The following is a 144,179-nucleotide window of genomic DNA, read 5'->3' on the forward strand; positions in this document are numbered from 1 at the left end:
CCAATACTATCAAATCCAGAATCTTTTTTTTTTTTTTTTTTTTTCAGGCTTCCCAGCTTAGAGGTGAGATGCGGGGTCTTATTGACCCCACATCTCACTGTAAAGAGGACCTGTCATGCCATATTCCTATTACAAGGGATGTTTACATTCCTTGTAATAGGAATAAAAGTGATCAAAAAATTTATTTTTGGGGAAAAAAATGTCAAACTAAAATAAATAAAGTAAAATGAACAATAAAATTATATATTTTTTTTTAAAGCGCCCCTGTCCCCATGTGCTCGCATGCAGAAGCGAACGCATACGTAAGTCCCGCCCACATATGAAAACGGTGTTCAAACCACACATGTGAGGTATCGCTGCGTACGTTGGAGCGAGAGCAATAATTCTAGCCCTAGACCTCCTCTGTAACTCAAAACATATAACCAGTAAAAAAAAATTTAATCGTCGCCTATGGGGATTTTTAAGTAGCGACGTTTGGCGCCATTCCACGAGCCTGTGAAATTTTGAAGAGTGACATGTTAGGTATCGATTTACTCGGTGTAACTTCATCTTTCACATTATGCAAAAATTGGGCTAACTTTACTGTGGTTTTTTTTGTTTTTTTAAGCACAAAACAGTTTTTTTTCCAAAAAAAAAGCATTCGAAAAATTGCTGCGCAAATACCGTGCGAGATAAAAAGTTGCAACGACCACCATTGTATTCTCCAGGGTGTTTGCTAAAAAAACATATATAATGTTTTGGGATTCTATGTAATTTTCTAGCAAATAAATGATGATTTTTACATGTAGGAGAGAAATGTCAGAATTGTCCTGGGTGCTCCAGAACGCCTGATGGAGCTCCCTGCATGTTGGGCCTCTGTATGTGGCCACGCTGTGTAAAAGTCTCCCACATGTGGTATCGCCGTACACGGGAGTAATAGCAGAATGTGTTTTGGGGTGTAATTTGTGGTATGCATATGCTGTGTGAGAAATAAACTGATAATATGACAATTTTGTGAAAAAAAAAAAAAAAAGTAAAAAAAATCTTGATTTTGCAAAGAATTGTGGGAAAAAATGACAACTTCAAAAAACTCATCATGCCTCTTACTAAATACCTTGGAATGTCTTCTTTCCAAAAAGGGGTCATTTGGGGGGTATTTGTACTTTTCTGGCATGTTAGGGTCTCAAGAATTGAAATAGGCCGTCAGTACTTCAGGTGTGATCAATTTTCAGATATTGGCACCATAGCTTGTGGACTCTATAACTTTCACAAAGACCAAATAATATCCACCAATTTGTACTTATTTTTACCAAAGATATGTAGTGGTATAAATTTTGGCCAAAATTTATGAAGAAAAAATTACTAATCTGCTAAATTTTATAACAGAAATGAAGAAAAATTCTTTTTTTTACAGAATTTTCTGTATTTTTTCTTTTATAGCACAAAAAATAAAAAACCCAGCGGTGATTAAATACCACCAAAAGAAAGCTCCATTTGTGTGAAAAAAAGGACAAAAATTTCATATAGGTCCAGCGTTGCATGACTGAGTAATTGTCATTCAAAATGTGAGAGCACCGAAAGCTGAAAATTGGTCTGGTTATTAAGGGTGTTTAAGTGCCCAGTGGTCAAGTGGTTAATAAAGGACTTATCCCATTGGTGTGTGTGTGTGTTTTGTTAACAATTTTTTACACTTTCTTTGTGAAATGGAAGGAGTACTTTTGTATCACCCTTACCATTTCAAACAAAGCGGCCGGGATCTGGGGGTCCCCTTGTTAAAGGGGGCTTCCAGATTCTGATAAGCCCCCCGCCCGCAGACCCCCACAACCACCGGCCAGGGTTGTAGGGATGAGGTCCTTGTCCCCATCAACATGGGGACATGGTGCTTTGGGGGGACCCCAAAGCATCCTCCCAATGTTGAGGGCATGTGGCCTGGTACATTTCAGGAGGGGGGCGCTCTCTCGTCTCCCCCTCTTTGCCTGCGGCCTGCCAGGTTGCGTGCTCGGATAAAGGGTCTGGTATGGATTTTTGGGGGGAATTCCACGTCATTTAAAAAAAAAAAATTGGCGTGGAGTTCCCCTTAAAATCCATACCAGATTCAGGTCTGGTATGGATATTTGGGGGGGACCCCACATATTTTTTTTTTTTATTTGATGCGGGATACAGAGAGCAGTCATTGAAAGTCATTGATAAAAAATGTAAAAAAATGCGTGAGGTTCCCCCAAATTCAATTACCAGGCCCTTCAGGTCTAGTATGGATATTAAGGGGAACCCTACGCATTTTTTAAAATTTTTTATCAATGACTTTCAATGAATGCTCTCTGTATTACGGGGAGCCGACAAATCATTATAGCCACGAGTGATTTTAAATGACTTTTTTTCCTGCAGAAATGACACTTTGTGCAGGGACAGTTCTAAGCACCAGAAACATGCGCCCCTTCACAGGCATACTATAGACACCCCCCAGGTACGAAATTTAAAGGAATATTACACTTTTATTGTTTCACTTTAAGCATTATTAAAAATCAGTTCTACCGAAAAAACTGCAGTTTTTAAAACTTTTTTTTGCATTGACCCATGTCCCCTGGGGCAGGACCCGGGTTCCCAAACACTTTTTAGGACAATAACTTGCATATTAGCCTTTAAAATTAGCACTTTAGATTTCTCCCATAGACTTTTACAGGGTGTTCCGTGGCTTTTCAAATTTGCGGCAAACACCCAAAATTGTTCGCTGTTTGGTGAACGGGCAAACAGGCAATGTTTGAGTCGAACATGAGTTTGACTCCTACTAGAAGCTCATCCCTAGTGGTAGCTATGTGGTCCAAGCATAAATGAACCCTGGGCCCTGAGATCTAAGGGGTTACATTCTTATATCCCAGGAGTTCATGCTTGGACTTGTAGTCCTTCACTAGTTGGGGGGTGGCATGTCCTCAGGTCTGAGGGGTTCATTCTGGGACCTAGTTGTAGTCTTTACCTTTTATTGGGGGGCGGGGGGCCACATCCAAAACTGAAGCACTACAAGTCACAACATGAACCCCTGAGATCTAAGAATGTAACCTCTTAGCTCTCATTGGTTCATGCCTGGGACCTGTAGTCCTTCACTAATTAAGGGGGCAGGGGGTGTCACATCCTCAGCTTTGAGGGGCTCATGCTGGGACATGTAGTCCTTCACTTTTGGGGGGTGGGGGTTCACATCCTCCAAAAGTGAAGGACTACATGTCCCAGCATGAACTCCTCCTCTGTGTATGGGTCTCTGGCTCTGCAGACTGCACATAATGACGCTGATACACAATGTATAAAACTGGCCTGTGCCCTGCCTCACCTTACAGGGTGCACACAATTCCGTTCTTCCCTCAGAGTATACCACAGCAGAGGCCCGGAGGAGATCATAGAGGAGGTGGGTGGACCATAGAGAGGACTTTGCGTGGAGGAGGAAGTACAATCCTCCTATGCTTTGAATGCTGGAGCCACCTCAGGCTCTCTCTACAAGGCGGGGAGTCGCGGCCGTGACGTCACTGGTTGCTAGACGATAGGTGGCTCTAGCAACCAGAAACCAGTAAGAGCCTCAGCCAGCGGTGGAGGTGGGGGCAGAGATGGAGCAAGCATGCTCTCATTCTGTTATATCTGTGCCTCTACAGTGGCCTAGGGGATGGACTGATTGGCGGCCCAGTCCCATTGCTAGTGTTCCTTCTGCTAGCAGGCATGCACGTGCCACCACCCGCTGTAGAATGCCACCCACGGCAAACATGGCAGATACCTCCCATACATTAATCTGACACTGCTGCACCCGATAAGAGACTCGGGGCTATGGGCGGCATAGATTCTGGGCTATAGCCCCAGTAGCCACCCCCTAGCGATGCCACTGGTGGGCCCATTTATAAAATGTATGAAAGGTTTTGGCCTGTTGTGTAAATTGTTATTAATGTATGTTGTCAGATGTCCCCAAGTGTCAGTTTTGCTGTAATACGCTCATGCGAGCGCGTTCCCACATACAGACGTTGGTGGAAGACCATTGGCTGCGGAAACCTTTCCATGGACATGGAAGATCTGTTTTCTCTTTTAGGAATGATCGTTTATGCCTCACCAAGAGACTGGCCACCTCATGGCGACTGCATTAACACTCCAAACAGGCAGATCTGCCTACATGGGAACCATAGCATAACCATAAAAAAATGATGGCCCACTGAGCCATGATAGAGTACGGCTCATGTCATTGGTAGCAGTGGGAATGTGCACACTATCGTGTTCAGAGTCATGTAAGTAGCGTTCACTATTTGAGTCTCACAAGACGCTTGCCACATGGCTCTGCACACGACCATCTGCACACATCACTACTGGAATTCTAATTGAATTTATACATGTGTGTGATTGGTTCTTTTGAAAGAATACAAATGTCTGATTGGCTGATTCTGAAGCCACAACCTTCCTCTGTTATTCATGTTTACAGTATAAATAAAAGGTGCTGCTCATCCTATTGCAGGATCCTGCTAAGCTCAACGTGATACCAGCATCTGTGTCTGTGTTACTTGCAGATATACATCTTTACACACAAACACAACATTCCTCCGTCACACCGTAACATAGTCACTAAGGGTGAATAAAGACTCCAGTCCAACCAGTACAACCTGTGTGTGTATTTATGCCACCACCATATACCATATCCCTGTTGTCACAGAACACACGTCCATGGCGGATAGCTAACCGAGGCGTGGACCTTGACTAGGGTAGAGGGGAATGAGGGGGAGTCATTCTAATCTAATAAGACTGGCCATGATAGACTTTCACAGTCCACACTACCTCTGGCCACCATTAAAAGGAAGACTCCACTCCAATCAAACTGTCTGACCACACACAGGAAGATACGAATCTTACATACAATCTGGGGAGAAGTCTAACAATTATCACACACTTCTAGGGTTCCTCCAGCTATCCTATGAGCTAGAACCCCGGTGTCACCCACTCTTCCCATGTCCACACACCACCACACAAGTCACACCACCAACAGTATCCCACCATTACCCCACAGTTTGTCCACAGACTGGTCTGCTGGGCCACCACACACACACAGATCTCCATCTGGGAGACCTGTTATTTTACAATCTGCATGCAATCTTTTTTTTTTTTAGTTCAATACATTTTGTATTGAGTTTACATTTGTTAACAAATGAATAAAACAGTAGAGTAAGGTGAAATAAGATCGATCAATACACACATTACGTATTGTTATATATTCATCGTCAATATTCAAGGAGGTTGTGGATATCGATGAATATTCCTGTGTCGGCTTCATATCTTACTATATTTCTCCGTCCAAATTGACCAATTTTTATGGAATGTCTTGCAATGTGTAGAATTACTTGCAATGAGGTGTAGAAAGGTCTGGGTTACGTTGGAGAGATTTTATTACTTCAGGAATATTGATGAATGAATTGTCTTTCCATTAGTAAAGTATTAGGGTGGAGTTTGGGGCAGAATGTGGGTTTGGAGTGATGTGATTGGAGGAGGAAACGTTTCTCTTCCTATGTGGAGGATTGCCAGTGCTGGGTTAGTATTGGTTAGAATTCTTGTGATGGAGGAGATTGGTTTGAAGATTTGGTTCCATAGACTTTTTATAGTCGGACACTCCCGGAATGTATGTAGCAGACTCCCTGATTGGCCGCAGTTCCGCCAGCATAATGGAGACTTATCTGGATAGTTTTTAGCGAGTCTAAATGGGGTATAGCGCCCCCTATTTATTATTTTCATCGTCAATTTCCAGTGTTTGACACGGTGGGAAGATTTATGGGTTTCTCTGAAGGCATATTGCCATTGAGCGTCTGAGAAGGTGGCGCCCAATTCTGTTTCCCATTTTCCAATTGTGTTTTTTATAGAATTGTTTATGTTGGGGGAGGTTATAGAATATCGATATTCCTTTTATATGAGGCTTAGTATTTGTGTAGAAGGGCCATGCTGTGGCCGGTACTATTATAGCCGGTGTTGGGTTTTATGTAATATGCGTATACAAGTAAAGATCGCGTTGCTCTGTGTTTTATATTCTGTGATTATTTGTTGTGTAGATTTAGTTTGATGTCATTGGTGGAAATCTTGTCTATGTAGAATACCGCGCTTTGAGAGAGATATTACTGAGAGCGTGGGAATTGTATCTTCTAGGAGGTCGGGGGTAGTTTGTATTCTATCTCACATGTCTTAGTGTGTGTTTGGTTTAGGAGGCGTCTCCACGCCTGAATTGACCCCTCCAGGGGTGGGGGTGGGGAGGGGGTTCTTATTTCCCAAGGAGTACAAGTGTCGCCCACGAGGAATGCTGGAAGCTCATTGGTTGGGGTTCTTGATTTTTCTGTCTACACACAGCGGTTTGTTGTTTTCATAGAACCCGTATTTAAGGTGATCTAATCTAACTGGCCAAAGGTAGTCATCTAGATCCACTAGGCCCCTCCCCCAACCTTTTTATGTAGAATTACATTTACATATTAGATATTTCTGTGAACATCTGACTTTTTTCCCATTCCAACTAAATTTCCAGATGAGGTTTGGCAGTGTTATTATATAATGGGGAGGTATACGGATTGGGAAGGTGCAGAATATCTATAGTATTTGGGGTAAAATCATCATTTTGAAGGCCGCTGTTTTTCCTAGCCAAGATAGTTCCTTCTTGGAAATATTTTTCAGTTGGGTTTCTATTTTGGTCATTAGTGGTTTGATATTGGTGGCAACTAGTGATGTGGTTGAGTTAGTCGGTGTAATTCCTGGTGTGTAAGGCCTTTGGTGGTCCACAGTGGCAGCCCGTCCATAGGGGGTGCCCGGGTGCCGCCTCCCCCCCCTCTCCTGTAGTCTCAGAAAAAAAAAGTAAAAAAAAAAAACAGGCCCTTTAAGACATAAAAAAAAGAAAAGTGATTTAACATAGTGCACTGTGGCGCCGGGCGCAATGCAATATGGGAAGCGCCACGTCTATGCCATCACAAGATTGCAGACGAGGTGCTTCATTTGCCCAAAAAAGCGCTCTGTGGCGCAGCCGATCACGCCACAGCTTCCGGTGCGATGGACTGGCCAAGCGAGTGCATAGACTTTGAGTGACATGGGCGGTGCTTCCAACGTCACTCAAGGAAGAGACGTTGGCAGTCTGTTCTCACTGTCTTCCCACCTGAGAGGATCACAGGAAAGGCTGCCGCATGGCCATGCTTTCCAACTTTCCAACTTTATTCTTTATTCAGCGGTACCCCCTCCACAGCCACAATATTTCTTATTTTTGGCTACTAGAAGTTAGAACTAGATCAATATTTTCGGCAGAATTGGCGGTATATTCTCAGTGCCGGCAGCATACAATCACCCCCCCTCAACAAGCTAAAAAAATAAAGGGTTATTATCTGTGGTCGGCAGCATACCAATCAGCCCCCCCTCCCCCGCTCAACAAAATTAAAAAGATATATGCTTTTTTAGTTTACAACCCCCAACACCCCCCCAGAATGCAGATATGTGCGATTTACAGGTTGTAGATATGTGCGATTTACAGAATGCAGATATGTGCAATTCGCAGGTTGTAGATATGTGCGATTCACAAAACGCAGATATATGCAATTTACAGAATGCAATTTACAGGTTTTAGATATGTGCAATTTACAGAATGCGATTTACAGAATGCAGATATGTGCGATTTACAGGTTGTAGATATGTGCGATTTACAGAATGCGATTTACAGGTTGTAGATATGTGCAATTTGCAGGTTGTAGATATGTGCGATTTACAGAATGCGATTTACAGAATGCAGATATGTGCTATTTACAGGTTGTACATATGTGCGATTTGCTGATTGTAGATATGTGCGATTTACAGAATGCAGATATGTGCGATTTGCAGGTTATAGATATGTGCAATTTACAGAATGCGATTTACAGAATGCATATATTTGCGATTTACAGGTTGTAGATATGTGCAATTTACAGAATGCGATTTACAGGTTGTAGATATGTGCGATTTACAGAATGCGATTTACAGAATGCAGATATGTGCGATTTGCAGGTTGTAGATATGTTTGATTTACAGGTTGTAGATATGTTTGATTTACAGGTTGTAGATATGTGCGATTTGCAGGTTGTAGATATGTGCGATTTACAAAATGCAGATGTGCGATTTACATGTTGTACGTATATATGCGATTTACAAAACGCAAATATGTGCGATTTGCAGAATGTGATTTACAGGTTGTAGATATGTTTGATTTACAGGTTGCAGATATGTGCGATTTACAGAATGCAGATATGTGCGATTTGCAGGTTGTAGATATGTGCAATTTACAGGTTGTAGATATGTGCGATTTATAGGTTGAAGATATGTGCAATTTACAAAATGCGATTTACCGGTTGCAGATATATGCGATTTACAAAACGCAGATATGTGCGATTTACAGGTTGTAGATATGTGCGATTTACAGAATGCAGATATGTACGATTTACAGAATGCAGAGATGTACGATTTACAGGTTGCAGATACATGCGATTTACAAAACGCAGATATGTGCGATTTACTGGTTGTAGATATCTGCGATTTACAGAATGCGATTTACAGAATTGCAGATATGTGTGATTTACAGGTTGTAGATATGTGCAATTTACAGAATGCGATTTACAGGTTGTAGATATGTGTGATTTACAAAACGCAGATATGTGCGGTTTACAGAATGCGATTTACAGGTTGTATATATGTTTGATTTACAGGTTGTAGATATGTGCAATTTACAGAATGCAGATATGTGCGATTTGCAGGTTGTAGATATGTGCAATTTACAGGTTGTAGATATGTGCGATTTATAGGTTGAAGATATGTGCGATTTACAAAATGCGATTTACCAGTTGCAGATATATGCAATTTACAAAATGCAGATATGTGCGATTTACAGGTTGTAGATATGTGCGATTTACAGAATGCAGATATTTGCGATTTACAGGTTGCAGATATGTGCGATTTACAGAATGCGATTTACAAGTTGTAGATATGTGCAATTTACAGGTTGTAGATATGTGGGATTTACACAATGCAGATACAGTATATGGGGTTCCTCTAAACCATGAATACAAAAAATACACATTATTTCTCCCTGAATTAAACGGGGGTTTGGGGCGTCCTAACTTTGCGCAGTACTATAAGGCAGAGCATTTGGCTAGTCTCACCAAATATCAGAAAAAAGAAAAGATGGATTCCCCCCGGGGGGGTTTTCAGCAACAATGAGGAAGCAAGTGAATTCCTAAAAGTGGTTTTATTGTTGACACACTAATCATACAATGTACAGTGCGCACAGGAATGTAAAATATGAGCTCTGCTGTACAGCAAGCAGAAGGTTTTTTCTACAGATATATGAAGATGAGAGGTGTTAAGCGTTATCTTACATCAATATCCTGCGTTCTTCTACCTCTGACCAATAATACATATTTACCCTTTTTAACAGAGAAATCCTTTCCGCATAAAGCAGAGTTTTTACTCTCGGCAGTCTCAGACCTTCTTCCTGAGCATGAATCCAGAAGTCGCTATATTGACGCCCGCCCCACCCTCTCCCACCAAAGTGTGGGGGCAGGGGGACCAGTCAGACTGGGGGGCCCCACCGGCTGGCAAGAGGTGCCAGTGTTATGGTGCCCCTCCACAGCAGCAATCAAAGACGCCTGCTACTAGAGGAGCAAAAGTACCTGAAAGTGACAATCCACATATTAGAATTTGTATTATTAATGGACGCCACTAACATCTTCATTTATGGTGAATATAAGGACGGGGGATGGAGCAGGGCATTGATTATGGCAAATAATCTTAATAAACATATTGAACTTTTATTTATATTTAGTTGAATCAATCAATATAATGCTATTTAAAAACAAATAAAAAAATAAATGAAAAGTGCATGATGTGTGAGATTTTCTGGGTCTCTGTGATGGGGAGGTGATAATGAGTGCTTGTATTACCCTCATAATGAGGACATATCAGAATAACATGAAGGAGTGTTGAACGTGTGTGATAATGTATTGCGCATTATATCTCTTATATATTTTAAAAATGATATAGTATTTAAATGGTCTCTTAATTTATGAACATAAAAGTAATTAATGAGAATCCGGAGATTGGAGCGTACAAATTGTAGCTCTTATAAGTGGTGACATTTAGCGGATGTTATGGTGAACTGTGCAGACACCGGAGTCACCACGGGAATCCTGGCAGCCTGACAGGTCTCTTAGCTGAGAATGGGGCAACCCGTCATGTAACCCCGCCCCCTCTGACGCAAGGGGAAACTCAGGCTTCCCCAGTGACGTGCGGGTGACGCAGGTTTTTTTTTTTTAATAAAGCACTTTTCCCAATGGTGTCTGTGTGTTTTTTTTGTTTTGTTTTTTTACAGTTTCTTTGTGAAATGGAAAGGGTACAATGTACCCATTACCATTTCAAACAGGGGGGGGGGTGGGATCTGGTGTCCGCTTGTTAAAGGGGGCTTCCAGATTCTGATAAGCCCCCTGCCCTTAGACCCCCACAACCATCGGGCAAGGGTTGTGGGGATGAGGCCCTTGTCCCCATCTACATGGGGACATGGTGCTTAGAGGGGTCACAGACCCCCAAAGCATCCTCCTAATGTTGAGGGCATGTGGCCTGGTACGGTTAAGGAGCGGGGGCACTCTGTCATCCCCCCTCTTTTCCTGCGGCCTGCCAGGTTGCGTGCTCAGATAAAGGGTCTGGTATGGATTTTTAGGGGGAACTCCACGCCATTTTTTTTTAATTTGGCATGGAGTTCCCCTTAAAATTCATACCAGACCTGAAGGGCCTGGTATGGATATTTGAGGGAACCCCACATAATTTTTTTTTAATTTGACACAGGGTTCCCCTTAATATCCATATCAGATCTGAAGGGCCTGGTAATTGAATTTGGGGGACCCCCACGCATTTTTTTTTTTATCAATGACCGTTCTCTTTATTACGGGGAGCCGACAATTCATTATAGCCGCGAGTGATTTTAAATGACTTTTTTTCCTTCAGAAATGACACTTTGTGCAGGGACAGTTCTAAGCATGGGAAACAATGTGCCCCTTTACAGGCATACTATACACACACCCCCAGACTTGTACAGGGTGTTCTGCGGCATTTCAATTTTGCCACAAACACCCCAAACTGTTCGCTGTTAGGTGAACGGGCGAACAAGCAATGTTCGAGTTGAACTCAAAGCTCATCCCTACTTATTAGCTTGTCCCACTTCCAGACTCCTAAATCCCTCATTGTAGAAGAAGGAGACCAACTGTCTCTATGTTCCCCAACAAGACCTTCCAAGGATCCCGAGAACAACAATTTCCTCTAATAACATCTTTCTTTATAGTCCTTCTAGACAGAGAACCTGTTATTATATAAAGAACCGAACATTAGCATATAAGCACTTAGTCATGTCATCTCATCATTAGCAAAGCATATCATTATTTTATCCAATGAAAATGTCCATACAGGAAATGTAACAATTGTGCTGCCCCATAAGGATTATAGAGGTCCCGGGACTGAAGGGACAATAGTGATTGTAGTGTAGCGCCCCTCAGTGGCCTACTAGTGTTAGGTAAATGTAGTTTTTGGCCTCCCTGTAATCAGGGGGAGCGGTGATCGTTTGCTAGTGCCTGTTCTAGGTTCTGCTGACATAAATTTGAGGTTAAATATCTATTATTTCCCAAGGAGTACAAGTGTCGCCCACGAGGAATGCTGGAAGCTCATTGGTTGGTGTTCTTGATTTTTCTATGTCTACACACAGCGGTTTGTTGTTTTCATAGAACCCGTATTTAAGGTGATCAAATCTAACTGGCCAAAGGTAGTCATCTAGATCCACTAGGCCCCTCCCCCAACCTTTTTATGTAGAATTACTTTTACATATTAGATATTCCTGTGAACATCTGACTTTTTTCCATTCCAACTAAATTTCCAGATGAGGTTTGGCCGTGTTATTATATAATGGGGAGGTATACGGATTGGGAAGGTGCGGAATATCTATACTATTTGGGGTAAAATCATCATTTTGAAGGCCGCTGTTTTTCCTAGCCAGGATAATTCCTTCTTGGAAATATTTTTCAGTTGGGTTTCTATTTTGGTCATTAGTGGTTTGATATTGGCGGCAACTAGTGATGTGGTTGAGTTAGTCGGTGTAATTCCTGGTGTGTAAGGCCTTTGGTGGTCCACAGTGGCAGCCCGTCCATAGGGGGTGCCCGTGTGCCGCCCCCCCCCCCTTCTGTTGTCTCAGAAAAAAAAGTAAAAAAAAAAAAAAACAGGCCATTTAAGACATAAAAAAAAAGAAAAGTGATTTAACATAGTGCACTGTGGCGCCGGGTGCAATGCAATATGGGAAGCGCCACGTCTATGCAATCACAAGATTGCAGACGAGGCACTTCATTTGCCCAAAAAAGCGCTCTGTGGTGCAGCCGATCACGCCACAGCTTCCGGTGCGATGGACTGGCCAAGCGAGTGCATAGACTTTGAGTGACATGGGCGGTGCTTCCAAAGTCACTCAAGGAAGAGACGTTGGCAGTCTGTTCTCACTGTCGTCCCGCCTGAGAGGATCACAGGAAAGGCTGCCGCATGGCCATGCTTTCCAACTTTCCAACTTTAATCTTTATTCAGCGGTACCCCCTCCACATCCACAATATTTCTTATTTTTGGCTACTAGAAGTTAGAACTAGATCAATATTTTCGGTGGAATTGGCGGTATATTCTCAGTGCCAGCAGCATACAATCACCCCCCTTAACAAGCTAAAAAAAATAAAGGGTTATTATCGGTGGTTGGCAGCATACCAATCAGCCCCCCCTCCCCCACTCAACAAAATTAAAAAGATATATCCTTTTTTTAGTTTACAACCCCCAACACACCCCCCAGAATGCAGATATGTGCAATTTACAGGTTGTAGATATGTGCGATTTACAGAATGCAGATATGTGCGATTTACAGGTTGTAGATATATGCGATTTACAGAATGCAGATATGTGCGATTCACAGGTTGTAGATATGTGCGATTTACAAAACGCAGATATATGCAATTTACAGAATGCAATTTACAGGTTGTAGATATGTGCGATTTACAGAATGCGATTTACAGAATGCAGATATTTGCGATTTTCAGGTTGTAGATATGTGCGATTTACAAGTTGCAGATATGTGCGATTTACAGGTTGTAGATATATGCAATTTACAAAACGCAGATATGTGCGATTTACAGGTTTTAGATATGTGCAATTTACAGAATGCGATTTACAGGTTGTAGATATGTGCGATTTGCAGGTTGTAGATATGTGCGATTTACAGAATGCATTTTACAGAATGCAGATATGTGAGATTTACAGAATGCAGATATGTGCTATTTGCAGGTTGTAGATATGTGCGATTTACAGGTTGTAGATATGTGCAATTTACAGGTTGTACATATGTGTGATTCCCTGGTTGTAGATATGTGCGATTTACAAAACGCAGATATGTGCGCTTTACAAAATGCGATTTACCGGTTGTAGATATATGCGTTTTTCAAAACGCAGATATATGCAATTTACAGAATGCAATTTACAGGTTGTAGATATGTGCGATTTACTGAATGCAGATATTTGCGATTTGCAGGTTGTAGATATGTGCGATTTACAGGTTGCAGATATGTGCGATTTACAGGTTGTAGATATATGCGATTTGAAAAATGCAGATATGTGCGATTTACAGGTTTTAGATATGTGCAATTTACAGAATGCGATTTACAGAATGCAGATATGTGCGATTTACAGGTTGTAGATATGTGCGATTTACAGAATGCGATTTACAGGTTGTAGATATGTGCGATTTGCAGGTTGTAGATATGTGCAATTTACAGAATGCGATTTACAGAATGCAGATATGTGAGATTTACAGAATGCAGATATGTGAAATTTGCAGGTTGTAGATATGTGCAATTTACAGGTTGTAGATATGTGCAATTTACAGGTTGTACATATGTGCGATTTGCTGGTTGTAGATATGTGCGATTTACAAAATGCAGATATGTGCGCTTTACAAAATGCGATTTACAGATTGTAGATATATGCGATTTTCAAAACGCAGATATATGCAATTTACAGAATGTGATTTGCAGGTTGTATATATGTGCGATTTACAGAATGCAGATATGTGCGATTTGCAGGTTGTAGATATGTGCAATTTACAGAATGCGATTTACAGAATGCATATATGTGCGATTTACAGAAAGCGATTTACAGAATGCAGATATGTGCGATTTGCAGGTTGTAGATGTTTGATTTACAGGTTGTAGATATGTGCGATTTGCAGGTTGTAGATATGTGCGATTTAAAAATGCAGATATGTGCAATTTACAGAATGCGATTTACATGTTGTACGTATATATGCGCTTTACAAAATGCAGATATGTGCGATTTGCAGAATGTAATTTACAGGTTGTAGACATGTTTAATTTACAGGTTGTAGATATGTGCGATTTACAGAATGCAGATATGTGCGATTTACAGGTTGTAGATATGTGCAATTTACAGGTTGTAGATATGTGCAATTTACAGGTTGTAGATATGTGCGATTTATAGGTTGAAGAAATGTGCGATTTACAAAATGCGATTTACCGGTTGCAGATTTACAAAAAAGGAGATATATGCGATTTACAGGTTGTAGATATGTGCGATTTACAGAATGCAGATATTTGCAATTTACAGGTTGCAGATATGTGCGATTTACAGAATGCGATTAACAGGTTGTAGATATGTGCGATTTACAGGTTGTAGATACATGCGATTCACAAAACGCAGATATGTACGATTTACAGGTTGTAGATATGTGCGATTTACAGAATGCAGATATGTGCGATTTGCAGGTTGTAGATATGTGCAATTTACAGGTTGTAGATATGTGCGATTTATAGGTTGAAGATATGTGCGATTTACAAAATGCGATTTACCGGTTGCAGATATATGCGATTTACAAAACGCAGATATGTGCGATTTACAGGTTGTACATATGTGCGATTTACAGAATGCAGATATTTGCGATTTACAGGTTGCAGATATGTGCGATTTACAGAATGCGATTTACAGGTTGTAGATATGTGCGATTTACAGGTTGTAGATATGTGCGATTTACAGGTTGTAGATACATGCGATTTACAAAACTCAGATATGTGTGATTTACAGGTTGTAGATATGTGCGATTTACAGAATGCGATTTACAGAATACAGATATGTGCGATTTACAGGTTGCAGATACATGCGATTTACAAAACACAGATATGTGCGATTTACAGGTTGTAGATATGTGCGATTTACAGAATGCAGATATGTGTGATTTACAGGTTGTAGATATGTGCGATTTACAGTGCGATTTACAGGTTGTAGATATGTGTGATTTACAAAACGCAGATATGTGCGGTTTACAGAATGCGATTTACAGGTTGTAGATATGTTTGATTTACAGGTTGTAGATATGTGCAATTTACAGAATGCAGATATGTGCGATTTGCAGGTTGTAGATATGTACAACTTACAGGTTGTAGATATGTGCGATTTATATGTTGAAGATATGTGCAAATTACAAAATGCGATTTACCAGTTGCAGATATATGCAATTTACAAAATGCAGATATGTGCGATTTACAGGTTGTAGATATGTGCGATTTACAGAATGCAGATATTTGCGATTTACAGGTTGCAGATATGTGAGATTTACAGAATGCGATTTGCAGGTTGTAGATATGTGCGATTTACAGGTTGTAGATATGTGCGATTTACAGAATGCAGATATGTGCGATTTACAGGTTGTAGATATGTGCGATTTACAGAATGCAGAGATGTGCGATTTACAGGTTGTAGATATGTGCGATTTACAGGTTGTAGATATGTGCGATTTACAAAATGCAGATATGTGCGATTTACAGGTTGTAGATATGTGCGATTTACAAAATGCAGATATGTGCGATTTACAGGTTGTAGATATGTGCGATTTACAGAATGCAGAGATGTGCGATTTACAGGTTGCAGATACATGCGATTTACAAAACGCAGATATGTGCAATTTACAGGTTGTAGATATGTGCGATTTACAGAATGCAGATATGTGTTATTTACAGGTTGTAGATATGTGTGATTTACAGAATGCGATTTACAGGTTGTAGATATGTGTGATTTACAAAACGCAGATATGTGCGGTTTACAGAATGCGATTTACAGGTTGTAGATATGTGCAATTTACAGAATGTAGATATGTGCAATTCGCTGGTTGTAGATATGTGCGATTTACAAAACGCAGATATATGTGATTTACAGAATGCGATTTACAGGTTGTAGATATGTGGGATTTACAGAATGCAGATACAGTATATGGGGTTCCTCTAAACCATGAATACAAAAACACACGTTATTTCTCCCCTGAATTAAATGGGGGTTTGGGGCGTCCTAACTTTACGCAGTACTATAAGGCAGCACATTGGGCGAGTCTCACTAAATATCGAAAAAAATAAAAGATGGATTCCCCCCGTGGGGGTTTTTCAGCAGCAATGAGGAAGCAAGTGAATTCCTAAAAGTGTTTTTATTGGTGACACACTAATCATACAATGTACAGTGCGCACAGGAATGTAACATATGAGCTCTGCTGTACAGCAAGCAGAAGGTTTTTTTCTACAGATATATGAAGATGAGAGGTGTTCAGCGTTATCTTAAATCAATATCCTGCGTTCTTCTACCTCTGACCAATAATACATATTTACCCTTTTTAACAGAGAAATCCTTTCCGCATAAAGCAGAGTTTTTACTCTCGGCAGTCTCAGACCTTCTTCCTGAGCATGAATCCAGAAGTCGCTATATTGACGCCCGCCCCACCCTCTCCCACCAAAGTGTGGGGGCAGGGGGACCAGTCAGACTGGGGGGCCCCACCGGCTGGCAAGAGGTGCCAGTGTTATGGTGCCCACCACAGCAGCAATCAAAGACGCCTGCTACTAGAGGAGCAAAAGCACCTGAAAGTGACAATCCACATATTAGAATTTGTATTATTAATGGACGCCACTAACATCTTCATTTATGGTGAATATAAGGACGGGGGAGGGAGCAAGGCATTGATTATGGCAAATAATCTTAATAAACATATTGAACTTTTATTTATATTTAGTTGAATCAATCAATATAATGCTATTTAAAAACAAATAAAAAAATAAATGAAAAGTGCATCATGTGTGACATTTTTCTGGGTCTCTGTGATGGGAGGTGATAATGAGTGCTTGTATTACCCTCATAATGAGGACATATCAGAATAACATGAAGGAGTGTTGAACGTGTGTGATAATGTATTGCACATTATATCTCTTATACTTTTTAAAAATGATATAGTATTTAAATGGTCTCTTAATTTATCAGCATAAAAGTAATTAATGAGAATACGGAGATTGGAGCGTACAAATTGTAGCTCTTATAAGTGGTGACATTTAGCGGATGTTATGGTGAACTGTGCAGACACCGGAGTCACCACGTGAATCCTGGCAGCCTGACAGGTCTCTTAGCTGAGAATGGGGCAACCCGTCATGTAACCCCGCCCCCTCTGACGCAAGGGGAAACTCAGGCTTCCCCAGTGACGTGCGGGTGACGCAGGTTTTTTTTTTTTAATAAAGCACTTTTCCCAATGGTGTCTGTGTGTTTTTTTTGTTTTGTTTTTTTACAGTTTCTTTGTGAAATGGAAAGGGTACAATGTACCCATTACCATTTCAAACAGGGGGGGGGGGGGGGTGGGATCTGGTGTCCGCTTGTTAAAGGGGGCTTCCAGATTCTGATAAGCCCCCTGCCCTTAGACCCCCACAACCATCGGGCAAGGGTTGTGGGGATGAGGCCCTTGTCCCCATCTACATGGGGACATGGTGCTTAGAGGGGTCACAGACCCCCAAAGCATCCTCCTAATGTTGAGGGCATGTGGCCTGGTATGGTTAAGGAGCGGGGGCACTCTGTCATCCCCCCTCTTTTCCTGCGGCCTGCCAGGTTGCGTGCTCAGATAAAGGGTCTGGTATGGATTTTTAGGGGGAACTCCACGCCATTTTTTTTTAAATTTATCATGGAGTTCCCCTTAAAATTCATACCAGACCTGAAGGGCCTGGTATGGATATTTGGGGGAACCCCACATAATTTTTTTTTAATTTGACACAGGGTTCCCCTTAATATCCATATCAGATCTGAAGGGCCTGGTAATTGAATTTGGGGGACCCCCACGCATTTTTTTTTTATCAATGACCTTCTCTGTATTACGGGGAGCCGGCAATTCATTATAGCCGCAAGTGATTTTAAATGACTTTTTTTCCTTCAGAAATGACAAATGTGCAGGGACAGTTCTAAGCAGGGGAAACATGCGCCCCTTCACAGGCATACTATACACACACCCCCAGACTTGTACAGGGTGTTCTGCGGCATTTCAATTTTGCCACAAACACCCCAAACTGTTCGCTGTTAGGTGAACGGGCGAACAAGCAATGTTCGAGTCGAACTCAAAGCTCATCCCTACTTATCAGCTTGTCCCACCTCCAGACTCCCAAATCCCTCATTGTAGAAGAAGGAGACCAACTGTCTCTATGTTCCCCAACAAGACCTTCCAAGGATCCCGAGAACAACAATTTCCTCTAATAACATCTTTCTGTAAAGTCCTTCTAGACAGAGAACCTGTTATTATATAAAGAACCTAACATTAGCATATAAGCACTTAGTCATGTCATCTCATCATTAGCAAAGCATATCATTATTTTATCCAATGAATATGTCCATACAGGAAATGTAACAATTGTGCTGCCCATAAGGATTATAGAGGTCTCGGGACTGAAGGGACAATAGTGATTGTGGTGTAGCGCCCCTCAGTGGCCTACTAGTGTTAGGTAAATGTAGTTTTTGGCCTCCCTGTAATCAGGGGGAGTGGTGATCGTTTGTTAGTGCCTGTTCTAGGTTCTGCTGACATAAATTTGAGGTTAAATATCTGCTACAGAAAAGAGGTTTCCCCCATTCAATGGGACTTTAAAGACTCAGAGAGGAAACATAGATTTATAAACTGAAGTTTTATTATAAAGAATTACATAGAAAAGGTAGTAAATATATCAGAAAAAGTACACAGTAATAAGAAGGGGGACACAATGGCACAATGCAAAATCACACAGTATCAGTATTGGTATCTACATGCAGAGGTTGGATAGGCATATTCAACGCGTTTCAGAGTCACTTGGCTCCTCCCTCAGGGATAGCTCTGCAGATAGTGTGGATATAGTAAAGTGACCCCAAACTGTCACTCCAGTAAAAACATCAAAGTTGTTCAACTGCCATCACATCCATAACCCCCCCATATTCCCACCTGGATGTGGAGCAGGGGGGGAGGGTGGGAGCCTCAACCAAGCGGGGGTCAGTTCAGCGTACACTGAGACCACCTAATGTGGATGTGCCTGTAGTATCCAGATAGGGAGCTGTTCAAGACAGGTGAGAAATACATAGGTGACCACCAATAAACAGAGGTATATAAGACACCAGGGGGCATCTGACACAGCTCTAATTATTGGACTCCTCCACCATGTCACACCGTACATCTAATGGTCAGCTGGTGCAGATCAACTACTTTCCCCGCATCCCACTGAATTCTGGGATATAGGGGGTAAAGGAACTTAGACCCTGGCTGGAATATTCATGCCTCTTCAGCCAATCCCTGGTCAGGAGAGTGAGTGACCAGCAGGAGGCTGAGAGGGGTATAAATAGGCTGAGGCTTGGAACAGCTCTCTCTTGTTCCTGGAGGAGTAAGACCCATCCTGAGGGCTGTGGTACCCCTGGGAGAATACCTGTGGGGTCCTGGCTACTGCTTGGGCTGGAGGGCCTCTGGCCTAGCCTCCCGAAGGAACTCGGAAATCTCATCTGAGGATCCAAGACACAGACACCATGTACAGAAGATGACTGATACTGCAGATGGCAACACAACATAGAGGACACCGTGAGGACCTCCCATGTGGATTCTAGATAGACATGTGCAGAACAAAATCATTTATTTAGTTTCCATTTGTTATTTACATAAATTTGTTTAGTTAAATTTGTTTAATTTGTTATTTTGTTTTTGGGATTTGTTTTGTTTATTCATTTTCAAATCGATTCAAAAAGTTTTTGAATTCAAACAGTTTTCTAATTTCCAAAAATAATAAATATATAATAGAAAATAAAGGAATACAATAGAAAACATATTTTTTTACTCTATTCTATTCCTTTATTTTCTATTCTATTTTATTCTCTTTGGAAATTTGGAAAACTATTCAAATTCAAAACTATTCGAAAACTTTTTGAATTTGAATTTCGTCCAAATTCTAATTTCGTTATTTCGGATTCATTTAAATTCGGTGCTATTCTAAAATTTGGAAATTTGGATACATCCAAAATTTCCGATTTTTTTTAATTTCTGAAATTTCTGAATGTTCTAATTTCCGATTTTTTGCATTTCCGAAAATTAAAAATATGGAATTTCAGAAATTCGGAAATCTGAAATTTTGGAAATTCAGAGATTTTTGGAAATTTCTAAATTTCAGGAATTCAAAATTCGGAAATTTTAAAATATCGGAAATTGGAAATTCTATGTTTCGGAAATTCGGAAATTCGAAAATTTGAAATTAGGAAATTCTAAAATTCAGAAATTTGGAAATCTAAAAATAAGAATGAAAACCCGAAAATCTGAAATAATAACCAACTAATAATAACTATCAAATTATAGGTATTGGAATTTCCTTTCATATTTGGCTGTTAGTGAACATAACACGTACCAATTTTTCCGAAGTTATGAATTATGTGAAATAACGAATGCCGCATCTAAAAGAATGGAACATAACGATCTAATAATAATAAACAACAATAAAAATAATAAAACCTTTTTATTATTATTAATTTGTTCCATTCTATTTGTTTAGATGCAGCAATCATTATTTTGGATAATTCGTAACTTCAGATAAATTTGTATTCGTTACGTTCACTAACAGACAAATTTGAAAGGAAATTCCAATAATTATAATTTAATAGTTGTTTTTAGTAATTATTTCAAATTTTACTGATTTTCTTTCTTTTTTTCAGATTTTTGAATTTTCAAATTCTGTAAATTTTTAAATTTTCGAAAATTCAAAAATTCAAAAAGTCGGGAATTTGATGGATGAAGATGACGGCCCCGGAACCTGCAGCTCTATAAATAAATTCCTCATGTTTCCTGTCCTCTGCTTCCTCCTAATGGATGAGTATTCCACCAATCACCAATCAGATCATCCACCTTGTGATGTCTCTGGGCAGATCTCTCACTTCTGATCCCCCCCACATATCTTTATACGACCTCCCCCTACCCCTCCCCCTACATATACCCCAGCATGGAGGGGCTCAGTGAAGTTGGTGGTGAAGGTGTGGAGATGTCGGATCGGGTCACACAGAGCCGCCCAGCCTCATAGTCCAGATTCTTGGTACAAGAATCTCTAATCATACCTCAATTTACTTATAGATTGGATGACTTCATCCTGTGGGTATTGCACCAGAGAGAGTGACTGTGTCTATGACCCATCCCAGCTGGGTCCTTCCCTACAGTCCCCCCTTCTTTGGAGCCCCCTCCCAAGGTAATATACTTGTCTCCTGACGTGGATCTTGCTTGCTCCATGAGGTGTGTACACCTGCCATACTTTTATCTCACTCTCTCTCCACTCCTTTCGCACAATTACTTTGTTTTTAGGTATTTCTTCACCTTTTTACACTGATTCCTACTGGGTCACCCCCCTTGTACTTATTATGCATTTTGCAGCATCTCACATTTCACCACCTCACTTTCATCTTCCCACTTGTACATATTTTCCGTGTCACGCACCTTTTTTCATTAACACTTCACACATTTTGCAGCAATTCTCCTCTCTTTCCTTTTTTTTTCCCTCACCTTTTCTCAAAATCACGGTGAGTGATCCCACCCTCGAGCACTTGGGACTAAGAGCGACCTTCCCCTAATATCTACAATAAATAGGTAGATGTGTAAACTTACACACACAGATAGACAGGCATGACAATGATAGGTTCATGCCTTGTAGATATTCACTTATTGAATTTTTAAGTGCATAACATTAACCTTATATTTATATGGAATTTTGCTGCAGGTGTGACCTGCCCCACCTTCTGGCCGCCAACGTCTGCACCCTCTCCCTACTTTATAGGGGTGAGGGGTTAGTGTGACCTCTTGCAAGCCACATCTCTGGACCCTAACCTCCTCCCTCGGTATTCGGCGATATTGTGGGCCTCGGGACTCCTTATATGTGGGGGAAATTGAGGCAGTATTTTTAAAAGGGAACTCCACTGGGATTACTTTTTCCATCTTTTTGGATGTGCATCATTGGGTAATCATATTAAATTATTAGGTACCCTTATTATAGATAAGTATTATTTGATGTATATATTTATAGTACCTTTGTTTTATAGCAGACCACTCCTCTGAAGAAGACCCCTGTACTCCTCTGAAGAAGACCCCTGTAGTGGGTTGAAACGCGTCAGCCCTATATACCTTCACTGTTGTCGTATTTGTACAGTGTCTGTAATAGTCGTGTCTGCTATTGCACATTCATTATTGTTTTCTATATTCTTTGTATTATTCTGAATTGAATTTTTTTCTAATTATGCAGTGCAGCTCATGTTTTAACCTATGTGCTATATTTCTCTACATTAAGAAAAATTGGAATTTTTTTTACATCACACCGCTATACATTTATTGTTTTTCTGCCTAAAAACCCCATTGTGGGGGAATTTGTTCTATTTTTTATGTCTGTTCAGGGTGAGCAGCAGTCTCCAAGCCCTTTGGGCAATGTGTTCTTTTCTATTGTCACATATCGTTATACAACCTCCCCATGACCCCCATACACATACCCCAGCATGGAGGGGCTCAGTGAAGGTGGCGGTGAAGGTGTGGAGATGTCGGATCGGGTCACACAGATCATAAAAGGAGATCCGCCTGGCCTCATAATCCAGATCTATCCTGACTCTCCTACTGGAGACACCGCGGTGTAATGGGGTCTTATTACCGTCATGTATCACTGAGAGATGATTACCATACAACCTCCCCCCCTCCAAACCCCAGGACTTATTATTATATCCAATCCATGACTGACCTCCTCTCCTCTCTATACTGGGGTAACACATCCCGACTATCCAGTACACTGACCCCCCGACATCCACTTCCCAGTAATGTCTCCCTGAGGAGAACCTCTGACTGCTCATCACCTGACGAGCCTCAAACCTCTCTGGCGTTTCTGGGCGATTCTGATATGATGTTGTGTAGGATGCAGTTTTCCTGTCATCTGATATATGTAGCTTATTAGCAGCTGTCCTCACATCCAGTAATATGTCTGTAACCCCTGACACCCCCGATGTTTCCTGTACAGCCCCAATATTTGATCCTCTAGCCTGGAGGTGTGAGTGTTGTATGGTGGGGGAGGGTTGGGGAGGTCCCCTGGATGGTTGTATGGTGGGGGAGGGTTGGGGAGGTCCCCTGGATGGTTGTATGGTGGGGGAGGGTTGGGGAGGTCCCCTGGATGGTTGTATGGTGGGGGAGGGTTGGGGGGATCCCTGGGATGGTTGTATGGTGGGGGAGGGTTGAGGAGGTCCCCTGGATGGTTGTATGGTGGGGGAGGGTTGGGGAGGTCCCCTGGATGGTTGTATGGTGGGGGAGGGTTGGGGAGGTCCCCTGGATGGTTGTATGGTGGGGGAGGGTTGGGGAGGTCCCCTGGATGGTTGTATGGTGGGGGAGGGTTGGGGAGGTCTCCTGGATGGTTCAGCATTGATGTGACCTTCACCCTTTGTAGTAGAATGTGGATAGACATGTGTGCCTGGACATTTCTCTACATTTACCCCAGACATGATATCAGATAGACCTGTGTGTAATGTGTGTGAGATCCCCCCCACATCCATATCCCCCCCATCATGGAGGAGTTTATCATGTCTCTCTCTGTCCTCATCATCTCCATCCTCAGTATCACACAAGTCACCTGTGTCTGATTCCTGTAGGACAGTCAGTGGATCCGTCACGTTACACAGCCCCTCAATGTGACGCAACTTCCTGGACAGCTCCTCCTTCTTTATCTCCAGATCCTGGACCAGATCATTGATTATCCCGGAGATCCGCTCTGCCTGCCCGGAGATTTCCCTCAGGACTCTCTTCTCCAGGTCTTCCAGACGTCTCCTGAGGTCTCTGAACAGGACAGTGACTCTCTCTGTCTCATCATCTGCTTCTCCTTGTACTTTCCTCCCATGTTCCTGCAGACTCTGGACTCTTTTCTCCATCTCCTCTCTCTCTGTCATCAGTTTCTGCAGAACATTCCTCAGTTTCTTCTTCTTCATCTCAGAGGCCTCATCCAGAGTCTCCACCTGGTGTCCCCGATGTTCTCCATCCAGCCTGCAGGACATACAGATACAGGTCTCATCCTCAGTGCAGTAATAATCCAGGATCTCCTTATGGACGGAGCATTTCCTGTTCTCCAGGGAAGTGGTGGGGTCACATAAGACGTGTTCTGGTGACTTGCTGTGGACTCTCAGGTGATTGTCACACAGAGAAGCTTCACAATGCAGACAGGATATGACAGCAGGTACAGGAGTGTGAATACAGTAAGTACAGAAGACCCCGGACTCCTCCTGATCCGGATGGGTGGACAGGAAATTCTCCACTATGTTCCGTAGTGTTATGTTCCTGTGCAGTGCAGGCCGATCCTGGAACTCTTCTCTGCATTCAGGACAGGAATAACCTCCAGACCCCTCCTGTGTATCCCACACACTACCAATACAGTCCCGGCAGAAGTTATGTCCACATTTCAGGGTTAAAGGATCTGTATAAATGTTCATACAGACGGAACATTCCAGCTCCTTCCTCAGATCTGCAGACGCCATCGCTGAGAGCAGAAGAGAGAAATGACACTGAACGTATCTGACACTCATTACCAGTTTTGTACATTCCTACACAGGGAGGGGCTGACACCGAGACACGTAGTCATAGGATTCCTTATACAGAGGAACACAGATAATACAGGATCTCACAAAAGTAAGTACACCCCTCACATTTATGTAAATCTTTTCTCTTCTCTTTTCATGTGACAACACTGAAGAAATGACACTTGTCTACAATGTAAAGTAGTGAGTGTACAGCTTGTATAACAGTGTAAATTTGTTGTCCCCTCAAAATAACTCAACACACAGTCATTAATGTCTAAACTGCTGGCAGCAAAAGTGAGTACACCCGTAAGTGAAAATGTCCAAATTGGGCCCAATTAGCCATTTTACCTCCCGGTATCATGTGACTCATTAGTATTACTATGTCTCAGGTGTGAATAGGGAGAAGGTGTGTTGGGGGGTGGTAATTAAGGTACCGACACCATGTTGGAGGGGGATTATTTTCTGTCTGTTTGGTTCTGGTGGTCCTCCTGACCCAGCCCTATGGCCCTCCTGGCTGTCGGTGTGGAACCATGCATCTTGTGTCTCGGGGTTGGCTAGCCCCCAGCAATGCAACTGAAGGGACAGGCCTGACTGAAGTTCGGAGCCTATTGATCCAAGGAAGGTCCGGTGCTGTCTCAACTGAAGGAGAGGCCCAGCAACTGAAGTACCCCAGGGGAGGACTCCATCAGGAGAAGGCGCAAGGCTGGCTTCTCTGATGGAGCCTGAAGACTTCGTTGAAGGAAGCAACCTGGATCAGCACTCATACGGTATCACCGGATCGGCTGAAAGAAACTGGTACCGTATGTTAGTTCTCTAAAAATTCATCCAATCCCTCAGTGACACTAAAGTGTAACTTGCAAGTCTGTGGCAGAGACTTTACTGAGCATTCTACCGGCTGCTAGGCCTAGCGAGAGAGGTCTATCCGAGGGGTAATTGAATCCAGTTTGTGGAGCATTGATATCCTCTGGATTCTTCTAGTATCTTCATGCTGCAATCTTAAGTACATGAACTCACCCCTAACCCTCTACCCTTTTTATTACGAGACTTCGTCTTCTTTTCTGAATAAATAACCCAAAAGAAGATTCAGTGTCAGTCTCAACATTACTTTGGGCCACTTTCCACGGGATCCCCAAGGCGGAGAAGCAAGTAAGTGAGGCAACGGTAAGCCCAAATAAAACCAGCAGCTCCTTTGGGGGTCAGTGCTACAGACGTATGAGTGCTGCCAGCATTGCTGCAGAGTTTGAAGGGGTAGGGGGTCAGCCTGTCAGTGCTCAGACCATACGCCGCACACTGCATCAAATTGGTCTGCATGGCTGTCGTCCCAGAAGGAAGCCTCTTCTAAAGATGATGCACAAGAAAGCCCACAAGCAGTTTGCTGAAGACAAGTAAACTAATGACATGGATTACTTCTAACCCATGGCCTGCAGTCTGATGAGACCAAGATAAACTTATTTGGTGTCAGATGGTGTCAAGCAAGTGTGGCGGAAACCAGGTGAGAATTACAAAGACAAGCTTGTCTTGCCTACAGTCAAGCATGGTGGTGGGAGTGTCATGGTCTTGGGCTGCATGAGTGCTGCCAGCACTGGGGAGCTACAGATCAGTGAGGGAAGCATGAATGCCAACATGTACTGTGACATACTGAAGCAGAGCATGATCCCCTCCCTTCAGAGACTGGGCCGCAGATCTCCAAGACGACTACTACCTTGCTAAAGAAGGGGGTAAAGGTGATGGACTGGCCAAGCATGTCTCCAGACCTACACCCTATTGATCATCTGTGGGACACCCTCAAACGGAAGGTGGAGGAGCTCAAGGTCTCCAACATCCACCAGCTCCGTGAGGTCGTCATGGAAGAGGGGAAGAGGACTCCAGTGGTGACCTGTGAAGCTCTGGTGAACTCCATGCCCATGAGGGTTAAGGCAGTGCTGGAAAATAATGATGGCCGCACAAAATATTGACACTTTGGGCTCAATTTGGACATTTTCACTTCGGGGTGACTTTTGTTGCCAGTGGTTTAGACATTAATGGCTGTGTGTGGAGTTATTTTGAGTGGAAAGTAAATTTACACTGTTATACAAGCTGTACACTCACTACTTTACATTGTAGACAAGTGTCATTTCTTCAGGTTTGTCACATGAAAAGATAGAAGAAAAGATTTACATAAATGTGTGGGTGTACTTACTTTTGTGAGATACTGTATATATGGACACATTGTTTAACCACTTGACCACTGGGCACTTAAACACCCTTAATAACCAGACCAATTTTCAGCTTTCAGTGCTCTCACAATTTGAATGACAATTACTCGGTCATGCAAAACTGTACCCATCTGAAATTTTCGTCCTTTTTTTCACACAAATAGAGCTTTCTTTTGGTGGTATTTGATCACCTCTGCGTTTCTTCTTTTTTGTGCTATTAATGAAAAAATACCGAAAATTTTGTTTCTATTAACATTTTTTGCAAATAAGTAATTTTTCTTCATAAATTTGGCCAAAAATGTATACTGCTAAATGTCTTTAGTAAAAATAACCCAAATTAGTGGATATTATTTATTCTGCGTGAAAGTTATAGGGTCTACAAGCTATGGTGCCAATCACTGAAAATGTATCAATTTGATCACAGCTGATGTACTGACAGTCTATCTCATTTCTGGAGACCCTAACAAGCCAGTAAAGTACAAAAAAAAAACAAATGACCCCTTTTTGGAAAGTAGACATTCCAAGGTATTTAGTACGTGGCACGGTTAGTTTTTTGAAGTTGTAATTTTTTCCCACAATTCTTTGCAAAATAAAGATTTTTTTTTATTTTCATTTTTTTTCACACCAAATTGTCATTTTACCAGGCTATTTCTCTCACACGGCGTATACATTCCACAAATGAAACCCCAAAATATATTCTGCTACTCCTCCTGAGTATGGCGATACCACATGTGTGAGACTTTTACACAGCCTGGCCACATACAGAGCACCAACATTGAAGTAGCAACTTCAGGCGTTCTAGGAGCATAAATTGTGCAGCCAATTTCCTTACAATCTATCACATTTTTGAAGGCCCTTCATATTTCTAACATAGCACGTACATACCAATAATTACACCCTAAAATACATTCTTCTAAGTAAGGGGTAAACAAAAAAGTAGTCCAATTGTCCACAGGAGGAGAGCCCTGATCCAGGCAGCAGGCAGGGACATGGTCAGCGACAGTGAATGGAATTGTCCAGGTAGCAGGCAGGAATATTGTCCATCCTGGGAGTAAGCAGGGACATGGTCTGAGTAGCAGGCTATGAAATAATGGGGACAGGGGTAGAGGCTTCTCCCGCCCAAATCTCTTTGAAGCCTCCGAGTCTCCAGACCCTAATCCGGGAATGAGAAAACTAAAAAAATTTTCATCCAGAAAACAATTCTGGAGCCCCTCACATATGTGAGACCCCTTTGTTCCCGCTAGCCTAGCAGGGTAAAAGACCAATCCAAGAGGCAGGCAAAAAACATGGTCAAACAGTCCATGGTCGGTTCCGGAGAAGGCAGAGGTAGGTACAGTTTAGCGTTAGGCAGAAGCGTGGTCGTATAACAGGCCAGGGTCGGTTCCGGAGAAGGCAGAGGTACGTTTAGCATTAGGCAGAAGCTTGGTCATATAATAGGCCAGGGTCGGTTCCGGAGAAGGCAGAGGTACGTTTAGCGTTAGGCAGGAGCTTGGTCGTATAACAGGCCAGGGTCGGTTCCGGAGAAGGCAGAGGTATGTACAGTTCAGTGCAGTGGCATAAGAGGTGTGGAGGAAAATGACAGGAAATTAGGTTTACCATACTTCCCTAATAATGTAGAGAAGTATGGTAACGGCGGAAGCATTCACCTATACAGAGGCCTGGTTGGGAAGGACAATCGGGACAATAAAACGTCTCTTCTAATTCCTCCTGTGGAGCATACCCGGCATTTCTTCTGACGCCTGTAGCCTGTTTCGGGGAGGGGGATTTTGTCAGGAAAGTGGCGCTCGTGGAGTCTGCTCACACAATCAGAGCGAATAGTTTCTGGTGGGCCTTCAGGGTACAAAAGGGCAGAAATAACTTCTTCTTGGTAGTACAGATAGGATACGGGGTTCTCTGTAGATTTTTGGTAAAGGACATAAGTGTTATACATAGCCAAACTGAAAAGATAAATGGACACTTTTTTATACCAGTGGTGGGATTTTCTTGTGGGAAGGTATGGTTCAATCATCTGATCGTTAAAGTCCACTCCTCCCATAAACAAATTGTAATCATAGATGCAGGCTGGTTTCTGGATTAGGCCGTTTCTTCTGGAGACTTCTATGTAGGTGTCATTATGGATTGTCGTCAGCATGTGGACGTTTCGTTTGTCCCTCCACTTGACAGCCAATAGCTCCTGGTTCCGCAAAGATGCCGTCTCCCCTCGTTGTAGCTTTTCATTGACGAGTTTTTGTGGGAAGCCCTTTCTATTGGCTCTTACTGTACCACATGCTGGGGTGTCTCTCCGGTGAAGATTGCGGAAGAGGGCCAAGCTAGTATAAAAATTATCCACATAAAGATGGTATCCCTTTCCAAAGAGTGGATAGACAAGCTGCCAGACCACTCTTCCGCTGGCTCCAATGTACTCTAGGCATTCAGGGGGGTGCAGTTGGGAGTCCTTTCCTTCGTACACCAGGAAGGAGTAGATGTACCCCGTGGCTCGTTCGCAAAGTTTGTACATTTTAACCCCATATCGGGCCCTTTTGCTGGGGATAAACTGTTTGATGCCAAGTCTGCCTGAGAATTTTACAAGGGACTCATCCACGGAAATGTTCTGTTCGGGGGTATATAATTGGGGAAATTTTTCAGAGAAATAATTTAGAAGTGGCCGAATTTTAAATAATTTGTCAAAAGATGGGTCATTTCGGGGAAGGCACTGGGTGTTGTCATTGTAGTGGAGGAACCGCATAATCATTAGGTAACATGATCTGGGCATAAAGGATGAGAAGAGTGGCATGTGGTGGACAGGTTTGGTAGACCAATAGGAGTACAATTGTTTTTTTTTTTGAAAGTCCCATTGAAAAAGTTAGGCCTAAGAAAATTTTGAATTCCTCTACGGTTAGTTCTCTCCACTGAAAGGGACGGGCATAACTAGAGCCAGGGTTGCTTACTATGTGCTGCTGTGCGTAGAGGTTGCACTGGACCACAATGGATGATAGTAAGTCTTCGGTGAAAGCCAAATGAAAAAAATCTAGCATTGAAAAATCATCGGTGTTCACCTGGACACCTGGCTGGGCGGTGAAGGGGGGGATATTTGCTTCTCCGGAATTAGAGGGCAGCCACAGGGGGTGTTGAAGGGCATAGGGAAGGCTGGCATGGCCCCTATTCAAGGTGGATGGCACTGCTCTCGGGGTGGACGGCACTGCTCTCGGGGTGGACGGCACTGCTCTCGAGGTTGACGGCACTGCTCTCGAGGTGGATGGCACTGCTCTCGAGGTGGACGGCACTGCTCTCGAGGTGGACGGCACTGCTCTCGGGGTGGACGGCACTGCTCTCGAGGTGGACGGCACTGCTCTCGAGGTGGACGGCACTGCTCTCGGGGTGGACGGCACTGCTCTCGGGGTGGACGGCTCTGCTCTCAAAGTGGACGGCTCTGCTCTCGAGGTGGACGGCTCTGCTCTCAAGGTGGACGGCTCTGCTCTGCTGGTAGTAGGCTGCGGCTCCACACCAGAACGCCTTCTTTTCACGGGCACACATTCCTCTTCTGATTCTGTATCAGACCCGCTGCTTGTAATGGGTTCATAGGCCGAATCCGTATCGGACTGAGACTCAGAGAGCTCCCCGCTGCTCTCGCTGGTCATACTTAGAAGCTTGTAGGCCTCCTCACTAGTAAAATATTTTTTTCCCATACTGGTGGCTGGTGAGGCTGCACTGCAGAGCACTGTGGTGACACAGGCGGCACAGGTGGGCACTGATGGACACAGGCGGCACAGGCAGCACAGGTGGGCACTGATGGACACAGGCGGCACTGATGGACACAGGCGGCACTGATGGGGCACTGCAGTGGCGCAGGTGGCACTGATGGGCACAGGTGGCACTGATGGGCACTATAGTGACTTTGGTGGTACTGGTGTGGGATAGGGGGCACTGATTAGCACACAGATGGCACTGGTGGGCACACAGGCGGCACTGGTGGGCACAGGCGGCACTGATGTGGCACTGCAGTGGCGCAGATGAGCACTGATGGGCACAGGTGGCACTGATGGGCACAGGTGGCACTGATGGGCACAGGTGTGGCACTGGTATGGCACTGGTATGCACTGTAGTGGCACTGGTGTGGCTCTGGTGGCACAGAGGTGGCACAGGTGATAGATGGCACTGTTGTGGCACTATTGTGGCACTGCTGGGCACTGCTGGGCACTGCTGGGCACTCACAGTTTCTCAGATTTTCACTCGATTGTTCTCCTCTCCTCTCACGCTGCATCGGTGTGAGGAGAGGAGACCGATGACCATTTGTGATCGCTCCGTCATTGGACGGAGCGATCACATGGTAAAGGACCGCTGCCAGTGGTCCTTTACCGCGATCCTTGTTGCGCCGGGTCCCGTGAACTCGGCGAGCACGAATGTTTCCCGGCATGCGCGCCCCAGGGGGCACGCAGGAACGATTCTCCGCGAGGCCGTTAATTAACGGCCTCTCAGAGATAGCAAACCGACCTGTAGCCGTTAATCAGCTATAGGCCGGTTATTAAGTGGTTAAATACTAGTTTTACCATTAGTATTAATTGATTCTCTCCACTAGATGGCAGCGTCTACAAGGCGCATAAAAGGCTGTTCCCAGCTTGACAGTTGCGTGCTCGGATAGAGGGTCTGGTATGGATTTTTAGGGTGAACTCTACGCCATTTATTTTTTTAATTTGGCATGGAGTTCCCCTTAAAATCCACACCAGACCTGAACGGCCTGGTAATTGAATTTGGGGAAACCCCACGCTTTTTTTTTATTTATTTTTTATCAATGACTTTCAATGAGTGTTCTCTGTATTACGGGAGCTGACAATTCATTATAGCCACGAGTGATTTTAAATGACTTTTTTTCCTGCAGAAATTACACTTTGTGCAGGGACAGTTCTAAGCACGAGAAACATGCGCCCCTTACAGGCATACTATAGACACCCCCAGGTACGAAATTTAAAGGAATATTACACTTTTATTGTTTCACTTTAATCATTATTAAAATCACTGCTCCCGAAAAAACTGCCATTTTTAAAACTTTTTTTGCATTGATCCATGTCCCCTGGGGCAGGACCTGGGTCCCCAAACACTTTTTAGGACAAAAGCTTGCATACTAGCAGTTTAGATTTTGAACGTTGGAGTCCCATAGACTTTAATAGGGTTCTAAAGTTAACACGAAGTTTAGGTCTGTTTGCAGGTTCTGGTGAGAACCAAACCGGGGGTGGGGGGGGGGGGGCGATGTTCATCTCATCCTTAGTGAGGAGTTTTTGGTGGATAAGAAAAACCTGGAGTTTCCCAGAGGTCGCAAAAAATGGATCGTTCAGAATGTTTTTGAAAAAATGGATACTGAACATACATTCCTAATGCTGGCAAACATGATTTCTATTATTGATGGGACAATAACAAGTTCATGGACATCCAAAAATGTTCATATGCCCAAAAACATTGCACCAGTGGAAAGGCCAGAAACAATTGCGGCAGTGAGAGAACATATGACGCGCTTTCCAACTGGTGAAAAATTAAGCTAGAAAAACTGAAAATTGTTTCATACTTACCATAATTTTCCTTTCCTGGTGCCTATCCATGGCAGCATACCTGTTATAAGCTCCGCCCCGGAGTCCTCCCCTCAGGATAGTTAATAGCTTATAAAAATGAACACCATATCCCCCCTAGCATTCTCCAATTATATCGAATACCAAGGGAGGGCATGTATGCAGCCATGGATAGGCACCAGGAAAGGAAAATTGTGGTAAGTATGAAACAATTTTCCATTTTCCTGGTGCCTCTATGGCAGCATATCTGTGATACAATAAATAGCTAAGACAAGGGTGGGTAATGCGTTAAAGGAAAACTTTTATTTAAGGAAATGTGAGAACTGACTGAATTGCCCTTCTTCCAAACTCCACCGAAGTGAGTGCTCCTGGGTCAATCCTATAATGACGCATGAATGTATTTGGAGACGTCCATGTGGCTGCTTTACAAATAGTTTCCAAGGATACACATGCCCTTGCCGCCCATGAAGATGAGACTGCTCTCGTAGGATGGGCTCTAACCGCTGGTGGATCCAACCCTCTTGCCTTATACACCTTTTGAATTAATTTACAGATCCCAGAAGCGATAGTCCTAGATGTGGCTTCCTTCCCTTTATTTTTACCCCACGGTATTATGAATAGTCTATTTGAAGCTCTGAAGGGGTTAGTGACCTGTAAGTAGCGTGTTAAAACCTTGGAAATGTCCAACTCTTGTAGTGTCCCAGAATGAGGATCTGTAAAATGTAGGCAGTGCCCAGGCATCAGAGAGAATGACACGAGAAGAAACTTTAGGGACAAATCCTTGTACTGTTCGTAACTCTACCCTGTCCAGGAAAAAGGCTAATGTGTTCCTTTTCCGCTCCCAAGGCTTGCAGTTCTGAGGCTCTCCTTCCTGAATTTATAGCCACTAGGAAAACCGTTTTAAGAGTCAGGTTTGAAAGTGAAGCTGCTTCTAAGGGGATAAACGGCTGAGCCATTAGACATTCCAGAACCAGAGGCAGATCCCAGGCCGAAAAGGAGCGCTTTAGTGGAGGGCGAATTTTTTTTGACTGCCTTAAAAAAAAAATTGTACAATGAGTGCCTCCTCTGCCCATCTTTTCTGGGTGCTCGCAGAAATAGCTGCCACCTGGACCTTTAAACGAGCTTAGACTGAGCCCCAGGTCTAATCCGGACTGTAAAAACTCTAAGATTACTGCGGTGGATGGCATAGTTGGATCTGACCATCTGTTGCCAGCAAACTGTTGAAATGTATTCCATATCTTAGAGTAGATGTAATTTGTAGAGGGGTTTCTAGCCTTTAATAGAGTTGAAATTACATCCGCCGAACAACCTAGGGTTTGGAACTTTTCCCGTTCAAGATTCAAACATGTAGGTTCAGCTTGTGTGGGGCTGGATGGACAAACTTTCCTTGTGCAGTTGTGGTAATATCGGTATCTTGAACGGAGGACATATTCTGAGGTTCATTGCCCAGGGGAACCATGGCCTCTTAGGCCAATAGGGAAGAATCGCCACCATCCTGACTGGCTCCCTTGTCAATCGGAGCAGAAACTTCGTAATCAAGGGTCTGGGAGGAAACGCATACGCCGTCTTGCAATGCCAAGGGCTTGATAGGGCATCTACCGCTTCTGCCCTGGAAGGAGGAAGGTGGGATAGGAATCTTGGTAACTTTGCGTTTGCTGGGGAGGCGAACAGGTCCATCTCTGGAGGCCTCTGCAATTTCATGATCCACCTAAACACTGCTGGGTGTAGAGACCACTCGTTGTTGTCTGTTGATGATCCGCCTGTTGATTTAGATGGCCCGGGAAGTAGACCGCCTTCAAATCCATCAGATTCCTCTATGCCCACAACATGATAGGCTCTACTTCTCTCAACAGCGAAATGCTGTGGGTTCCTCCCTGCCGCTGTATATATGCTACTGCTGCTCTGTTGTCCACCCAGCCTAGGACTTGTTTCTGAAGACGTTCTCTCAGATTCACCAGTGCCAAATAAATTGCTCGAAGTTCCAAGACATTGGAGACTATTCCCTCCGTGGGGACATCCCATCTTCCTTGTAGCTCCAGGTGATCGCAGTGTGCTCCCCACCCCTTTGAGCTGGCATCTGTGGTAAGAATGGTCCAGGAGGGACACCGCAGAAGACGAGGTTTCGAGATAATGTCTTCTCTTGTCCACCAAAGCAGACCCCTCCTCATGGCTTTCGAAATCACTATTCTTTAATATAGTGACTTCCTCTTCTATTGTGTCAAAAAGCCCCATTGAAAAGTCCTCAAATGCCAATGGGCCCAGGGTACCATCGGTATTCAAGCTGACATGGTCCCTATCAGACTTAAGCAATCTGACACTGACAGGTGAGAGAGCGTTCTTACATGGCGCATCTTCTGGGTGATTGCCATCACCTTCTGGGGGGAGGCGCACTATCCCTTCCTTGGTGTCAAAGAGGTAAACCATTACTTGAGTCGGAATCAGGAAACTCTTTTCTGTGTTTATTTGTTTATTAACCATCCAAATTCCTTCAGGGTGGACAGAAGAATCTGGCCGTGAACCATCAATTGGTCCCGACTGTACGCTAGCAGTAGGATGTCGTTTAAAAAAATGGAAAACACAAAGTCCTTTTCCCTGAGGGGTGCCAGAACTGCACTTAACACCTTCGAGAATATCCTTGGCGATGTGCACACGCCGAAAAGGAAGGCATTGAAATTGGATGTGTGTTGAGCCTACTGCTAATCTCAAAAACTTTCGGAAGGCTGGTAGCACGGGCACATGAAAGTAAGCATCTTGAAAATCCACCAAGATCATCCAGTCTCCTAGTTGAATCGTCTGGATGATCATCTGCAAGGACTCTATCTTGAAAGAATCCAGCTGAATAAATTGGTTTAGTCTCTTCAGATCCACTACCGGTCTCCACTCTTCACTCTTTTTGGGGGTAAGAAAGAGGAAAGTAGAATCCTGTGAATCTTTCGGCGGGAGGAACATGAATCACCGCCTGCTGTACTAGTAGGAGTTGAAGGTATCTTTGTAGAGCTTCCGCTTTTTGGGGCGAAGTAGGAATTTTTGTTGGACTAAATGAGTCTTGAGGTGGTCGTTCTTGAAACGTCCAAAAATGCCCAAATCTGACCATAGACACTACCCAGGGGTCCTTGCACTTGTGCAACCAGATCTCTGCAAACTTCCCCAACCTGGCCCCTACTGGTGGGGTGGGCCGTTTGTCAAAAGGACTTTGTCCCTTCCTGGGTGCTGGGAAGACTTCTCTGCTTGTTCACCTTCAAAAATGTGGCCTGAGTGCTTCTCCAATTCTTTATGGAGTCCCTATTTTGCCGGAAGTTTTTGAAATTTTTATTTCTGGACCACTGGAATTTGGAAGACACAACTCGAGAGCGCCTCACTCTGCTATCCTGGGGAAGCAACCCCAATTTACCCCCAGTAACTCTCGATATCACCTTTTCCAGCCTTTCACCGAAGAAAGCCTTCCCGTCAAATGGAATTTTACACCAATTTTGTTTGGATGCCATGTCGGCCGCCCACGGCTTCAGCCACAATGCTCGCTTGTCCATGACTGTATGCAACATCGCTCTGGCCAAATATCGCATGGAATCAATCTCGGCCTCTCCAATGAAATCCACCAATAATTTGAATTCATCTAAAGCTTTTATGATGTCCTCTTTCTGTACATCCTCCCAAATAGATGTCTCAATATTTTCCGTCCACACTTTGACTGCGTTAGAGACTGAAGCTAAGGCCACAGCCGGCCTGCAGGCTCTCCCGGCTAACTTTAGGTCAGCATCTATGCTTCTATCCAGTGGGTCTTTAAAGGATGCTGAATCCTCCATAGGGTAACGTTTTTTGCTAGCTGCACAACCGCAGCCTCAACTACCGGAGGGGTGTCCAGGAGGGCTGCGTCCGAATCCGCCAGAGGATATAATTTCTGGAGCCTATTCAAGGAGAAACGTTTGTCCGTCCTTCTCCATTCCCCTTCCATAAGTTCTTTCAATTCTTCCAGAAAGGGAAAAACAATTTGCTTCTTCTATAAAAACGGGAAGAGAGTTTTTGCTTTTTTGGGGGGGGCTCTTCAGCTTCCTCCCAACCAGTCGCTTGCTTGACAGCCGAGACAAATGGTTGCCCTAGTGCAAAATTGAAGCCAGAGGGTTCTGATTCATCAATGGAATCCTCTGAGTCGCCCCTGTCTCCTGGGAGGGGGGGTGGGCTTGGTGCGGAGCTTTCAAGGCCTGCAGAAGATGGGCCAGGGGTGGCTAACTCCGAGGTCTGCAACTGCCCGCCAGAAGTATCATGCAGAGCGGGGTTTGTATGCATTTTCTCAGCTAAAGAGTCCTTGACAACTCTCTTGATTAGATCTGTGACTTGCTCAACCTCGGCTCTCTCCTGGTTCACATACCCCTGTAAGCAGTCTTTGCAGATCCGTTTATCTGGAAGAGGCGTAGCACCACACCCTCTGCACTCTTTGATTTCTTGTCTGGATGGACTGATCGACCAATGTCTTTGGGAAGACAACTTCCCTTTGGAATAATGCTGGGAGCTAGTCAATCGACTGTGTCTTGGGCTAGGTTGGGAGCGTCCACTGTGACGGGCAGAAGTCTGATTAGACGTATTCTGGTGTATAGGGCTGAAACGAGAGTAACAGCGCAGGGCACTCTTAGCCCTTTTTCTTTTATAAAACACACATATACAGTCAGGTCCATAAATATTGGGACAGTGACAAAATATTAATCTTTTTGGCTCTATACACCACCACAATGGTTTTGAAATGAAACAAACAAGATGTACTTTAACTGCAGACTTTGAGCTTTAATTTGAGGGTATTTACATCCAAAGCAGGTGAATGGTGTAGGAATTACAACAGTTTGTATATGTGCCTCCTACTTTTTAAGGGACCAAAAGTAATGGGACAATTGGCTACTCAGCTGTTCCATGGCCAGGTGTGTGTTATTCCCTCATTATCCCATTTACAAGGAGCAGATACAAGGACGAGCATTCATTTCATGTGTGCTATTTGCATTTGGAATCTGTTGCTGTCAACTCTCAATATGAGATCCAAAGAGCTGTCACTATCAGTAAAGAGAGCCATCATTAGGCTGAAAAAACAAAACAAACCCATCAGAGAGATAGCAAAAACATTAGGTGTGGCCAAATCAACTGTTTGCAACATCCTTAAAAAGAAAGAACTCAACGGTGAGCTCAGCAACACCAAAAGATCCGGAAGACCATGGAAAATAACTGTGGTGGGCTGACCAAAGAATTCTTTCCCTGGTGAAGAAAATACCCTTCGCAACAGTTGGCCAGATCAAGAACACTCTCCAGGAGGTAGGTGTATGTGTGTCAAAGTCCACAATTAAGAGAAGACTTCACCAGAGTGAATACAGAGGGTTCACCACAAGATGTAAACCATTGGTGAGCCTCAAAAACAGGAAGGCCAGATTAGTGTTTGCCAAACAACATCTAAAAAAGCCTTCACAGTTCTGGAACAACATCCTCTGGACAGAGGAGACCGAGATCAACGTGTACCAGAGTGATGGGAAGAGAAGAGTATAGAGAAGGAAAGGAGCTGCTCATGATCCAAAGCACACCACCTCATCAGTGAAGCATGGTGGTGGTAGTGTCATGGTGTGGGCGTGTATGGCTGCCAATGAAACTGGTTCTCTTGTATTTTTTTATGATGCGACTGTTGACAAAAGCAGCCGGATGAATTCTGAAGTGTTTCGGGCAATATTATCTGCTCATATTCAGGAAAATGCTTTAGAACTCATTGGATGGCAATTCACAGTGCAGATGGACAATGACCCGAAGCATACTGCGAAAGCAATCAAAGAGTTTTTTAAGAGAAAGAAGTGGAATGCTAGGCAATGGCCAAGTCAATCACCTGATCTGAATCCGATTGAGCTGGAATTTCACTTGCTGAAGACAAACCAGAAGGGAAAATGCCCCAAGAACAAGCAGCAACTGAAGACAGTTGCAGTAGAGGCCTGGCAGAGCATCACCGGGGATGAAGCCCAGCGTCTGGTGATGTCTATGCATTCCAGACTTTATGCTGTAATTGACTGCAAAGGATTTGCAACCAAGTATTAAAAAGTGAAAGTTTGATGGATGATTGTTAATCTGTCCCATTACTTTTGGTCCCTTAAAAAGTGGAAGGCACATATACAAACCGTTGTAATTCCTACACTGTTCATCTGATTTGAATGTAAATACCCTCAAATTAAAGCTGAAAGTCTGCAGTTAAAGTACATCTTGTTCGTTTCATTTACAAATCCATTGTGTTGGTGTATAGAGCCAAAAAGTTTAGAATTGTGTCGATGTCCCAATATTTATGGACCTGACTGTACATATATATATATATATATATACACACACACACACACATATATACGTATGTACAGTACGTGCCCTTACCTAAGAAAGCGAGGGTCTTGGTCAAACAGCGGTTGACTCATAATAATTGTAAAGGCAAGCAGGGACTGAAGGCGCCTGGACCGAAGCTAAAAAGGAATGTATAGGAGGAAGATGGATAAGGCTTTCACCCCCAAAAAAAAAAAAAAAAAAAAAAGTTAATATATATATATATATACATACATATATACATATACACACACACATACATACACACACATTTTCCCCTTTTTATTTTTTGGGGAAAAAAGTCAGAATCAAAAAAAAAAAATCCCAAAAATACAAACAGTCGACTATAATAATATCGCTATCCAAGCACAATGTCCTACAGGTTAAAAGAAATGTATTTTTTTTTACCATCCTCCAGAAAACTCCATAAATAAATACATAAAATAGGCTTCCAGAATTGACACATAGTGTTACTACACTTACCAGAAGCAGACAGCAGAGCAGCGCAGGAACACCCACTAGGCAGGACTTATACTGAGACAGCCTGCCGCTAAATGATCTATTCCCCGTTTAAATGAAAAAGGGGGAGGAGACTCCTGACTCCTCTCTTCCCCCAAGGCCATCAATCGCCGCCGAAGGGCAAAAACGGCAATCTTTGCCATTAACAAAAATGGCGCCGACCTCTACACACGTCCGCGCATGCGTCGTACGGACACGCTGCCCCACCGCCAATCTGCAGCTTTCAGAAGCAATAAGTCACACAGAGGCACGGCGCTCCACACTCAGGCGCTCATCGGATACACAGGAGCCCGGGAAATAAGAAAGGTATGCTACACACGCAGTAAAAAGAAAAATAGGATTTTTATAACAGCTTACCTGTAAAATCCTTTTCTTTTGAGGTACATCATGGGACACGGTGACTCCGTAATTACTGGTGGGTTATAGGGTATCACTAGGTGATTGGACACTGGCACACCCTAGACAGGAAGTTCAATCCCCCCATATAACCCCTCCCCCTACTGGAGGTACCTCAGTTTTGTAGCAAAGCAATATAAGTGTATTAGAAGAGGGGAGGGACCTCTGTGTCCCGTGATGTACCTCAAAAGAAAAGGATTTTACAGGTAAGCTGTTATAAAGTTCCTATTTTCTTTCTCGTACATCACGGGACACAGAGACTCAGTAATTACTGGTGGGATGTCCCAGAGCAATGCTATCTGAGGGGAGGGGAACCACACAACATAGGGTGTACCCAGACCTGAGGACCCTGTACCACTGTCTGCAGCACACTACTCCCAAAGGCGATGTCCTCATGCCTTCTCACATCCACCTGATAAAATTTGGTGAATGTATGGATTGATGACCAGGTCGTGGCCTTGCAGTTTTGAGCCATGGAGACCTGTTGATGCACCGCCCATGAAGCACTAATAGCCCTCATGGAGTGCGCCTCGATCTGAAAAGGCGGAATCTTTTGCTTCAAACCATAAGCTTGAACAATTACTTGTCGAATCCATTTAGCAATGGTAGATTTTGATGCTGCCTGTCCTCTCTTAGGACCCTCTGGCAATACGAACAAAACATCCGTTTAGCGAACCTGAGCGGTCGCTTCCAGATTGGATGCAGTGAGAGCAGTCAAAGCCTAAGAGTGTAGTGACTTCTCTTCCGTAGAACAGGAATTTGGAAAAAAGGAAGGCAGAACATTATCTTGGTTCAGATGAAACCTGAGACCACCTTCGGTAGAAAACTAGGATGAGGGCATAACACCACTCTATCCTTGTGCATAATCAGATACGGTTATTTACAAGAGAGAGACGCTAATTCTGATACCCTTCTGGCAGAAGAAATGGCCCCCAGAAAAAATAATTTCCTTGTCAACAGAACTAAGGGAATTTGATGTATCGGTTCAAAAGGCTGCTTTTGTAAAGCTGACAGAACCAAATTCAAATCCTAGGGGTTCAGAGGCACCCTAACTAGAGGATTAAGGCACGTTACCCCTTGTATAAAGCTTCGGACCAAAGAGTTTGAAGTAAGTGGACGTTGAAACAGAACCGATAAGGCCAAGACTTGGCCCTTGATGGTACTCAAGGCCAGTTTCATCTCTAACTTATTTTGCAGAAATTTAAGGATTCTGCCTATGACATATTTTCTGGGGTGCCAACCCCTGGATTCACACCAGCAGACATATGATTTCCAGACTCTATGATAAATCATTCTTGAAGCTGGCTTTCTTGCATTAATCAAGGTAGATATCACAGGGCCCGAAAGCCCATGATTCTTCAGAATGTGGGTTTCAATAGCCAAACCGTTAAATTTAACGTTTGTAAGGTAGGATGGAATACCGGTCCCTGGGATAGCAGGTCTGGACGGGACGGTAGGGTCCAAGGAGAGCCTACCGCTGTCTTCACTATTTCTGCATACCAAGCTCTTCTGGGCCATGCTGGGGCCACCAGACGCACCGACTTCTTTTCCTGCCTGATCCTGCAAAGCAGTCTTGGCAGTAGCAGAATAGGAGGGAATGCATAAATCAGAAAGAAATGATGCCATGGAGTAACCAACGCATCTGTCCCACATGCAAGAGGATCCCTCATTCTTGACACAAAGTTGTCGACCTTGTTGTTGAACCTGGACGCAAAGAGATCTACATCCGGAACCCCCCCATCTCTGGCATATGGCCAAAAAGACATCGGGGTGGAGAGACCATTCCCCTGGGACTAACTGCTGGCGGCTCAAGTAGTCCACCTGCCAGTTCTCTACCCCCGGAATGAAGACTGCCGATATGCATGGCACATGTCTTTCTGCCCAGATCAAGATCTGGTTTACTTCTTCCTGAGCTGCACGACTCTTGGTGCCCCCTTGGTGATTGATATAAGCCACTGCTGTGGCATCGATGGACTGGATCCTGACAGGGCAAACCTGCAACCTGAGTGTCCAGGCTTTTAGGGCTAGATACGCCGCACGGATCTCCAGAATGTTGATGGGTAAGGCCCTTTCGGTCCTGGACCATCTCCCTTGGACAGTCGACTGTTCCAGGACTGCCCCCCAACCCAAAAGACTGGCATCTGTTGTTACCACTGTCCAGGTAACTGGTAAAAAGGATTTTCCTTTCCGCAGTTTTTCGGGTATCAACCACCAGCTTCGACGCGTTATAGGGGACAGATGCATCGGAAAATTTAATGCCTGAACCTTCTTGTTCCAGGCCAATAGGATACTGTTTTGCAGTAGCTTTGAATGAAACTGAGCGTAGGGAACTGCTTCGAATGAAGCCACCATCTTCCCTAACCTCAAGAAATCGGTTTAGATCTTTGAGATCTAGAATGGGTCTGACATCTCCGTTTGGCTTCGGTTTCCGAGAAAAGGTTTGAATAAAACCCCATTCCCTGCTCTTTCATGGGAACTACCATGATAACTTTTTGCGACAATAGTCGCTCCAACGCTAGAAGGAGAGACTTCTTTTTTTTTTTTTCATATGATTTTTGTTTAATCGGCACAGTTTTCATCTGAAAATACAATACATCACTTCCGCATTTTTATTATGTCGTACAAAAATTTTCATAATTTTAGAAACCTCTTTATTTTCAATATGGAGACCAGCATGCAAAAAAAAACAGACGATCATTTGTCCGATAATTTCATAGTGTGTACCAGGCTTTAAAGATAAAGCCCCATACACACCACCAGACCCCCTGCCGATTCCCGTCCCTAGACCCACCAAAACCATGTAGTGAATGGCCCACCTGATTGCACACAAACCAAAACCCCCAAGGTCCGACCTTATACTACATGGTTTCGGTAAATCTGAAGACAAAAACCCGCAGATAACCTTTTGCGACAATAGTCGCTCCAACGCTAGAAGGAGAGACTTCTTTTTCTCTGGGTCTCTGGGTACATTTGATCAGAGGAAACAAGAAGGGAATATTCAGAATTCTAGGTTGTAACCTAGAGTTATTTTGGAGACCACCCATTTGTCCCGAAATTCCTCCTGCCAGAGCCCTGAGAATTTTAATAGTCTTCCCCCCACTCGAGTGAGCGGGGGCGCCCCTTCATAAAGGAGGTTTTAGCGTTTTGTGTTGACGACCTTCTCCCCCAGGACTTCTTTTGTCCCTGGGGTTGACTGAGTTTTAACCTTAGAGCCTGACGGAGAAGGCCGTCATGACTGCCTGGAGGCTGATGGCCTTGAAACTGGAGAAAGTGCCTGTTTAAAGGAGGAACGTTTACTCCTTTTCTTGAGCGGTAAAAGGGTGCTTTTCCCACTAAAGATCCTTTGGATATAATTGTCCAAGTCCTCTCCAAACCGTTTTTCACCACAAAAGGGAAATCCCGCCAGGAGTTTCTTACATGGCGATTCGGCTGACCAATTTTTAAGCCACAAGATTCTACGCATGTGTATCAATCCAAGCGTAAGGCGAGAGACCTGAAGGATGGAATCACTGATAGCATCAACAGCAAAACACAGAGCCGCTGGAAGGTTAACTAACCCCCGGGGCTTGCTGTTCAGGTAAAACTTTAAGCACCTGTTTAACATGGTCTCTCAAATATTGACAGACTCCAATTGCTGCCACTGCAGGTTGTGCTACTGAACCTGCCAAGGAGAAACCATTTTTAAATAGGAATTCCATTTTCTTATCAGTTGGATCCCTAAGCATCTGAGCGTTGTCAACAGGACAAGTCAGGCTTTTGTTTACAGAGGAAAAGGCGGCTTCAACTGCCGGTATACCCCACATCTTAGTCAATTTTTCCTCCATAGGATAAAGTGTAGAAAACTTTTTAGGAGGAAAAAAAAATGTTTATCTGGGTGATCCCACTCAGAATAGATAAGCCTTTCCAGCAAACCATGAACAGGAAAAGCATGTGCAGTTTGAGGAGGTTTCAGTGAACCCAGAGAAGAAGTGGGTTCTTTAACTGACTCAGGTACGGGTAACTTAAACGTGGAACGGACCAATCCAGCAAGAATTTGCACCAACATTTTCTCATCCTGAGAAGCTGAAGAGCTTATCCAGCTGCAGGGTCTGAAAAACAGACCCAATCTTCACCTTTCACGGTCGGCTCCGTTAGGAAAAAAACCTTCAGAGACTGGGGCCCCCTTGAATATGGCTGAAAAAAACAAATACTGGATCCCAGGGTCCAGCTCTCTAAAAAGAGAAGCGTTACAGGTAAAACCTTGTTTCTTCGGACACGAGGCCCGGGTACCATCCAATTTGGCCTGGAAAAGACACCTTGAATGGATCCGGTTGCATAGCTGGCCCCAGTAAGGATATTCCAGCGGAGCTCAGCACAGCACATCTTTACTTGTGACCAACACCTAAGACACTGGCGAAAAAAACTGAGGTACCTCCAGTAAGAGGAGGGGTTATATGGGGGATTGAACTTCCTGTCTAGTGTGTGCCAGTGTCCAATCACCTAGTGATACCCTATAACCCACCAGTAATTACTGAGTCTCTGTGTCCCGTGATGTAGGAGAAAGAAATTTATATATATTATTATATAAAACACCAAGAAGGGGGAAAGGAGTAAAAAAAAATAAATAAAAAAAAAAGGAAGTCGACTCGAGAGCGAGCCCCTACCTGCCCCTACAGAGGCCTACATCGCCTGCCTGCAGACTGTTGGCCCTATTTAGGAAGCTGCTGCTGCCCCTAAAGGCCCTCAGAAGGGGCTCCCCTCTTACCAGCGCTAATTAGCAACCCAAGACAGGGGACTGCATCTGGGAGAGGCCAGAACCCAGACAGAAGCTGCAGTAGGCAGAGGCAAGACCACGTACTGACACTATCCATCAGGTATGGGGGAAAAAAGGAGAATGCTGGGGGGGATATGGTGTTCATTTTTATAAGCTATTAACTATCCTGAGGGGAGGACTCCGGGGCAGAGCTTATCACAGGTATGCTGCCATGGAGGCACCAGGAAAGTCATTTGTTTTATTATGTAAATAAAACTTTAATCTTATTGTAAAGTATATAATTAAGGATGAGCCGAACACCCCCCTGTTCAGTTTGCACCAGAACCTGCGAACAGACCTAAACTTTGTGTGAACTTTAGAACCCCATTAAATTCTATGGGACTCGAACGTTCAAAATCTAAAGTGCTCATTTTATAGGCTAATATGCAAGTTATTGTCCTAAAAAGTGTTTGGGGACCCGGGTCCTGCCCCAGGGGACATGGATCAATGCAAAAAAAGGTTTAAAAACTGCGTTTTTTTCGGGAGCAGTGACTTTAATGATTAAAGTGAAATAAAAGTATTATATTCCTTTAAATTTCGTACCTGGGGGGTGTCTATAGTATGCCTGTGAAGGGACGCATGTTTCCCATGCTTAGAACTGTCCCTGCACAAAGTGTCATTTCTGCAAGAAAAAAGGTCATTTAAAATCACTCACGGCTATAATGAATTGTCGGCTCCCATAATACAGAGAACATTCATTGAAAGTCATTGATGACAAAAAAGCGTGGGGTTCCCCCAAATTCAATTACCAGGCCATTCAGGTCTGGTATGGATATTAAGGGGAACCCCGCATCAAATGTAAAAAAAAAATGACGTGGGGGTCCCCCTAAAAATCCATACCAGACCCTTTATCCGAGCATGCAACCTGGCAGGCCGCAGGAAAAGAGGGGGGATGAGAGAGCGCCCTGCTCCTGAACCGTACCAGGCCACATGCCTTCAACATTGAGAGGATGCTTTGGGGTCCCCCCCAAAGCCCCATGTTGATGAGGACAAGGGCCTCATCCCCAAAACCCTGGCCGGTGGTTGTGGGGGTCTGCGGGCGGGGAGCTTATCAGAATCTGGAAGCCCCCTTTAACAAGGGGACCCCCAGATCCTGGCCCCCCCATTTGAAATGGTAAGGGGGTACAAAAGTACGCCTACCATTTCACAAAGAAAGTGTAAAATAGTTAAATAAGACAAACACTTTTGACACTTGGTAAAAATAAAAAGATTCCAGCGGTGGTGCTGGACTGAGAGATCACCCGTCGCTGGATCAGATCAACCATCGCTGGACCCCGGAGAGATGATCATCTGTCGCTGGATAGCAAGAGTGGATTACCACCGATGGAATCTTTTTTTATTTATTAAATTTTTTAATAAAGGACTTTTTCAAAAGTGCGTTTGTCTTATTTAACTATTTTTTACACTTTCTTTGTGAAATGGTAGGGGTACTTTTGTACCCCCTTACCATTTTAAACAGGGGGGGCAGGATCTGGGGGTCCCCTTGTTAAAGGGGGCTTCCAGATTCTGATAAGCCCCCTGCCCACAGACCCGCACAACCACCGGCCAGGGTTGTGGGGATGAGGCCCTTGTCCCCATCAAAATGGAGACATGGTGCTTTGGGGGGACCCCAAAGCATATTCCCAATGTTAAGGGCATGTGGCCTGGTACGGTTCAGGAGGGGGGGGCGCTCTCTCACCCCCCCCCCCCCTCTTTTCCTGAAGCCTGCCAGGTTGCGTGCTCGGATAAGGGGTCTGGTATGGATTTTTAGGGGGACCCCATGTCAATTTTTTATTTATTTTCCCCTTAATATCCATACCAGACCGGTAATTGAATTTGGGGGAAACCCAACGCTTTTTTTTTTAAATCAATTACTTAATGAGTGTTCTCTGTAATACGGGGAGCCGACAATTCATTATATCCGCGAGTGATTTTAAATGACTTTTTCCTGCAGAAATTACACTTTGTGCAGGGACAGTTCTAAGCACTGGAAACATGCGCCCCTTCACAGGCATACTATAGACTCCCCCCAGGTATGAAATTTAAAGGAATATTACACTTTTATTGTTTTACTTTAATCATTATTAAAATCACTGCTCCTGAAAAAACTTCAATTTTTAAAACTTTTTTTTGCATTGATACATGTCCCCTGGGGCAGGACCCGGGTCCCCAAACACTTTTTAGGACAGTAACTTGCATATAAGCCTTTAAAATTAGCACTTTAGATTTTGAACGTTCGAATCCCATAGACTTTAATGGGGGTTCTAAAGTTCACACAAAGTTTAGGTCTGTTCGCAGGTTCTGGTGCGAACCGAACAGGGGGGGGTGTTCAGCTCATCCTTAGTGAGGAGTTTTTGGCGGAAAAGAAAAACCTGGAGTTTCCCAGAGGTCGCAAAAATGGATCGTTCAGAATGTTTTTGAAAAAATTCATACTAATGCTGGCAAACATTTCTATTATTGAGGGGACAATAACAAGTTCATGGACATTCAAAAATGTTCATATGCCCAAAAACATTGCACCAGTGGAAAGGCCAGAAACAATTGCGGCAGTGAGAGAACATATGACGCGCTTTCCAACTGGTGAAAAATGAAGCTAGAAAAGTCATATATTTGTTTTATTATGTAAATAAAATAAAAAACTTTAATCTTATTGTAAAGTATATAAAAAATATTATATATTAGTTGTATATATGTTGATTTAGTTGTTTATATAATGTTGTATACTTTTTTTGTGAAATTTCTTCTCAATAAATTTATCTTCTAAAAAAATGAATTTTATATATTTGAGATTTAATGTTACCGTATATACTCGAGTATAAGCCGAGATTTTCAGCCCCTTTTTTTAGGCTGAAAGTGCCCCCCTCGGCTTATACTCGAGTCACCGCCGTCTGCCTACCTGATCAGCGTGTCGTGCAGACAGATGGCGGCCATTCCACTGTTCAAAAGCCGCGCCTCCCTGTCTGTGATAGGCAGAACACTCAATTTCCTAGCAGTCAGTGGTCCGCCTATCACGGACATCCTCTCATCCTCATACTACGGACGAGGATGAGAGGATGTCCGTGATAGGCGGAACACTGACTGCTGGGAAATTGAGTGTTCCGCCTATCACAGACGGAGGCGCGGCTTTTGAACAGTGGAATGGCCGCTGTCTGTTACAAACGAGGAGAAGAGGTGCGGCGATCCTGGCATGGCCGCCGTATGTTTTTACATGCAGATCGCTGCAGAAGGACAAAGAGGCACAGGACACAGGTAGGCTGGACACAGGGATGGATAGACATGTCTCACCCTCGGCTTATACACGAGTCAATAAGTTTTCCCATTTTTTTTGTGGTAAATTAGGGGCCTCGGCTTATATTCGGATCGACATATACTCGAGTATATACGGTATATGCTTATGTTCTTTATTCGTATCACAATCATTAGGAACATTTAGCATCTGCAAAAAAATTCAAAGATTATTTAGTTTAAATTTTACTTTATTAATTGATAAGAGAAAAAAATTTTAATACAAAAAAAAGTAAACAAATATCAGTAAACATTAAAAAAAAAGTTATGTAAACAAAAAATAACTTTAATGAAAAGCCATTTCTGAGGCATCATAGTCATCTGAGTACAGCAATCCTACGTATGTCCTATTTGGATCAGGAAAAATCTGACGCACAATTTTAACAGCACATGATGGGATGACCCTTCGCTTCTTCTTCCCTAAAAATCCGTAGATCCAAGCGATAAAAGTACGATAGGCAGTTTTACGTAATCTCCTTAAAAAAATAATAATAATAATAATAAAATTAATATAAAGCAATGAGTCTAAAAAAAAAAAAAAAGAAGGTTTAAAATCAGAGTACTTTTTATTATGAATAATTATATAAATGAATAATTTTTATAGTTAGTTACTTACCTGTTGTTGTCGGGGTCCACAAAAGGTCGGCCCTCTAAATACAATACGGTAAACATGAGTCGGACGTGTTCCTCTGTAGCTATCTGAGAACAGAACAGATCTGCTTCTGTTATACATTTCCTTCCTTCTGGTATGCATCCTTCTACCTCGTCTATTTCCCTACAACAGACCGATTCCCCTCGGGTAGGCATTGGTAGACAGCCCTGACACAGACACCAGTGGATGTTGCCTATTCGCTCATCCGCAGCGTCTTGTGATTCTGAGGTAGAAGAAGCTAGACTGGAAGAAGGAACCGTTGGGTTGTTTGGGAAGGCAGGATCACTGTCTCGTGCCGGGTACCGGGCTAATAACTGTTTTATTAACATATTGCGCTAAAATAAATGAAAAAATAAAAATAAAAGTGTAAAATATTAAAAAAAATATAGTTTACTTTAATATTTTTTTAATACAGTCTTATTTTTTTGATTGAAAATAAAACTTTGAACTTAGAAAATGGTATATAAAATATTAGACAGACTCAGACAAGTATAGGTCATTATTCTTTACATTAAAAAAAAAAAATCTCATATATATATATACACACATATATACATGCACATTAATAATTCTAAAAGATTAACAATAGTTAATTAACAATATGAATAGTGATATAACTTACTCTTTCCTCTTGACTCAAAGAACTATAGTCTTGAACGAAGTCTCCTGTGGTTACTGGATTATCAGCCTACAAATAAATAAGAAAAAATTAATGTAATTGAAATGTAACCCAAATACATAATTACAGGTTATTACTCAAATGTCACTTACCATTTCTATATATATATATAGTATAAATAGTTCACTGGTCAGCAGTTGGCATATTGCAGTGTGACCTGCCGTGCGTGTCGAGTGCGATGTGGGAACCCGCAGTTGATTCGCAGGTTTCTCGCATCGCACTAGTGTGAACCGGCACTCACTGTGTCTATCACATAGTGAACTTCTGATTGGCTAATTCTGAAGTCTAAATGTTCATTGGTTCTCGTTGGCTCCCACTCTGATTGGCTCATACTGAAGTCTTCTAAAATGCCCAGGCTTCAAGTCTAAACTACCGGGTGCCATTCAGTCTATGAATTAATGAACCACCTCCTTTGATCCCTCAGTCCAAACAGCTCCGACATTAGTATGTTAATGACCCCGGGGGAGAGAGAGAGAGAATATATATATATATATATATATATATATATATATATATATATATATATATATATATATATATATATATATATCGGCCCTATTGGCTTTGAGTAGATAAGGAGAGGAGAGCTTGGGACGGGTGCAGTGTGTTGATTCTTTTGCCTCAAAGATGTACATTAAGGTTGAACACCACAGAGGTTATTCTTTTGACTCCTTAATCACTTCCCGACCGGCGCACGCCGATGTACGTCGGCAGAATGGCACGGGCAGGCAAATAAGCGTACCTGTACGTCCCTTTAAATTTGCCGCCCTGCCATCGTCAGTGCGCCGCCGGAGTGCTCGCGTGCCAGTCGGGACCCCTGTGAGTCCGGTCGTGGATGCCGTGGACTCGATCGCGGTGGGCATACCTGCGATTGTCTCATAAAACCATCCCCTATTTTGTAAACGCTATAACTTTTGCGCAAACCAATAATCGCTTATTGCGATCCTTGTTTACCAAAAATATGTAGAATACGTATCGGCCTAAACTTAGGGGAAAAAAATGTTTTTTATATGTTTTTGAGGGATATTTATTATAACAAAAAGTAAAAAGTAATGCGTTTTTTTTTTCAAAATTGTCGCTCTATTTTTGTTTATAGCGCAAAAAATAAAAAACGCAGAGGTGATCAAATACCACCAAAAGAAAGTTCTATTTGTGGGAAAAAAAAGATGTAAATTTTGTTTGGGAGCCACGTCGCACGACCGCGCAATTGCCAGTTAAAGCGACGCAGTGCCGAATCCCAAAAAGTGGTCTGGTCTTAAGCCAGCAAAATTGTCCGGGGCTGAAGTGGTTAAACACCACAAGCACCATATGTACGATTCTCACCACATGTACGATTCTCACCACATGTACGATTCTCACCACATGTACGATTCTCACCACATGTACGATTCTCACCACATGTACGATTCTCACCACATGTACGATTCTCACCACATGTACGATTCCCACCACATGTACGATTCTTCTCACCGCATGTACGATTCCCACCACATGTACGATTCCCACCACATGTACGATTCCCACCACATGTACGATTCCCACCACATGTACGATTCTTCTCACCGCATGTACGATTCTTCTCACCGCATGTACGATTCCCACCACATGTACGATTCCCACCACATGTACGATTCCCACCACATGTACGATTCCCACCACATGTACGATTCCCACCACATGTACGATTCTCACCACATGTACGATTCTTCTCACCGCATGTACGATTCCCACCACATGTACGATTCCCACCGTATGTACGATTCCCACCACATGTACGATTCTCACCACATGTACGATTCCCACCACATGTACGATTCTCACCACATGTACGATTCCCACCGCATGTACGATTCCCACCACATGTACGATTCCCACCACATGTACGATTCCCACCACATGTACGATTCCCACCACATGTACGATTCTTCTCACCGCATGTACGATTCCCACCACATGTACGATTCCCACCACATGTACGATTCTCACCACATGTACGATTCTCACCACATGTACGATTCTCACCACATGTACGATTCTCACCACATGTACGATTCTCACCACATGTACGATTCTCACCACATGTACGATTCTCACCACATGTACGATTCCCACCACATGTACGATTCTTCTCACCGCATGTACGATTCCCACCACATGTACGATTCCCACCACATGTACGATTCCCACCACATGTACGATTCCCACCACATGTACGATTCTTCTCACCGCATGTACGATTCTTCTCACCGCATGTACGATTCCCACCACATGTACGATTCCCACCACATGTACGATTCCCACCACATGTACGATTCCCACCACATGTACGATTCCCACCACATGTACGATTCCCACCACATGTACGATTCTCACCACATGTACGATTCTTCTCACCGCATGTACGATTCCCACCACATGTACGATTCCCACCGTATGTACGATTCCCACCACATGTACGATTCTCACCACATGTACGATTCCCACCACATGTACGATTCTCACCACATGTACGATTCCCACCGCATGTACGATTCCCACCGCATGTACGATTCCCACCACATGTACGATTCTCACCACATGTACGATTCTTCTCACCGCATGTACGATTCCCACCACATGTACGATTCCCACCACATGTACGATTCCCACCACATGTACGATTCCCACCACATGTACGATTCCCACCACATGTACGATTCCCACCACATGTACGATTCTCACCACATGTACGATTCCCACCACATGTACGATTCTCACCACATGTACGATTCTTCTCACCGCATGTACGATTCTCACCACATGTACGATTCTCACCACATGTACGATTCTTCTCACCGCATGTACGATTCCCACCACATGTACGATTCCCACCACATGTACGATTCCCACCACATGTACGATTCTCACCACATGTACGATTCTTCTCACCGCATGTACGATTCCCACCACATGTACGATTCCCACCACATGTACGATTCCCACCACATGTACGATTCCCACCACATGTACGATTCTTCTCACCGCATGTACGATTCTTCTCACCGCATGTACGATTCCCACCACATGTACGATTCCCACCACATGTACGATTCCCACCACATGTACGATTCCCACCACATGTACGATTCCCACCACATGTACGATTCCCACCACATGTACGATTCTCACCACATGTACGATTCTTCTCACCGCATGTACGATTCCCACCACATGTACGATTCCCACCGTATGTACAATTCCCACCACATGTACGATTCTCACCACATGTACGATTCCCACCACATGTACGATTCTCACCACATGTACGATTCCCACCGCATGTACGATTCCCACCGCATGTACGATTCCCACCACATGTACGATTCTCACCACATGTACGATTCTTCTCACCGCATGTACGATTCCCACCACATGTACGATTCCCACCACATGTACGATTCCCACCACATGTACGATTCCCACCACATGTACGATTCCCACCACATGTACGATTCCCACCACATGTACGATTCTCACCACATGTACGATTCTCACCACATGTACGATTCCCACCACATGTACGATTCTCACCACATGTACGATTCTTCTCACCGCATGTACGATTCTCACCACATGTACGATTCTCACCACATGTACGATTCTTCTCACCGCATGTACGATTCCCACCACATGTACGATTCCCACCACATGTACGATTCCCACCACATGTACGATTCTCACCACATGTACGATTCTTCTCACCGCATGTACGATTCCCACCACATGTACGATTCCCACCACATGTACGATTCTCACCACATGTACGATTCCCACCACATGTACGATTCCCACCACATGTACGATTCTCACCACATGTACGATTCCCACCACATGTACGATTCTCACCACATGTACGATTCCCACCACATGTACGATTCCCACCACATGTACGATTCCCACCACATGTACGATTCCCACCACATGTACGATTCTCACCACATGTACGATTCCCACCACATGTACGATTCCCAGCACATGTACGATTCCCACCACATGTACGATTCCCACCACATGTACGATTCTCACCACATGTACGATTCCCACCACATGTACGATTCTCACCACATGTACGATTCTCACCACATGTACGATTCTTCTCACCGCATGTACGATTCCCACCACATGTACGATTCCCACCACATGTACGATTCTCACCACATGTACGATTCTCACCACATGTACGATTCTCACCACATGTACGATTCTCACCACATGTACGATTCTCACCACATGTACGATTCTCACCACATGTACGATTCCCACCACATGTACGATTCTCACCACATGTACGATTCCCACCACATGTACGATTCCCACCACATGTACGATTCTTCTCACCGCATGTACGATTCCCACCACATGTACGATTCCCACCACATGTACGATTCTCACCACATGTACGATTCTCACCACATGTACGATTCTCACCATATGTACGATTCTTCTCACCGCATGTACGATTCCCACCACATGTACGATTCCCACCACATGTACGATTCTCACCACATGTACGATTCCCACCACATGTACGATTCTCACCACATGTACGATTCTCACCACATGTACGATTCTCACCACATGTACCATGAAAAGTGTAGAATGACATACAATACATTCATTTACAGAGATCACCAAAAGGAGTTACAAAGTTCTGTTCCATCATCTATACAAATATATATAAATGATGATATAAGAAATCATCTCTATATATTCAAACATGTGGATTGTCTCCATCATCTCTTCTACTAACAGCCTGGACTCCATTTCTACCTAAAACCAGATATAATGACCCCGACAATCCATCCTTTACTACACACCATGGCAAAGGGGGCTGAACATTCAACTTTACAAAACTTCCAAAGACTCTCCTTCCCATGAGGTGCTGCTGCTTGTCTGGATGGTGACTAATGAGAAATCCCCTTCCAAACTAGAGGAAGCAGGAAGTGTCCGGTGATTAAATCATTCCCCAGGGGAACAAAAGTCAGGCAATAAAGGTTCCACCTGTATTCAGTGCTGAGCAGAGATTTAAAGTGACAAGCGGCCAGTTACTATATATATATATATATATATATATATATATATATATATATATATATATAAATACATACACACATACACACATATATAATCTATCTACCACACACATCCAATGGGGCCTGACAATCTAAGTCCCTGTATTGGTTCCCTTGGAACTTCTTGATATAAATATGGATTTCAAAATCCCCCCCACATTGGGCAAATACACGGCAAATGAGGTTTAATGTGGAAAAATGTAAAGTAATGCACTGAGGGGGGCAAAAAACAAATGCAAACGACTCCCTAGGGGGGGAATGTAGGCTGGAGACAGATCTGGGGGTCCTAGTAGAAGACAGATTGAACAATAACATGCAATGTTAAGCTACAGCTACCAAAGCCGGCAGAATATTCGCATGCATGATCAGAAATAAACTAAAAAGCTATACTCCAGGGATAAAACTATAATCCCGCCACTTAATAAAACTCTGGTTGGGCCACATGTGGAGAATTCTGTCCAGTTCTGGTCACCAGTCCTCAGGAAGGATGTGCTGGAACTGGAGAGAGTCCAGAGAAGGACAACAAAACTAATAAGGGGCCCGGAGGACCTCGATTAGGAGGAACAACTGCAAACCCCAAATCTTTCCTCACTGGAGAAACAACGCTTGAGAAGAGATATGATAGCGATTTACAAAGACCTGAATGGTGATCCCAGCATAGGGAAAACAATTCAGTGTCAGGGAGTGCCGGAGGACACACAATGAGATTGGAGGAGAAGCGCTTTAACCTTAATCACTTAAGGACCGCCGCATGGCAATGTACATCGGTGCAATGGCATGTACAGGCACAAGCACGTACATGTACGTGCTTGCCTTCCAGCGGGTGGGGGGTCCAATCGGACCCCCTCCCGCTGGATGCGGTGGTCCGTTTCGCTGCAGGAGTGATAAGGGATGAGGGGATGGCCGTTGGTTTCTGGCTATCCCCTCTCGATCGCTCCTGGCCAATGAGAAGCTTCCCCCGCTGTGTATAGTAAACACAGGCAGGGAGGAAGTGATGTCATTCTCCTCAGGGCCGTCTTTTTGACCGAACTACGAGAAGAGTGAAAGTAAGTGTGCACCAACACTACACTGACATGTAGGCACACAAACCCCCCCCCCCCCATCACCCCCCCGATCACCCCCCGATCCCCCCCCCCAGTCACAGTGTCACTGATTGCAGTGATCATTTATTTTCTGATCACTGCATTTAGTGTCAGTTGTGACTAGTGATGGACGAACTTCCGACGGGACGTTTCGCGAACGCGAACCGTGAACGCGGCCGATAGTTCGCGAACCGGAACGCTCGCGGCGGGCCCTATTGACTTCAATGGGAGGCAAACTTCGCAAACCTATAGGTCAAATTTGCAGCCACAAAATAATTAATAGCTGTGCAAAATTAGTCCCACCACATGGCCAATGACATAACACATGTATGAGGTGAATTTGGGATCGACAACTACAAGCATTCTTTTTTTATATGGGAAATTGTTGTGACAATTCAGGACTGTGGAGCGCATGAAGGCAATGGAGGAGAGGGAAGGTCAGGGACCAGGGTAGGCAAAGAAGAGGGTGCAGGAGATGATCACCAGCAGCGTCACATACAGCAATGACACCTGCACCGTGATAGAGTCATCTGACAACAGCACCGTGATAGAGAGCACTGACATCAGCAGCGTGACATACAGCACTGACATCAGCACCGTGATATACAGCACTGACAGCAGCACCGTGGTATACAGCACTGACAGCAGCACCGTGATAGAGAGCACTGACATCAGCAGCGTGACATTAAGCACTCACACCAGCACCGTGATATACAGCATTGACAGCAGCACCGTGATAGAGAGCACTGACATCAGCAGCGTGACATTAAGCACTCACACCAGCACCGTGATATACAGCACTGACAGCAGCACCGTGATAGAGAGCACTGACATCAGAAGCGTGACATAAAGCACTCACACCAGCAGCGTGATATACAGCATTGAAAGCAGCACCGTGATAGAGAGCACTGACATCAGCAGCGTGACATAAAGCACTCACACCAGCAGCGTGATATACAGCATTGAAAGCAGCACCGTGATAGAGAGTACTGACATCAGCAGCGTGACATAAAGCACTCACACCAGCACCGTGATATACAGCATTGACAGCAGCACCGTGATAGAGAGCACTGACATCAGCACCGTGATATACAGCACTAACATCAGCACCGTGATATACAGCACTGAAACCTGCACCGTAAGCAGCCCCAGGAGGAAGTCAGCATAGCACAGGGATGGTGGGAGCCCCTGATAATGAGCATAGCACAGGGATGGTGGGAGCGCCTCAAAATATGCACAGCAGAGGTACAGCCCCAGGAGGAAGTCAGAACAGCACAGAGATGGTGGGAGCCCCTCATAATATGCACAGCAGAGGTACAGCCCCAGGAGGAAGTCAGCACAGCACAGGGATTGTGGGAGCCCCTCATAATAAGCAGCCCCAGTAGAAATATGACACCACTCAACCTCATCAAAGAGGAGGGTACGGGCATATAGTACGGTATGCTTTTTTTGGACAAGGAAGTGAGCCAAATGAAAAAAGAAGGTCTGTGTGCTCGATTAAAAAAATAGTTTATAGACATATACATGGTCTACTGGTCACATGTGTTGAATTCCTCCGAGATCCATGCCTCATTCATTTTTAGAAATGTGAGGTAGTTAACACTGTCGTGAGCTAGGCGAGTACGCTTATCGGTCACGATCCCCCCTGCTGCGCTGAACGTCCTTTCGGACAGGACACTGGATGAGGGGCAAGCCAACAGTTCGATTGCAAATTGGACAAGCTCTGGCCAGAGGTCAAGCCTGCCCACCCAGTAGTCCAGGGGCTCATCACTCCTCAGATCGTCCACATCGGCCGTTAACCCGATGTAGTCGGACACCTGACGGTCTAGGCGTTCCCTGATGCTGGATCCGGATGACACCTGTCGATGGGTCGGCTGAAAGAATGACCTCATATCCGAAGTCACCAACACATCTTCAAACCGGCCTCTTCTTGCAGGCGCTGTTGGATTGGTACCCGCAACTCCTTCTCTGGGAGTGGGAATTGCTCCTCTGCCAGCACACGCAAAAGCAGAATGCAGCATTTCTCGAAGCAAGGCCTGGAAGTGCTGCATTCTGACAGCCCTCTGCGACGGCGGTAACATTTCCGCCATTTTGTGTTTGTACCGGGGGTCTAAGTATGTTGCCACCCAGTACTGGTCCTTGACCCTTATGCTTTTTATACGGGGGTCCCTATTAAAACACTGGAGCATGAAGGTCCCCATTTGCACTAAACTGGAAGTGGTGTGGTGGCCTGGCTCCTGCTCATCATCCAGGATAATGTTGTCCTCTTCATTCTCCTCTCCCCATCCACGCACAACAGGGATCCCAGAAAGGTTTAAAGCATGCTCTTCTTGCTCCTCCTCATCCGCCCCGGCACCATCCTCCTCTGACTCCTCTTCAGACTCCTGTTGTTCACTTGTCTCAGATAGAGTAGCCCCCCCTGGGAATTCATCCAGCATTGCGACTTCCTCATCTTCCTGCTCCTGCTCCTCCACAGCTTGATCAATGACACGACGCAATGCACGCTCCATAAAGAAGGCATAAGGTACCATGTCACTGATGGCGCCATGGCTGCCACTGACCAGTTTGGTGATCTCCTCAAATGGGCGCAGAAGTCTGCATGCGTCGCGCATGAGCAGCTACTGGCGTGGTGAAAAAAAACCCAGCTCCCCAGAACCGGTTCTGCCGCAGAGTTCATACAGGTAGACGTTAACTGCACGTTTCTGCTGGAGCAGCCTATCAAGCATATAGAAGGTTGAGTTCCATTGCGTCGGGCAATCGCAAATAAGACATCTGACCGGCAGATTGTGTCGCCGCTGAATGTCAGCAAGGCGAGCCATGGCCGTGTAAGATCTTCTGAAATGGGCCGAGATTTTCCTTGCCTGCCGCAAGATGTCCTGGACCCCAGGGTATTTGACAACGAATCGCTGCACGACCAAGTTTAAGACGTGTGCCATGCATGGCACGTGCGTGATTTTGCCCTGTTTCAATGCGCTAAGCAGATTGGCACCGTTGTCACACACCACTTTACCAACTGTCAAATTGAGCGGTGTTAGCCACTGATCTGCCTGTGAATGCAAAGCTGAAAGGAGTGCAGGGCCAGTGTGGCTCTTGGCTTCCAGGCACAACAGACGCAGCACGACATGGCAACGTCTCACCTGGCATGTTGAATAGGTTCTGGGGAGCTTGGGCGGCGCAGCAGAAGAGACGCTAGCAGCGGAAAAGGAGGAGTCAGCCGAGGAGGAGAGGGAGGAGGATGGAGTAGGAGGAGGAGGAGAAGAAGAGCCAGGCCTGCATGCAATCCGTGCCATAAAACTAAATCTACACGGATGACACAGGTTACATGCTTGACAGCTGTCAGAAGGTTCACCCAGTGGGCAGTAAAAGTAATATATCTTCCCTTCCCGTGTTTGCTAGACCACGTGTCTGTGGTCAGATGTATCTTGGCACCGACACTGTGTGCCAGAGATACATTCACTTGCCGCTGAACATGGCCATATAGCTCTGGGATGCCCTTCTGTGAGAAATACTTCCTTCCTGGGACCTTCCATTGTGGTGTTCCAATGGCCACAAATTTTCGAAAGGCCTCCGAGTCCACCAGTTTATATGGCAGTAGTTGGCGGGCTATGAGTTCTGACAAGCCAGCCGTCAACCGTTGGGCAAGAGGGTTATCCGGCGTCATCATTTTTTTACGCTCGAACATTAGGCCCACGGAAGCCTGCCTTTTTCCAGAAAAACGTGAGCTTGGCGTGATGGAAGGTGGAGTGGAGGACAATTGTGAGGAGAGAGGAGAAGGAGAAGTAGAAGACGAGGCTGGCGGTGAGAGCCTGGAGTGTGGCTTTGTGGGTTCCGTTGCTTCCACTAGGCTCTGTGATGGCAGCTCATGTGCCTTCTTAAGGCGGTCGTCCCTAGGTGAGTGTTGGGCTTACCGCGACTAATTCGTTGACTGCAAAGGTTGCAGATGGCAACACTATTGTCAGCAGCGGACACGTTAAAAAAAGCCTACACTGCGGAGCCATGTGCCGGTGTCCTGGGAGCGCCAGATGTGACCGTACATGGTCGATGACTCGCTCCTGATATATTAGCAGTCTGCTTTGTCCCTCCTGTGCAATCTAAGTTCCGCCTGCTTCTCCTCCCTATCTGCTGGTCCATATTTCCCTCTGAACTCCCCTCCTCTTCCTCTCTTGTGGGCACCCACGTGACATCACTAGACACGTCATCATCAATGTCACCTTCCCCACCGCTATAAGTAGAGATCTCGGAGTAGGCAGCAACACCGGGGACCAACCTCCTCCTTGGGCGGATCTGGGTACTGTCGTCAGACTGCTGAGTGGCAGTTGTTGCTACCTCCTCTTCCTGATCCAATACCAAGAGTGGCTGCGCATCAGAAATGTCTTGTGATGGATCGGAAATAATTCCTGTGACTCAAGCGGAAGGTATGTGGTGGTGGTAGTGGTGTTGGTGGTAGTGTCTTTGGGGGTGCACACAGCAGAGAGTGAAGAAGAGGGTGCAGATCGAGAGGATGAGGAGGGTGCAGAAGAGTAAGGCTGAGTGAGCCACTCAACCAAGTCTGGTGCATCCTTTGACGTAATCGCACGCACCTTCTGCAATTTGCCACTTTGGCTCAAGCCTGTGGCTTCTGCCCTACCCCTACCACCCCTGCGGAAGGGCCTGCCTCTTCCTATGCCTGTCATTTTTTAAATGACCCTGTGACAAAAGTCTCTAGAGAAGTGCAGTATATGTGGAAGAAGGTATATGACACCCCGCTTCAATCTGTTGTTTTGGGGGCCACTGGTCTATCACACCAGTTATAATACTTTTTTCTAGTTGCGTTTGTCACTCTTTGTAGTATCGCTGCAAAACCACTCAGCAGTCACAATGCTGCACAGTGAAAATGCACTATACTATGCTTTCTATATGTGAAAGTATTTTATATGTGTATTACACCCATATATACTGCACACCAAATAGTACACCTATACCAGTCCTTAAAAGGACCTTTGTGGACCTAATAGTAGCTAGCTAGTAGCTAGTGAATTGCAGACTGTCCCTGCTCCAAAAACCAAACTGTCCCTCCCTACACTGAGAAACGACAGCTGCAGAATCGGTCAGCAGCAATGCATGCAGTGCAGTATAATATGCTTTCTATATTTAAAAGAAAGTATATTATACGTGTATTACAACCCTATATACTGTACACCTATACCAGTCCTTAAAAGGACTTTTGTGGACCTAGTAGCTAGTGATTTGCAGACTGTCCCTCCTCCAATCACCAAACTGTCCCTCAGTCCCTACACTGATAAAAAGACAGCTTCAGAATCGGTCAGCACTCAGCAGCACAGCAGTACACCATAATATACTTTCTATATTTGAAAGAAAGTATATTATAAGTGTATTACAACCCTATATACTGTACACCTATACCAGTCCTTAAAATGATTTTTGTGGACCTAGTAGCTAGTGATTTGTGTCACTAGTGTCTGCCCCTGCTCCACACAGCGTCCTGTCCCTACACTGACAAAAGACAGAATGTAAAATGGCCGCCAGATCAAGTCTATTTATATGGTGGGGGTACGTCCAATTGTCCATGTGCTGAAATGTCTCAATTGGCTGTCCTGTACCCCATGATGGATGTGTCATGGGTCAAAGTTCTTCACAATGTAAACAAATATGGCCGCCGTGAACAGCGCCAGAAGTCCGCCGGTTTGGCCAATCGCGAACAAGCAAAATTTGCTGCGATCCGACCGCCGGGCGCACCGCAAGGCCATCTCTACTCTCTAATGGTCAGACTGGAGGAAGCGGTATTACTGAAGGAACCGCTCAAGCAGAGTGTGGGATAGGATCCGTCACAATTGGTGGCAAGCTGTGGGATGTTTGCTCTTGCCTAGGCACACCCAAACCACCACCGGGACCCCCTTCTCCTAACAGCGGATGGAACATCTCTATGCCAGACTCAAGCGCAGCACCTTGAAGGATCTCTTGGATGCCCATGGAAAAGTCTCCAGCAACAAATCCAAAGCAACTCTCATCACCGAACTATTGGAGATCGACCAGGCCAGCAACCCACCAGCACATACTTCAGAGGCGACAGAGTTCCAGCGTGATGTCCCGTGGCGACTGGCCTTGTATGGTACTCACCCCCCGCAGGAGGTTATCAGTCAAGTGTTACGACAGGTGTCCCCAGCTATTCCTACCCTGACTTGGGCTTCTCCCCAAGACTTTGCTCAGGCAACTCTTAGTGACTCTTCCCTAGCTAGCTATAGGGAAAGAGCAGGATTGGACCCAGGGGGTTGGAGGGGGAGGGGGTAGAGTGGGTCCAGGGACTACTTTATCAGGTTACTGAGGGAAAGACGGCCTCCCATCCACCCAAGCTGCAGCTGGTTGTGCCGCAGAAATATCGGCATGACCTGCTGCGCATGGGGCATGACATACCCTTAGCTGGACACCTGGGGATGTCCCATCCCCTCCGCCATCTGACTCAGTCGTTTTTTTTTGGCCAGGGATTACAGAGGATGTCTGACAGTATTGCCGGACCTGTGACACATGTCAGCGGGTGGGTAAGCATGGGGCACACTGAAAACTTCCCTACACCCTTTACCAGTCATTGATAAACCCTTTAGCCACATTGCTGTAGACCTGGTTGGACCATTGCCCCGACCTGGTCCTTCTGGGAAGAAATATATCCTTACTGTGGTGGATTATGCCACCCAGTACCCGGAGGCCATTCCCCTGGCAAATATCCACGCAAACCGTGGCTGATACCTTGCTCCAGATGTTTGCAAGGGTGGGTGTCAGAAACCATGAATCAGACTGAGACAGAAGTACAATTAAATCGCACTTGTTTATTAATAAAAATAAAAAGGTAAATAGAAAAAGCGTAGTCAAGCATAGCCAGAGTCCAGTAACCAGATCGGGTAGTCAGCCAGGCCAGAAGTCAGGGGTCCAAGTAGAGCAACAGCAAGCAGGATAAGGAGCCAGAAGGGATGCCAGCAAGCCAGTCTTTAGACTAACCGCAGGAGTTGGTTTCTAGTGATGTGACCATGTTTGATAAAGCCCCTACAGAGCTCTCCTTATCACCCCCAGATCAACGGATTGTGTGAGAGGTTCGATGGAACACTGAAACAGCTGCTTAGGACATTTGCAATTTCTCACAGGGATTGGGAGAGATATCTTCCGCACCTTCTCTTTGCTTACTGGGAGGTGCCGCAGGAATCTACCGGATTCTCCCCATTTGAGTTACTGTATGGGAGGCGGGTGAGGGGGCCCCTAGATCTGGTCAGAGCCCACTGGGAAGGGGAATTGATCCCCAAGAGTCCTCTATCGTAGCCTACGTTCTTGAGTTTAGGGACAGACTGAAGGAGCTCAGAGTGAAGGAGCCCAAGAGAACCTTCGGACTGCCCAAAAGCAGCAGAAATGATGGTACAATCGTACTTCTCGGAACCGCACTCTGGAGGTTGGGCAGAAGCTTCTTGCCCTCAGGCCAACCAAGCAGGACAAGTTACAGGCCACTTGGCAGGGACCTTACTGTGTTGTGGCAAAGCTCTGTGACACAACCTACCTAGTGGCTAAATGTTCGGATGAAAGAGTCCGACGGACCTTTCATGTGAACACGTTGAAAGCATACTGGGAAAGATCAGGAGAGGTAGCCGCTATATGTGCTCCAGCTGTGGAAGATTCTGAGAATCTTCCCCTGCTGGAGCTCCCGGAGCTAAATAGGATTACTGCAGGGATAGAGATGATAAAGCTTGACGACCAGCTAGGGCCAATGCAGAGAGAACAACCTAGACAGGTCCTTAGTCAGGGAAGAGAAATGTTCTCCACAGTCCCTGGGTACACTACTATGGCATTGCACCGTGTGGAGACCCCGGGACAACTGCCACTAAGACAGGCAGTTTACCGGATACCTGACGCAGTGACAGAGGAGATGCATCATGAGAATAAGGAGATGTTTGAGAATTAGAGTCATTGAGCCATCCAGCAGCCCCTGGGCTTCCCCGGTGGTCTTTGTACCAAAGCAGGATGGCACGACTCGCTTCTGCGTAGACTACTGCAGTATAAATGAGTGCACCACCACTGACGCTTACCCTATGCCCCGGGTGGATAATCTAATCGCATCACTCTGGGAAAATTCCTGACAACCCTCAACCTATGCAAAGAGTAATGGCAAATTCCTCTGGATGCGGAATCTATTCCAAAATCGGCGTTCATTACCCCATTTGCCCTATACCAGTCTAAAGTAATGCCATTTGGGATGAAGAATGCACCAGCGACTTTCCAGAGGATGGTAGACCAACTCCTCGATGGCCTCCAGGACTATGCTTGTGCAATCTACAGTGACACCTGGGAGGACCATCTGGTTCACCTGGGTGTCGTGTTAGACCGCATAATGGCTGCAGGACTAACCCTTAAGCCAGAGAAATGCAGCTTGGGATGTCCGAGGTACAGTACCTTGGACATCGAGTAGGCAGTGGACAACAATGACCCGTGCCTGCTAAGATTGAGGCAGTTGCTAAGTGGCCGACCCCTGTACTAAAACCCAGGTCTTGGCATTCCTCGGCACAGCTGGGTACTATAGGAAGTTTGTCCCGCAATATAGTTCCATCGCTAAGCCCCTGACAGACCTGACTAAGAAGCACCTTCCCTGACAGGTACTGTGGTCCCCCGAGTGTGAAGCTGCCTTCCAATGATTAAAGAATGAACTAACTTCAGCTCCTGTTCTAGCTGCTCCTGACCCAACCAAACATTTTTGTGTCCACACAGATGCCTCTACATTCGGGCTGGGGGCCGTACTAAGCCAAGTAGAACCTGATGGCAGTGAGCACCCAGTGGCCTACATCAGTTGGAAGCTGCTACCCAGGGAAGTCAGTTTTGCAGCCGTGGAGAAGGAGTGTTTGGCGCTGGTTTGGGCTCTACATGGTGCTCACTGACCACAATCCATTAATCTGATTTAATCGGGGTCTCCGGGGACAATGGACGTTTGTTACGATGGAGCTTGGCCCTGCAGCCTTACAATTTTACCATCCATTATCAGCCAGGAAAGCAGAATGGGAACGCTGATGGACTTTCCCGGCAAACTGAACTATAAAGACTCTCCTGGACAGCCCCAAGCTGACCCGTGGTGGATCTAGTTGGGTCTGCCGGACTATGGGACGGGGGAGGGGGGGCACTGTTGCGGACATTGGCTGCAAGGACCTTTTTCTGTCCACATTCACCATTTTTTTTTTTTTTGGTATTGCTATATCAATCTTTTTTTGTTACATTTTTGAGAGACTGTTTTCTTGGTTGTTAATTCTGAACAATACACAATCCTTGAAAGAGCTGATCACATGACCTGCGGAGACGGAATTTCTGGTCACCTAGGCTGCCTTAAGTGCTGGGGTAATTAACATGTTAATTATGTAATTGTCTTTTAAGTTGTTGCTATAGGGGAGAGGGGAGTATCCATGAGCAGCCCTACCTCATTATCTACCCCCTTGTGTAAAATGTGTATAAAAAGGCTGGATTCTGTCCAATAAATCATTCGAGATTCTACAAGCTTTTTTCAGCTAGACTTGTATTCAATGCAGCTATGATAATATATGTAGCGGCCATAACCGGTTGCAGGGCGGCCTTGACTTATTGGGCTTACCGGCTACCTTCTCTTGGCCCGCTCCTCCTCGTCTAGGGGTTCTCAGGGTTGATACCGAACGTCTTGAACACTGACACAGATGAAGTCCTCTTAAAAAGGGTTTATTTTGCAGCAACAACTTTCAATAACACAGCCTCTGAGGGGAACAGAGGGCACGGGGTGAAGAACTCAGGCACCTTGAACTGCAGGTCTAGCAAAGTCTCTATTTCCACCCAGAGAGTAGCCACTCGCAGCTGGGCACTTCAAGGCTGAACAGACCTCTAGCCAGAGATCATGGCGGTCAGCACGTTGACTCAGAACTTGAACAATCAACTGAGGGGTGAACAGAAACCTTTTTTCTCCGTACCTGGAACGTTCTCTGTCTCCTCAGTGGTACTGGAAAAGTGTGAATATATCAATGTCCTTCCCAACTCAGTAACCAGGCACTTCCCAGGATGCCACTTGTCGGCCCTTCTCCGAAGAGTCCTCCCCCGGTCACTTCCACGAGCTGTGGTGTCCCTCCAAGCCGAGAGCACACCCGGACACCCGGACACCTTGAATCCTCCCTCAGTTACTGCGCCTGGGACCAGCCGGTTCGGAGACTCAGGAGCAGACGGATCCCTACCCCAGACCAGGCAGGTCTATCAGGGGCCACTGACAGAAAGATGTTGCGGGATGTCGAACACCCCGTGACCGGAACCCCTCACGGGGCTACCCATCCTGGAACCAGAACAGACCACACGGGTCTCGCATACTCCTCTCCTCTAATATGTGACCCCCACCCCTTAAGTACCCCTTCCAAGATGCCTAATAACACACTTGAGAGGTACCGCAGTGTCGTATTTGGATGCAGATGGTTTATGATGGACCTGAAAAGACCAACGCTAGGAGGGACTGATGGTTTGTTCATAACAGATGTTCCTTCGTGTTTATGTTAATTGAAATATATATTTATATATATTGGTTTAATAAATTAAGGCTGCTACAGCCTATTCTACTCCAGAAGTTGTATGGCTTTTATTAACCACTTGCTTACTGGGCACTTAAACACCCTTCCTGACCAGACCAATTTTCAGCTTTTGGTGCTCTCACACTTTGAATGACAATTACTCAGTCATGCAACACTGTACCCAAATGAATTTTGTGTCCTTTTTTTCCCACAAATAGAGCTTTCTTTTGGTGGTATTTGATCACCTCTGGGGTTTTTATTTTTTTCGCTATAAATGAAAAAAGACCGAAAATTTTGAAAAAAAACGCATATTTCTTTGTTTCGTTGATAAAATTTAGCAAATTATAATTTTTTTTTTTTCATAAATTTTGGCCACAATTTATACTGCTACATATCTTTGGTAAAAATAACCCAAATTAGTGGATATTATTTGGTCTTTGTGAAAGTTAGAGAGTCTACAAGCTGTGGTGCGAATCGCACAAAATTGGTCACACCTGATGTACTGGTGGCCTATCTCATTTCTTGCGACCCAAACAAGTCAGGAAAGTACAAATACCCCCCAAATGACCCCTTTTTTGAAAGTAGACATTCCAAGGTATTTACTAAGATGCATGGTGAGGTTTTTGATGTCATCTTTTTCCCACAATTTTTTGCAAAATGAAGATTTTTTTTTTTCTCACAAAATTTTCAATGTAATAGGTTATTTCTCTCACATGGCATGTGTATACCACAAATGACACCCCAAAATACGTTCTGCTACTCCTTCTGAGTATTACGATACCAAATGTGGGAGACTTTTACACAGCCTGGCCACATACAGAGGCCCAATATTGAAATAGCACCATCAGGCGTTCTAGGAGCATAAATTACACATCTTATTTCTCAATCACCTACTACAGTTTTGAAGGCCCTGGAGCACCAGGACAATGGAAATGCCCACAAAGTGACCCCACGTGGCACTGACGACATGTGGCACTGACAGATGGCACTGGAGCCAGATGGCACTGGAGGCAGATGGGCCTGACAGATGGGGCTGGCAGATGGGGCTGACAGATGAGGCTGGCAGATGGGGCTGGCAGATGGTGCTGGCTATTTGCTCTGGCTAATTGCTCTGGCAAATAGGGCTGGCAGATGGCGCTGGCAGGTGGCACTGGCAGCACTGGGGCTGACGGCACTGGGGCTGACGGATGGCACTGGCGCTGGCAGGTGGCACTGGCAGGTGGCACTGGTGCTGGCAGGTGGCACTGGGGCTGACGGCACTGGGGCTGACGGCTGGCGCTGGCAGGTGGCACTGGCGCTGGCAGGTGGCACTGGCAGGTGGCACTAGCAAGTGGCACTGGTGGCACTGGCACTGGCAGCAATGGTGGTGGCAGGTGGCACTGGCGGCACTGGCACTGACAGATGGTACTGGCGCTGGCAGGTGGCACTGATGCTGGCAGGTGGCACTGGCAGGTGGCACTGGTGGCACTGACGGCACTGGGGCTGACGGCACTGGGGCTGACGGATGGCACTGGCAGGTGGCACTGGGGCTGACGGATGGCACTGGCAGGTGGCACTGGTGCTGGCAGGTGGCACTGGCAGGTGGCACTGGGGCTGACGGCACTGGCGGCACTGGGGCTGACGGACGGCACTGGGGCTGACGGGCATCACTGGGCTGACGGGTGGCACTGGCAGGTGGCACTGGCAGGTGGCGCTGGCGGCACTGGGGCTGACAGCACTGGGGCTGATGGCAGGCACTGGCAGGTGGCACTGGCGGCACTGGCACTACTGGCAGATGGCACTGGGCTGACAGATGGCACTGGCACTGGGGCTGACTCTGGCACTGGGGCTGACTCTGGCACTGGCACAGAGATCATCTCCCATTGGCAGCTGCGATCGCGCTGTGAACGGCCGCTTTGATTGGCCGTTCACGGCGATCTATATTTGCCTGTCTCCGGGAGACACGGCGAATACAATACTTCCGCGATGCGCGGCCCCGGCGGCGCGCATTGCGGAAGTAAACACCAGGGACGGCCAGGCGAAGGAACCCGCCCGCTCTAAGGCCGTTATTCGGCTATAGGGCGGGCGGGAGGAGGTTAATAGTGTTGGGAAAGGTTGGAGTATAATGTTTGTTAGCATGAAAAACACATCAGTTATACAATAGTCATGTAAACATCCCTTGTAATAGGAATAGGACATGACAGGTCCTCTGTGGGGTCTATAAGTCCCCACATCTCTCCTCGAGGCTGCAAAGACGGAGATAAAAAAATGTAAATAAAAAAGATCTCTGGCTTTCCAGCCAAATACAAGGCAGTGTTTACACCTGCTGGGACTGGACATGACGTCATAACGTCACGCCCGACCTCCGAAGGTAATAGAGACTGCTGGACACCATCTGGTCCTCGGTCACCTCTATGGTAAACTTCCCCCGCCGGATTCTCTGGCTCGCCGATTGCACGGGTGATCCGGTAGAAGTACCGAAAGGGGGTGACAGGGGGGACGTCCCCTCCCGCCGCCTGTTAAAAAAAATCAAGCGGCTGAACAGACACTATGACTGTATTTGGGGGTGCAGGGAATGGCTGGCAGAAAAGAATGATATCTGAATGATGGCTGTAGCTGCTCCCATCATTCATGTATCTCCACTGAAAGCCCAGGACGTCATATGAAGGACCGCCATTTCCTAAATGTTTTATAGGACAACTTCATGTCCCGATTGGTGAATTCCCCGACTAGAAAGAATGCATTGCCAGATCTATTGATTAGAAACCATTCAGATCTGATCACAGATGAGGAAATAGAGGACAACTTGGGATCTAGCGATCACATTCAGCATAATCATAGGAAAAGGAGGAACAAGGGCACTACAAGAACACTAAACTTCAAATGAGAGCAAACTGCCTCATATTGTGGGTTCAAGGGCCTCTTCCCGATAACCCTGGGCAGTGGTTGTGGGGGTCTGCGGGGCAAGGGGGCTTATCGGAGTCTGGAAGTTATACTGCAGCAGGTTGGCTCAGCTGTGCAAATTGCCATAGGTGTACGTCGGGTTCATACACGGCAATCTGTGGGAGCTGATTGGCCAGCGGAGGAGGCAATCAGGGGTCTGGTGGATTAGATGTCCTCCGCAGGCCCGCGGTCATTCCCCGCAGAGACAGAACGGGGATCTGCCAAATTAATCCAGGCAGATCTCGGTTCTGTCAGGATCTGTGCCCTTCCACTATGAAGGAACACGGATCTGTGTGTTGTCCCAGTCAGCCCATCCCCCATACAGGGAGAAACAGCTCCCAGGGAACACATTTAACCCTTTTGATCGCCCCCTGGTGTTAGCTCCTTCTCTGGCAGTGCCATTAGTACAGTGACAGTGCATATTTTTAGCACTGATCACTGTAATAATGTCACTGGTTCCCAAAATGTGTCAAAAGTGTCAGCTAGGTGTTTGATCTGTCCACCGCAATATCACAATCCCGATAAAAATGGCTGATCACCACCTTTACTAGTTAAAAAAAAAAAAATGCCATAAATAGATCCCCTATTTTGTAGATGCTATATATAACTTTTACGCAAACCAATCAATATACGCTTATTGTTTTTCTTTTTTTACCAAAAATGTGTAGCAGAATACATATTGGAATAAATCGATGAAGAAATTAGATTTTTTATTTTTTTATTGGATGTATTATAACAGAAAATAAAAAATATTGTTTTTTTTTTTTCAAAATTGTCGCTCTTCTATTGTTTACGGCACAAAACATAAAAACCGCAGCAGTGATCAAATACCACCAACAGAAATCTCTATTTGTGGGGGGAAAACGGACCGCGCAATTGTCAGTTAAAGTAACGCATCGCCGTATCGCAAAAAATGGTCTGGTCGGGGGGGTAAATATTCTGGGGCTGAAGTGGTTAACAAGGGGCTCCCCAGATCATGCCCCCCCCATGTGATTGAGTATGGGGTACATTGTACCCCTACTCATTCACCAAAAAAAAGTATCAAAAACAAATAAAGACAAAAGGCGATGTTTGACAATTCCTCTATTAAAAAAAAACAAAACAGTGTCCCCTGATGTGGAGTCACAGTCGATCACGATGCCCGCCGTACCCCCCGCCGTACCCCCCGCCGTACCCCCGATCCAAAAAGAAACGCTCCACCTGCAAGGAAGGCTGACCACTGAATGCCGTTTGACAGTTCTTGAATTCTTTTATTAAAGAATTTGTCAAAAACTGGCTCCTGTTTTTTTTTTTGGGTGAATGGGTGTGGGTACTATGCACCCCGTACTCATTCACATGGGGGAGCAGGATCTGGGGGTCCCCTTGTTAAAGATTCCATATTCCGATAAGCCCCCTGCTCACGATCCCCAACAACCACCACCCAGGGTTGTGAGGAACAGGCCCTTGTCACCACCAACATGAGGATAAGGTGCTTTGGGGTGGGGGGGCAGAGCCCCCATCCCAAAGCACCCCACCATGTTCAGGGCATGTGGCCTGGTATGGTTCAGGGGGCGCTCGCTTGCCCCCCATTTCCTGGCCTGCCAGGCTGCATGCTCAGCATAAGGTTCTAGTATTAATTTTGGTGGGGGCCCACGCCATTTTTTTTTTATTTTGACTGGGGTTCCCCCTAAAATTCATACCAGACACCATTGATATGTCCCCCCAGGGCAGCACCCGGCCCCCTATATCCTTTTTTATGGCCAATAACTTGCATATAAGCCTTCAAAATGGGGACTTTTGATTTTTCATGTTGGGGTCCCATAAACTTTAATAGAGTTCATGGCTTGGGTCCGAATTTTTACCCCTGTTTGGGAGTTCTGGTGCAAACTTAACCGGAGGGTGTTTGGCCCATCACTAGTAACATTGTAGGACAATCCTGACCATAGGAAGCCTTGTGTGTCCCAATAAAATGATGGATGTGTTCCATCGGGATTACAAAGTTCTTGTGGAATGTGATGAGGAAATAACGACCTCTGATCCCGGGGAAGGTTCTGGAAGTTTATTTAGAAGAGAAGAGTTACAAAGTAAAAGTAAAAGATTAGAAAGTAGAGAGATGAAGGTGTGCGGAGATCCTTAGACATGGCAGGTGGACCAAGGATCTGACCTCTTCATCATACGGGAGGCTTTTACCCTCCAATCCTGGACAGTTGTCATGGAGGACCGTCCCAAACATCACCATTTTACAGATGGAATCATTCACTGAAGAATTTGTACAAGCAGCACATCATTCATTACAAGAGACATTCATTTCTGTTATCTCTGAACACATTATCAGCTTGTCCCACCTCCAGACCCCCAAATCCCTCATTGTAGAAGAAGGAGACCAACTGTCTCTATGTTCCCCAACAAGACCTTCCAAGGATCCCGAGAACAACAATTTCCTCTAATAACATCTTTCTGTAAAGTCCTTCTAGACAGAGAACCTGTTATTATATAAAGAACCTAACATTAGCATATAAGCACTTAGTCATGTCATCTCATCATTAGTAAATCATATGAGAATTAGGGATGGTCCTGATGTTCAAAGCAAATGTAAGTTTGACTCAAACATCGGGTGTTCGTTTGTTCACAACCATAACATATGGGGCATTGGCGGCAAATTCGAGAACAGCAAAGCACCCCATAATGATCTGCCTTGCAGTGTATTGGTGGCTGCTGATTGGCCAAAGCATTCACCTGACCTACATGCTTTGGTCCAGTTCAATCTGCTGTGACAGCCATGATTGGCCAAAGGCAGGGTGCGTTTGGCCAATCATGGCACTAAGTCCACGCCCCACATTATATAGGGCTGCTTACATGGTGGCCATATGTAGTGTGGTACATGGAGATTGAGAACTTGAGCTAGATTGGCCAGGTTGGTTAGTGGCGTGCAGGCAGTTTAATATATATATTCAGTGCTGTGTTGTTCCCACAACAACAGGGCATGGAGTCCCCCCAAAATCCATACCAGGTCCTTATTCTAGCAAACATCCTGGCAGGTCAGGAAAGGGGGTTATGAACAATTGCCCCCTCCTCCTCTTGAACCATACCAGGCCACTTGCCCTCAACATGGGGAGGGTGTTTTGGTGTCCCGCCGAAGCACCTTGTCCCCATGATGGGGACAAGGGCCTCTTCCCGACAACCCTGGCCATTGGTTGTTGGAGTCTGCAGGTGTGGGGCTTATCAGAATCTGGAAGCCCCCCAGATCCCGCCCCCCATGTGAATGTGTAGGGGTACAGTGTTACCCCTACCCATTAACCAAAAAAGTGTCAAAAAGTAAAAATCACAATAGATAGTTTTTGACCATTCCTTTATTTAAAAAGTGTCCTACGATGTCCATCTATCTTCAGCCACACCAAACGATGGACCCAAAAAATATAAAGAATAAAAGCTCTGCCTCCATGGGAGGCCCCCTGGTGACTGCTGTCTCTTGGCTGTGACAGCTGTTATACAGGCCACCCGAGGCTACCCGGTGAGGTAACCGAGTGATTCCGCTCCCTTCTGACATCATGTGGTGCCATGTTACGTCAGATGGGGCGGGGTCATCCGGTTACGTCAGCGGGTGGCCCCGCCCTTGCCTATATAGCAACTTTTAAAGCCAAAGGACAGCGGTCAGTGGGAGGCCTCCCATGGAGGTGGAGGTTTTTCATTCTTTTTTTCTATTTGTCGTGATTGAATGGATGGATTGAAGATGGATGGACATCGCGGGGCACTTTTTTTCCAATTTTTTAAATAAAGGAATTGTCAAAAATGGTCTCTTGTGGTTTTTACTATTTGACACTTTTTTTGGTGAATGGGTAGGGGTACAATGCGCCCGATACCCATTCACATATGGGGGGGTCGTGATCTAGGGGTGTTGTCTAGGGCCACGTTAAAGGGGGCTTCCAGACTCCAATAAGCCCCCCACCCGCAGACCCCGACAACCAATGGCCAGGAATGTCGGGAAGAGGCCCCTTTCCCCATCAAACTGGGGACAATGTGCTTTGGGGGGACCCCAAAACACCCTCTCCGTGTTGAGGGCATGTGGCCTGGTATGTTTCAGGAGGGGGGAGCTCACTCTTCTCCCCCTATCCTGGCCTGTCAGGTTGCATGCTCGGATGGGGTCTGGTATGGATTTTGGGGGGGAATGATTTTTTAATTTTGACGTGGAGTTCCCCTTAAAATTCATACCAGACCTGAGGGGCTTTGTATGGACTGGGGGGGGGCACGCTGATTTTTTTGTCTATATTGCTGGGAGCCAGCAATACATTACAGCCGCGAGCAAGTTTTAATGACATTTTTTCCTTTAGAAATCTAATTTTGCTGTAGTATTGTTCTACACATCGTATAGATGCACCACTCTACAGGCAGACTAAGGGGACCCCCAGGCACCATATTTAAAGAGCCTTTAATTTTTATTGTTTCACTTTAATCATTATTAAAATCACTGCTCCCAAAAAAAATGGCCGTTATTAAACGTTTTTTGCATTGATCCATGTCCCCTGGGGCAGGACCCGGGTCCCCAAACACTTTTTATGACAATAACTTGTATATAAGCCTTTAAAATTAGCACTTTAGATTTTTCATGTCAGTGTCCCATAGACTTTAAAAGGGTTCACACAAACGGTTTGTCTGTTCGCATGTTGTGGTACGAACCGAACCTGGGGGGGGGGGAGGGGTGTTCTGCTCATCCCTAATGATAATTATTTCTCTTTATCAGATGAATAGGACCATAGAGGAAATGGAAGAATTGCTCGGCTCCATAAGGATCATAGAGGTGCCGGGACTGAAGGGGTTAATGGTGATTGTAGTCATCGTCCAATCCCTCCCATCATTCTATCTATATCCAATCATTGATCAATATTCCCATATACAGAGCCGAGGATTTCCACTTCCTGAGACTGTATACCCCTCCCCCGTCACCTGTCCACAATCCCTGCCCCCCCCCACATCATTGCTCTAGTTTTGGATGGAGTGGGGGAGGATTAGAACCCCTGTCAGGTTTTTACTGCCATCCAGGACAGCATTAGAGAGATTTATCCCTCACTTCCTGTCCTGGTGACAAAGTTTTTTTCAGACAGGAAATAAAGGAAAATCTACAACAGGGACACAGACAGAAATAAAAACCTGACAGGCATTCTAATCCTTCCCCTACTCTACTAAAGAAAAGGATTTTTATTTCTGTCTGTGTTGCTGTTGGAGAGTTCCCCTCACTTCCTGTCTGGGGAAATGTTGTCACAGGAACAGGAAGTGAGGTGAAATCTCTCTAATGGAGCCGCAGATAGCAGAAAAAAAATCTGACAGAGGTTCTAATCCTCCCCCACTCCATCCAAAGCTGAAATTACCCATTTCTTCTATAGATACAGAGTGATGGTGGAGACCCCAGGGCCGTCATCCTGATCCTGGCTACACTATGTAGTGTGTCACTGACCCAGAACAAGCATGCAGCCAGTGAAGGCTGAACAATCTGACCCCCTGCATGCTTGTTCCTGGTCAGTGACACACTAGGTAGTGAAGTGAGGTTTAGGATGAAGATGACGGCCCCGGAACCTGCAGCTTTATAAATAAATCACTCATGTTTCCTGTCCTCTGCTTCCTCCTATTGGATGAGTATTCCACCAATCACCAATCAGATCATCCACCTTGTGATGTCTCTGGGCAGATCTCTCACTTCTGATCCCCCACATATCTTTATACAACATCCCCATCCCCCTACCCATACCCCAGCATGGAGGGGCTCAGTGAAGGTGGTGGTGAAGGTGTGGAGATGTCGGATCGGGTCACACAGATCATAAAAAGAGATCCGCCCGGCCTCATAATCCAGATCTATCCCGACTCTCCCCCTGGGGACATCGCCGGGTAATCGGATCTTATTACTGTCATGTCTCACTGAGAGATGATCACCAAACACCCTCCTCCTCCCCTCCAAACTCCAGGACTTCTTATTATATCCAATCAGTGACTGACCTCCTCTCCTCTCTATACTGGGGTAACACATCCCGACTCTCCAGTGCCATGACTCCCCGACATCCACTTCCCAGTAATGTCTCCCTGAGGAGAACCTCTGACTGCTCATCACCTGACGATACTCAAACCTCTCTGGTGTTTCTGGGCGATTCTGAGGTGATGATGACCAGGATGCAGTTTTCCTATCATCTGATATATGTAGATAATTAGCAGCTGTCCTCACATCCAGTAATATGTCTGTAACCCCCGACACCCCCGATGTTTGCTGTACAGCCCCAATATTTGGTCCTCCAGCCTGGAGGTGTGAGTGTTGTATGGTGGGGGAGGGTTGGGGAGGTCCCCTGGATGGTTGTATGGTGGGGGAGGGTTGGGGAGGTCCCCTGAAAGGTTGTATGGTGGGGGAGGGTTGGGGAGGTCCCCTGGATGGTTGTATGGTGGGGGAGGGTTGGGGAGGTCCCCTGGATGGTTGTATGGTGGGGGAGTTTTGGGGAGGTCCCCTGGATGGTTGTATAGTGGGGGAGGGTTGGGGAGGTCCCCTGAATGGTTGTATGGTGGGGGAGGGTTGGGGAGGTCTCCTGGATGGTTGTATGGTGGGGGAGGTCCCCTGGATGGTTGTATGGTGGGGGAGGGTTGGGGAGGTCCCCTGGATGGTTGTATGGTGGGGGAGGGTTGGGGAGGTCTCCTGGATGGTTCAGCATTGATGTGACCTTCGCCCTTTGTAGTAGAATGTGGATAGACATGTGTGCCTGGATATTTCTCTACATTTACCCCAGACATGATATCAGATAAACCTGTGTGTAATGTGTGTGAGATCCCCCCCACATCCAGATCCCCCCCATCATGGAGGAGTTTATCATGTCTCTCTCTGTCCTCATCATCTCCATCCTCAGTATCACACAAGTCACCTGTGTCTGATTCCTGTAGGACAGTCAGTGGATCCGTCACGTTACACAGCTCCTCAATGTGACGCAACTTCCTGGACAGCTCCTCCTTCTTTATCTCCAGATCCTGGACCAGATCATTGATTATCCCGGAGATCCGCTCTGCCTGCCCGGAGATTTCCCTCAGGACTCTCTTCTCCAGGTCTTCCAGACGTCTCCTGAGGTCTCTGAACAGGACAGTGACTCTCTCTGTCTCATCATCTGCTTCTCCTTGTACTTTCCTCCCGTGTTCCTGCAGACTCTGGACTCTTTTCTCCATCTCCTCTCTCTCTGTCATCAGTTTCTGCAGAACATTCCTCAGTTTCTTCTTCTTCATCTCAGAGGCCTCATCCAGAGTCTCCACCTGGTGCCCCCGATGTTCTCCATCCAGCCTGCAGGACATACAGATACAGGTCTCATCCTCAGTGCAGTAATACTCCAGGATCTTCTTATGGACGGAGCATTTCCTGTTCTCCAGGGAAGTGGTGGGGTCACATAAGACGTGTTCTGATGACTTGCTGTGGACTCTCAGGTGATTGTCACACAGAGAAGATTCACACAGCAGACAGGATATGACAGCAGGTACAGGAGTGTGAATACAGTAAGTACAGAAGACCCCGGACTACTCCTGATCCGGATGGGTGGACAGGAAATTCTCCACTATGTTCCGTAGTGTTATGTTCCTGTGCAGTGCAGGCCGATCCTGGAACTCTTCTCTGCATTCAGGACAGGAATAACCTCCAGACCCCTCCTGTGTATCCCACACATGACCAATACAGTCCCGGCAGAAGTTATGTCCACATTTCAGGGTTACAGGATCTGTATAAATGTTCAGACAGACGGAACATTCCAGCTCCTTCCTCAGGTCAGCAGACGCCATCGCTGAGAGCAGAAGAGAGAAATGACAGTGAAAACCTCTGACACACATTACCAGTTCTGTACATTCCTACACAGGGAGGGGCTGACACCGAGACACGTAGTCATAGGATTCCTTATACAGAGGAACACAGATAATACATGGGAGGACTCCTGACAATAATCTCCCTATCTGGGGAAATAAAGGACATGTAATAAGATGAGGGAACGTTGTGTCAGGAATTCTCCTTCATATCATTAGAACATTTCACAGACAAAGGAACACAAAGTTGATGTATTTGGCTGCAATAACACAAGTCATACGGATAGAGCCGGATTACCCACAAGGTGCCCCAGGCAGGTGCCCGAGGGAGTGGCAGCTTTCCAGGGGCCGTCTATATCTTCCTCATTTCCCCTTCACTATCACTCTCAGATAATACGAGTGTAAAACATTCCACACCTCAATCAGGGATTGCAGCAGATGACTTTCATTTCATCAACAGATCTGCAGTTTTGACTCCAAGATCATTGGCTAACAACCCCCCCGGTTCAGTTCACTGCCAGAACAGCCGTACAGGGGAAAATTTCGGACCTGAACAGAAAAAATCGGAAGTCTCCATGTTGAATCCTTATATGCCAGTTATTGGGCATAAAAAAGGCATGGAGGCCGGCGTACTGCCCTGGGGGACATGTATTGATGATTTTTTTTTTAAAACTGTCGTTTTTAAAGAAGCAGTGATTTTAATTTGCAAGGAGGCACATTTGCTGGTGGGGCTTTTCTCAAAGTGAGAGTAATTCTATAAGGGGAGCATTTCCAACTCTGCACTCATCATCTAAAAATGTCTCATCTGTAAATGTTTTCTCTGTCCCTCCGAGGGTATGTTCTTACTGCTGCAACTCCACCCATAACTGCGATACTGAAAACTGCCCTCCTAATGTTTGTGTGCAGACTGTCCACATTGCAATACTTTACTTTCTCTCTATGTCTTTCCTTAAGTTATGGTCTGTTCTTATCTTTAGTGCCCTCTTGCAAGTCTGTTTCTATAGTGATAATATTGCTCTGTTTAGCCAGCCATCCTTTATTAACTCCTAATTAGTTCATTGGAAACCACCCACCGCCGCCCCCAACAGTATAAAACGAAGCATCTTTTGGTGAAGGCACATTTGCTGCTGGGGTTCTTTCTCAAAGTGGGGGTACTTCTATAAGTATCTTTAGTGCCCTCTTGCAAGTTTGTTTCTATAGTGATAATATTGCTCTGTTTAGCCAGCCATCCTTTATTAACTCCTAATTAGTTCATTGGAAACCACCCACCGCCGTCCCCAACAGTATAAAACTAAGCATCTTTTGGTGAAGGCACAGTTGCTGCTGGGGTTCTTTCTCAAAGTGGGGGTACTTCTATAAGTATCTTTAGTGCCCTCTTGCAAGTCTGTTTCTATAGTGATAATATTGCTCTGTTTAGCCAGCCATCCTTTATTAACTCCTAATTAGTTCATTGGAAACCACCCACCGCCGCCCCCAACAGTATAAAACTATGCATCTTTTGGTGAAGGCACAGTTGCTGCTGGGGTTCTTTCTCAAAGTGGGGGTACTTCTATAAGTATCTTTAGTGCCCTCTTGCAAGTCTGTTTCTATAGTGATAATATTGCTCTGTTTAGCCAGCCATCCTTTATTAACTCCTAATTAGTTCATTGGAAACCACCCACCGCCGCCCCCAACAGTATAAAACTAAGCATCTTTTGGTGAAGGCACATTCGCTGCTGGGGTTCTTTCTCAAAGTGGGGGGTACTTCTATAAGTGGGAGCACATCTGACTCTGCACTTTAGCGAATGCCGGCAGGGAATGTACACAGGAAATTACTTTGAAAAACGCCAGACAGACATCAGGTGACCTTGTTTACCCCTTCAACTCTTTCTCCCTTGTACCATGCACTCTCTGCCACTCCTTCTGACAGCTCTGTCCTCTATCTTTAAACTAACTCTCCTTCACCCCTCTTCTCCACCCCACAGCTTATACAAGTCCTTCTCAAAAAATTAGCATATTGTGATAAAGTTCATTATTTTCTGTAATGTACTGATAAACATTAGACTTTCATATATTTTAGATTCATTACACACAACTGAAGTAGTTCAAGCCTTTTCTTGTTTTAATATTGATGATTTTGGCATACAGCTCATGAAAACCCAAAATTCCTATCTCAAAAAATTAGCATATCATGAAAAGGTTCTCTAAACAAGCTATTAACCTAATCATCTGAATCAACTAATTAACTCTAAACACCTGCAAAAGATTCCTGAGGCTTTTAAAAACTCCCAGCCTGGTTCATTACTCAAAACCGCAATCGTGGGTAAGACTGCCGACCTGACTGCTGTCCAGAAGGCCATCATTGACACCCTCAAGCAAGAGGGTAAGACACAGAAAGAAATTTCTGAACGAATAGGCTGTTCCCAGAGTGCTGTATCAAGGCACCTCAGTGGGAAGTCTGTGGGAAGGAAAAAATGTGTCAGAAAACGCTGCACAACGAGAAGAGGTGACCGGACCCTGAAGAAGATTCTGGAGAAGGACCGATTCCAGACCTTGGAGGACCTGCGGAAGCAGTGGACTGAGTCTGGAGTAGAAACATCCAGAGCCACCGTGAACAGGCGTGTGCAGGAAATGGGCTACAGGTGCCGCATTCCCCAGGTGAAGCCACTTTTGAACCAGAAACAGCGGCAGAAGCGCCTGACCTGGGCTACAGAGAAGCAGCACTGGACTGTTGCTCAGTGGTCCAAAGTACTTTTTTCTGATGAAAGCAAATTTTGCATGTCATTCGGAAATCAAGGTGCCAGAGTCTGGAGGAAGACTGGGGAGAGGGAAATGCCAAAATGCCTGAGGTCCAGTGTCAAGTACCCACAGTCAGTGATGGTCTGGGGGTGCCATGTCAGCTGCTGGTGTTGGTCCTCTGTGTTTTATCAAGGGCAGGGTCAATGCAGCTAGCTATCAGGAGATTTTGGAGCACTTCATGCTTCCATCTGCTGAAAAGCTTTATGGAGATGAAGATTTCATTTTTCAGCATGACCTGGCACCTGCTCACAGTGCCAAAACCACTGGTAAATGGTTTACTGACCATGGTATTACTGTGCTCAATTGGCCTGCCAACTCTCCTGACCTGAACCCCATAGAGAATCTGTGGGATATTGGGAAGAGAAAGTTGAGAGACGCAAGACCCAACACTCTGGATGAGCTTAAGGCCGCTATCGAAGCATCCTGGGCCTCCATAACACCTCAGCAGTGCCACAGGCTGGTTGCCCTCCATGCCACGCCTCATTGAAGCAGTCATTTCTGCAAAAGGATTCCCGACCAAGTATTGAGTGCATAACTGAACATAATTATTTGAAGGTTGACTTTTTTTGTATTAAAAACACTTTTCTTTTATTGGTCGGATGAAATATGCTAATTTTTTGAGATAGGATTTTTGGGTTTTCAGGAGCTGTATGCCAAAATCATCAATATTAAAACAAGAAAAGGCTTGAACTACTTCAGTTGTGTGTAATGAATCTAAAATATATGAAAGTCTAATGTTTATCAGTACATTACAGAAAATAACGAACTTTATCACAATATGCTAATTTTTTGAGAAGGACCTGTATACCCCACCCTCCCTTCTGTCCTCTCCCTATTACTGCACTCACCAACTCCTGTTAATTCTAAATCCACGCGCTAATAAAGTTTCCAGGACACTGGGGCATGTCCCTTCATATAAATCCCACTCCCATATTCCCTCCCTCACCTTTCTGCTTCTCCTAACCTCTGGAGATATATCCCCAAACCCCGGGCCTCCATCACTTAACTGTACTCAACGCACCCATTACCCTACATACTCTGGCAGCAGCCGCAATGCACACAATTTAGTTCTCATTTCCTTTCTTCCCAAAATCCCCTGCTTTTGCACCCTTTGAAATGCCCGCTTTGTCCGCAACAACCTCACCTTTCTCTGGGGCCTCTTTATGGCTAACTCATTTAATCTACTCGCCATTACCGAAACCAGGCTTCATGAATCCGACACTGCTTCCTCTGCTGACTCGCTCCCCTAGAGCCAGTGGATGGAAGGGAGGGGGAGTGGGCACCCTTCTTGCCCCACATAGCACCTTTTCAGGTACGTCACCCACCTCCCTCTGCCACTCTCCTCTTTTGAGGCACATTACATTCATCAGTTTCTCTAAGGATAGCCGTGATCTACCAGCACCCTGAACCAGTATCAGCCTTTCTTGATGACTTCTCCGCCTGGCTACCCTACTTTCTCTCTTCTGAAACCCCCACAATCACTCTTGGTGACTTCAACATCCCTGGTAATACTAACACTCCTGCTACTTCCAAACTTCTCAGTATAACCTCCTCCTTTGACCTGAAGCAATAGATACATGCTTCTACTCACTCTGAACGCATTACCCTTGACCTTGTTTTCTCCCACCTCTGCCCTTCATTCAACCTCTCCAACAATCCTTTCCCACTCTCTGACCACCACCTTATTAGTTTCACTCTCTCCCTCTCCTCCACCTCCTCTCCTTTCTACCACCTAACAGTTACCCATAGAATCCTTTGTGATCTCAACCCTTCTCTTCTCCACTCTGCTACTGATCACCTCTATGACAAAATCTCACCCCTGTCCTGCCCCAACATAGCCACTTTTGTCTACAACGCTTCACTTATATCCTCCCCGGACACACTGACCCCCCTCACTACACACAGAATCAGGTCCAGAACCCTTCAACCTTGGCAAACAGATGATACTAGAAGTCTGAAAAAAACGTAGCTGTGATTTTGAGTGCCTTTGGCAGGTCTTCTTTTCAGCAGGAACGTGGGGGAACGCAGTTCCAGCACCTCCAGAACTGAATGGTTCCGTCCCCGTCAATTCTTCTCTACCTTCAACTCTCTACTTCGTCCTCCACCAACTCCACCCGCTAACGGGTCGCCAATCACTTCAAACAGAAGATTGATATAATTCACGAGGAGATCTCTTCTGTACAGATACCCTCCACGCTTTACACCTCATGCCCACAGGGTCAATCATTACTTCCCTCATTCAACCTCACCACTATAGACGAGGTTGCTAAACTACTTGCTAACGTCCAGCTAACCATCTGCCCTCTGGATTTTTTTTCTCTCGCAAATGCTACCATCACCCTCTGGCTCTATTCTACACTCTCCAACCCACGTCTTCAATCTCTGCCTCTCTTCTGGCATCTTCCCCAACTCTCTTAAACATGCATTAGTCAGACCCATACTTAACCACTTCAATACAGGGCACTTATACACCTTCCTGCCCAGACCAATTTTAAGCTTTCAGCACTGTCGCACTTTGAATGACAATTGCGCTGTCATGCTACACTATAGCCAAACAAAATTTTTATCATTTTGTTCCCATAAATAGAGCTTTCTTTTGGTGGTATTTGATCGCCTCTGGGATTTTTATTTTCTGCTAAATAAACAAAAAAAAATCGAAAATGTTGAAAAAATATGTTTTTTTTGTTTCAGTTGCAAAGCTTTGTAAATAACTATGTTTTCTCCTTCACTGATGGGCACTGATGGGGCTGCAGTGACGGGCATTGATAAGGCAGCACTGATGGGTACCGATGATGTGGCACCAATGAAGTGGCACTGATAGGTGTCACTGATAGGCGGCACTGATAAGCACTGATAGGTGTCACTGATATGCGACACAGATAGGCAATGATAGGTGGCACGGATTGGCATGGATAGGCGGCACGGATGGGTGACATGGATGAGTATGGAAGGGTGGCATAGATGAGCATGGATGGGCACTGATAGGAGGCATGGATGGGCACTGATAGGAGGCATGGATGGGCACTGATAGGTGGCACGGATGGGTACTGATGGGTTAGGTGGCGTTGTAGTGTAAAATATTGTATGGATGGATGTCAATCAGTGCCAAACAATAAGGCATGGCAATCAGTGATGCCCATTGTGGGCACTGATTGGCATCCATTATGGGCACAGATTGGCATCCATTGTGGGCACTGACTGGCATCCCTGGTGGTCTAGGGTGGCATACCTGGTGCTGGTCATCCCTGGTGGTCTGGTGGCATCCCTGGTGGTCCAATGTGGGCATTTTTTGGGGGGGGGGCTGCGCTGATAATCGATCAGCACAGACCCCCCCATCAGGGGAGCAGCTGTTACCGGCCTCAAAATGTGAATTAAGAGAGCCGATGATTGTAGACGCGATGAGATAAGGTGATCAGCTTGGTGTGGACTGCAAAGAATCACACAAACAGCATGAGATATGACCACTGACTTTATGGCTGGAAGTAGTTTAATTTTTACATAACAATACATCTTTTACATTTTTATAGTCACATGTTTATAACCATTAACAATATATATAATACCGATTTTAACTAAAGTATTTTAAAACGTAGTTACAACAATGAACGTTACTAAATTTAATAACATATATATCCCTTTTATTCAGTGTTATAGATAATTATCTTTATCTCTCTGGTACACTTTAAGTGTGCAATAATCATACTAGCAATGCATTGCTTTAATACAAATATTTTCATGGTAGTACTAATTTTTAACCACTAGATGGTGCACATTGCGTGTCTGTATGATGCAATACATAAGCTTTACATACAATAGTTTTTTTCTATATTAAATAACAGAAAACATGTGCTTCTATAAATATATGCAATTTCCAATAAATCAGGTTTAAATATACCTATTTAGAACGGTTTAGTGTTTATCATAGACATTTGTTCTGACTAATGCAGTATTTTCATGTTCTTATGCACTTTTCCCTTGTTTCTCACACATGCTGTTCTAAACTTCTAATTACAGCAAAACTATAGCATAAAATCTGCTGAGACTTTTTCTGCATCTGCTCAAGATGTTTAGGAATCTTTCTATCTCAGGTTAATACAGATTAGGAACAATTTAGAGTACATGCCTGCAAAGAATCACACAAACAGCATGAGATATGACCACTGACTTTATGGCTGGAAGTAGTTTAATTTCCAGTCACATGGTGTGTGGCCTTATATAGACTCTGTTTGTGTACCTTCTCTGCCATCTACTGGTTATTAATAGAATAGAAGGGAGATGTTTAGAAATATATAAAAAAAAATGAATATGTACTTTGCTTTGGGGTGTCTGTTTTGTGACCATATAAACCCCAGTCCGTCACACTCTCCCCTCCTTCAGTTAATGGCTCCCGACATTAAACTCAATTGGTATCTGAACACTATTTAGTGATTTAAGTAACCCAAATAGGTACTTGTTGCCACCAAGGAGCTACGTTAACTACCTGGCATGTCATGGGAGTAGCTAGCATTGTAGGAGTTTGTATGGTGTGAATCTGACTTGGTCTGTATCTTGGCTGACCTAGTGTGTCATATGTAAAGATCTCTTTAGGCTTAGCTTGTCTGGTAGATCTTCTGACAGGAGTTGAGTCTTCTCCATCAACATCGTTACCCATTTGCATATCTTGGTTCACAGGTAAGTCTTGACTTAATGAGGGTAATTCTGCAGTGTCTAGTCCCACCATGTCTGTAGCCCAGATTTGGTCGCCAACTACTGTTCCATCATTTTGTTCTTGTTCAAGATTGGGTGTGGTAGTTGTAGGATAGAACTCTTCAGCAGAAACTCCTAATGGGATTTTCTGTATGTTTTGAGAGTTTTGTTGAGACACAACACGATCATGACTTTCTGTAGTCTCTGGTATATAAGGATAATACCATCTTTGTGGACCTAGTAGCTAAGGATTTGCAGACTGTCCCTCAGTCCCTACACTGATAAAAGATAGCTACAGAATCGATCAGTCAAGTATAATAATAGGCTTTCTATATTTGAAAGAAAGTATACAACCCTATATACTGTACACCTATACCAGTCCTTTAAAAAGGACCTTTGTGGACCTAATAGTAATAGCTAGTGATTAAACTGACTGTCCCTGCTCCACACAGCGTCCTGTCCCTACACTGACAAAAGACAACTGCAGAATCGGTCAGCAGTGCATTCAGCAATCAGCAGCGCATTCAGCAATCAGCAGCAGTGCACCAGAACCCTATATACGGTACACCTATACCAGTCCTTAAAAGGACTTTTGTGGACCTAATAGCTAGTGATTTGTGTCACTACAGTCTCTATACGCCAGATCAGGTCTATTTATAAGTTAGGGGGAATTTCCAATTGTCCATGTGCTGAAATGTCTCAATTGGCTGTCCTGTACCCCATGATGGATGTGTCATCATGGGTCAAAGTTCTTTCACAATGTAAACGCATATGTCTGCCGTGCGAACAGCGCCAGAAGTCCACCGGTTTGGCAAATCGCGAACATGCAAAATTTGCCGCAAACCGACCGCCGGGCGAACCACAAGGCCATCCCTAGTTACAATATTTCCTATATACAAGACACAAACACATCACAGAATGGAACAAATATATCTTCTTTGCTTGGTATGACCCGTGTTCATGTCACTGTAAAGCTAATACTAAAGCACACAGATATTTATTTCTATTACAATTATTGTTCTTCGTTTGTTTTCTTGTTCTGATTGAGTATTACAGAGTCATGTCCGCTATTCTGTAACGTTGCATGTATTGAACGTTTACACTTACATATCTAATAAATGTGACATTTTTTCATGTTGAATTCTTTTTTTATGAGACTTTAGAGTTATTTTTATCTATGTTCATTGTTTAATCATACTCAAGTATTTTGGAGGTCTAATTGTACTTAAAATAGGCAAAGATTGCAAACTCCTTTCATCCAAGGAAGAAGACGTTTGGGGAAGAGAAGGCTACTTTTTGGGGGAAAAAAATATTCTCCAACGGCGTGACATTCTTGGCTCGTTGGTCTAGGGCTATGATACTCACTTTGGATGCGAGAGGTCCCGGGTTCAAATCCCGGATGAGCCCAAGCTTTAGGCAGCAGGCCCGATTTCCCATTGTCTTCTTGCCACAGTCAAGGTGTCTTTATGCAATGCTTGAACTTTCAGTGCCCTTGTCTACTGCTCAGCCTAGCCTGGAAAACCAGCTATATTGGCAAGCAGCTTTTGGCTCGTTGATCTAGGGGTATGGTTCTCACTTTGGGTGTGAGATATCCTGGGATTTGAATCCCAGGCGAGCCCACGTGGAGTTCTTTTTCACCACTGTGGAACCCATCAGCAGAGATGATTTTACCGTGGCTTGCATACTCAAATAGCACTCAGGTCATGGGTTCAAATCCCAACCACGCTACCATCCGCCTAAGGTTGTGTTTGTGACTTTTCAAGTGCATAAGCCATGGGTGCCCAACCATGTGGCCTGTGACCTCCTGCTCTGGGAATAGAATAGAATACTGTTATTAATAGGTACGCTGTGTTGCACCCGCAGTGCGGGAAAACCACAGTGCATCAGTGTAAAAGCGGCCTCTGGCCCCTTTCTCACGGTCAGTCCGACCCAATTGGACCCTCAATTCACCTCTGAGGAGTGACAGATGTAAACAGACTTATGTCCTACCTCCAATCTGATCCGCATTAAAAAAACAAAAAAAAACAAAGTGTAGTGGACTGTCTGTGTCCGCTCTGCATATGCAGAGCAGACATGGACCTGCCATCCGCCTGCTCCGCTCATTGTGGCCAGCGACCGGTTACCAAGTCTCTTAAGTGGCCCTCTTGCTTCAACAGGTTGGGTGCCCCTGGCATAAGCGAATGCCCAAATATAAAAAAAAAAAACACCCTGCGTGTTCGATACTCTTCATTCTACACAATAATAATATTGTTGCTAAATAACATTGCATACATTCTGAGCCATTCAAATTATGAAAATAGCCATGCTGATGCAGCAATTAGGCATTCACCTATTTTCAGCACACTCTGCTATTTACTATTTAAATTTCAAGCAGGTGATGCCACGTTTGGGATTTGAACCCATCGTCTTGAGTGTTGCCAGCTAAGACTGCAAATCACTAAGTCACTGAACTGAGCACAATTCTATGTAGAATATACAGTAGTACCATGATTAACGAATGAACATAGATATAGAGAACTCTATATTCTCCTAAAATGAACCCATAACCTAACTGTTGCCAGCGAGGAGTGGAGACCACTAAGCCGCTGTGCTGAGTACAATTATACATGGAATATACATTTGTACCATGATTAAAGAATTCACATATATAAATAGAGCTCAATATTCTCATAAAATACAAATTAAACATTAAAACATATTTGAAATATAAGATGTAACTGTAAATACTAATTATAACTTATTATTATTATTAGATTTTTTTGGTGAACGATGGCCCCAAATCACCCCCTCCCTTATGTTGAGGGCACATGGCCTGGTAAGGTTCAGGAGGGGGAAGCTTGCTTGCCCCCCCTTTTCCTGGCCTGTCAGGCTGCATGTTTAGAGAAGGCCCCTTTCACACTTGTGTGAATTGTCCTGTGACTTGGAACTGCAAAGTCGCATGACAAATTGTACCCCCCATGATTTCCAATGAGCACCGTTCATATCTGTGCGACTTCAAAGTAGTCCCTGCACTACTTTGGTCCGACTTTGATGCGACTTGATGTCAACAGACCTCAAGATTATACAGGCATATAAAGTCGCATCAAAGTTGCACTGCTTTCAGGTCATACAAGTTTGAAAGGGTCCTAAGAGTCACGTATGAATTTGAGGGGAACCCTGCGCCATTGGTAAAAAAAAAAAAAAAAAAAAGTTGGCATAGGGGTTCCCCTTAACATCTGTAACAGATACGAAAGAGCCTGGTATGGATTATAAGGTATCCCCCGCTTTTTTTTTTTTTTTTCTTTTCAGGATTTTTCTTATTGCCGGAAATGTTAAAAATTTTGGAGGCTCCAAAGTTTAGCCTCTGAACTGCTGCTTAGAAAATGCACCATTCACTTTAGACATGTGTGAACCTGCCTTGGGTGTTTGACTATTTATTGGATGACACTTTTCCATTCACCAGACAAGATTCAGGCAGGTGGTGCTGTGGTTGAGATTTGAACCCATGACCTGGGTGCTGCTAGTCTGGAGTGCTGGCCACTGAGCTGATGAGGGGGGAGCCTGGGAGGCTGGGATCCCTTGTTAAATGGGGCTTCCATATTCTGATAAGCCCCCCACATGCAGACCCCCACAACTACCGGGCAAGGGTTGTGGGTATGAGGCCCTTGTCCCCATGAACATGGGGACAAGGTGTTTTGGGGCGTTTCCCAAAGCAATCTCCCCATGTTGAGGACATGTGGCCTGGTACAGTTCAGGAGGGGGGCGCTCTCTCAGCCCCCTCTTTTCCTACGGTCTGCCAGGTTGCGTGCTCGGATAAGGGTCTGGTATGGATTTTTGGGGGGACCCCACGCCTTTTTTTTTTTTGGCATGGGGTTCCCCTTAAAATCCATACCAGACCTTAAGGGTCTGGTTTGGAATTTGGGGGGACCCCCACGAAATTTCTTTTTTACATTTTTGGTTCGGAGTTTAGGAGTGTTCTATACACGGGAAACATGCGCCACTTTACAGGCATACTATAGACACCCCCCAGGTATGAAATTTAGAGGAATAGTACACTTTTATTGTTTCACTTTAAGCATTATTACAATCACTGCTCCCAAAAAAGACGTTTTAAAAACTTTTTTTGCATTGATACATGTCCCCTGGGGCAGGACCCGGGTCCCCAAACACTTTTTATGACAATACCATGCATATAAGCCTTTAAAATTAGCACTTTTGATTTATCCCATAGAACTTTTAAAGGGCGTTCCACGGCTTTCAAATTTGCCTTCAAACACCCCAAATTGTTCCCTATTCGGCAAACAGGCAAACACCTGACGTTCGACTCGAACTTACGTTGAACTTGAGCATCCGATTCATCCCTAGTCTAGGGGTATGATTCTTGCTTTACGTGCGATATGTTCTGGGTTCAAATCCCAGATGAGCCCAAGCTTTAGGCAGCAGGCACAGTTTCCCATTGTCTTCTTATCACAGTCAAGGTGCCTTTATGCTATGCTTGAACTTTTGCAGTGCCCTTGTCTACTGCTCAGCCTAGCCTAGGAAACCAGCTAAAGTAGGCAAACAGCTTTTGACTCGTTGGTCTAGGGGTATAATTATCACTTTGGTTGTGAGATGTCTTGGGTTCAAATCCCAGGTGAGCCCATCTGGGAGTTATTTTTCACCACTGTAGAAACCGTCAGCACAGTGATTTTACCGTGACTTGCAGGTACCGGTCATTGCCTAAACCTTTCTCATGGCAGTCAGTTGAGACCTACATCCAGATGCTTTTCACCCTTATTTGACAAAGAGCTTCAAAAGGAGCCCACGCTCTTCCTTGAACATGCTCAAATAGCACTCAGGTCATGGGTTCAAATCCCAACCATGCTACCACCCGCCTAAGGTTGTGTTTGTGACTTTTCAAGTGCATAAGCGAATGCCCAAATATTAAAAAAAACACCCTGCGTGTTTCCTAGTGTTTGATACTTTTCATTCTACACAATAATAACATTGTTGCTAAATAACATTGCATACATTCTGAGCCATTCAATTTCTGAAAAAAATCATGCTTATGCGGCAATTAGGCATGCACCTATTTTCAGCACACTCTGCTGCATACTATTTAAATTTTTAAGCCGGTGATGCCATGTTTGGGATTTGAACCCATGGTCTTGAGTGTTGCCAGCTAAGACTGCAAAGCATTAAGCCACTGAACTGAGCACAAGTCTATGTAAAGTGTACAGTAGTACCATGAATAACAAATGAACATGAACATAGATATAGATAACTCTATATTCTCCTAAAATGAGCCCATAACTTAACTGCCAGCAAGGAGTGCAGACCACTAAGCCGCTGTGCTGAGTACAATTCTACATTTGTACCATAATTAAAAAATGTATATATTTAAATAGAACTCAATATTCTCATAAAATACAAATTAAACCTTAAAACATATTTTAAATATAATAGAGATGTAACTGTAAATGTTCAATAAATTCTAATTATATTAGATTTTTTGGTGAATGATTGCCGTAAAACACCCCCCCCCCCATTTTGAGGGCATGTGGCCTGGTAAGGTTCAGGAGGGAGAAGCATGCTTGCACCCCCTTTTCCTGGCCTGTCGGGCTGCATGTTTGGAGAAGGCCCATTTCACACTTGTGAGACTTGTCCTGCGACTTGGGACTGGAAAGTCGCATGACAAATTGTACCCCCCATGATTTCCAATGAGCGCCGTTCATATCTGTGCGACTTCAAAGTAGTCCCTGCACTACTTTGGTCCGACTTTGATGCGATTTGATGTCCATAGAACTCAAGATTACACAGGCACATCAAGTCGCATCAAATTCGCACTACTTTCAGGTCGTACAAGTTTGAAAGGTACCTAAGAGTCTGGTATGGATTTGAGGGGGACCCTGCGCCGTTGGTAAAAAAAAAAAAAAAGTTGGCATGGGGTTTCCCTTTAAAATCAGTAACGGACACAAAAGGGCCTGGTATGGATTAAGAAGTACCCCCCGCCTTTTTCTTTTTATTACCGGCAATGTTAAAGATGCCGGAGGCCTCTGTCTCTAAAAGTTTGTTTGTCTATTGGATGGCACTTTTCCATTCACTAGACCAGTGATGGCACCCCAATTGTTTTGGAATTACATTTCCCATTATACTCCACTACACTGCAGAGAGCATGAGCATCATGGGAAATATATTTCCAAAACACCTGGGGTGCCAAGTTTCGCCATCACTGCACAAGATAAACTCCAAGCAGGAGGTGCTGTGGTTGGGATTTAAACCCATGACCTGAGTGCTGCTAACCTGGAGCGCCAACCACTGTGGTGATCAGATATGGTACTAGAATATATAGTAGTACAGTGATAAAAGGAATCTATAACTAGAAGATAACATTTTAATAAAATTATATTTACACATTAAAAATGATTGATCATATAATGGAGACCTAAGGGCATGGCCTGGATTGGGGGGAGGGGACCCACACTGGACATGTTTACCAATCAAATTCGTGTTGTTACCCCCCCTTGTGGCAGGCAGCATAACTCCTAACTTTCTAAATGTTACTGAAGGGGGTTTGTTTTTGTATTTCCTAACATGAAGCAAACAAGGATTAGGAGACGTTATCAGCTGGGGGGGGGGGGGGCACCACAGGTGTGTACTAATGAGGTCAGCTGATGACTTCCTTCCTGTGTCTTATTGGCTTCTAGGTCTGATATCTACAGACCAGTGAGAGATGACGTGTTGTAGGAAATACGCAGGTAAGGTCTTCTTCTCTCCATTACAGAAATTGTGTATAGTTTTGCAGCAGAGGTACATGACTATGTGTCACGTACCTTAAGGCAGAGCCCAGAGTGCAGGGAGCGGCCTCTCGTAAACCTCTGACTCGGAAGGCCCTGATAGAGATGACAGGGGCGCGGGAGCACAAAGGAGCACAAGCGCCTGACTGGATGGCCGGTGTAGAAGGCAGGAGACCTTTGGTAGTAGGGAGGTGTCCGGTAGTCCAGCCGCAGGATGCAGATGATAGCAGGATGCAGCAGGCGGTTCCAGACGGAAACAATGGATGGCAGGGATGTGCCTTGTAGCAGACCGTGGGCAGGATGAAGCTAACAACAGGGAGGAGTCCTGTAGTCCAGCAGTGGGATGCAGGTGACAGCAGGATACAGCAGACAACAGGAGGAGTCCTGTAGTCCAGAAGCAGGAAGTAGGTGGTAACAGAGCACAACAGAAGGCACCAGCCGGATACGGTGGAGAACCCGGAGGTGTTCTGTAGTCCAGCAACAGTAGACAGGTGACTGGCAGGTAGCAGAGTAGTTAAACAGTCCGGGTCAAGCACAGGCGAGCAGATCAGGTACCAAAACGAAGTCCAGGAGAATAGTCAGGTTCGGAAGCCAAGGTCGGGGCAGGCAGCAAGCAGAGAAGTCAGAAACAGGCCAAGTTCAATACGGATCAGGTAAATTCAGATGCAGGGTAGCAGAGCACACAGGAACGCTGTTGATCGGGCAGCAAGACAGCAAGGTAAAGATCCCCTTTAAATAGCGCCATTGGCGCCAATTGCCGCCAAAATGGCCGCGCGCGCACCGCCGATCGCATTATCGCTCTTCCTGCGCACAGGTATTCTTCTGACCCTTATACCACTCGAATGTCTGTGGGAAAGGTTTTCCTGACAGTGCCCCCCTCCAATGGGCAGCCTGAGGATGCCCAACTGGGTCATCTTACCCGGGTGAGATCTCTTGAAGGCCAGAATCGGTCTCTTGGCGTGGATATTAGTCTCTGGTTCCCAAGAGTTCTCTTCTGGCCCATACCCCTTCCACTTCACCAGATACTGGACTTGGTCGCGTCTCCTTCTGCAGTCTAAAATAGCTTCAACCTCAAATTCCTCCTCACCGTTAATAAGCACAGGTTCGGGGGGACCGACGTTCCGATTGGTGAAGGGATCCTGGATTGAGGGTTTTAGGAGGGCCACATGGAACACTGGGTGGATACGAAAAGATTTGCAGTAGTTTCAGTTCATAGGCCACGTTATTAATTTTCCTAGTTACTGGGAAGGGACCCACAAACTTTGGGCCCAGTTTCCTAGATGGCCATGCCAACTTCAAATTTAGGATAGACAGCCAGACTAGATCCCCGGGTTTTAAATCGAGCTCCCCTCTCCTCTTCTTGTCAAATGCCACCTTGTTACGTTCTTGGGTCCTTGCCATTGTCTCTTGAAGCAGCTTGTTATTTGTGCAGAAAAAGTTCAAGGTTTCCTGGGCCGCCGGAACTTCTGGAATGTTGTTTGACAGGAACAGAGGGTGAAAGCCATAATTTGCAAAAAATGGAGACTGATTCGTTGCAGAATGGATGGAGTTATTGTAGGCAAACTCGGCAAGGGGTAAAAGGCATACCTAATCGTCTTGAGAGAAGGACGAATAGCACCGAAAATATTGCTTGAGGGTCTGGTTTGTTCGTTCGGTCTGGCCATTGGTCTGGGGGTGGTAGGCAGAGGAGAACAAGAGGTCAATCTTCAGGGACTCACACAAAGCTCTCCAAAATCTAGACGTAAATTGCACCCCTCGATCGGAAACAATGTTTGCAGGTATACTATGGAGTCTTACTATTTACTTAACGAAGACCCTTGCGGTCTCAGGGGCAGAGGGTGTACCCTTCATACGTAGGAAATAAGCCATCTTGGAGAATCTGTCAACCACCACGAATATAGTGGCGCAGTCTTCTGATGGTGGCAATTCAACAATAAAGTCCATGGAAATCATTCTCCATGGCCTTTCCGGAACAGGAAGCATGTTCAGCAGCCCCCAAACCTTGGTCTTGCTACCCTTGTTCTGGGTACAGGTGATGCATGACTCAACATAAAGCTTGCAATCTCTTAGCAGCTGGGGCCACCAGAAGGTGCATTGAAGGAGTTTGGCAGTCTTGTGTACCCCAAAATGGCCGGCCAGTTCGTGGTCGTGACAGGATTTAAGGACGGCAACCCGTAGTTGCTGAGGTACGAAGATCCTGTTTTCATGCCACAATAAGTCATCACTGGAATGTAAGGTAGTGTTTGATGGATGAGGAGCCAACGATGAGGCCTGCTTGAATTGGCACAATAGGTCTCCCTGAAGCATAAGGAAGTTTCCGGGTGAAAGGATGGTATCGGGTGGTTGAGAAACTTCAGGTTCACTGAACATCCGAGACAGCACGTCTGGTTTGGTGTTTTTGACCCGGGTCTATAGGTAATATGAAATGAAAATCTCATAAAAAAGAGTGCCCATCTGGCCTGACACGGCTTCAGCCTCTTAGCAGCCTTCAAGTACTCTAAGTTCTTGTGCTCTGTGTATACCAGAATGGGATGAGCTGCTCACTCCAGAAGATAGCGCCATTCTTCAAGTGCGGCTTTGATGGCGAATATCTCCCTGTCCCCGATGTCATAGTTCTTCTCCACTTTGGACAAATTGCGTGAGAAGAAAGCCACCGGATGCAATAGGGCCTTGGGGCCTTGTCTCTGGGAGAGCACTGCTCCCACTGCAATCTCGGATGCGTCAACCTCTAAGATATAGGGGAGCGCAGGGTCAGGATGCTTCAGGACAGAGGCTGACACAAATTGTTTTTTAAGAGAGGTGAAAGCAGCCTGAGCTTCCGGGGACCACTGGAACTTGATACCCTGTCTGGTCAATCTTGTGATAGGGGCGATGATAGTAGAGAAGCCCCTGATAAATTTGCGATAGAAATTCACAAACCCCACAAAACGCTGAATTCCTTTCTTATCTGTGGGAGCTGGCCAGTCCAGGATGGCGGAGACCTTCTGTGGGTCCATCTTGATTCCATCTACTGAGATAATCAGCCCCAGAAACTGGATGCTGCGACGTTCAAACTCTTCTTCTCAGGTTTCGCGTACAGGCCGTGTTGACGAAGCCGAGTTAGAACCTTTCTGACGTGTTCCGTGAATAGGCAGAGAGGGGGAGAAGATCAAGATATCATCCAAATACACTATGATAAACAGGTCAAGATAGTCTCTGAAAATATCATTCACAAAATGCTGGAAGGTCGCAGGAGCGTTGCATAGCCCAAAGGGCATTACAAGATACTTGAAGTGTCCGAAGCGGGTGCGGAAGGCCATTCATCTCCACTTCGGATATGGACCAAATTGTTGGCTCCGCGAAGATCCAGTTTGGTGAAAATAACAGCTGTTCCGAGTCTCTGAAATAATTCGGGTACCAAAGGCAGTGGGTATCAGTTCTTGACTGTAACTTTAAGTCCCGATAGTCTACACAAGGGCGTAGGGAATGGTCTTTCTTCTCTACAAAGAAAATCCCTGCTCCTGCTGGGGAGGTAGAAGGGCGTATATACCCTTTTCTCAGATTATCATCAATGTAGGTCTTGAGAGTCTCTAGTTCCATCTCTGTTAAGAGGAAAATTCTCCCGAAAGGGATTTCGGCTCCGGGGAGGAGCTCAATCGGACAGTCATAGGGTCTATGGGGAGGAAGCATTTCTGCCCCCTTTTTGCTGAACACGTCCAAGAAACTGTGGTAAGCCTCTGGAACAGACTGGCGAGTTTCAATATCTGTCTCCAGACACATTAAGGGGGACGAGACATCAATTGCTTCTTGCAGGCAGTGCTGACGGCAATAGGGAGAAGGAAAGCTAATACTTCCAGTAGACCAGTCAATTTGCGGGTTGTGTGCCCTGAGCCAGGGCATGCCCAGTATAATGGGGAAAAGGGGAGACTCGATAATGTCCAGGCAGAGTAGTTCCCGATGGTTATCGGAGATAGTGGCAGTCAAAGGAACCGTCTCTTGTGTTACAGGCCCGGATTTGATAGCCGATTCGTCGGCAAGATGTACTGACAGTCCCTTCGCCCTGGGCCGTAGAGGAGCTAGGAATTTATGGGCAAAAGACAAGTCCATGAACCTGCTGCACGCTCCAGAGTCAATTATTGCGGTGACTTGAGTATTCCCTCCTGGAAGCTGAAGAGAAATGGGAATAGCCAGGTGAGAGACATTACTAAGCACAGCAGGTAAGACAGTAGTAGACAAAGAGTGCTTACGGAGCGTGGCGGGACAAGTCCTCACATAGTGTCCGGACTCCCCACAATATAGACACAGGTTGTTGACCCGCTGGCGTTGTCGTTCTTCGGTGGTGAGGGATGGTCGGAGTAAGCCCAGTTGCATGGGCTCAGGAGTGTCAGCTGCGGAATGTGCAGGAGGGTTAGATACACGGGGTAACATCCAGACCGGTCGAGAAGGACCGGCCGTACGTTCTGCTCTCCGTTCTCTCAGGCGTCTGTCAATCTGGATGGACAGGTTGATAAGGTCTTCAAGCGTTGCTGGAATAACGACCCGGGCCAACTCATCCTTTAATGGTTCAGAGAGTCCCATGCGAAACTGATAACGTAGAGCGGCATTGTTCCAGTTTGTATCGGAACTCCAGCGCCTAAATTCGGACGCATAGTCCTCTGCCGCCCTACGGCCCTGCTGGAGTGAATATAATGCTGCTTCTACAGTAGCCGCTTGTTGTGGATCCTCGTAGAGCAGACCCATCGCTTGGAAGAAGGTACTCAGCCTGTTAAAGGCATGCGTCCTTTTGCTCCAAGAGGCGGTGGGCCCATGCCTGGGGCTCACCCAGTAAGAGGGAGATGACAAAACCCACCTTGGTGGACTCAAGGGAAAAAGTTCTGGGTTGTAGTGCAAAAAAAAGTTCACAGGCGTTACGGAAAGCCCTATACTTGCTGCGATTTCCCGAGAACCTTTCTGGATTTGGGACCTTAGGCTCGGGGGCATCATAACCACTGATGGTGCAGAAAAAGTTCCCGGCACGGTAGGGCCCGTGGTAGATAAGGCCTGGACATGCTCTTCCAATCGGGAATAACCCTCTTGCAGGGACTTAACAGCCTGGGTGAGTCCAGCAAGATGACGGTATAAATCATCCATAGCAGAAGCTCCCTGCGTGGGCTCAGACATGGCTGCCCGATACTGTCACGTACCTTAAGGCAGAGCCCAGAGTGCAGGGAGCGGCCTCTCATAAACCTCTGACTCGGGAGGCCCTGATAGAGATGACAGGGACTCGGGAGCACAAAGGAGCACAAGCGCCTAACTGGATGGCCGGTGTAGAAGGTAAGAGACCGTTGGTAGTAGGGAGGTGTCCTGTAGTCCAGCCGCAGGATGCAGATGATAGCAGGACGCAGCAGGTGGTTCCAGCCGGAAACAACGGACGGCAGGGATGTGCCTTGTAGCCCAGTGGCGGGATGCAGACCGCGGGCAGGATGCAGCTGACAACAGGGAGGAGTCCTGTAGTCCAGCAGCGGGATTCAGGTGACAGCAGGATACAGCAGACAACGGGAGGAGTCCTGTAGTCTAGCAGCAGGAAGTAGGTGGTAACAGAGCACCGCCGATCGCATTATCGCTCTTCCTGCGCACAGGTATTCTTCTGAGCCTTACACCACTCGGATGTCTGTGGGAAAGATTTTCCTGACACTATGGCATTACCCATGGCTTGTTACCTGCTACGCCAATGAACCCACCCCTTTCATCTAATGACCCCACCACACATAACTGGGGTAAATTGGCTGTAGCAGCCGTTTTATTAACCAAATATATAAATATCCAATAATTAACATATCAATAACCTTTTAAACATAACATACAGTTTATTATCGATAATGGAGCCCAAGAACCCAATAGGCATAAACCAGAACCGTACCGACTAGTCAATTCTAAGGCCATTAGTTGCAAACCACCGACTCAGAGACAACTAGCAGGTGCCCATACACCAACTGGGAGCCTTACCTCAGACGGGTCCCTACACCATACCTTTTAAATGCCCATATGACCTAAAAGGACCTTGCACCCCACCAAGTGCACCACTTTTTCTCAGGGAGGCTCCAGTCCCCAAAACCAAATGGGAAAATTACCAGAACATGTAGGGTGGGAAGCTGTTCCTCTCTCTTCCCCTTCAGACTGAGGCTGCCCCCCTCCCTCGTCCTGCGTCCCTTCCCCCAAAGCTCTGCCCCCATCTCCATCACCCATTTGCACACCTCCTTCTTCCCTAAACCTCAGTACCTAAAGCCCCATTAACCCCTGTCATGCCAGCCCTCCGCTTATGGCTTTGGGGTTGTACTCTGGGCCTCTCTTGACTATGGTATTAACCATGTCTTGTTACCTGCTATAATCTATACCAATGAACTCACCCCCCTTTTCATCTAATGACCACACCACAAACAATGCAATTGAAAACCATATAACCATTTTTTCCACACTGGACTGCATGTGGTGTGAACCGGTCCTTGGCCCCCCGTTCACATTGGTGTGAATTGACAAGTCAAATCGCAGCTTATTGCCGGCAATAGGAGCGTCCCAATTGGTGAGACGACAACTTTACAGCACCGCACCGATTTCCAAACAGATGTCTTTCAAGTTGACCCCCCCCCGAAGTTTGACTGAAATGCTGCTTTGAAATTGTGCGAGTTCACATGAAGTCGCTCGATTTTAAAGCTGTGCTCATGTTCAGTATGAAAATGAATAAACTAAACGCACACGCAAAGGAGACAGGCTGGGCAAATGAAGTGGGGGAGGGGAAATTTCTGTTACTAAAAGAGATGTGGTTAATGTCTGTTGTAATATAACATTGAAAGACCTCTTATAGCCCACCTACAGCTTTTTGCACCATGTGCAAGTTTGAAAAACAGACAGGACTCTGATGTCACGGTTGGGATTTGAACCCTTACCCCTAGTGTCACTAGGCAGAAGTGCTAACCACTAATCCACTGTGCTGCCCGTAGTATTACCAAGCATATATAGTATTATCATCATGATTCAAGAACTAAGATATATAATTATAAGTAGATATTCTAATAAAATTAGAATAAGACATGAGAAATTGTTTGTCATATACTAGAGATATAACTAGAATATTTATAGATATATTTAACATTCAGAAAAAGTACGCATCACTCTTTAACATTCATTAAGAAATACATTTTGTTTGCAGTAAAAAAAATTCTACAAAACAGGAAAGAAAAATGAATATTTTTACCATCAACCACATTTGCCAATTGTTTTGTTTTTACACACAAACGGGATCTTGGCTAAATCCTGCAGTCCTACGCCCTCTAGGGACCACGTTTAGTATTTTCTATGATGGAAAAGTGACGATCCTGACTTGACATTTACTAATTGGGGGTTCACATAATTGGTGGCGCTTCTCCATATTATAGTCGCGGATTTTGCAATTAGGAGTCTATCATGTATTGCTTCTCCTTATTCTTAGTAAATGAACCCCATTGTCTTTTATACGTCTTCCGTTTTATGTAGAATTGTCTTATTTATGCTGAGAAGTCCTCATGTCCACAATTCAGCTAGAAGGCCATTCTGGCCACAGGAGTGTACAGCCAACACTCTGTAAATGATTTATCATTTTGTTTTCCACAATGTAAAGTCATTTTGTAATGATAAAGCTGCTCTCTGCTATTCTATTCTCCACAATGGAGTTTTTGCCTCTTTGGTCGGGACTACCCTCACCTAAGCGTGTGGAGGGTCCAGGTTAAAGGTGATAGCATGTATGTATAGTGATCAAAAGAGAGGAGATTGTAAAGGAAATTTGTAAGTTCTATATATAATTGTGTTCCATCGCTTCTCTGCCTTTTGGCTAAGATCAAGTGTAGTAGTATCTGTTCTTATCAGTTGCCAGGAGGTGGCGCTTTCTTCCGTTTTCTGATCTACGGCGAGGTGGTATTAGGGGTGGCGGTGGATATGCAAAACCTGCTGGTGTAAAGGTGACCTGGAGCAGTTAGAGATAGCTGAAAGGGAAGCCTTCTGATGGGGATGGAGAACCCCTGGGTGCGGCTGAAGGGTCGGTTCCCTGGCCTTCTGGCCTAGACTTGGTGCAGTCCCTAGACCTGCCAGTTTATAAGTAGAGCATGTCGGCCCCTCTAGCAGAGGGGGGGTTAGTTGGTTCTTCCCAAATATAATTAGGTGGGAGCGATGGGGGTGCTTAGTGAAGAGGCCTCTCCCTGAGTTTTCAGAACTCTATACTTTCCTGTTTGGGAAGGGGGTTGTATTGGTTTGGGCTGTTGGTCAGGGTTGTGATAAAAAGCCCGTGGTGAATGTGCCCCGGGAGTGACAGTCCAGGGGTGCCATAGCTTGCACAAGTGTTTGGGGAGGGGTACTTTGAGATTTGGCACCTTGGTCACTTCACTACACACTCTTTTTGTCACACCTGCCTATAGGGCTGAGCCTTTTGACCAGAGGAATTTTTGATTCCTGGCCGAAGGGCCTTGCCATTGTACTGCACAATGGCCACTTTTCACTTCTCCCACTTCCTCCTTCCCCACTTTCTTTTTATTTATCCCGTCACTTTTATGTATTTTTATTTTTTTTTTGTTGGTTGCTTACATGTTTGTCACTGTGTGATGAGTAGGGTGTGGATCTTCGGGCCTAACTTGAAAATCTTGGGGGGGGACATAGACCTTTTGGCTTGGCTCACCCTCTCTCGTGGGGTCTCCTTTCGGGGGAGTCCCACTGAGTACTTGGGTGGGTCTGTTTCGGGCAGATGGACCATAGTGAAGTACCTCAGTCCCTGTCAGGAGCCTAATGACCCGGGGATCAGGGTAAGGTCCTTCTTAGTGGAGGACAGTGTAACACCGTGTGTGTGTGTGTGTGTGTGCACTTTTTTTTGGCACCGGGTGGAGTTTTTGGGTGTGTTTCACACGGCACTGGCTTTTCAAAAAAAATAAATTATAATATAATTATGTTCTATTTGTATGTATTGCACACGGCACTAATGTTTTCATTACATGTTTAATTCTAATCAGGATTTGAAAGAATGCAGTCTGCCTATGTTACGTCCCTTGGTACCACAGAAGGTACCAGTTACTTATGGAAGCTGTCTTTCTGGGAAATCTTCCAGGACGGCACACCTGAGAGATGAGAGGCTCCTCCCTACAGGAAACACAATCAATCGACAACTGTTTTAAGTCCCCACCCTTCCCCTTGATCCTCAGTTTGTAGAGAAGTAACTCCTGAACCAGGTTCACAAGGGAAATCATTCCTCATAGGTACTCACCTTCTAGTGTTCTAGAATTTTCCCTCCTCCAACGGGCGGGAAGTAGGCCTGCCGTCCTGGAAGATTTCCCAGTTACCGGTAAGTAACTGGTACCTTTCTCAAGTCATCTTCCAGGACGGCACACCTGAGAGGATAAACAAGTACCTCAGGCCTACCTTAGGGTGGGGCCACTGCAAGACCCTCTTGGCGAACCTTGGTTCTGCAGTGAGCTTTACCTTCACTCCATACGCTCATATGCTTGATGAAGGCATGTTAGATGGATCATGCGGCTGATCTGCAGGTCTGCTCCACAGATGTTCCTGCCTTTTCCGCTTCAGATGCAGTATCTAGGTGGAATGGGCTCTTAAAGATGGAATCAGAAAACATGTTAAACTTGTAGGTTAGCAATGTTGCCTATCTCACACATCTAACAACCATGGCCTATTGTGCCTGTAGGTGCTACTTAGAACCACTAAAAAGATAAATAAGAGACCTGTGTAAGACAAGGACACTACATTAATCAATAAGAGGGCCTGTCTTAACACTACCCTGTTGAGGGAAATAAAACTGCAACTGTTCCTTTTTATGTTTATGTCAGCAAAGACTAAAGGGAAGCCTACTTAAGGGAAATAGATTAACAGAAGCTTGAACCCTGGGTTTAAGGCATGCTCAATCTATGTCCTTACTTACGCCTGAGAGCCTTCTTCAGGAGATTAAAGTCCCTAGCAGGAGTAGACTACCCATAGTGCTACGTCTAGTTTTGCTAAAAGGGCGAAATGAAGGCCATGCACTGAGCCGAAACCTATTGGATTGGGTATACATCTTTATACTTCAGCCTCAGGCCCTAATACTCCTCTGAACAGAACTCTCCAAGTTCTTACTAAACAGGGCGATTCATTATCCCCTTCCTCCAGTGTCCCATAACCCTACAGGGCTTCAACCCTAGGAAATGGTTCTGGCATCCCTGAATGTAAGGGGTCAAGGTTTTCTGACATGTGGCATCTGCAGCCCGAACTCCTGGCCCCTCCATGGAAAAGAAGGCTGAAATACAAAAAGGTGATACATGTATTAATATCACAAATAAAATGATCATAGATTGTGGGCACGGCACAATATATTTAGACAGAAAGGACACAAGCATAGACAACAATGTTGTGTGCCTGAGTGTGACTAGCTAAACCCATATATCAAATATGGGAAGAGACCCAAATCTGAACCTCAATGTAAACAAACAGTCCTCAAAGTCTGGTTTTCTGATGTGCTGCCAAGACGTAAAAACATTAAGACTCAAGCAAACCCTAAATGCTGCGCATTTCTTTAGTGCAGCTAGCTAGGTCATAACTGATATATAAATACAGAAAGGACAGGAACCCCCTTTACTGTTGTGTTTTACCTATGTACAGCAAAACAAGGCTATAAATATAAAGACAGAAAGACCCAAACTTCTATGTTGTGTATTTCTGACAAACCACCAAATACAGGTATAAGATTAATATGAACACCAACTCCCGTGTTGTGCATTTCTGCTATGCCACAGGGAAAAATATGGAACACAAGACAATCCTTTCTGTCATGCACTTCTGTAGTGTAGTTCAGATAGAACCAACACTGAGAAAGGACACAAGCAACCTGCAGCATTGTGTTTTTCTGAAACAGAAAGCACCAACAAGCTTCAGTCTTGAGTATTTCTGCTGTGCAACAACATAAAAGCAGACACTGAGGAAAAAGACAGACAGCCTTTACAGCTGCAATCTTTATGGTCTGCTGCAAAATAAAACAATAACGCCATGATAAGTATTCCTGCTGTGTAGCAAAACCTCAATCAGAAGGGACAGATAAGTTTAGGGTTCCCACACACGTGCGACCCAACCTGCGACTTGGGACTGCAAGACGCATGAGAAGTCATATACTATGGCTTCCAATGGGTACCATTTGTGTCTGTGCGACACCAGCAGTCCCTGATTCCTGGATCCACAGACCTCAAGATTACACAGGTCGCAGGGAAAAAAACAAATAGCAATTTTCAGGTCGAACAAGTAAGGGGTCCCCAATGCTGTGACTCCCTGGAGGATTGCAGCCAACAAACCTCCTGCTGTGTATCCCTAAGATGCAGAAAGGTAGATCCATGAGAAACACTGCTTAGCCTGATATACAAACGATAAGGCAGTAAATATAGGACATACAGGACACAAACATTCAATCTTTGTGTATGTCTGATGTGTAGCAATATACCAATACTGAGCAGAGATGCCACCATCCTCAATGTGTCTCTCAGCTGAGCAGCAAAAACAAAATCAGAAAAAGACAAGCAACCTTCACTGCTGTGTCCTTTCTGATATGCAGCCAATAAGGCAGTATATGCAAGACATAAAAGGACAGACAACCTTCAATCTTGTATATGTCTGATGTGCAACAATACAACAATTCTGAATAGAGATAGCACATCCATATTGAAGCGATTTGGCCTTGCGACTCAACATGTCAAATCGCATGGCTAAAATCAGCACAACACCACTTTGTGGTGCTACACGGATTACCAAAGGCAGTATATGTACTACACCTGACAGGGGTTCAATTTGTATTTCTACTATGTAGCCTAGGGATGAGCCGAACACCCCCCCGGTTCGGTTCGCACCAGAACTTGCGAACGACCCCCGCGTTCGGTACGAACGTTAGAACCCCATTGAAGTCTATGGGACTCGAACGTTCGAATTGGAAAGTGCTCATTTTAACGGCTAATATGCAAGATAGTGTCCTAAAAAGGGTTTGGGGACCTGCCTCCTGCCTCAGGGGACATGGGTCACTGCAAAAAAAAGTTTTAAAAACTACCGTTTTGGCGGGAGCACTGATTTTAATGACGATTAAAGTGAAAAAAAAAGTGAAATATTCCTTTAAATATGGTGCCTGGGGGGTGTCTGTAGTATGCCTGTGAAGTGCCACGTGTTTCCCGTGTTTAGAACAGTCCCTGTACAAAATGACATTAAACGGAAATAACACCATTTAAAGCTGCTTGTGGTTAATGTTATATCTGGTTCCTGCAATATGGATGAAAATCATTGAGAAAAATGGCATGGGTAGCCCTCCCTGCCCATTACCAGCCTATTTGGGTCTTGTACACATATTAAGGGGAACCCCGTACCCATATTAAAAAAAGGAAATGCGTGTGGCCCCCAGGCCCTATATACTCAGAACAGCAGTATACAGGCGGTGCAAACAAGACAGGGACTGTGTAGGTTTGTTGTGTTAAGTTGAATCTGTTTGTCATTTTCAACCGGTACATTTTTAAAGTGTAGCTCCAGTCAAAAAAAATATCTTTAAGCTTTTTGGAAAACATAGGGAAGGGTTATCACCCCTGTATAATTTGTTTTGTCGTCCATCTTTTTTCATCTCACTTGCTGCTGTCTCCTTGCGTTTGCAAGTAGGAGATGTTTGTAAGTTGGATGTTTGAAAGTAGGGGCCTGCCCTATATTATAGCGGTATGTACTGGGTACAGAGCACGCAGACAGCACGCACTATCTCCTAACACTACTGACTGCAAGCTCTATTATTAACCACTTGTTAGCCCAATGTTTGCATAAAGTGAAAGATGAAGTTATGCTGAGTAAATAGATATCAAACATGTCACTCTTCAAAATTGCACATGCCCGTGGAATGGCGCCAAACGTCGCTACTTAAAAAATCCCCATAGGCGACGCTTTAAATTTTTTTTTTTACTGGTTACATGTTTTGAGTTGCAGAGGAGGTCTAGGACTAGAATTATTGCTCTCGCTCTAACATTCTCGGCGATACCTCACATGTGTGGCACATGCGAGCACATGGGGACATGGGCGCTTTAATTTTTATTTTATTTTTTTATTGTTCATTTTACTTTATTTATTTTAGTTTGACATTTTTTTCCCCAAAAATATATTTTTGATCACTTTTATTCCTATTACAAGAAATGTAAACATCCCTTGTAATAGGAATATGGGGTGACAGGTCCTCTTTACAGTGAAATCTGGGGGTCACATCTCACCGCTAGGCTGGGAAGGCTGAAATAAAAAATAAAAAAAAGATTCTGGCTTTGATCATACTGGCGAGTTGGTAGAAGCACCGGAGGGCGGTGAGGGGTGGGGGGCGTCTATGGCTGGGTATTTCAGGGTATCACCGAGTATGGCTGGGTATCTCTGAGTATGGCTGGGTATGGCAATTTATGGCAGGGTATTACAGAGTAATAGCAGGGTACTGCAGAGTATTGGGGGTACTGCAGAGTAATGGCGGGTACTGCAGAGTATTGGGGGGTACTGCAGAGTAATGGCAGGGTACTGCAGAGTAATGGCAGGGTACTGCAGAGTAATGGCAGGGTACTGCACTGCAGAGTAATGGCAGGGTACTGCACTGCAGAGTAATGGCAGGGTACTGCACTGCAGAGTAATGGCAGGGTACTGCACTGCAGAGTAATGGCAGGGTACTGCACTGCAGAGTAATGGCAGGGTACTGCACTGCAGAGTAATGGCGGGGTACTGCACTGCAGAGTAATGGCGGGGTACTGCAGAGTAATGGCGGGGTACTGCAGAGTAATGGCGGGGTACTGCAGAGTAATGGCGGGGTACTGCAGAGTAATGGCAGGGTACTGCAGAGTAATGGCGGGGTACTGCACTGCAGAGTAATGGCGGGGTACTGCAGAGTAATGGCGGGGTACTGCAGAGTAATGGCGGGGTACTGCAGAGTAATGGCGGGGTACTGCAGAGTAATGGCGGGGTACTGCAGAGTAATGGCGGGGTACTGCAGAGTAATGGCGGGGTACTGCAGAGTAATGGCAGGGTACTGCAGAGTAATGGCGGGGTACTGCAGAGTAATGGCGGGGTACTGCAGAGTATGCACTGGTATTGCAGAGTATTGGCAGGGAATTGAGGGGTTAAATTCGGTGAGCAGCGATGTGGGCACTGCAGATGCAGCCCACATCGCTGCTGACACCGATCTCTTTCCCCTCCGCTGTACCGATCGGTACAGAAAGGGGAGGGAGGAACAGGCGTCATAACATGACGCCGGTTTGTTTCCAAGTGATCACTCCGTCATTTGACGGAGCAATCACGTGGTAAACGGCCGCTACGAGCAGCCGTTTACCGTGATGCGCCGGGTCCTGTGGACCCGGCGGTCACGGATGCTCTCGAGTGCGCACACCTCGGGGCACGCGAGAGCAGAATTCTGGGAGGCCGTTAATTAACGGCCTCTCTGAGTTAAACAACCGCCCTGAAGCCGTTAATCGGCAATGGACAGTTGTTAAGTGGTTAAAGCTAGATCACTAGCTATATAGGTGAGGTGAATATAGTGGTGTATACTGCAGTCAGGGCACAGACAACAACCACTACACAGCAGCAAGATAGGAAATCAGCCAAAAACGATTGGTGTGTACTGTGTTGAAGGTACACAGAACACCCACTGCTTCAGATGCTAAGTAACACACTACACGAGGCCGCCTTAAAGGCGGCCTTATATAGTGTGGGGCGTGCACTACACAGCCTGAGCTATGATTGGCCACAGGCAGGATGCCTGTGGCCAATCATGGCTCTCCTCGCTGCCGGCGCTGCGATTGGCCAAGCATGCGGGGTCACAGTGCATGTTTGGCCAATCATCGGGCAGCAATGCACTGCGCCAACGCAGTGCATTGTGGTCCGCGCGCGCGTCACTCGAATTTTGACGCGAACGGCCAAAACATTCGGAATTCGCCGAATGCACGAACAGCCAATGTTCGAGTCGAACGTACGTTCGACTCGAACACGAAGCTCATCCCTAATGTAGCCCAACAAATTCGAACCATCAATTTTCACTGCTGCCTTTCTGATAAGGCAGTAATACAGGACACAAAAACCTCACAGACCTTAATGCTGTATAAATCTGATGTGCAACAATAAAACACTATGAATAGAGATAGCACATCCATATTGAAATGATTTGTCATGCGACTCAACATGTCAAATCGCATGTTTAAACTCGGCAGCCATTGCTGTTAATAGCACTGTCTGAATCAGCACAACGCCACGCAAATCAGGACCATCAGACTTCACTGCTGCCTTTCTGATAAGTAACCAACAAGGCAGTAATACAGGACACAAAGCCCCACAGACAGACCTCAATCTTGTGTATGTCTGATGTGCAGCAATATAACCATTATGAGCAGAGATGTCACCAGACTCAATGATGTGCATTTCTGCTGTGCAACACAAAACCAGAAAGTACAGACCACCTTCACTGTTGTATTTTTCTGATCTGTAGCCAAACAAAGCAGTACCTTTAGTATATAAAGGACAGCAAACAAGCTTCAGTGCAGTGCATTTCTGATGTACAGCAATATAGCCCTTATTAAGCAGAGATGTCACAAATCTCAATGTGTATTTCTGCTGTGCCACAAAAACATCCCAGCAAGCACAAACCTTCACTACTGAGGTCTACTGGTGTGCAGCCAATGAGGAGTCATGGTCTATCCCTTTATGAAATAACCAACAGGCAATTTATTTCATAGGCATAGCCTGGGCTGTAGATACTAAACCTTCACCACCAGTGAAGGAACAGATCCTAAAATGGTTGGACACCCTACTATAGTAGTTGTTGTCCTACCTTACCTCCATAGACTGAGCAAACGCTAGCCAGCACATATCCAGGTGGTGCTGATTAGCAACTAAAGTCTCAATGAGCCCAGCCCTAGAGACCAATTTAAGACAGCCTCTAGAAGAGGTGGTTACCAGTTTAGCCTGGGGGGGTAAATAGCTATTTGCAGGCTTCAAACAATCAATTATGTAGCTCTTGCGTAGGTTTGCACAGAAAATCCTCAATTAAAAGGATGTAGGGAGCGATCTATGGTGAATCGCCTTTAGATCTGCCACTGCGTGGATTGTAGCCCAAACCAATAAAAAAAGTTTCTTCTTACCTCCTACACTATAATATAACCACAGTGTAAAGGTGGAGTGGGAGGTTGGAGCGTATGAAAGTTAACTATAGCAGGCAACCCCCAAAAGGAGGATCTGTCACAAGGGAACCCCTACTGTGCCACACAGTAGCTTGGTCTCTGCCCATCCTTGAATGTTAGGTCAGCTTTTAAACATTGTGAAGCAACTTCAGATTCCTAGCAGCTGGGCTAATAGGGCCGGTAACCTAGTGCAGCCGCTGACCAGGGGAGCTTCTGAATCCACCAACCACTGCCCAATTAATAACTTGTTCAGTGGTATACCTGGCCTGTAAGTAACTTTGCATCTACCAGGTCCCCTCTGTACGCTATATTCATCCCTACTAAATGTACCACAACTGGGCATGTAGGGAGAGGCTGGCAACCTACTGCTGCGATAACCACAGTGTCTCTGCTGTAAGAGGGAGCTGTGGCTGGTGGTTTTAGCAGTGGCGTCTGCGCTATTTGTATCCCGACCCCAAGTTCTGCACTGCACCAGTCAGTATATACACGGGGAAGGGGGAGCAATGGCCTACCTACCTCTTTCTCATCTGAGGTGGTTTAGGCACACTCGGACCACCTGTCCACCATACAGCATCTCTGATGTAAGAGGGGCTGCGGTTGGTGTTTTTAGCAGAAGCTTAAGGGCTATTTGAATCCAGACCCCAGGTGAGATGTCAAATGCCCAGAAACCCTCTGGCTGGAATTGGGGATTTTGCAGCTAAATTCCCACGGCAAAAGGAAAGTACTCACTGTTGTCGTCTTCCTCTTTTTGCCACAGCCAGCGGGCTTGCTTTTCCATCCTTATGGTTCACACGCAAGGAGGATAGCTGCCAAAGTGCCCTCCCCCAACTGCTGTCCCCATAGGGAGGTGCCAGGTTAGGCTGTGTCCTGCACTGTACCAGTCAGTCTATATACATGGGGGGGGCAATGCCTTCCATTCCTCATTCCCATCTTCATATCTGAGGTGGTTAAGGCAGACATCCACCGTAGTAAACTGGTGCCTCCTCGCTCTAGAGAAAGGAGGATGTGGGCGCCTGCTCCTACTGACTCTCAGCCTTCCCTCCTGGGTAAGAACGCCGCCGCCATTTTCCCGAAGTTTGAAAATGACGCGGGTGCTTGTTGCCACGCCCTCTCCGTCAGCCCATGCGAGCTACCGGGGACCCAGGAGTCTGGGACAAGATCCCCCTGGAAAGAACCGATGGCCAGCACCCCCGTCTGAACAGCCACCTGTACAGGTAAGGAGGGGGGAGACAGGATAATGGCCCCTGAAGTTCTGGGTACACCACTGTACCCAGGGTCCTTCAGCTCTCAGGGGGGCTCTTCCAATTTCTGCTGCCCGCCCTGAGGAAAAGATAGGGGAACCCCCCAGGAAGGACAAGAATATCCTACCAGACCCAGAGGCTTCCCAGGCTTGTGGTCCGGCTCCCAGGGGGAGACCACCAGCCCCAGGCTTCGGGTCATTTGGAAAAAAAAAAAAACAGTTTCGCTGTGTAGGGAGAAACACAATCAAAAACTGAGGATCAAGGGGAAGGGTGGGGACTTAAAACAGCTGTCGATTGATTGTGTTTCCTGTAGGGAGGAGCCTCTCATCTCTCAGGTGTGCCGTCCTGGAAGATGACTTGAGAAAATTTTTTTCTATATTTCAGATTTAATGTTACGGTATATGCTTATGTTCTTTATTCGTATCACAATCATTAAGAACATTTAGCATCTGCAAAAAAATTCAAAGATTATTTCTTTTAAATTTTACTTTATTTATCAATAAGATGAAAACATTTTAATACAAAAAAGTAAACAAATATCAGTAAACATAAAAAAAAAAAAGGTTATGTAAACAAAAAATAACTTTAATGAAAAGCCATTTCTGAGGCATCATAGTCATCTGAGTACAGCAATCCTACGTATGTCCTATTTGGATCAGGAAAAATCTGACGCACAATTTTAACAGCACATGATGGGATGACCCTTCGCTTCCTCTTCCCTAAAAATCCGTAGATCCAAGCGATAAAAGTACGATAGGCAGTTTTACGTAATCTCCTTAGAAAAAAATAATAATAATAATAATAATAAAATGAATATAAAGCAATGAGTCTAAAAAAAAAAAAAAGGTTTAAAATCACAGAGTACTTTTTATTATGAACAATTATATAATTGAAATTTTTTTATAGTTAGTTACTTACCTGTTGTTGTCGGGGTCCACAAAAGGTCGGCCCTCTAAATACAATACGGTAAACATGAGTCGGACGTGCTCCTCTGTAGCTATTTGAGAACAGAACAGATCTGCTTCTGTTATACATTTCCTTCCTTCTGGTATGCATCCTTGTACCTCGTCTATTTCCCTACAACAGACCGATTCCCCTCGGGTAGGCATTGGTAGGCAGCCCTGACACAGACACCAGTGGATGTTGCCTATTCGCTCATCCGCAGCATCTTGTGATTCTGAGGTAGAAGAAGCTAGACTGGAAGAAGGAACCGTTGGGTTGTTTGGGAAGGCAGGATCACTGTCTCGTGCCGGGTACCGGGCTAATAACTGTTTTATTAACATATTGCGCTAAAATAAATGAAAAATTTTTTTTTTAAATATTTAAAAAAATATAGTTTACTTTAATATTTTTTTCAATACAGTCTTATTTTTATTTTTTTTTGATTGAAAATAAAACTTTGAATTTAGAAAATGGTATATAAAATATTAGACAGACTCAGACAAGTATAGGTCATTATTCTTTACATTTAAAAAAAAAAAATCTCATTATATATATACACACACACACACATATACACATATATACATACACATTAATAAAAATGCTAAAAGATTAACAATAGTTAATTAACAATATGAATAGTGATATAACTTACTCTTTCCTCTTGACTCAAAGAACTATAGTCTTGAACGAAGTCTCCTGTGGTTACTGGATTATCAGCCTACAAATAAATAAGAAAAAATAATGTAATTGAATTGTAACCCAAATACATAATTACAGGTTATTACTCAAATGTCACTTACCATTTCTATATATATATATATATATAGTATAAATAGTTCACTGGTCAGCAGTTGGCATATTGCAGTGTGACCTGCCGTGCGTGTCGAGTGCGATGTGGGAACCCGCAGTTGATTCGCAGGGTTCTCGCATCGCACTAGTGTGAACCGCCACTCACTGTGTCTATCACACAGTGAACTTCTGATTGGCTAATTCTGAAGTCTAAATGTTCATTGGTTCTCATTGGCTCCCATTCTGATTGGCTAATACTGAAGTCTTCTAAAATGTCCATGCTTCAAGTCTAAACTACTGGGTGCCATTCAGTCTATGAATTAATGAAGCACCTCCTTTGATCCCTCAGCCCAGACAGCTCCGACATTAGTATGTTAATGACCCCGGGGGAGATAGAGGATAATAAATATATAGCGGCCCTATTGGTAAATAGGAGAGGAGAGCTTGGGACGGGTGCAGTGTGTTGATTCTTTTGCCTCAAAGATGTACATTGAGGTTGAACACCACAGAGGTTATTCTTTTGACTCCTTAACCACTTCCCGACCGGCGCACGCCGATGTACATCGTCAGAATGGCACGGGCAGGCAAATGGGCGTACCTGTACGTCCCTTTAAATTTGCCGCCCTGCCACGGCGAGTGCGCCGGCGGAGTGCTCGCTAGTGATGTCCAGTTCATGAACGAATCGTTCTTTTGAATCGATTCTTTTCAGTGATCTGATTGGTTTGAAACAGTTCACTCTACACTCAGTACATAGCAGAGCAGCAGAGCTGGGAGTGGTAATATGATCCTAGAGTGAGAGAGCTCCGCCCCTCCCTGCAACCAATCAGCTGACTCAAAGCACAGTGACACTCAGGAACTGGATACAAACTTAAAACAAGAGCCAGGAATACACAACACACCGAGTTAAAAAATCATACAAGTTACCGAGATAAAGAATCATACAAGTTACAGAGTTAAAGAATCATACAAGTTACCGAGTTAAAGAATCATACAAGTTACCGAGTTAAAGAATCGTACAAGTTACCGAGTTAAAGAATCATACAAGTTACAGAGTTAAAGAATCATACAAGTTACCGAGATAAAGAATCATACAAGTTACCGAGATAAAGAATCGTACAAGTTACCGAGATAAAGAATCGTACAAGTTACCGAGATAAAGAATCGTACAAGTTACCGAGTTAAAGAATCGTACAAGTTACCGAGATAAAGAATCGTACAAGTTACCGAGTTAAAGAATCGTACAAGTTACCGAGTTAAAGAATCATACAAGTTACCGAGTTAAAGAATCATACAAGTTACAGAGTTAAAGAATCATACAAGTTACCGAGTTAAAGAATCATACAAGTTACCGAGTTAAAGAATCATACAAGTTACCGAGTTAAAGAATCATACAAGTTACCGAGTTAAAGAATCATACAAGTTACAGAGTTAAAGAATCATACAAGTTACCGAGTTAAAGAATCGTATCAGTTTTTAGAACACAGTACACTGAAAGAACCACGAGTCACCACCAGTAAAACAATACACTAAACCAATGAGGTAGCAGCAGTGATCAGGTGGTACGGACAGCCGAAGGCCCTTTCACACTCGTGCGACTTGAGACTGCAAAGTCACATGACAAGTCACACCCCGTGATTTCCAACCAGTTCAGTTCATATCTGTGCGACTTCAAAGTAGTTTTTGTACTACTTTTGTCTGACTTTGATGCGACTTGTGGCAGAGACCTCCAGATTACACAAACATTGCTTCAAGTCATGGCAAAAATCATGGCAAAAGCACTTGACTTTCAAGTCGCACAAGTGTGAAAATAGCTTTAACGATTGGATTTTACTACCAGGGGTACTTCGCCCATGGTAGTGGTAGTAAAATCTGATCATCATTCCTGCGCATGCGCTGTAAAGACTACGGGAAAATCTGATGGCTGGCAATGTTACCTGTGAAGTTGGCCCATCAGAATGCAGTTCACATGCACAAAAACCCGCTTTTCATTTAGGCTCCATTTCCACTTGTGCAACTTGTCCTGCGACTTTGTACTCTATGATTTCCAATGAGTATTATTCATATCTGTGCCACTTCAGAGTAGTCCCTGCGCTACTTTGGTCCCACTTTGATGCAACTTGAGATCCATAGACCTCCGGAATACACAGGCATTGCTTTAAAGTCGCATCAAAATTGCGGCAGAATTGTGCAACTTTCAGGCTGCGTTAGCCTGAAAAGCCAGAAAGTTGCACGATTCTGCCACAACTTGAAGCCATGCCTGTGTATTCTGGAGGTTTATGGACCTCAAGTCACATTACAATGGGACCAAAGTAGTGCAGGGACTACTCTGAAGTCGCTGTGACTTGAAGTCGCACAGATATGAATGGTACACATTGGAAATCGGGTACTTCTTGTCATGTGACTTTGCAGTCCCAAGTCGCAGGACAAGTTGCACAAGTGGAAACAGAGCCTAAATGAAAAGCGGGGTTTGTGCGCATGTGAACTGCATTCTGGGGCAATTTCACAGGTAACATTGCTATCCATCAAATGTGTGGAAACCTAGGCTCAGGGCCGGTTCACACTGCTGTATAGTGCAAAATCGCATGCGATTTGCACTGCAGTGCAAATCACAGGTGATGTCCGTGCAATGCGATTTCAGCCATACAGATAGTATGGTTGAAATCGTATCGCATTCGGACTAAACTCGCAACAGGACCCTTTTTTTGGTCCGCACCAGAATCGGATCGCATGGCACTCATGTGATCCGATTCATGTCCAAACTGACACTTCGCAGTGCGACATGCGAGCTGTAATGGGGGTGTCATTAACATTGTATGACACTCCACAGCAGTTCGCATATGTCGTTGTGAACTGTCGTGCCAGTTGGGACCCCTGTGAGTCCGGTCGTGGGTCCCGCGGACTCAATCGTTGTGGGCATACCCGCGATCGTCTCATAAAACCATCCCCTATTTTGTAAACGCTATAACTTTTGCGCAAACCAATCAATAATCGCTTATTGCGATTTTTTTTTACCAAAAATATGTAGAAGAATACGTATCGGCCTAAACTGAGGGAAAAAATATGTTTTTTTTATATATTTTTGGGGGATATTTATTATAACAAAAAGTAAAAAATAATGTGTTTTTTTATCAAAATTGTCGCTCAATTTTTTGTTTATAGCGCAAAAAATAAAAATCGCAGAGGTGATCAAATACCACCAAAAGAAAGCTCTATTTGTGGGGAAAAAAAGATGTAAATTTTGTTTGGGAGCCACGTCGCACGACCGCGCAATTGTCAGTTAAAGCGACGCAGTGCCGAATCGCAAAAAGTGGTCTGGTCTTAAGCCAGCAAAATGGTCCGGGGGCTGAAAGTGGTTAAACATCATAAGCACCACATGTACGATTCTCACCACATGTACGATTCTCACCACATGTACGATTCACACCACATGTACGATTCCCACCACATGTACGATTCTCACCACATGTACGATTCTCACCGTATGTACGATTCCCACCACATGTACGATTCCCACCACATGTACGATTCTCACCACATGTACGATTCTCACCACATGTACGATTCTCACCACATGTACGATTCTCACCACATGTACGATTCTCACCACATGTACGATTCTCACCACATGTACGATTCACACCACATGTACGATTCTCACCGTATGTACGATTCCCACCACATGTACGATTCCCACCACATGTACGATTCTCACCACATGTACGATTCTCACCACATGTACGATTCCCACCACATGTACGATTCTCACCACATGTACGATTCTCACCGTATGTACGATTCTCACCGCATGTACGATTCTCACCGTATGTACGATTCTCACCGCATGTACGATTCCCACCACATGTACGATTCTCACCACATGTACGATTCTCACCACATGTACGATTCTCACCACATGTACGATTCTCACCACATGTACGATTCTCACCGTATGTACGATTCTCACCACATGTACGATTCTCACCACATGTACGATTCTCACCACATGTACCATGAAAAGTGTAGAATGACACACAATACATTCATTTACAGAGATCACCAAAAGGAGTTACAACAGAATCACAACTGTGGAGTTACAAAGTTCTGTTCCATCATCTATACAAATATATATAAATGATGATATAAGAAATCATCTCTATATATTCAAACATGTGGATTGTCTCCATCATCTCTTCTACTAACAGCCTGGACTCCATTTCTACCTAAAACCAGATATAATGACCCCGACAATCCATCCTTTACTACACACCATGGCAAAGGGGGCTGAACATTCAACTTCACAAAACTTCCAAACACTCTCCTTCCCATGAGGTGCTGCTGCTTGTCTGGATGGTGACTAATGAGAAATCCCCTCCAAACTAGAAGAAGCAGGAAGTGTCCGGTGATTAAATCATTCCCCAGGGGAACAAAAGTCAGGCAATAAAGGTTCCACCTGTATTCAGTGCTGAGCAGAGATTTAATGTGACAAGCAGCCAGTTACTATATATATATATATATATATATATATATATATATATATATATGAAAATAAATATATCTCTATCTCTATCCCAATCACACACACATCCGATGGGACATGACAATCTAAGTCCCTGTATTGGTTCCCTTGGAACTCCTTGATATAAATATGGATTTCAAAATCCCCCCCACATTGGGCAAATACACGGCAAATGAGGTTTAATATGGAAAAATGTAAAGTAATGCACGGGGGGGGGGGGCAAAAACAAATGCAAACGACTCCCTAGGGGGGGAATGAAGGCTGGAGACAGATCTGGGGGTCCTAGTAGAAGACAGATTGAACAATAACATGCAATGTTAAGCTGCAGCTACCAAAGCCGGCAGAATATTAGCATGCATGATCGGAAATAAACTAAAAAGCTATACTCCAGGGATAAAACTATAATCCCGCCACTTAATAAAACTCTGGTCGGGCCACATGTGTCCAGTTCTGGTCACCAGTCCTCAGGAAGGATGTGCTGGAACTGGAGAGAGTCCAAAGAAGGACAACAAAACTAATAAGGGGCCCGGAGGACCTCGATTAGGAGGAACAACTGCAAACCCCAAATCTTTCCTCGCTGGAGAAACAACGCTTGAGAAGAGATATGATAGCGATTTACAAAGACCTGAATGGTGATCCCAGCATAGGGAAAACAATTCAGTGTCAGGGAGTGCCGGAGGACACACAATGAGATTGGAGGAGAAGCTTTAACCTTAAACTGTGTGTTCTGCCCTCACAATGTCTCCAAAGTACAAGGCTTGGCAGACGGCTGACAGCTTCCCAATAAAGACTCAGGAGGAAGGGCTCATAGTTCTCATCTTTACTGACAATACGTTTTTTTTGTAAAACTGCAAAACACAAATGATAAAAATCTGCATTAGCATTTAACATCCCATCAGAAATACAAATAGTAAGAGGCATGCTACAATAGTGATAAGACGCTCGCTAGCAGAAATGTGGGCGAGCTGAGTGACCTTCCTGACAGAATCCTCCACCAACACACACATACAATGGAGCTGCATTAGTAGAACAAATACTAACTGAACACTGATGACGGCTTACTTACAGACTTATGCTTCCATGGCCAGTATTAAGGAATAGTGGAGGTCTTTAGCATGCTTCCTTCACTAAATATTTTCCAGCACGCGGGCAAATTGCTAGAGATTTGAAGGAAAAAGCGTTGGGACTTTAAATGAAGCGCATGGTTTGCAAGACAACACAAAATGGTGGATAAATGAGCTGTTTAATAATTCATATACAAACAATGGTATCAAACAGTATCCTATTAACACTTGACAAAATATCTAGAATGAGTAGTAACACTGATAAACAGTGAACAGCATACAGACTAGGGATGAGCTTCGTGTTCGGCTGAGCATCGGCTGAGCATCGGCTGAGCATCGGCTGTTCGCCCGTTCGGCGAATTCCGAACGTTATGGGCCGTTCGCACCAAATTCGTGTGGCGCTCACGGCCCACAATGCACTGCGATGGCACAGTGCATTGCTGGCTCATGATTGGCCAAGCATGCACTGTGACCTCACATGCTTGGCCAATCACAGCGCTGGCAGCGAGGAGAGCCATGATTGGCCACAGGCAGGATGCCTGTGGCCAATCATAGCTCAGGCTGTGTAGTACACGCCCCACACTATATAAGGCCGCCAGCGTGGCGGCCTTGTGTAGTGTGTTGGCGTCTGTAGCAGTTAGTGGGTGTTCTGTGTACCTTCAACACAGTATACACCGATCGTTATCGGCCGATATTTCGTTCTTGCTCTTCTGTAGTGGTTGTTGTCTGCGTGCCCTGACCGCAGTATACACCGCTATATTCACCTATATATCTAGCGATATATCTATCTTTTATAATAGAGCTGTCAATCAGTGTTAGGAGATTGTTCGTGCTGTCTGCGTGCTCTGAACCCAGTACATACCGCTATATCCACCTATATAGCTAAATATCTTGCTTGCTTGTGCGTGCTGTCTGCACGCTCTGAAAAAGACGGACAGCAAAACAAATTATACAGGGGTGATAACCCTTCCCTATGTTTTCCAAAAAGCTTAAAAATAGTTTTTTTGACTGGAGCTACACTTTAAAAATGTACCAGTTGAAAATTACAAACAGATTCAACTTAACACAAAAAACCTACACAGTCCCTGTCTTGTTTGCACCGCCTGTATACTGCTGTTCTGAGTATATAGGGCCTGGGGGCCACACGCATTTCCTTTTTTTAATATGGGTACAGGTTTCCCCTTAATATGCGTACAAGACCCAAATAGGCTGGTAATGGGCAGGGAGGGCTACCCATGCCATGTTTCTCAATGATTTTCAACCATATTGCAGGAACCAGATATAACATTAAAACCGCAAGCAGTTTTAAATGGTGTTATTTCCGTTTAATGTCATTTTGTGCAGGGACTGTTCTAAACACGGGAAACACGTGGCACTTCACAGGCATACTACAGACACCCCCCAGGCACCATATTTAAAGGAATATTTCACTTTTTTTTCACTTTAATCGTCATTAAAATCAGTGCTCCCGCCAAAACGGACATTTTTAAAAGTTTTTTTTGCATTGATCCATGTCCCCTGGGGCAGGAGCCAGGTCCCCAAACCCTTTTTAGGACAGTATCTTGCATATTAGCCGTTAAAATTAGCACTTTTAATTTCGAACGTTCGAGTCCCATAGACTTCAATGGGGTTCTAAAGTTCGTACGAATTTGGGGTCCGTTCGAAAGTTCTGGTGCAAACCGAACCGGGGGGTGTTCGGCTCATCCGTAATACAGACTATGAGATCAAATAGCAAGATAGGTAGAACAAGTAATAACAATGCTACAGACATCATTGCTTGGTAAAAACAAGGGACCACCAGTGTCCAATCAGATAAACAATTATCACACGATCATGCCTGCCTGAACTCTGGCCTCAAAAATCCTGTTAAAGAAGTAATTCGTATTTGTACTATGAAATTGGTGAATGTAAGATGGCTGCTAGCTCGACGCGTTTCGTGGTTCAAGACCACTTACCAGGAGCAGACACGTCATGTTTCTGAAATTGAAATGATATAATACCTCATCATGGTTAAAGGGTACACCGGGGGCAGATAGATCCCCTGAAGAGATAAAATACTCACCAAAGTACGTGTGTTGGTGGTAGAAGGGCAGGAGTGGTAAGCCTTCTGAGAAGACTGCAACCGGGAGCTGGGGCGGGCGCCCCCCGCTGAGGCCACAAACACAGACACCCATCGAGGACACACAGGACCACGAGGCACTCTAGAGGAAAGACGGCAAATGAATGATGTGAAGTGTGTGTGAATGTGTAGATGAGAAGAGAGAGTGTTTGGGAGGAGGGGTGCCAAGTGAAATAATAAGGTGAACAGGGGTATAAAGACCAAAAGATGGGGAAAGAAGTGATGAATAATAAAAACGATATAATAAAGGTGAAATGATGAATGTCAAGAAAAAGGGGAATCAAAATTGTTTGTGGAGAGGTGCAAGCAATGAAAGTGCCTGGAATAATACTATTTACCTAATGTGCCATTAAAAAGAACAAGGTGTGGTGAAGGACAAGAGCCGCCCCAATAGCGTGTCTAGAGTGCCGCATCCCCTCATGACATGATGGGCGTCCATATATAGGCGCCACCGAAGGATAGCCCGCCCACATCGCACACGCTGAGCAAAACAGGTGGGAGGAGCCCCAGCCAGAGGCCGACGACCGGCGGTGACGGACTGGGTGGTCCCAACAGTGCCTGCGAGTGTGGTAACAGCAACGCAGCGGGCGCGGCTGCTCCTAACGGCACGCCGCAAGCCCGCTGTGGGTGGTGCGGCATCGATGCGTAATATAGACAAGCCCCGCACCCCACCCCCACCAAATAAAGTGAAAAAAAAGGGGGAGGGGCCGACAGTGCACAACGCAATTCCCGGATGTTGCAGAGACCAGACAGCCCCCAAATGGACCAACCACAAGCCACCAAAAGGGGGAACATTGAGCTTACATTTCAAAAAAATATATATAAAGAATAATATGTATAGTCCAAATGGGTCGGAAACATGACGGGTCATGATAATATTAATGAAACTGGATAATGATTAAAACAGGCGAGGTCACCAGAGAAACGATCGGGGCAGAATAATTATAAAAATTGTGATTATCAAAGTAACAGCATAGAGCAAACCATGTGCTTCCATCCATATACAATATGAGGAAAAAAGGGGGGGGGAGGGGAATTTGGGACTTTAAATGAAATTATGGCCTGGTAAGGTCGTGTATTTCCATCCCCGTCATTCTGACTAAATATTATATCTAATAGAGCTAAAACAGCTCATTTATCCACCATGTTGTGTTGTCTTGCAAACCACGCGCTTCATTTAAAGTCCCAACACTTTTTCCTTCAAATCGCTAGCAATTTGCCCGCGTGCTGGAAAATATTTAGTCAGAATGACGGGGATGGAAATACGCGACCTTACCAGGTCGTAATTTCATTTAAAGTTCCACATTTTCCCTCCCCCGCCCCCTTTTTTTCTCATATGCTTCCTTCACTGTAGAAAGATTATCTAATATGACTGCTGGGCAGGAAGTGGGCGGAATATACTACACTTCCTGTTAGTAATGGATGCCAATTTAAAGCAACAGTACGATCAGTAAATATATACCTTATACTGATCAGAACACTGTGCAGGTTTTTTGTCACTGTCAGGGCAGTGAGGATGTGGAACTCTCTTCCACAATTAGTGGTGGCTGCGGGGAGGTCTGGATGGCCTTTTGTCTTTATTCAGCCTTACCTATTATGTAACATTCTTTACTTCCTGTCATGTTCTTATCCACCCCGGGTCTCTGAAGACGCTTCAGCACCAGAACTGCTTCCAGGACATATATAAGATCGCACTCGGTGCTCACATCCAAATCCTCTTTATTTTGGCCTTTCCCGATTATCTTCCAGAAAGGACTCCTTTGCTTCCTCCAGTGACACGCGGCGTTGGGTTGGAGTTTTGGAGGCGGTCATCAAGGTCTCAAACCTGTAGTTGATGTGAAGGGTACAGCATTGCAGGAAGTTCTAAGAAATGACAAAGTCAGAATAATCGGCACAACCAAAGATTAGATCACCTTTTACGGACATTCTCACCAGATACGAGCTTCATTATCCTATTTTGTAGATCGTCGGTGATGTTCATAAAAAATGTACAATGTTGAAGAAGTTCCGGATCTTTCACAGAGAGATCAGTTCCCTATAACTGGCAGGTTACAAAGCGTCACACGGGCTTCAAGTCGCACCTTCTGGTCTGGTTCTTATGGTGACTTTTCAAAGAGTTCAGAAATGTCTTTACTTTTCCCGTGTCCTGAGGACATATATCAGATTCCTAAAATATGAGAATCTGGCCACGCCCTCATCCTAGGGGGGAAACAAAACATCACCGATTATAGATTGGATCAAGGGTGTACTGCAGTGTTGGCCCCGAGAACTAGAAGAGCAGATTGATAAGAGGTTACAGAGGGAAATCTGTCCGGCATATTAAAGGAGAAGTACGGGGGAAGCTGATTTGGCTGCACTTCTCCTGTGGATCGCACTTCATTCTGCATTCCTGTAAAAGGATTTTCAGCCCGCTGTCGGCTGATGTCACAGAGCCAGTCCATGCTCGGGAAGGGTCATGACCCTATGGTAGGGATCCGCCAACATGCCTGGACCAGCACCCGGCTCAGGCTATCAGTGAGCCACTGAGAACCTGAGCCGACTGCTCCTCCCCCTCCACAGCCCAGCACTAAAGTGAGCGATGGAGGGGGGCAGAGCAGAGAGCAGCGACTGACAGTCACCAGCTCTCTGCTCAGGGAGCTCTGAGATCTAAGCGATTGGCAGGGTTTCCTCGATTCTTAGTGTAAGAGCCAGTGTTCCATCAGAATCAGCAACCCGTCAGATTAGGTAACATGAGTGACGTTCCGTCAGCTGAATACTTACTGTGCATGAGCAGGTTTGCCAATCTGAAAGAACACCTGAAGTCATAAAGCAACAGCGGACATCTTGCTACACCCAGCTACGGATTGAATTTCAAAGTCCTAACAGATAAAGTGAGCATTTATGACCCAATATAGTATAGTGAGATCTGCCATGCTGTCTTCAGTCTAAAGGTTTAGCACTGACCAGTGCAGGGTGTACCATCATGGCCTCTGCCAGCTTCCTACGGCTGGCATCCAGCTATTTTCAAAACGGCATCACAGATTCCAACATACTACATTTATATCCGCTCCATTTATTGCTAAAATGACTGAAATTCAAGACTTGGGTGTAGTAAAATGTCCGCTGCCGCCTTGTGACTGCAGGTGTTCTGTCACATTATCAAACCTGCTACGAATGTGCAATAAGTATTCATCTGACGGAACTTTCTTTCCATTACATAATCTGATGGGTCGCCAATTCTGATGGAACGTTCCTTCCATTACATAATCTGATGGGTCGCCAATTCTGACGGAACGTTCCTTCCATTACATAATCTGATGGGTCGCCAATTCTGACGGAACGTTCCTTACATTACATAATCTGATGGGTCGCCAATTCTGACGGAACGTTCCTTCCATTAAATAATCTGATGGGTCACCAAATTCTGACGGAACGTTCCTTCCATTACATAATCTGATGGGTCCCCAATTCTGATGGAATGTTCCTTCCATTACATAATCTGATGGAACATCGTCGGACAGATGCAGCATTGGAATTTCAAGCAAGGACATTTGGTCAGTCCATTATGTAACACCCCCATGTGTAAACTGACGTCCCAAACAGACCCCGCCTTCACTCACCCCTGGGTCCTAAAGAAACCCTACACAAGAAATGCCTGTGAAGGAAAGGGGCTTCCATTCTGAGCTTGTGAACATGTGCATGTGTGTTTTTCTGTCTCCAGTAGGTGGAGCCACACTCTAAGGCACTCCCCTGGAAAGACCACTTCAGCATTTAAGCCTAGGTTCAGACAAGTGTGATCTCAGACATCGCATGCGATTCGCACCCACACCACAGGTGCCAATCACATGCGATGTCTGAGAAATGCGAGTTCCGTCATACAATTGTATGGCTGAACTTGCATTGGATTCACACAGAAAATGGTGCATTGACTTGCGGTTTCCCCACACTGGGGTCGGATCACATGGGTGTTCTCAGCAGTGCGATGTGTGAGATCAAAGTTCGCACTGCAATCTGTGAACCATTCTGGGGATGTCATTAACATTGTAATGACACCCGCAGCGGTTGGCAGAGGGCGGTGCGACCTTCCTGCGGGAGAGAAGCGATGCAGGAACCGGCGCTGGTCCCCACACCACACTGCTCTGAACCTGGGCTAAATGGTTTTATTTTCAACCATTAACAGTTTGGTGACCAAATTACAGTGCGGGATAGAGGAAGGCAGTAGCGTGAGCGCAGAGAGAGGGGATGCTCAAGAAGGACAGCAATCTGGCAGTCATGTTCCACAAGCTGCAGCATACTGCCAGGTTTGCTACAGCGATGAAGAGGGAGGGGATGATGAGGGCACTGACTCCACGTGGGTGCCTGGTAGGAGAGAGGAGGAGGAGGAGGAGGCACATGTCCAACGAGGCAGGATGCCCTCCAGGGGCCAGCTTAGGGGCAGCACACCGACTGAATCCCACCGCAGGGATCCGCCTGTGCAGGGCGCTGCCTCTGCACGTTATTCTAAAAGTTCTTTGGTGTGGGCCTTTTTTGAGACGAGTGCATCAGATCGCACCGCTGCTATTTGCAACATATGTCTCAAGCGTATCTCATGTGGCCAAAACATCAGCCGCTTGGGCACCACATGCTTGACCAGACATATGCTGACCTGCCATGCAGCTCGTTGGCAAGCGTACCTCAAAGACCCACACCAAAGAACAAAGCGGACCTCTACTTGCTCCTCATCAGCTGGGATCTCCAACCCCACTAGACCTTCAGTCCTCTCTGAAACCTGCTCTGAGAGGAATGAAGGTGTAGAATTAGGTGTGTCACAGCCAAGTGCTGCCGGGCACTCTGCTAGCAGTACACCCTGTTTAACAGGGGTGTTTAATTACAATTTTTGATGCAATGCTTTGCAGCAGGGCTCATTCCTGCACTACAACTAGAGTATATGGGAGAGGTTGCAGTGTCGTGGCACCAGCACCAGTGCCTAAGGCCCAATTTTTCAGCCCCTGTTTAACAGGGGCGTTTAATTACAATTCTTGATATAATTTTTCAAAGCAGGGCCCGTTCCTGTGCCCACCGAGAATAACTGTGAGGACTTATAGTGTTGTGGCACCAGCACCACAACCACCAAAGGTCAATTTTTCTACCACTGTTCAACAATGGCATGTAATTACAATTCTTGATATAATCGTTCACAGCAGGGCGCTCCAGCGCCCACCAAGAGTCACTTTGAGGGCTTACAATGTTGTGGCAAAACCAACACCTTGTTCCGCCATTTCTGCAGAGCATATAGGGCAGGCCCCTACTTTCAAACATCCAACTTACAAACATCTCCTACTTGCAAACGGAAGGAGATAACAGGAAGTGAGATGAAAAAAGATGGACGACAAAACAAATTATACAGGGGTGATAACCCTTCCCTATGTTTTCCAAAAAGCTTAAAAATAGTTTTTTTGACTGGAGCTACACTTTAAAAATGTACCAGTTGAAAATTACAAACAGATTCTACTTAACACAACAAACCTACACAGTCCCTGTCTTGTTTGCACCGCCTGTATACTGCTGTTCTGAGTATATAGGGCCTGGGGGCCACACATCTTTCCTTTTTTTAATATGGGTACGGGGTTCCCCTTAATATGCGTACAAGACCCAAAGGGGCTGGTAATGGGCAGGGAGGGCTACCCATGCCATTTTTCTCACTGATTTTCATCCATATTGCCGAAACCAGATATTACAAAAAAACCGCAAGCAGTTTTAAATGACTTTTTTTCTGTTAAATGTCATTTTGTGCAGGGACTGTTCTAAACACGGGAAACACGTGGCACTTCACAGGCATACTACAGACACCCCCCAGGCACCATATTTAAAGGAATATTTCACTTTTTCTTTTCACTTTAATCGTCATTAAAATCAGTGCTCCCGTAAAAAATGGCCATTTTTAAAAACATTTTAGGCATTGACCCATGTCCCCTGGGGCAGGAGCCAGGTCCCCAAACCCTTTTTAAGACAGTATCTTGCATATTAGCCATTAAAATTAGCACTTTTTATTTCGAACGTTCGAGTCCCATAGACTTCAATGGGGTTCTAAAGTTCATACGAATTTGCAGTCCGTTCTGGTGCGAACCGAACCGGGGGGTGTTCGGCTCATCCCTAGCAAGAACAGCAGGTCCCTCGTATGGAGCAGAGAAGTACTAGTGCCGCTATTCCTTCTGGTGAACTGGCAAGCTCCAGTGGCCTAGTACACCCTGGTCGAAGTCAAACCAGCATTGCAGTAACACTTGGTGACGTGGTGAGTCCAATAAGTGCAGTTCAAGCTGGTGAGGTGGCAAGCACAAGTAGTGTCCCGCTGCCACTAAGAAGAAAAAGACAGGCCCGTCGTGCCCATAGTGCCCTTCCTGCTGCATTTGCCAATCCTAATTGGGAACCCACCACTTCTGCAGCACCCGTACTTCCCCCATTCATTGGCCAACCCGGAATTCAAGTGGAAACAGTTGATTTTTTTACGTCACTTGATTTTTATTTGCTGTTTTTCACTGAAGATCTCTATAGATCTATTGTGGATCAAAGCAATTTGTACACTTGTCAATTCATCACCGCTAATCCCCAGTCCTCCCTTGCCAGAGATTGGAGACCAATTACGGTCTCCAAATTTAAGATCTTTCTGGGCCTTTCCCTTGACATGGGCATAGTAAAAATGGGTATGTTGCGTTCATATTGGTCCACTGAGCCAATGTACCATATGCCCGTGTTCTCTGCTTTCATGGGCAGGACATGATATAAGCAGATTTTGTGGTTCATGCACTTCAATGACAATGAACTCTGTCGTCCTCGTGGAGACCCTGAATATGATCAGCTCTACGAAATTCGGCCCCTCGTAAACCACTTCAACCAACGTTTTGCAGACTTGTTTACTCCCCATCAAGTTGTCTGGGTTCATGAGTCCCTGATTACGTTTTCTGCCCGCTTGTCTTTCAAACAGTACCTTCCCAGCAAGCGTGCCAGATACGGGGTCAAGATGTATAAGCTCTGTGACAGGGCCACAGGCTATACATTTCGTTTTATGGTTTATGAAGGAAAAGATAGTCACATAGAGCCGGAGAACTGCCCTGACTACATAGGAAACGCTGGCAAGATAGTGTGGAACTTGGTGTCACCCTTATTCAGAAAGGGGTACCACTTGTACGTGGACAATTATTACACGATGGTGCTACTTTTTAGTCACTTGTTTGATCATCAGATTGGTGCATGTGGCACCATGTGATCTAATCACTGGGGCTTTCCCCAGTGGCTTGTAGATTCCTGTCTTAGGCTTTGGGAGAGAGCCTGCTTGCAGTGTAATAACTTGCTTGCTATGAAGTGGAAGGATAATAAGAATGTTGTCCTCCGTTCATGCAGACATGACGGTCCAAATTACTATAGCGACTGGTGTTGTGGAGAAACCCCTCTGTGTCCACGAATATAACCAAAATATTGGAGGGGTGGACCTCAATGACCAGTTGTTGGAGCCTTACCTATTTGCCCGTAAGGCCAGACGCTGGTACAAAAAAGTCTCTGTTTATTTATTTCAATTGGCTTTGCTGAACGCTCATGTGCTACACAAAGCTTCAGGATGGATTGGATCCTTCCTTACATTCAGGAAGAGATCGTCAGACGGTGCTCCACCTCACCTTCCCAATCCAAATGCAGTAAGCCGGCTGCATGAGAGGCATTTTCCTTATGTCCTCCCGAGTACCCCTACCCAACGAGCCCCCCAAAGAAAATGCGGTGTCTGTAGCAAGTGCAGATATAGAAATGACATCCTTTATTATTGTCCTCACTGTCCTGACAATCCTGGTCTTTGCATTGGTGAATGTTTTGAACACTACCATACACTAGTTGAGTTTTAGCGTAGGGTACAGCATTGCACAGACAAGGCACACGTTCACAGGGTCTCCCAAGATGCCATCGCATTTTGAGAGACCCGAACCTGGAACCATTACAGTTACAATAGTTACAGTTACAAAAAAAAGTGTAAAAATATACAAAAAAAACAAAGAAAATATAAAATAAAAAAACAAAAATAGATGTTGTTTTATTGTTCTCTCTCTCTCTCCTCTATCTCTATTGTTCTGCTCTTTTTTACTGTATTCTATTCTGCAATGTTTTATTGTTATTATGTTTTATCATGTTTGCTTTTCAGGTATGTATTTTTTTGTTTTTTTATACTTTACTGTTTACTATGTTTTATTGTTAATCATTTTTTTGTTTTCAGGTACGCCATTCAGCTGCAGCGCAGATTTATCTATCTTGACAGCAACAGCATTTGCTCCCATGATACATAAAGCTGTGACTCCAGCGCTGTAGGAAGTGATTTCACCACCACAGTTAAAAAAAAAAAGCATATATGCCAAAGCATGTGGGCAGCAGGGGTGAAGGAGCAATTTGCTCCTAACTTTTGTGGGTGGCTGCCCCCATGCTTTGGCATATACATATTTAAGGCACAGATTGTGTTAAATGTTTTCTTTTTTACTATTTTTTTTGTATTTGCTTTGCAGGTCTTACTGTTATACTGTAATGTTACTTTGTTTTATTGTTAACCATCATTTGCTTAGCAGGTACACCATTCAGCTGCAGCGTGGATTTATTTATCTTGACAGCAACAGCGTTTGCTCCCATGATACATAAAGCTGTGACTCCAGTGCTGTAGGCGGTGATTTCACCCCCACAGTTAAAAACAAAACGGTGCATGTATGCCCATCATTAGAAGTGGGTTGATGAAGGGAGGTATTCTAATGGTGGGCATACCCACCGATCAATCTCTTTTTGTCGTTCAGCCCACAGGCTGCATGACAAAATAGATTACAATATATGCCCAACAAGGACCAGCAACCTGGCATGTTGCTGGACTTTGAGTGGTTATACCAGAATGATGCCTGCGGGTTTAGGTATCATCTTGGTATCATTATTTTCAGACAGCGGTCGGCTTTCATGTAAAAGCAATCCTAGTGTCTAATTAGCCTCTGGACTGCTTCCATGGTTTTCTCTGGCTCTCCTGTCCCCACAGAGAACCTGAGAATGCAGCCGGTGGTTCCGCCAGCTGACCATAGAGCTGATCAGAGATTAGAATGGCTCCAATCATCTCTATGGCCTAAGAAACCGGAAGCTATGAGCATTTCATGATTTCACCGGATGTAAACAGCGCCATTGGGAAATTGGGAAAGCATTTTATCACACCGATCTTGGTGTGGCCATATGTTTTGAGGGCAGAGGAGAGATCTAGGGTCTAATAGTCTTTTCAAAAAAGAGTACATGTCACTATCTATTGCTATCATAGGGGATATTTACATTCCCTGAAATAACAATAAAAATGATTAAAAAAAAGAAAAAAAATGAAAGGAACAGTTTAAAAATAAGATAAAAAAGCAAAAAAAAAAAAAAGCACCCCTGGCCCCCCTGCTCGCAAGCGTCGGTCTGGCGTCAAATGTAAACAACAATTGTATCATGCATGTGAGGTATCACCACGAAGGTCAGATAGAGGTCAGATAATATAAAGTGGTAACCTGTAAAAGAATTTAAAGGCTTTTAAAAATGTATGTAGTTTGTCGCTGCTGCACGTTTGTGTGCAATTTTAAAGCATGTCGTGTTTGGTATCCATGTACTCGGCATAAGATCATCTTGTTTATTTCATCAAAAAATTGGCCAATATAGTGTGTTTTAGTGCATTCAAATAAAAAAAAACTGTATTTTTTCCCAAAAAAAGTGTTTGAAAAATCGCTGTGCAAATACTGTGTGGAAAAAAATGCAACACCCACCATTTCAATCTGTAAGGCCTTTGATTTAAAAAAAATTTAATGTTTGGGGGTTCAACATAATTTTCTTGCAAAAAAAAATGTTTTCATGTAAACAAAAAGTGTCAAGTGGTTAGAAGAGTGGGTGATGTGTGACATAAGCTTCTAAATATTGTGCATAAGATGCCAGGACAGTTAAACCCCCCCCCCCCAATTGACCCCATTTTGGAAAGTAGACACCCCAAGCTATTTGCTGAAAGGCATGTCGAGTCTGTGGAATATTTTATATTTTGACACAAGTTGAGGGAAAAAGAATTTTTTTTTGCACAAAGTTGTCACTAAATGATATATGGGCATACCATGGGCATATGTGGAATTACACCCCAAAATACATTCTGTTGCTTCTCCTGAGTACGGGGATACCACATGTGAGACTTTCTGGGAGCCTAGCTGCGTACGAGACCCCAAAAACCAAGCTCCGCCTTCAGGCTTTCTAAGGGTGTAAATTTTTGATTTCACTCCTCACTGCCTATCACAGTTTCGGAGGCCATGGAATGCCCCGATGGCAAAAAATCCCCCTAAATGACCCCGTTTTGGAAAGTAGACACCCCAAACTATTTGCTGAGAGGTATGGTGAGTTTTTGCAGACCTCACTTTAAGTCAAAAAATTTTGAAAATGCAAAAAAAAAATTCTTTCTTAATTTTCAAAAACTAATGAGAGCTGCAAAATACTCACCATGCCTCTCAGCAAATAGCTTGGGGTGTCTATTTTCCAAAATGGGGTCATTTGGGGGGTTTGTGCTATTTTGGCATTTTATGGTCTTCGAAACTGTGATAGGTAGTGAGGCGTGAAATAAAAAATTTACACCCCTAGAAATCCTGAAGGCGGTGTTTGGTTTTCGGGTCCCAAAAAGTCCCACACATGTGGTATCCCGTATTCGGGAGAAGCAGCAGAATATATTTTGGGGTGCAATTCCACATATAACCATGACATGTGTGAGCAATATATCATTTAGTGATTTTTTTTTTGTGTCATTATTCAATCACTTGGGACAAAAAAAAATATTCAATGGGCTCAACATGCCCCTCAGCAATTTCCTTGGGGTGTCTACTTTCCAAAATGGGGTCATTTGGGGGGGAGGGGTTGTACTGCCCTGACATTTTAGCATCTCAAGAAATGAGATAGGCCGTCATAAACTAAAAGCTGTGTAAATTCCAGAAAATGTTCCCTAGTTTGTAGACACTATAACTTTTGCGCAAACCAATAAATATATGCTTATTGACATTTTTACCAAAGACATGTGGCTGAATACATTTTGGCCTAAATGTATGAATAAAATTGAGTTTTTTGGATTTTTCTTATAACAAAAAGTAGAAAATATATATTTTTTTAAATTTTCACTCTTTTTCCGTTTATATCATAAAAAATAAAAATCGCAGAGGCAATCAAATGGCATGAAAAGAAAGCTGTATTTGTGGGAAGAAAAGGAGGCACATGTAGTTTGGGTTCCTCGGATCTTCGGCAGACTTGTGTGTCTCTTCTGCTGGATCAGATCTCTCCCAGGAGCTCGGCATACCACAAGACACAAGAGGGAGGCGGCTGAACTGTAGCCAATCCCAGGATAACAAGTACATACCTAGAGAAAAGGAAACTATCCAATCACACGCTCTCATTTCTCACAAGTCACATGATTGTCTTTTCAGGAACCCGAAACTGGAAAGTTTCCCTATAGTTTAACCCTTTGGCTGCCAGGCCCGGCACTCCACTTTTTAAACTCGGCTGGCCGGACAATTTTTGTAGCGATTTATTTTTATTTTTCACATCCATCTTTCAGAGTTTGTGAAAGACCCCAAAGCAGACATTTCCTGAAAGCACACGACCTGTAGAATAAAATTTTATTTTTTTAGGCAAAATAAACCTAAAATCCTTATTTGCACAGATAAACACAACATCACTTACAACATTCCTGCTGAATCCCTACTAAGGTCTCGTCCACATGGGGTGTAATAAAGCGTACGCCCATGGAGGGGCGTGTTTCCCCGCAGAGGGGTGGACAGGTGTTGTGTGCATCTCTGTGCAGGCAGTCCCATTCGTGTCACATGGAAGGCAGCAGCTGTAAGGCAGTGTTGCCAACCTACCAGATTGAAATTTACTGACACGACACCCAAAATTTACTGGCACAGCCAACTTTTTACTGGCATTTCCAAAAGTTACAAAATTACAAGTGTAAATTTCAGTATTTAGGCTACAAACAAGTACAAAATGCAATTTGCAATGTGAATATTAACATATTTCCTATTTTATTTTTGATATAACAAGTAAGTAGCTCAGGGACAGAACTCAGGAGGGCAAGAAATTAGAATGGGCGGCACACACACAGGACATTGACAACTGCACATTTCTGGACATTTCTGGACATTTCTGAACATTTCTGAACATTTCTGGGGCAGCACAGTGGTGTAGTGGTTAGCACTTTCACCTAGCAGCAATAGGGTTGCTGGTTCAAATCCCTACCATGATACCATCTGCCTGGAGTTTGCATGTTCTCCCTGTGCCTGCGTGGATTTCCTCCGTGTACTCCGGTTTCCTCCCACACTCCAAAGACATGCTGGTAGGTTAATTAGACCCTGTCCAAAAAAATTGGCCATAATATGTATGTCAAAGTTGTAAGTGTGTCGGGACTCTACAGGTTAAAGGACCGCATAAATAGCTGCAGATGGACACCGGTGGCAAGAAAAGCGCCCTGAGGCAATTCAGTTCATATAGGTAATGCCATACAAGTCATTCATTCATTCAACACATGACGACCTGCACAGACAACGCACGCTTTCCATACGATTCAGAAACCCGCAGCAAACACACATTGTGCTTGTTGTGTTACCATTTAGCCTCCATTCACATCTGCACATTTCTGAACACACGCCAACCTGGACAGGAAACACATTTCGGAAACACGCCTGTGTTGCTAATTTGGTGACACAAGTGTGATGCGTGTTTGCAATGCATTTCTGAAATGCGTGGCAAAGTGCGCACTTCCTGTGTGGGTGGTCACACGTTGGGAAACGTGCAGATGTGATTGCAGCCTAATTATTAATGATGTCCCATTCACGGTCAGCAGACACGCGTTTTGCTGCACATCAAACTGTGTTACAAACGCACCAAAATACACCCTGAAAACACATGAGACACCCCACCACCAAAACCATCTAGAGCCACCTCGGGGCGTTTGTCAGACGTAGGGCAGCGGGGTGTGAATGAGATGTGGGGGGAAGTTTTCAGGCACCATGGATGACCAGAGAAGAGAGGTGAGGGGCAAATAAAAAACATTCCTCCATCAAGGTTGTATAGGAACGCTTCTATTCTGATGGGACTTCTGTGAGGAAAGTCGCATTGAAGTTGTATGAAAGTTGGAAGCAATTCACACTGGAAATGGCAGGACAATGAGGTCTCAGCGGTGCGATCCGAGGCTGAAGGGTCTGGGAGTTTATTTAGAAGAGAAGAGTGAAGCACCGACCCCCGAAGGAGCGGCTGGTTTGATTGGGATTACCGTTCCCTTCTTCTCCTGGATTTGTGTCTCGGGGTTTCCCGTGGTAGATGGTCCAGTAACTTTACAGACTGACGACAGATCCGCATAAAGGGGATTTTATTTGCAAAAATGTAGACAAAGAACAGTCTCTTAGAATAGGATCAGAGGGTCAGGAAGGAAGTTCAGGTTCTCTTTGTGTCAAAGTCAATGATGGAGGACTTTCTTACTTTGACCAAATCCAGAGAATAGCCATTCACTACTGGATGATCACTCAGGTTGGACAGTCCGTCTCTCACAAGGTCTCGCAGCCAACAAGGTGCTTCCTCAGGAACAAGTCTCGGCCACAGACGTTGTTGTAGAACATTCAGGAAACTAAAACTTGTGGAACTCGTGTGATATCTGGATCTTTCAGCCAGCTTGGCGATACCCACAAGAATGGATTCACTTTGGTACTTCAGCCCCTCCAGACTCTTGCTAAGAAGCCAACCTGTACATGGCCTTCTTCTGAAGAGTCCTCCCCTGGAGAGCTACGAAGTTGCTGGGCCTCTCCAACTACCGGAGACGGCACCGGACCACCTTATAATCCTTCTTTAGTTTCCTTGCCTCAGGCTAGCCAGCCCCGAGACAACAAGTCGGGTGGATCCGCACCCCAGGCCATAGCCTTCCTGGGCACTGATCAGGACCAGGACGAGGACCATGGAGTGATAACGTACTTGTGGACCGGAACCCCAAACACGTGACATCCGCATCTTAAGTACCCTCTCCCAGAAAGCACAGCAAGAGTGACACTCCCACTGGGCTGGCTTCCGAGAGAAGGTAACCTTAAAGTGCCCAACCAGACTGTGGTTCCATGCCTGCCAGAAGAGACAGTGCCCCCTGTGGCCAGGCTGAACATCCTATAGTCCAGTCAGACTGATGCTGAGGTCCCAATTTATAACAATTGTACCCAAACCAAACTACAGTTCGGGTGTAACCTTAACTTTCAAAAACATAGCGAGTGCTCTTCAGGAGCCGGCGCTACAAGAGTTACAAAGTAAAAGTAAAGATTAGAAAGTAGAGAGATGAAGGTGTGCGGAGATCCTTAGATATGGCAGGTGGACCAAGGATCTGACCTCTTCATTATACGGGAGCATAGGGGTGTGCAGCCTATTGCATTAGGGTGTGCACCCCAAAGCTCAAACACACATGCTTCTGTATATATACTATATTGTCAAAAGTATTGGGACACCTGCCTTTACACACACACGATCTTTAATGGCATCCCAGTCTTAGTCCGTAGGGTTCAATATTGATTTTGACTTTTACCCTCTAATCCTGGACAGTTGTCATGGAGGACCGTCCCAAACATCAACATTTTACAGATGAAATCATTCACTGAAGAATTTGTACAAGCAGCACATCATTCATTACAAGAGACATTCATTTCTGTTATCTCTGAACACCTTATCAGCTTGTCCCACCTCCAGACCCCCAAATCCCTCATTGTAGAAGAAGGAGACCAACTGTCTCTATGTTCCCCAACAAGACCTTCCAAGGATCCCGAGAACAACAATTTCCTCTAATAACATCTTTCTGTAAAGTCCTTCTAGACAGAGAACCTGTTATTATATAAAGAACCTCACATTAGCATATAAGCACTTAGTCATGTCATCTCATCATTAGCAAAGCATATCATTATTTTATCCAATGAATATGTCCATACAGGAAATGTAACAATTGTGCTGCCCCATAAGGATTATAGAGGTCCCGGGACTGAAGGGACAATAGTGATTGTAGTGTAGCGCCCCTCAGTGGCCTACTAGTGTTAGGTAAATGTAGTTTTTGGCCTCCCTGTAATCAGGGGGAGCGGTGATCGTTTGTTAGTGCCTGTTCTAGGCTCTGCTGACATAAATTTGAGGTTAAATATCTGCTACAGAAAAGAGGTTTCCCCCATTCAATGGGACTTTAAAGGCTCAGAGAGGAAACATAGATTTATAAACTGAAGTTTTATTATAAAGAATTACATAGAAAAGGTAGTAAATATATCAGAAATAGTACACAGTAATAAGAAGGGGGACACAATGCACAATGCAAAATCACACAGTATGAGTATTCATTTCTTCCATTCCATTGGTTTAGAGGCGGCAATCGTTATTTCCGATAATTCCGAACTTCACATCAATTTGTATTAGTTACGTTCACTAACAGCCCAATTTGAAAGGAAATTACAATACCTAAAATGTAATAGTTATTATATCAAATTTTACTGATTTTCTTTCTTTTATTCAGATTTTTGAATTTTCAGATTTTTGAATTTTCAAATTCTGAAAATTTGGCAATTTGGAAATTTAGAATTCGAAAGTCCAAATTTTGGGATTTCCACATTCCGCATTTTTGAATTTCGAAATTTTGAAATTCCGAATTTAGAAATTTCAGAATTTCCGAAAAAAGCAAAAAAAAAATGAAACGAAAACAAACAAATGTATTGTCAGTGCACATGTCTACCTGGGACCAAGCAGCAGGACCAGTCTCGGGTCTGTGCTATACTAGTAATAGTCCAATCTGTCTGATTGTTATATCTATATCCAATCATTGATCAATATTCCCATATATAGAGCCCAGGATTTCCACTTCCTGAGACTGTATACCCCTCCCCCGACACCTGTCCACACTACCACACCCACACCACAATCCCCGCCCCCTCCACATCATAACCAATAGGAACAAGACTCTGGCAGTATTCATAGTGATAATCATCACAGCCAATCACAGTGAGGGGGAGGAGCAATCACAGATCCATGGATTGGTCATGTAAAGGAACCTGTGAGGACAGAAATGTAGGAATTCTCATTGTGGATATTAAAGTGTGTGTCTAGACAAATCCTATTGTTCTAGATTTGGATGGAGTGGGGGGAGGATTAGAACCCCTGTCAGGTTTTTACTGCTATCTGGGGCTCCATTGGAGAGATTTCCCCTCACTTCCTGTCCTGGTGACAACGTTTTATCAGACAGGAAATGAGGGAAAATCTACAACAGGGACACAGACAGAAATAAAGACCTGACAGGGGTTCTAATCCTTCCCCAACTCTACTAAGGAAAAGGATTTTTATTTATGTCTGTGTTGCTGTTGGAGAGTTCCCCTCACTTCCTGTCTGGAGAAATGTTGTCACAGGAACAGGAAGTGAGGGGAAATCTCCCTAATGGAGCCCCAGATAGCAGAAAAAAATCTGGCAGAGGTTCTAATCCTCCCCCACTCCATCCAAAAATAGCCCTTTCTTCCATAGATAGACAGTGATGGTGGAGACCCCAGGGCCGTCATCCTGGTCCTGGCTACACTATGTAGTGTGTCACTGACCCAGAACAAGCATGCAGCCAGTGAAGGCTGAACAATCTGACCTCCTGCATGCTTGTTCCTGGTCAGTGACACACTAGGTAGTGAAGTGAGGTTTAGGATGAAGATGACGGCCCCGGAACCTGCAGCTTTATAAATAAATCCCTCATGTTTCCTGTCCTCTGCTTCCTCCTATTGGATGAGTATTCCACCAATCACCAATCAGATCATCCACCTTGTGATGTCTCTGGGCAGATCTCTCACTTCTGATTCACCCCACATATCTTTATACAACCTCCCCCAACCCCTAAACATACCCCAGCATGGAGGGGCTCAGTGAAGGTGGTGGTGAAGGTGTGGAGATGTCGGATCGGGTCACACAGATCATAAAAGGAGATCCGCCCGGCCTCATAATCCAGATCTATCCCGACTTTCCTAATGGAAACACCGCCGGGTAATGGGGTCTTATTACCGTCATGTATCACTGAGAGATGATTACTAAACAACCTCCCCTCCAAACCCCAGGACTTCTTATTATATCCAATCACTGACTGATCTCCTCTCCTCTCTATACTGGGGTAACACATCCCGACTCTCCAGTACACTGATGACCCCCCGACATCCACTTCCCAGTAATGTCTCCCTGAGGAGAACCTCTGACTGCTCATCACCTGAGAATCCTGAAACCTCTCTGGTGTTTCTGGGCGATTCTGATGTGGTGTGAAGGATGCAGTTTTCCTGTCATCGGATATATGTAGATAATTACCAGCTGTCCTCACATCCAGTAATATGTCTATAACCCCTGACACCCCCAATGTTTGCTGTACAGCCCCAATATTTGGTCCTCCAGCCTGGAGGTGTGAGTGTTGTATGGTGGGGGAGGGTTGGGGAGGTCCCCTGGATGGTTGTATGGTGGGGGAGGGTTGGGGAGGTCCCCTCAATGGTTGTATGGTGGGGGAGGGTTGGGGAGGTGTCCTGGATGGTTGTATGGTGGGGGAGGGTTGGGGAGGTCCCCTGGATGGTTGTATGGTGGGGGAGGGTTGGGGAGGTGTCCTGGATGGTTGTATGGTGGGGGAGGGTTGGGGAGGTCCCCTGGATGGTTGTATGGTGGGGGAGGGTTGGGGGGGTCCCCTGGATGGTTGTATGGTGGGGGAGGGTTGGGGAGGTCTCCTGGATGGTTGTATGGTGGGGGAGGGTTGGGGAGGTCCCCTGGATGGTTGTATGGTGGGGGAGGGTTGGGGAGGTCCCCCGGATGGTTGTATGGTGGGGGAGGGTTGGGGAGGTCCCCTGGATGGTTGTATGGTGGGTGAGGGTTGGGGAGGTCCCCTGGATGGTTGTATGGTGGGGGAGGGTTTGAGGCGTTTCCTGGATGGTTCAGCATTGATGTGACCTTCACCCTTTGTAGTAGAATGTGGATAGACATGTGTGCCTGGACATTTCTCTACATTTACCCCAGACATGATATCAGATAGACCTGTGTGTAATGTGTGTGAGATCCCCCCCACATCCAGATCCCCCCCATCATGGAGGAGTTTATCATGTCTCTCTCTGTCCTCATCATCTCCATCCTCAGTATCACACAAGTCACCTGTGTCTGATTCCTGTAGGACAGTCAGTGGATCCGTCACGTTACACAGCCCCTCAATGTGACGCAACTTCCTGGACAGCTCCTCCTTCTTTATCTCCAGATCCTGGACCAGATCATTGATTATCCCGGAGATCCGCTCTGCCTGCCCGGAGATTTCCCTCAGGACTCTCTTCTCCAGGTCTTCCAGACGTCTCCTGAGGTCTCTGAACAGGACAGTGACTCTCTCTGTCTCATCATCTGCTTCTCCTTGTACTTTCCTCCCGTGTTCCTGCAGACTCTGGACTCTTTTCTCCATCTCCTCTCTCTCTGTCATCAGTTTCTGCAGAACATTCCTCAGTTTCTTCTTCTTCATCTCAGAGGCCTCATCCAGAGATTCCTTCTTATGGTTGATGTGATCTCCAATCAGACAACACGACATACAGATACAGGTCTCATCCTCAGTGCAGTAATACTCCAGGATCTTCTTATGGACGGAGCATTTCCTGTTCTCCAGGGAAGTGGTGGGGTCACATAAGACGTGTTCTGGTGACTTGCTGTGGACTCTCAGGTGATTGTCACACAGAGAAGCTTCACAATGCAGACAGGATATGACAGCAGGTACAGGAGTGTGAATACAGTAAGTACAGAAGACCCCGGACTCCTCCTGATCCGGATGGGTGGACAGGAAATTCTCCACTATGTTCCGTAGTGTTATGTTCCTGTGCAGTGCAGGCCGATCCTGGAACTCTTCTCTGCATTCAGGACAAGAATAACCTCCAGACCCCTCCTGTGTATCCCACACACGACCAATACAGTCCCCGCAGAAGTTATGTCCACATTTCAGGATTACAGGATCTGTATAAATGTTCAGACAGACGGAACATTCCAGCTCCTTCCTCAGATCTGCAGACGCCATCGCTGAGAGCAGAAGAGAGAAATGACACTGAACGTATCTGACACTCATTACCAGTTCTGTACATTCCTACACAGGGAGGGGCTGACACCGAGACACGTAGTCATAGGATTCCTTATACAGAGGAACACAGATAATACAGGATCTCACAAAAGTAAGTACACCCCTCACATTTATGTAAATATTTTCTTCTATCTTTTCATGTGACAACACTGAATAAATGACACTTATAAATAATAAAAACCCAGCATGGGTTCCCCTCCAAGAGCATAGCAGGCCCTTAGGTCTGGTATGGATTTTAAGGGGAACCCCTACGCCAAAAAAATAGAGTAGGGGTCCCGCCAAAATCCATACCAGATCCTTATCCAAGCACGCAGCCCAGCCGGTCAGGAAAGGTGGGGATGAGCGAGTGCCCCCCTCCTGAACCATAACAGGCCACATGCCCTCAACATGGGGGGTGGGTGCTTTGGGGAAGGGGGGCGCCCTACGCCCCCCACCCCAAAGCACCTTGTCCCCATGTTGATCAGGACAAGGGCCTCTTCCTGACAACACTGTCCCTTGGTTGTCGGGGTCTGCAGGCGGGGGGCTTATCGGAATCCGGGTGTCCCCTTTAATAAGTGGGCCCCCAGATCCCAGTCCCCCACCCTATGTGAATGAAAATGGGGTACATCGTACCCCTACCCATTCAGCTGGGGAAAAATTTGTCAAAAAAAAAACACACTACACAGGTTTTTAAAGTCATTTATTAGGCAGCTCCGGGGTTTTTTCCGACTCCTTTGCGCTCTCTATGGCCTCTTGTTCCACTCTCTGGTTCTTCTCCTGGTCTCCAGCCTCTTCTCCCGGTCCCCGGTTCTTCTGCTGGGCTCCTCCGCTATCTTCTTCCAGCTCTTTTACTAGCGTTTGTCCCGGTCTTCTCCGTCCTTCTTCCCATATTGACACAACGCTCTCTCCTGCTGTAATATTGTGTGCGAGGTGCGTAACGACTTATATAGGCATGGGGCATAGTCACCGGATGATGTCACACGATGATCCCGCCCCTTATGATGTCAACTCCCTCATTGCACACCTCACACATGGCATTGCAGTGAGAGAGAGCATTGTGTCAACATCTGAAGAAGAGGGAAGGAGAAAGGAGAAGACTGGGGCAACGCTAGTAAAAGAGTTGGAAGAAGATAGCGGAGGAGCCCAGCAGAAGAACCGGAGACCGGGAGAAGAGACGGGAGAGAGCGGAGAAGTTGGAAGAAGAGCCCCGGAATTGCCTAATAAATTACTTTAAAAATCTGTCTAGTGTGTGCCCCCTTTCCCTAAGCACCCACCCCCCCCCATGTTGAGGGTATGCGGCCTGGTACAGTTCAGGGGGGGGGGGGCGCTCGCTCGTCCCCACCCCCTTTCCTGACTGGCCGGGCTGTGTACTGGGATAAGGGTTTGGTATGGATTTTGGGGGGACCCCTATGGTGTTTTTTTGATGTAGATGTAAAATCCATATCAGACCTAAGGGCCTGGTTTGCCCTTGGAGGGGAACCCATGCCGGTTTTTATTATTAGAGTGGCAACATGTCACTAAAGTCGCTTCAATATAAATGGAGATCCGACTTGGAGGCGACTTCCATTGAAATCAATGGGTACAAGTCACCTAGAAGTCGGATTAAAGTCATACAGGAACCTTTTCTGGAGTCGGAGCGACTTCAGTAGTGTACATTAAGACGGCTCCATTCACTTCCATTGATTTTCTGAACTGCGTGACTTGGGGCGATTTGAGGCGACTTGAAGTCGGATCCCAGCTCGACCCTGTGTGAACCGGCTCTAACAATGTGAATTTGTTGTCCCCTCAAAATAACTCAGCACACAGCCTTAATGTCTAAACCGCTGGCAACAAAAGTGAGTACACCCCTACGTGAAAATCTCCAAATTGGGCCCCTTCTCCTCCTCTCCCAGATGTTCTTCAATGTTCTCCAGGACTTCACTTTCCACCTTCACATCCCTTCTTCTCTCTCTATATAATTTACTATAAAACTCCCATCCAACCCTTCTCACTTCCTCACTACAATACACCTCCCTCCCCCCTTCATCCAAAACACTCACCATATCCACTTTCCACCATATATTTTCTTAGAGAAAAACTTTGATCTCTTCTCATCCTTTTCTCTCACTATTGTTCTAGATTGTGAGAAAATATCTCTTCTCTTCTTCTACATAAATTCATTCAACCTCATTCTTGTCTCTTCAGTCTCAGCCTTCACATCCTCACCCATCATTCTCAACTCATTTAAATACTCAAACCTCTTCTGCCATCGACCATACTCCTCTCTCATATTTCTTGCCTTCTCACATCCTTTCTTAATAAAAAAATAACATTTTGTCCTTAGGGCTGGTTCACACAGGGGGCGACACGAGGCGACACTACTTGTGAAGCCAAGTCGGATACGACTTGTATCCGACTTAACAGCGCGACTTGGGGCGACTTACAAGTCGCCTCCAGGACAGGGAACTGTACAAGTGAGCTTTCACCCCTTGTGACATCATTCCTGTTCCTGTCTTCTTCCTTGTTCCTGTTTTTGCCAGTTGTTCTGTGTCCAAAATGCTCTCTGTGCGTTACCTTATGTCAGCTGTCCTAACAGCTGGTTTGGCAGTACTGATGGAAGAGGAAGAAGAAGAAATGAAGCGGAGGAGGAGGATGGGAAGAAGACGTCGCTACTGGATCCATCCAATCATTGCCAATTGACATAACAGAGGGCAGTTCTGGGCTATGTATGAGAACTTGCGTAGTTTTGATGACAAGTTTTTCAAGTATACACGGATGTCGATCACAAGGCAAGTACATATGCTGTATGTCATTGTCCACTTTCCACGTCACTTGCCATACAGTCTTGGCATACAGACACCTTCTCTCCCGAACAAAGCGTATGAGGGACTCATTGTCCACTGGTTCTCTCCTGTTCATAGCAGACATTTTGCAGGACTGAGCTCTTGGTCTGTGTGAGTTCAAGATAACCAGGAAAACGAAACTAATGTGTATGGAAAGGAGGGGCTGCCTGCAGTGGGGGCTGGGTGACTTCCTGTCAAGTAGCCTGCAAGTAGCCTACAGATGAACAGGAGAGGCGACTTACATTGACATGAATGGGTACAAGTCGCCTAGAAGTCGTTTCCAAGTAGTACAGGAACCTTTTTTAAAAGTCGGAGCTACTGCAGTAGTGTATATTAAGACAGCTCCATTGACTATCATTGTTTTTAATGCAGCGCGACCTGGAGGCGACTTGAGGCAACCTAGACCGACCTGAAGTCGGATCGCAGTCGCCCGCAGTGTGAACCGGCCCTTATTTTAACCCATTCCCACCATTCAATAATACTCTTAAAATCATTCACTCTCCTCTTCAATCGTTCAAACCAAGGCACATATTCTTTCTTAATGATTTCATCCTCTAACATACTTACATTCACTTTCCATCCACCTCCACCACTCCGCCTCCCTCCATCCAACTGTAAGGTGCAGTCAGTCCATCCATGATCCGTGAAAGGTTCTCTCCGCACAGAAAACGATTCCACACTCCAGTTCCCGGGACAAGAACAAAAATCAATACGTGAAACCACATTTCCTCTATCACTAAGATACGTAAACCCCCCATCCTTCCCAATATCCCTTAACCTAAAAGTATTAATGGGATCCCCTAACTCCTTCCCAGACTATCAATATTCCCTCCACCCCTCCCCCACACCTATCCCCAATTCAAATTCCCGATCATAAACATGGGCTCCCTCCCCCTAGAACTAATCTTAACTACTTCAGCCCCGGACCAATTGTCAGCCTAAGGACCAGAGGTCTTTTTACAATTTCGCACTGCGCTGATTTAACTGGTAATTGCGCGGTCATGCAATGTTGTACCCAAACAAAATTTGCGTCCCTTGCTTCCCACAAATAGAGCTTTCTTTTGATGGTATTTGATTGCCTCTATGATTTTTTTTTTTGCGATATAAATGAAAAAAAGACCGAAAATTTTGAGAAAAAAATATATTTTCTACTTTTTGTTATAAGAAAAATCGAATAAACTCAATTTTAGTCATACATTTAGGGCAAAATTTATTCAGCCACATGTCTTTAGTAAAAGAAATGTCAATAAGTGTATATTTATTGGTTTGCGCAAAAGTTATAGCATCTACAAACTAGAGTACATTTTCTGGAATTTACACAGCTTTTAATTTATGACGGTCTCATTTCTTGAGGTGCTAAAAGGGCAGGGCAGTACAACCCCCCCCCCCCCCCAAATGACCCCATTTTGGAAAGTTGTCACTAAATGATATATTGCTAACACATGCCATAGTTATATGTGGAATTGCACCCCAAAATATATTCTGCTGCTTCTCCTGAGTACCACATATGTGGGACTTTTTGGGAGTCTAGCTGCGTACGGCACCCCGAAAACCAATCACTGCCTTCAGGATTTCTAAGGGTGCAAATTTTTGATTTCACTCCTCACTACCTATCACAGTTTTGAAGGCCATAAAATGCCAAAATAACACAAACCCCCCCCCCCCCCCCAAATGACCCCATTTTGGAAAGTAGACACCCCAAGCTATTTACTGAGAGGCATGTTGAGTCCATGAAATATTTTATATTTTGCCACAAGTTCCAGGAATATTACAATTTTTTTTTTTTTTTGCACAAAGTTGTCACTAAATGATATATTGCTCACACATGCTATGGGCATAAGTCAAATTACACCCCAAAATAAATTCTGCTGTTTCTCCCGAATACGGGGATACCACATGTGGGGGACTTTTTGGGAGCCTAGCCATGTACGGGACCCCGAAAACCAAGCACTGCCTTCCGGATTTAAATATAAAACGCTACCAAAAAAAAACTGTTAGCGATCGCAGGGATCAGGCCCGACTCTGCGATCGCTGCAGTTATGTGTTTAGTGTTTTGTAAGTGACAGTGATCAATCGATACTGCACTTGGGTGGGCGGAGGGGCAAAACGCAGGTGCTAGCAGGTATCTGGGCTGATCCCGCTAACAATGCGTTTTTTTGGAACCCTAAACTGCTGGGGATGCTAGTATAGATCTGATCAGATCAGATATTGATCTGTTCAGATTCTATACCACTACGGGAGGTGTATGCTTTGCGTGTGGGTGTTAGCGGTACTGGCACTAACCTAGCGCTGCCTGGGGCGACGCAGACCCTGACCCTAAAACCTAATTGATATCACCCGCCGGGTGATCAGGGGGTTAAACCTTTATTGGGTAATAAATGGTGGGTGCCCTGATGCTATAAAAAGCAAACTAACTAACCTGAGTCACCCGTAACATTTATACGGTGATCACTGGTGAAAGGGTTAACTAGGGGCAATCAGGGGGTTAAAATCTTTATTAGGTAGTATATGGGGGTCCCTGGCGCTATAAAAACCTGACGGGGAACCTAAATAACTAACTGACTAACCAGCATCACCAGTGGCACTTGTACTGTGATCGCTGGTGAAAAGGTTAACTAGGGGCAATCGGGGAGTTAAAACCATTATTGGGTAGTATATCAGGGTACCTAACGCTATAAAAACCTGGCGGTGAACCTAAAAAAATAACTGGCTACTTAGCGGCACCAGTGACACTAATGCAGCGATCAGAAAAACGATCGCTTAGTGACACTGGCAAAAGGGGGTGAAAGGGTTAACTCTAGGGGCAATCAGGGGGTTAAACCTTTATTGGGGGGTAGGGGGCTACCCTAGACCTAACACTAACTGCCCTGACAGTTTTTACTGTCACAACTGACACTAAATGCAGTGATCAGTAAATAAATGATCACTGCAATCAGTGACACTGTGACTGGGAGAGGGGGGGGTGATCGGGGGGGTTTGTGTGCCTGTGTGTGCCTACATGTCAGTGTAGTGTTGGTGCACTTACTTTCTCTCTTCTCCTCGCAGTCCGGTCAAAAAGACTGCCCCGAGGAGAATGACATCACTTCCTCCCTGCCTGTGTTTACAATACACAGCGGGGGAAGCTTCTCATTCGCCAGGAGCGATCGAGAGGGGATGGCCAACAGAGAAACCAACGGCCATCCCTTCATCCCGGATCGCTCCTGAAGTGAAACGGACCGCCGCATCCAGCGGGAGGGGGTCCAATCGGACCCCCCACCTGCTGGAAGGCGAGCACGTACATGTACGTGCTTGTGCCTGTCGGTGCCATTGCACCGACGTACATTGCCATGCGGCGGTCCTTAAGTGGTTAAGGTGTCCTCAAGATATTTTATCCTCTGCTCCCTCTATGGGGAGGGGATGAGTTCCAAGACTTTCCCCTTGTAACGGTGGTCACGAAGGGTTGCCAACCAATAGTGATCCTTCTCCTTGATGCCACAAATGCTGGTTTGCAGAGGCATGAGAAGCAGAGTCCTCATGGTCAGTGAGGATTACAGTATCGGGAAATGCCTCCTCCCAGCCACGTACTACTCCAGAGGGTTCTGGGAATGGAAAACCATCTCTTAAGGGTTTATTTCCTCTTTAATGGTGTTCCGGCGGCTTTCGAATTTTCCCCGAACACCACATATTATTCCGTGTCCACAGAACATCCGAACAACCAAAGTTCACCCATCCCTACTGGAGAGCAATCCACACATGGATCGCACTTCAGAGGAAAGGGAGATTTAGACGCATGTCTCTCCTTACTATGGTTTATTTTTTACAACTTAAATTTATTTATACAGTTACAATAAAAATTGTTATTGTTTATTATTTTTCTATTTTTTGGAGGGGGGCTTTGGAGAGACATCAGGGGTCTAAACAAACATCTAATGTCTCTTAATTGACTATCTGCAGTCCCTTTCTCTGCAGCCTCATCTGCACTGTAGATGATGAATAAGAGTCTGTATAGAGGCTCCAGTTAATTAAAAAAAAACTGATGCATAGTAAACACAGTTTAGTATGCTTCATGGATGAATGAATACAGAAGTGATCAGTAACGATCGCTGACTGTATTCATTCAGGAAAGGAAGGGGGCTTCTAAATGCATAATTATCACCCCCCGCTCTCCATCCTGACAGTGATCTCCCACCCCTGGAGAGGTTGCAGCTGGCAGGAGGGGGAGCAAGGAAATCCAGCCAGAAGATGCATCAGTGAAGTGGGGGGCACTGAAGGGAGGATTTATTTGGACACGCAGATCCCCCTGTGACTGCCCTGCAGCACCCAAATCCAAAAGGAGGGCAGAAGAGGGAAGCTGACATCTGCAGGGTAGCCACATCGGGATCAGTGCTGGGGAGATCAGTGCTGGGGGGATCAGTACAGCGGGGGGAGTGGCAGGGAAAGGGGGCATTAGAGAGGAGGTGGAGGGAACTTCAGATGTTAGCAAAGGTGGGTGAAGGGCGGAAGACACGGGGCAGAAATATCAGTTTGTTCATT

The 144,179-nt window shown here is 45.1% G+C and overlaps 3 protein-coding genes and 1 pseudogene across 3 annotated transcripts; 1 reads left to right on the plus strand and 3 right to left on the minus strand.

Annotated features, from left to right (window-relative positions):
* Positions 1-21,113: 21,113 nt before the first annotated feature.
* LOC143975957 (uncharacterized) lies at positions 21,114-76,700 on the minus strand. The gene is given in 5 exon segments (XM_077478485.1): positions 21,114-24,936; positions 48,280-48,415; positions 48,556-48,926; positions 49,214-49,279; positions 75,452-76,700. Coding segments are annotated over 5 exon segments (3,999 nt in total). The 5' UTR covers positions 76,685-76,700; the 3' UTR covers positions 21,114-22,743.
* A 22,023-nt stretch (positions 76,701-98,723) lies between these two features.
* Positions 98,724-98,861, plus strand: LOC143979980 (U2 spliceosomal RNA; annotated as a pseudogene).
* Positions 98,862-108,800: 9,939 nt separating this feature from the next.
* On the minus strand, positions 108,801-114,398 carry LOC143976223 (P2X purinoceptor 7-like). The gene is made up of 4 exons (XM_077478636.1): positions 114,327-114,398; positions 109,923-109,988; positions 109,244-109,614; positions 108,801-109,100 (listed from the first exon to the last, which is right to left on the minus strand). Exons 1-4 carry the CDS (start codon positions 114,327-114,329, stop codon positions 108,911-108,913), a joined length of 630 nt encoding a protein of 209 aa, XP_077334762.1. The 5' UTR covers positions 114,330-114,398; the 3' UTR covers positions 108,801-108,910.
* An 18,585-nt stretch (positions 114,399-132,983) lies between these two features.
* Positions 132,984-136,824, minus strand: LOC143975696 (E3 ubiquitin/ISG15 ligase TRIM25-like). The gene has a single exon (XM_077478191.1). The coding sequence runs from the start codon at positions 136,804-136,806 to the stop codon at positions 134,584-134,586; it is 2,223 nt and encodes a 740-aa protein (XP_077334317.1). The 5' UTR covers positions 136,807-136,824; the 3' UTR covers positions 132,984-134,583.
* Between the last annotated feature and the right edge of the window lie 7,355 nt (positions 136,825-144,179).

Source organism: Lithobates pipiens, unplaced genomic scaffold, assembly GCF_037356315.1.
Source record: "Lithobates pipiens isolate NorthernLeopardFrog02 unplaced genomic scaffold, aLitPip1_a1.2 Scaffold_13, whole genome shotgun sequence".
NCBI lineage: Eukaryota > Metazoa > Chordata > Amphibia > Anura > Ranidae > Lithobates > Lithobates pipiens.

Coding starts and splice junctions, on each gene's coding strand:
- LOC143976223 (XM_077478636.1), bottom strand. Junction 109,615..109,922: donor CTTTGAGTCAAGAGGAAAGA/GTAAGTTATATC, acceptor CATTTATTTTAG/CGCAATATGTTAATAAAACA. Junction 109,101..109,243: donor GTGGACCCCGACAACAACAG/GTAAGTAACTAA, acceptor TTTTTTTCTAAG/GAGATTACGTAAAACTGCCT.
- LOC143975696 (XM_077478191.1), bottom strand. CDS start 136,806: ATGGCGTCTGCAGATCTGAGGAAGGAGCTGGAATGTTCCGTCTGTCTG.